The sequence below is a fragment of the Haliotis rubra genome, unplaced genomic scaffold (assembly GCF_003918875.1).
Source record: "Haliotis rubra isolate DU_JTF1 unplaced genomic scaffold, ASM391887v1 Scf560, whole genome shotgun sequence".
Taxonomy (NCBI): domain Eukaryota; kingdom Metazoa; phylum Mollusca; class Gastropoda; order Lepetellida; family Haliotidae; genus Haliotis; species Haliotis rubra.
In genome coordinates, this window is record NW_025767258.1 from 303,363 (window position 1) to 447,541 (window position 144,179).

The 144,179-nt window shown below is 40.8% G+C and overlaps 4 protein-coding genes and 1 pseudogene across 6 annotated transcripts; 2 read left to right on the forward strand and 3 right to left on the reverse strand.

Annotated features, from left to right (window-relative positions):
* Positions 1-13,015: 13,015 nt before the first annotated feature.
* Positions 13,016-14,284, reverse strand: LOC124254019 (probable serine/threonine-protein kinase DDB_G0275165). Its single transcript, XM_046687883.1, has one exon. The coding sequence runs from the start codon at positions 14,282-14,284 to the stop codon at positions 13,016-13,018; it is 1,269 nt and encodes a 422-aa protein (XP_046543839.1).
* Positions 14,285-14,336: 52 nt separating this feature from the next.
* On the reverse strand, positions 14,337-15,912 carry LOC124254018. Its single transcript, XM_046687882.1, has 3 exons — positions 14,908-15,912; positions 14,670-14,763; positions 14,337-14,559 (listed from the first exon to the last, which is right to left on the reverse strand). Exons 1-2 carry the CDS (start codon positions 15,897-15,899, stop codon positions 14,718-14,720), a joined length of 1,038 nt encoding a protein of 345 aa, XP_046543838.1. The 5' UTR covers positions 15,900-15,912; the 3' UTR covers positions 14,337-14,559; positions 14,670-14,717.
* Positions 15,913-20,861: 4,949 nt separating this feature from the next.
* LOC124254025 (N-acetylglucosamine-6-sulfatase-like) lies at positions 20,862-39,713 on the forward strand. 3 transcript variants are annotated; one of them, XM_046687887.1, is made up of 14 exons: positions 20,862-20,999; positions 21,981-22,040; positions 22,232-22,435; positions 23,981-24,046; positions 24,983-25,081; positions 25,986-26,156; positions 26,512-26,594; positions 27,868-27,986; positions 28,647-28,750; positions 29,149-29,364; positions 34,247-34,357; positions 35,764-38,503; positions 38,700-39,435; positions 39,541-39,713. In XM_046687887.1, exons 1-12 carry the CDS (start codon positions 20,868-20,870, stop codon positions 35,917-35,919), a joined length of 1,521 nt encoding a protein of 506 aa, XP_046543843.1. In that variant the 5' UTR covers positions 20,862-20,867; the 3' UTR covers positions 35,920-38,503; positions 38,700-39,435; positions 39,541-39,713. The 3 variants fall into 3 exon arrangements, with proteins under 3 accessions (XP_046543843.1, XP_046543844.1, XP_046543842.1); XM_046687888.1 differs by having other exon boundaries at positions 35,764-38,356; XM_046687886.1 differs by having other exon boundaries at positions 35,764-39,435.
* A 4,332-nt stretch (positions 39,714-44,045) lies between these two features.
* LOC124254023 lies at positions 44,046-68,477 on the forward strand (annotated as a pseudogene).
* Positions 68,478-74,056: 5,579 nt separating this feature from the next.
* Positions 74,057-114,257, reverse strand: LOC124254027 (nitric oxide synthase, inducible-like). Its single transcript, XM_046687893.1, has 27 exons — positions 114,158-114,257; positions 99,254-99,689; positions 97,338-97,480; positions 96,067-96,229; positions 93,725-93,816; positions 92,847-92,988; positions 91,855-91,994; positions 90,552-90,726; positions 90,099-90,200; positions 89,464-89,658; positions 87,860-87,933; positions 87,571-87,703; positions 86,950-87,054; positions 85,526-85,599; positions 84,933-85,107; positions 84,474-84,618; positions 83,926-84,004; positions 83,111-83,304; positions 82,651-82,820; positions 81,148-81,358; positions 80,469-80,550; positions 79,764-79,897; positions 79,122-79,279; positions 77,961-78,152; positions 77,080-77,247; positions 76,575-76,673; positions 74,057-75,997 (listed from the first exon to the last, which is right to left on the reverse strand). The coding sequence occupies exons 2-26, from the start codon at positions 99,632-99,634 to the stop codon at positions 76,593-76,595; spliced, it is 3,708 nt and encodes a 1,235-aa protein (XP_046543849.1). The 5' UTR covers positions 99,635-99,689; positions 114,158-114,257; the 3' UTR covers positions 74,057-75,997; positions 76,575-76,592.
* Between the last annotated feature and the right edge of the window lie 29,922 nt (positions 114,258-144,179).

Here is a 144,179-nt window from a genome sequence, read left to right on the forward strand (position 1 = left end):
ACAACAAGGCCTGGTCGGCTCAGAGTCAGTATAATGTGTCTGAGTGGGGTATTCATGCTTCACTGCGGCATGGTATCTCAGTGGGCTAGCACTATAAAACCAGCTTAAGTCTGGGCTAGTACAAGCAGCCGCACATACACATACACACGCATGCACGTCGTCATATCAGCAAAATATTCTCAAGCACGACGTAAAACCCAATTTCACTTCACCTCACTTACCATCTATATTAACCCCAAATAGAGATTCCATTCACAGCCCTGGGCGGTAGGGTAGTCTTGTGGTTAAAGCGTTCGCTCGTCACGCTGAAGACCCGGGTTCGATTTCCCACATGGCTACAGTGTGTGAAGCCCATTTTGGTGTTCCCGCCGTGATATTGCTGGAATATTGCGATCGAATGCTATAACCACTAGGCTACCCCACCGCCCCTTTTGACAGATAGAATCTCCAATCCTACTAGTAGAGACTCTGATTATATAGAATAACCTATACAATCGCAATCTCTACCAGTAGAAGCTCAAATCTGATCCTACTAGTAGAGATTGCAATCTAAGTGAATATTTCGATAAACAAAATTTCTTTTCATATATTGTTGTATGACATCTGCAAAAGTTAATTGAAAAGTGCAAACTGTCCAACTTGATGTGTACAAACAAAATGAAAATAAAACATTGTTACTTTGTTTTCATTTATGATTCATTATTGAATTATGATTCATTTATGATTTGTTATCAATAATCACTGATGTGTGCACTTTTCAGTGGAAGATATCGAATATAAACATAAAACAATATGTCACAATAGTGAGTTTTGTCAGAACCATGTCACCTTCTTAACATGTCTCAGATCTCACCTCTCTGACCAGTAACTGACTGGTGTAATTGTTCATGGTGTCCTCCCAGGAATCCAGTAATTCCCCCACCTGGTCAATTCCTCACCTACCATTTCCCCACTCGGACAATACCCCACCCAAATATATCGGCCTAGCACGGAGCGAAAGATTATGCCCCTTGTTGTATTGTACCCATTATTGAGTCTGAACGTCACTTCTGCTTAGAATGTAATTTTTATAATAATCTTCATCAGGCCCTGCTCCCTAAGTATTATTACTCTTATCCATCTCTCCATAAATTTGTACAATTGTTGTCATCTTATAATGCTTCTCTTCTTAATAATCTAGCTAAATATGTATTTCTAGCTTTTAAGAGACGTTCACAATTTCTCAACTGAATTGATGCAATGTGGTATTTTACCCTATTTTATCTCATCTCTTTTACATCATATTCTATGTACCTGTATACTGGGCCGGTGCCCCTTTACTGAAATAAACACAGTTTCACTGGAAACAGTCTAGTGTTATATCTAAATAAAATACATATTATTGTTCAGAAAGTGTCTTTGTTGTTTGCCCAAAGATCAATCGGAGTTTCTACCATTTGAATTGGAAATTGTTCTGGTAGAATCGCAATCTCTACCCTGACATATACCTGCTAGGCTGAAGGCAGGAACACTGAAAATGTAAGATCCAAAACTCAACTTTGACAGCCGTATAAGTATACCTCATGCTCAGATAATGATTTTTGTTTTTAAAGCCACAATCAAACCTTGGAGAAAACTTTCTTTTATTCCTTGTAGTTGAAATATGAGTTTGTTCCTTTGACCCGAGGGGCGGTGGGGTAGCCTAATGGTTAAAGCGTTGGCTCGTCACGCCGAAGACCCGGGTTCGAATCCCCACATGGGCACAATGTGCGAAGCCCATTTCTGGTGTCCCCCGCCGTGATGTTGCTGGAATATTGCTAAAAGCGGCGTAAAACCAAACTCAGTCAGTCCTTTGACCGACGAGTGCACCAACCTTTTACGTGCGCTTCGCGCTCTTCACGACTTCACGCCCAGGATGTCACGACAATGTGACTCACCCATTTCTCACCTGTTGCAGGTATGAACATGTGTGGGGTTTATCTATCCCTACAAGACTTGGGGTCCAGACGAACCCCAATTACCCCTGGGCCATTACATTAAATCTGCGGGTCCTATAACATAATGAAATGGTTTTTATGTACTTAGTCTAAGATTAGTAATAATTTCAATTGCAGGAACCTTATACAACTTGTGAAGACTTTGTTCCAAAGAAACTTATTGTGCGTCCCTTGGGAGACATGTTACGAATGGTTGAAACACACATATATATAACCCAGGGGCGGATACAGCTTTTTGAGAAAGGGTGTGGGAGAGTTTCAATGGTCATTTAAGAAACTTTCAGGACAAAGAAGGTGTGTGTGTGCGTGTGTGCGTGCGTGCGTGCGTGCGTGCTTGCGTGCGTGCGTGCGCGCACCCCAACCCTCTCTGGATCCACCTATGTTTTAAACCCCACTGTAAAAGCAGGTGCAAGCAAGGTGACCAGAGGGTATTATAAGTTACGAATGGTAAATAATCATGTTGCTCTCACTTATTTTCAAACAGTTTATAAAGTTTCATTAACCCAAACACTTTTGTGGATAACCTCATCTGTTTCATCTCATTTAGCAAGGTTTGGATGTACACGTAGATTCTGACACCATTGTTAAGTTGGCCGGACTGCAAACAGCTGACTTAAGTTTATAATCTACTATTTATCTACCGATGGATTTTTGTGAGGTTTCCTGACTGGATGGGTTTAGACACCAGGACCCCGTTTCACAAAGCTCTCGTAGCGCTACGACTATCGAAAGTCAATGTTACAGTATACGAGGTAGGAATGCCATGATGAAAGTTACGAGATCTTGGGCTTACGAGGGCTTTGTGAAACGATGCCCTGTTAAACGGAACTGCAATGTAACGAAGGTTTGAAAAGGACATATGTTACTATGGTCCATAAGTTCCTGCTGTCAAATTGGTGTTCCTCGAAAGTTAGGCTTGGGGTAATTTCTTTTTACTGTTCATATTTAATATAATTATTAAGTGTAAAGTGTAGTAAGGTCCTACATCTGCTAATGTTACACTGCTCCGTGTATTTACGTGGTGTGAAGACAAGTGACGCATGAACAACAATTTTGGAACATTATGCGTTTATTTTCCAATAAACCTGTCTAATCTGTGTAACTTGTTACGTTATATGTCACGTGTATTGATATGAGACAATAGTGCATTTTGTCATGTTTGTTTTTAATAGAAACTGTTTCAAAAAGCTGTATGCCTCCCCGAAAGCACATTGTTAATATTTTTCATCCGTATAAAAGTATAAGAATGCAGGGATATAAACAGACCGTGATTTCGACGTACTAATGTTATCTGCTGACATTACGGCGCTAAATTCACGAACCGACAATCACCGGATCCTGGAATACCCAAGGGGCGCAACTTTTCTATAACAAGGGAAACTGAATCTTATCATCATTCAAATCACATGGTAGTTCCCGCGACATCTGTATGCGGCACATGCTTGTAATAGATGTGCAGTTTTTAAGTGACTTGCGGCGTCTGGGTAACCTAGTGGTGAAAGCGTTCGCTCGTCATTCCAAACGCCAGGGTTCGATTCCACACACGGTGTGAAGCCCATTTAGAACTGTGGTCTATACTGCTAGAATATTGCTAAGAGCGGCGTAAAACCATACTCACTCAAGTAAAATGAGTGGCGCGATATTCATCAAGGCCACGCACACTGCTGAATCAGCCTGTCAGAACAGGTCTCGAAACAAAAACCAGGTCATAATGGGACACTTCCGTGCCACTCCTCTTTGTTATTTACTGACTGCGGCGGTAATAAAAGCCTTGATCTATTGCGTCAATAGACCGATCCAGTCCCGGCCGATAAGCCCCGCCCACTTCGTTTTTGACGTTAGGGGGGACAACCACTGACAAATCACGATGGCGTCACCGCCGGCGAAACGTACGTGATTGCGAACGTTGTTGATGAATTCTGCTTGTGATATTTTGGTATCCGTCGTTTGTGAATGTTATTTAAAGAGGCAAGTTATACGTATGTGATTTTTAATATATTTTAGCTGGCAGATTGCAACTGGGGAGTGAAAATGAGTTACATGCCCGATGAAAAAATCGTCTTGACTAGCTGCTGAGACTGTAGGAAGCGTAATTTCTTTCGAATCAATTAATCTATCAGGCAATTCACCACCGTCACAGATATTAGCAGGGGAAGGGTAACTGAATTTTGTTGTTTGGGTTTATAATTTTATTAAAACCGTGAACACTACCATATGTTCATGTTGCAGATCGTTTCGGTATCTATAAATACAGCGTGATGACAAAAGTATAGATTATAAACACTGTGCATGGCGCCTTTACTTATCCGTTGGCGTTGTTCAAATTTTAGTTCAATAATCTGAAAACATGGGTTTCTATCTTTTAATGAATTAAGAGAATGGTAAATAAAAAGGAGAAAATATTTCCCGTCTACTACTTCATGCACCTTATTTGTCTGTATATAATTAATGTAAACAAATCAATCACAGCATAACCTATTTGATCTTATTTGGAAATCTGGAAAAGGTAATAAAGGCTTGTAAACAGTATGTTTCCATGGACGTATCTGGACATACCCAGAAGCAAATATTCAACAGCTGATCTGCAGCAATTCTCAGTAAAGTTTCTCCCTTCAAAATCTGTACACCATGATAAAATGACACTGAATATAAGGAAATCATGTTTTTAATCATCATTTCCATTTTATTTTTCTATATGTACTTTGTTGTGGAATCCTAATTTACATACAAACTTCCACAATACTGGACTTCATGAACTGCCAGCGTTTATGTACAGGTATGTCACAGCACCAGAACACAAAGAAGATCCAACATACAGTCTGCACCTGTACACTGACCCATCTTCCAGAAATAAGAAACGTGATGCAAAATCTTGGAACAGAGGATCCACAGTTATCCGAACAATTAACTAGCATTGAAATAGAATGTTACACAAAATACAAATGTAGATCTATTGTTTTTTCATCAGAGATGTTTAACTGCTAACTACTAGTGTAAATAAGGTGCAAAGAATATATCCTATGTTCAAAGCTTTTTGTCAATACAATTACATATTGACATTATTGCTTCTTTAAACAATGATAATCTTTGTTTTATTAGATCTGAGACCATATCACTAGAGGACATAACACTGATTTTGATATATTTCCTTTTCTGAGATACTTACTTGTGTCATAAAAATTATAGTAAAGTTGATGCAAAATTTGGTAAAAAGTCATAACAAAGGTTTAGGAAAACAGACATGAACATGTCCTGAAGCGTTCACCTCCTACAAACCAGTGTGCAATTTAATATGAAGCTCATTTTCCAAATAACCATCAACAAACCTTGAACAATTTGTCCAAATCCATCATCTTAATAAACACTAGCTTTGGCTTAGTCTTCAAATATTAGTAACCTCCTAAAAAACTTATGATTTATCAGAAGAATTACATCAAATATGGGTTAAATATATGTTTCAATATATATTCCGTTACATGAAAAGTCAACTGAGATTTTTGTAAGTTATTCTGTTCCAGGACTGGATAATTCCTGACCAGGGTTTGACCAAAACATAGCCTTTGCTTTTTCAAATTTTCTGGATGTTGAAATAACTTTAATGAGTTATGATACTAGCAATCACTTTCAGAATTATCTTATTAGTAAATGTAGTATTTAAAAAAACATCCAAAAGCAGGAGCAAAGATACCAAGTGATTGTCCTGCCATGATATGTATGGTGTTTGTTTGCCTAGTTCTGCCTTAAAATCATAAGGATCTGATATGTCGATCAATTAAATAATTAGTTATTATTGATTAGATTATTATTAATTTTATTACCCTTCCACGTTTACTGAAAAAAGCCAGATTCTTAAAACATACCTTGCTATCATATCCAATGAATTAATCAAAATTACAGTTGTAATATTACTCTTAAAATGTACCAATATATGTGAATAATTTATGTGGTAATAAAACTTCAAATAATGTTCTCATAATTAAGATATACACTTTATTTCACTCCGTCCAATACTCCAGAAAGTCACTATTCTTCTCACATAGTTTTCGTATTCGATCAACATGGAGGAAGGTAATTCAATTCAAAGTCCCATGCATCTCTTTATAAAAAATCTGGGCACTTTATAGGCACTCATATGAACTAATTTTGATACTTGGATATTGCATGACAGGCAACTGCTGACACTGACAATAGTTCCGTTTGACTAAAAATATTACTCCTCGAATATTTTGCTCTGTTAACCAGATACTGTAGGCCTTCAGATTGTGCTTATGAAACTTAAAATATCCTAAAATGTGTGACAAATTGAACAATATCTAAGAGCGGAGGGGACAAATATCCGCCACATTGTTCTTTCATGTAACAAGTTTTGCTATTTCGGTTGTCCCTAACCGAAATGGAGATTTGTTTACATTGTGTCACGGCTTTCTTGCCTGTCTCATTTGAGCTTTATGGCGTACCAACTCAATGCCTAGTAGTGACTAAAAACGTTAAGCAAAAACAATTTTGTAGTTACAAGAATTGTCCGTGTTTATAACACTTGCAAAGTCTTAAACTGCTATTTGTTGTCATCAATTGGCATCATGTTGGCACACGTAGGTTTCGTGAACGATGGTGCAGATATTTAACTGATCGCTAGGTCTATCGCGCTTCTTGATCCGCCTCCATTTTTATTGTCTTGACCGTAATGGTTTTGTTAAAGGTACACATCAAATCGGCGCAATATGTAATAAATATAGCTAGTGTAAATGGCATAATTCGAAGCACATCGCTTCGGAGGCATCGTTTGACCCCGGAAATAAGTCTGACAAATCCACACAGCGCGCCCGGCCTGCTGATTGGCCAAAATTGACGCATGTGCCAGTTTTGATTGACAGACTGGATCGGTCTATTAGCCGCGGTTACATTATTCCCCCGTAAAACAAGTGTGCGTCCCCATCGTATCCAAATGTCGTAGATCGACGATCATGCTGCTGATCACTAGATTGTCTGGTCCAGATTTGATTATTACAGATCACCGCCATATAGTTGGAATATTGCTGAGTGCGACGTTAAACAAAGTTAAGGAAGGGAGTGCTGCGCAGATTTAAAAGCTGTTTTTACTCCGAAAAACACGCAATACAAAAACAAACCTTACAATTGACACCTAACATTAAACTGAGGGGATACGGTAACTGTGTATGACTAATGTCGACTTGATGACGTGATACCATTAATCACACACTCTCACACACGTAGCTAACGGGAACACCCTCGGCCCACACGTGAATAACGTGAAACAACGTTGGAGAACACGGAGATTGAATTGATCTTCAGTAACCCATGCTTGTCGTAAGAGGCGACTAACAGGATCGGGTGGTCAGACTCGCTGACTTGGTTGACACATGTCATCGGTTCCCAATTGCGGAGATCGATGCTGATGCTGTTGATCACTGGATTGTCTGGTCCAGACTCGAATAATTACAGACCACCGCCATAAAGCTGGAATATTGCTGAGCGCGACGTTGAACAACAAACCAACAAACAAAAAACATCGCATCCCGATGGTGTAGTATGTTGCCCACGACGTCGCTCACGGTTTAGTCTGATCCAGACTTATTTGCGTTGTGTCTCTTTGACCTTGTATGCTTTATTGAAGAGAGGCTCTGTGGTGGCCTTGTGGTTAAAGCCTTCGTACCCAACGTTGATAGGGTTCGACTCCCCATAACGTAAGATAGCAATATTTGGACCACAGCAACCAAGAGGTGCCGAGAGAGAAAGAACGTTTCATCCCTGCATGGTACATCGTTAGTGGAAAACTGATTGGTCGATACATTTAGAACGTACAGACAACAATGTAACAATTACCATAGTTTCAAATTCAGCATCAGGGTCAGGTTGATCCGGCTGTCACCCTGACACTTTCTACAATAAACCTGTCACCAAATACGTCGTCGCCAGGTGCGGTTTTCGATCACAACAGTACTGCACACGGATGTGATGATAACCATATATTGAGCAATGAAACTCTCGTCGTCAAATATCGTCATGTAAAATCCCACTTAAACGTTTTATGATTAAATACGGCCTTTGTTGAGATAAATATTTGATAGGTGATTTACAGTGTCGCGCCGTATTGAAGATATGCATGTTATGACAGATGTGTAATACATTTAAGTACTTATTAATTTTACTCTGCGTCCTTTTTGTCTACTTCTCGTAAGCTCTCCGTCATTTTGGCTATCAAAGGATTGTTCACTACATGAAGACATACGGTTAAACATGTCCCGACAGATATTCACTTTTTCACACGACCCTAATGTTATTTCAATCGCTGGGACATATTAAATGTATCTTTCTAAATAAGAACTTTGTGCCTTAAAGAGCGCAACGAAAGCCTTGTTGTGGGATTAAGCAATTCTTGGAATTTTACCCCGAATCATTACGTTATGTTAACTAAAATATTGTTTTAAGTGTAATTCAAAATGTAAACATGGCGTCGAAACCTTGTGAAAATGATTGCGTTGTTATATGAAGTGACCGAGTTCCCTCTGCAGAGCAAAATTTTGTTTGTCGTTTTACGCCGCACTCAAGCTATATTCAAGCCATATGGCGGCGCTCTTTAATTATTCGAGTATGGACCGGACAATCCAGTGATCAACATCATGACACGTAACCAACTTAGTCGCCTCTTACGACAAGCATGGATTGCTGAAGATCAATTATAACCTCAAGTCAAAACATTGATTACACAACAGTCCTGTATCCTGCTGACTGGGTTCTGTCCTATTCGCAACTTAGTACAATAACCAGTCCAGAATTTAGAGACCAGCTCATTCAACTGCATGGATATATAAATATTAATCAGTCAGTATTATTTGATACATCTAATCACTTGTATATTGCAACACTACGCTCCTTCTAATCCTTGCGAACACGTCTTGCAGCGTGCTCTGTCGTACAGCGTGCAATGACAAACGGAAATCTGGAAATAGTGGAAATCTCAAAACGAGACTCTGCCGCTAGAAAAATTTGGCGGTCTGGTACGGATTTGATATTATATCAATCACATTGTACGTTACAAAACTACACTTAATTAGCGCAAAAAACACATAACAGGTGTAACCAGTGAGCCAGATGCATTGTGAATCATTTTACGACCTCATCACACAGGGGCAGTCTGTGACGTCTTAGTTAACGACATTCTGCCTAAACCTCGACATAAAATATAGAAAAACGATATTTTTAAATCTTAATATTAAAATTAATTGTAAGTGCCATTTTCTTATGACACAAAGGACTGGGATTCTGTGTAACCATAGTTGTTTGTAGTGTCTCTTTTCACTTTCACACGTGAAAATTCGGATCGGCTGAAAAGTAGGTCATTGTCTGAATTGGTTAATGAGACTCATGTTTCTGTTTGGACAATCTTCACGGGTCCTGTAGAGCAAGACGACATTTTACTCGATTCCTCATGTGAGAACATTAGCTTGTATATTCCTATGCAAATGGACGTTTTTTCACAGGAATTGTTGTAATATGTCATTTTACGCACAATAAATCAAACCTATCGTGTAAGGAGGAATTATACCTGAATAGGACCTGTGAATCTTCATTAAGTGACTTGCATTTTCTGAAAGCTGTAATGTCGTGTTTCCTAATGACCGTCACGACATGCGTCACGGCTGTGCATTGAGGAAGACGCCCTCACACATTTGTTTAAATAACATGTGTTTTATGTAATGTTTTGACAGTGAATTATAGTATGTATAATTATGAACACACCTGTTATTGCCGCTGTTATTTTAGCAAGTTGTTAAATTATGACTCACATCTGTCTCGACTAAATATATCAAAATCCTTAAAAAGTGACATAATGTTGTTGTTTTATGAAAGTATTGCAGATTATGCATACCTTGAATAGCACAGCCTTTTCCTTCTAAAGAGAAATTATATTTCAATTACCCCCTTGCATAGCGTTTTACCGAATTTGTATGTAGCACTAGTCAGTTATTTCCACGCGATGTACTACTCATGAACAATGTTGAGGTCAGATTGGATATATATATAAAATTCGAGATCATGTGATAAGGTGTAAATCATATGACTGCAGGGCGGCGGGGTAGCCTAGTGGTTAAAGCTTTCGCTTCTCAACTACGAAGACCCGGGTTCGATTCCCCACATGGGTACAATGTGTGAAGCCAATTTCTGGTGTCCCCCGCCGTGATATTGCTGGAATATTGCTAAAAGTGGCGTAAAACTAAACTCACTCACTCACTCATAATGACTGCAAAAGGGGAGATAACTGGGAGTACGGGGGCAGAATGGAAAGTCGCGCTGTCAATCACCATACATTGTCGCTACGGTTTTTATAGCAGCAGCAGCGACGGCAGGAAATAGTTTGTATTCAGATGACACAGATACCCTACAGAATGAAAGTGTACTGTGTTGCATCGCTACGCAGCGTTCGAAATAATCGCCGGTCCGGAGGCCCGGGTCCCAGCACCGGTTGTTATGGTGTCGGGCCTGCAGTTTCAGGTATTTGCAGGCCCTTGTGGCCTTCAGTAAATTATCTGTCAATTTTGTTTCAACTGGAATCTTTCCCATAATATATTTTTTTATTAACGTTCGGGAATCATCCATGATCAGCATGTTACGAAAACCAGACAATTTCACTTCCTGGTATTTCAGCACTTTGCGCATAGGAATGTCAATACCAGTCTTTAACAAGTAAATTAAAACCTTCTCTCTCCGCCATAGGCTTCACTAATTGATTTTGTAGAAACGTGTGAAACTGTGTACAGTGTAGTCTATTTTGTTTTTATTGGTTTGATTTTAACAAAAGGGCCTGCAGATTTCAACCAGGGCCTGCAGATGTTAAAGCCTGCAGGCTGCATCAGGCCCTGATGGTCAACTGGCAAATTAAAGTACTGCAAACACTGTCCCTACGTGTTGTGAATGAAGAGTACTGACTGACTGAGTTTGGTTTTACGCCGCTTTTAGCAATATTCCAGCAACATCACGGCGGGGGACACCAGAAATGGGCTTCACACATTGTGCCCATGTGGGGATTCGAACCCGGGTCTTCGGCGTGACGAGCCAACGCTTTAACCACTAGACTACCCCACCGCCCCGAATGAAGAGTAGGCCTAATAAAGATATTTACAGCGGTAACAAACAACTATCGATATACCAGGTTTACCTATATGAATATAAGGGCGGTAACCGTTGTGTTCATATTTCTTTTTTCAACAAAACTCACAGAGGACTGCCAGATCCAGATATGGCTAAGCAGAGAGGAAGATACATCATTAAAGGAGTTCATCAAACGATATCTAAAGCCTGGAGGCTATAACGTCCCACGTGACCTAGGAAGGACACAGTGGCATCCCCTTTCTTAACACGGCACCAGTGTTATAAAACTCCGTGATACTAAAGTGGCTCGATAATGTGATGCTTGTATGGGTAAGTTCAGCTACTGTAAGCAACGTAAAGTACGTCTGTAACGAACTTAAAGATACCACTTACTTTAGTTCAGTCCTGTAGTTCGTTATAACGTGACGCATTTCAACTATACTACACAGGAAAACGACGAGGAAACAAACCAAAAAGATTCGCTATATCCATCAGTTCGTTACAGACGTTGTTTACGGCATCTTCGGTGAGTGAGTGAGTTTAGTTTTACGCCGCACTCAGCAATATCCCATCTATGTGGCGGCGGTCTGTAAATAATCGAGTCTGGACCAGACAATCCAGTGATCAACAGCATGAGCATCGATCTGCGCAATTGGGAACCGATGACATGTGTCAACCAAGTCAGCGAGTCTGACCACCCGATCCCGTTAGTCGCCTCTTACGACAAGCATGGGTTACTGAAGATCAATATTCTAACACGGACCTTCACGGGTACGGCATCTTGGGAATAAATAACACAAAGAGTGGATAAAGTAAATATTTGTATAGAAGTGGTAGGTTACAAGGCCCACATTCCTGCACAGTGGCAGTGTTCCGTTGTCAACATGTCTCCAACAGACTTATAACATATCCACTCATCTAAAACAAAATATCTTCAAAATGTCAAAAAGACGTTGGCACAAGGATGCATAACAATTAACACTGCTAGATTGGATACATATAACATATCAAATGAGTAACAAACATTTTTTTGTAAATATCTGCAAAATCACAAATGGTTGAATATTGCAACATCACAATAGTATATAGCGTATTCAGTCATCAATTATATTCATGAATCGGCAATAGTTTAACATGAAATATTTTTGTGGTAATAATTTCACGAATTATGAATCATTTGCAATGTTAAATTTACAAGAGAAAAGTGATTTGCCATCAGAAGATACATTTCAATTGAAACAGTGGTCAAAATGGTGTTTTAAGATTTATCGATTTCATCAAGTCTAGATAAATCCCAGCAGCCCAAGGGGAAGCATGAACAGTGGCAGGACCAGGGGCAGATAATCCTCGTACACTGGTGTGTCCTCACAGTGCTTGTTGTACACATCAAGCTGCTTCTGGCACAGAACGTGGTACGCCGCCAGGTGGGAAGCGTCCAGGTCCGAAGTAGATGGGCTCTCGTCACCGGCAGCAGCAACAGGAACGACATCTTCTCGTTAGGAGCAGCATCAATCCAACAATCCACAGAAGCAGCAGGATCATCTTCGGCAGTTTCAAAACAATTTCGGAAAAAGCATCAAGACTATGGCTTGGAGATGTTTGAAGTTCACTAGATGCACTGTCAGGAGTCTCTGTGGCAGAGGAAAACTTTGGTGAGTCGGCAGCAGAGAACAGTTCCAGGGATGCAGACGGCGTGTGGAAGTGGGAAGCTGTCCACGATGATGTAATTGAAGATGTGCAGAATGATAATGTACGTGCAGCTGGTGTGTAGAAGCATGGCGATTTATTTGGTGAATGGAAGGCAGTGGAGATTTCAGTTGTGTGACCAGTTGAGGTAGCATCCAAACCTGGACTTCCATCTTGTGCGGACTTGGGAGCATTAGCATCAGCACTGTTAATCGGACTTGGACTTTCATCTTGAAGGACTTTTAGCAGCATCCATTGTCAATTTCCATCTTGTGCAGACTTTGAGCATCAGTATTGTTTATCGGACTTGAACTTCCATCTTGTGTAGGCTTTGAAGTCGCAGCCGAGATGTGTTTGGTCTCAGTAGAGAATACAATGCCTGTGTCCATATTCCTGGCGTCTGTGGCATGTCCGTAGGAGGATACAGAGTCATGTCTGCACAACGTGTGATTCTTGGAAATGGACACGCTGTCCTTAGTTTCAGCCCAATTTACAAAACCTAATGAAGTATCTGTCTCTTTTACACTCAGCATCATGGCTGGGTCCTTGTTATTTGATGGTGAAACTTCACCGCTCCTGGTGCTTCTCAGGTTGTCCCTGCGAGATTCAGTATCACTTGACACAGCACCATTGACTTCAGGGGAGCTTGGACTCGATGTGTCTACGTTGATAGGTGTATTAACACCTACATGTCCGGTAGATTCTTCCTCTGATTCTTCATCACTGGACTCAAGGTATCTATGTGACGGCACTGTTAGTGTTAGAGTCGGAAACAGAACCTCCTTTGTGTACTCGTCCTGCAGCCGCTGGACTACTGTGGAGAGGGTGGGGCGGTCAGCTGGATTCTCAGCCATACACATGTCAGAGACGGCCAACAAGGCTGAGATGTGGGAGACTCCATGTATCTTCTTCAGGACTCGTCCTAAACTGAATACATCACATGCTGGGGTTGTCTCAGCATGGGCACACGCCTCTGGAGCTAGATGCACGCACCCCTCCATGGCCCCTTTGTAATGCACTCCTGATTTGTATGAGGCTGTTCCCATGTCACAGAACTTGACCACGGGCAGTGTTCCAGACATGTCCACTAGAATGTTGTCTGACTTGATGTCATTGATGAGAACGTCTTTCTTGTGGATCTTGTTCAGTCCACTGGAAAGCTGGCACACAATATTCAGCCAAATTAATCTGGGCATGTCTGACTCGCACATGATATCATAGAGGGTTTGGCCGGAACCAACATACTCCATCACAATGCCGTAGCCGTCCTCCTCGTTCTTCAATAGCCCGTAACAGATGGGGACGCAGCCTGTGGACTCGAGGTACATGGTGATCTTTGCCTCATTAACGATGGAGTCCAGTGTTGCCTTGTCTGTATAGGGTTCCTTTACCACCACATCTCTGCTGAGGTAAGGGGACACCGTCAGGGTAGCAGCATATACCTCCCCGAAGGACCCAGATCCGATTACAATTTCCGAGAGTCCATCTTGCTCGACCTGGTAGTGGATCATGTTTGACGGAAGAGTTGGGACTTGGGATGTGCCAAAATAGTGAAGAGACGTTGAATGAAGGTCCACACGCCCTCTTGAAGACATACTCTGATGGAAACGGCTCATTGCTGGCTAGCTTGATCTCATCATCTTGAAGAGTGGACGGACAACTGATGGCGTGAGAAGCTTGTCCGAGAGAGTCATGTGAGGGAGATAAGATGCTCAAGCTAGGAATGTCCAGGACGTCATCATCATGGCTGAAGTCCTCGTGCAGGTAGGAATGTAGAGATTCAGACCTGAAACAGTAAGAGAACGTATCATTCTCAATTAATCACTGCCATTATTTTTATACATTATGGTAATATATAATTTGTCTTTTCACTTTTTATCAACTAATCTTATGTACCTTTCATCTGAACTGTTGTCTGTGAAGTAAAGGTCTCCCGTGAAGTCGTCATCTTTGAGTGGGATTATCCTCGATCACTGTGCACTTTCCACTTCTGAAATTGAGATAGTAAATAAGAGATAAATTTGGGCACAATCAATACACATTATGATATATTTACGCTGCATCAAATATTATTACACACATTTGAATTACATCCGCAGTGTTCAAGTTGTTATATTTGCATAATATTGCCTACCTCATATTGTTGGGTTCTCTGTACCATAGGTCTCTCTCCACCTGGACAGGACTGAACTCTTCACTGTCTATCGAACGTCCCGTGTGGACCTGTGCAGTTCCTTCTGATGATCCACACTGATCCACGTGATGTTCCTGGTTCTGGATAGCTTGTCCAGGACTAGACAAGGAGCTCTTTATTAGGTTTGATAAGACACACAATCCACTGCTGTATCCCCCGCTTAGAAATGGTGTGCATATCAGCTGGAGCACGCTCTTCTTCATAGAGTCAGGAATATCACAGAGGGAATTGAAATGTGAGATGTCTTGGAACAACTCTTTGAAAGTAGTTTCTTCACCCTGAACATCATTCTGGAACACAGTATTCAACTGGCTTGCATCATTTTGCGGCGTACAATCCTTGTGTATAGCTGAAGACTCCAGGCTCAACTCAGGATCACTTTTGATTGGACTTAATGTTCTTTCATCTTTTCTTTGTGTTAGCTTTGGGTCCCTCCTGTGGCACTGCTGCAGTGTGGGATCTGTGAGATGACCTGTGTCCTCAGCTGTGTTTGCCTTTCTTTGTTCAGGTTCCAGACAAGTTTTGTCATAATCAGCATATGCTCCTTCTGCACCAGTTGGCTTCCTGTTGCGTGATCTATGGCCATCAGAGTGGCGTTTGTTCAGGTAACTGTGCCTTGGCTTATTCCTGGAAGCATCCGGACCTCTTGAGAATCCCTGGTCCGACTTGGACCCCAAAACAGAAGAGTTCGCAGGATCCACATCACAGTCGCCTTCTTCTCTGGTGTAACCGTTGTTGTTTGTGTTAAGGCAAGCTGTGTAGTTTAACTGGGCTGTTTTCGCATTATTTGGAAGCTTTTCGCAAGACTTGTCTTTGTCTTCAGGCATCGAATTTGTCCCTTCGATGACAGATCCAAACTGGACTTTGTTGAATAAGCACCTCTCCTGCTGGCGTCTGCTGTAAATGTCGTCTGAAATCCTCGCTGCACCCATCTTCCTCAGGTCCTCCCAGTATAGGTCCTCCATGACCTGGATCTGTGATCGCTCTGTCTGTTGAGCTGGTGCCCTGCTGGGACTTGCCCTGAAATACTTCATGTGTTGACTTGCCAGGTCCTTCAGGCTGGCCGAGACCATGTCGGGGTAGGTGTCCTCAAGCCAGTACCAGGGTGTGAGCGGACTCCGGGCCAGGCAGCTGCCAGGGGAGACAGTCTTCAGGGTCGGGATGGTGTTGAGGATACGCCGCCGGGTGTCCTTTGGAAATTAAGAATAGAATACAGGTATGTCGACTGTTGTTTGGCAATGCACTGATCTGTATGCTGGCGATGTGTTAATAATCCAGTCTGGGCTAGATGATCAAGTGATTGACATCATGAGGATCGATCCACACATTTGGGATACGACTACGTATAATGAAACATATCACAATGTCTGACCACTCGACCAGTTTAGTCGCCTCTTACAACATGCATAAGTGGTAAAAGCATTTCCTAGATTACAACCTAGAACGCCCAAAGATGTGTGAAATCGAGAAGAGTGCTCTTAACCCACAATATACATCATCACAGCCCTGTGACCCAAAACAATATGCATATTTTAAATAATCAATGTGTAGATAATGTTTTTCGACCCACATATCCATGTTAAACTTTAATATTTATTTCAAACAATATGATAAATACATGAACGTCGTATTTAGCTCCTTTTTAAAGTTACTGATTTTCGTACACACCAAAGCACTAAAACTCGTTAATGAACACTCACCATTTCGTCCTCTTTGAAGGTGATGTATTTGGTCGTCCGGGCGTGTACTTCAGCGGAAGTCCGTCCAGTTTGTCTCTGAGCAGACGACATTTTTCAGCCCGACTCCACTGGGGTCGAACTGGCGGTCGTGACTTTGAGGGGTGGACTTTGGTTGGTACCGCCTGAGGATATGGTAGAAGAACGCGTACCTTGGATGATCCACTTTCATTATTAATGATATCTCGATTTGGTCCAGACTCCTTTCGAGTTGAGTTTAGTGGATTTGTTGGCGTTGGTGGCGCTGGCTCCAGGGGTTTTGCATGTCCGGGCAAGAATATCACTGCCGTGGCTTGGATCCCATCGTAAAATGCGACGAATGGGAGCCTAGTCAGATAGAGTTGGTTGGAGGGAAGGGTCGCCAGAGATTGAAGGTCATCTGGATCCAATGTGGCTAACATCGCTTGGTTGTAGGCGGTAGAGAGACTAAGCTCACGCTTGAGTAGAGCCAAGTTTAAGAGGCTTGAGAGTTGGTCGTCCAGGAAATCTTTGTAATCAAGCACGAGTGTGCGTGCCATGGACAGGAATTCGTCATCTATATTTCCGAATCCGACCAGAGGTACATGTGTTAGTGGCTGATGTTTCAGGCGTTGTGCACTACGTGGCATGACTGCGCTTGTCGTAGCTACGCTCCCTTCGTAGAATGCGACACATGGATTTCTCTTGTTCACAATTCCTACCTTGCTTCGTGGGCTTGATGTCAGTGCATTAATCTGCTCTACAGCTCCTGGTAGGAATATCTGTGCCGTAGCTACGACTCCATCGTAAAGTGCAACAAATGGTCCTTCCTGTTTCTCAAGTTTTCCGTCTTTTTCCGTCTGTTTTGAGAACTCTTCAGATAATCTTCATCACCAGGTAAGAATATTACTGCCGTGTCTGCAATCACATCGTAAAATGCGACAAAGGGTGGTTCTTCTTTCTTGAGTCAGTCTGTCAGATACAGTGGGCTGGAAGGAATGGTCGCCACAGCTTTAACTTCCTCTGGAACCAATGAGGCCAGCATCATTTGGTTGTAGGAGGTAGAGAGACTCAGCTCACGCTTGAGTAGAGCTAGGTTTAGTAGGCTTGAGAGTTGGTCCTCCAGGAATTCTTTGTAATCAAGCACCAGTGTGCGTGCCATGGACAGGAATTCTTCGTTATATGTGATTTCTGGATCCTGAAAACTCTTGAATCCGACCAGTTGCACCTGTTTCGATGGCTGATGCTGCAGGTGTTGTCCATTACGAGGCAAGACTTCCTGTGTCGAAGCCACGCTGTCGTCGTGAAATGCGACAATGGGTCTTGAGATTCCCACCAGTTCTTCCATGTTCCAAACACAGGAAATCTCCATGTCTACAGCTCCTGGTAAGAATATTGCCGCCGTGGATGTATTACCATCGTAAAATGCGACAAAGGGACTTTCCTGAGCCTTACTCCAAGATTGGAGGGAAGGCGATGTGTTGATTTCGACAATTTCAGTCTTCATCATGCGATGATGAGAGAACGCCTTGTTGGCAGAAAGACCGCATCAACAATGGCGTGACGTCACAAACGTATCCTAGTTGAGTTCCTCGCGTTTCAATCACGTCAAACAAGACTGCACATATTTTCCATAAAAACACATTGAAGTTAATAAAAGGAATGCATTGTAAGGCCGATGTCTGATGATAATCATATTCATTGATATGTACATGCATCATATTCAACAATGTTGTAATTAATGTTGGAAAGTTGATATATTGAGAATCTCATTACGTCATAATGTTATGACGTCACAGCGCAGCGAAAAGCGTACGTTATCGTAAAGGGAGCCGGGAACTCTAGACTGGTTACCGCGTGTTGCTTGGACAGTCGAGAAAGTGTAAAGACACCAAACATTGGATTCGGGTACCATTTTACCCACTTTGCAGTCCAGTCCCTCGTACTGTTAAACTTGACTCACGCCTTGTTCTCGCAGTAGCACTTTTAGTGCTGAGCTCAGTGTAGACAGGACTCCAGTTTGGCGGACCGTTGATCTGTTAATCATGATTCAGCCACGGGTTATTTTATTTTTAAGAAATGTCCCCCCTCTTTTAAACACAAGCAATGAAGTGTATCAATTACACTTGTTTTGAAATTCATGTTATTTAAAGTAACATATATTGTTAACGGAAACTTTGTCAGTCCATTTTTGGACCGCAAACGATCATGTTTTTTAAAATTTTATTTTGCTGGTTTAACGCCGCAGTCTGCAACATTCAAGCTACATGGCGGGGGGTCTGTAAATAATCGAGTCTGGACCAGACAATCCAGTGATCAACAGCTTGAGCATCGATCTGCGCATTTAGGTTACGATGACATGTCAGAGAACCTGACCACCCGATCCCGTTAGTCCCCTCTTACGACATGCATGGGTTACTGAATATCAGTTCTAACCCGGATCCTCACTGGTTTTAAACACATGTAATAATGTAGATTAAGTATATTAGTTTGAAATTCATATAATTGAAAGTAATGCATATTTTAAATGGGAACCTTGTCACTCTATAGGATATTTTGGGACTGCGAATGACCAAGACACGATAGCTCTATCCACGAGTCACCACGTAAGACTTTCGATTTGTGAGTTTGAACCTTCACTGAGTGAGTGGCGAACTGTCTGGAGGTCGGAGCGTAAATGTAAGACCATCGTAATGCCATAAACCCTTTGTGGAACTTATACCTGTTGACTGACTGACTGAGTTTAATTTTACGCCGCTTTTAGCAATATTCCAGCAATATCACGGCAGGGGACACCAGAAATGGGCTTCACACATTGTACCCATGAGGGGAATCGAACCCGGGTCTTCAGCGTGACGAGTGGATTCTTTAACCACTAAACTACCCCACCGGCCCTATACCTGTTGAAGTGGGGCGTGGGGGGTAAATATTGGCAACAAACAGTGAATTCTCTGAAGGGCATTTAGAAGTGATGAACATGATTCGTGATTCTTTAAGTGTTAAACACGACTTTTCGGTGTTGATTCTTATTCTGAATCAATGAACGGGTGAATGAGCAACTACGATGTCTTTGAATTACCCTCATTCACTTGAAGAATTTAGTAATAATTAACCGAAACGTCATGTGTGAAAAACTACGGTGAGTGAGTTTATTTCCGCTTTTAGCAATATTCCAGCAATATCACGGCGGGGTCACAAGAAATGGACTCCACACATTGTACCCATGTGGGGAATAGAACCCGGGTTTTCGGAGTGACGAACGAACGCTTTTAAAACTATGGTACCCCACCGCCACGTAAATAATAGGGAACGGAAAACTAAAGAAACTACCAGGGAACATTAAAGAATAGTTATCAAACACGGTGTTTTTCGTGAGAGTCTGAATTATTATGTCATACTTTGGTTCCGAGTTAGAATTGGTCCTCAGTAACTCATTCTTGTCGTAAGACTGACTGACTGACTGAGTTTGGTTTTACGCCGCTTTTAGCAATATTCCAGCAACATCACGGCGGGGGACACCAGAAATGGGCTTCACACATTGTGCCCATGTGGGGATTCGAACCCGGGTCTTCGGCGTGACGAGCCAACGCTTTAACCACTAGGCTACCCCTACGCCCCCTCTTGTCGTAAGAGGTGACTAAAGGGATCGGTGGCAGGCGCGTAGCAAGCCAATTTTTTCGTGTAAGCCCGATAGGTTGCAAAGCTTCATATTTAGATAGGATTGAGGGCTTGCCCAACATTTTTATCAATAATCATGTGTAAGCCCGGGCTTTTTATTATAATGGTGGCTACGCCCTTGGGTGGTCAGGCTCGCTGACTTGGTTGACATATGTCATCGTATCTCAATTGCGTAGATCGATGCCCATGCTGTTGATCACTGGATTGTCTGGTCCAGACTCGATTATTTACAGACCGCCTCCATATACATCGTGTAGCTGGAATATTGCTGAGTGCGGCGTAAAACTAAACTCACTCACTCACACTCTGGCACTGGTAGAAGGAAGCTTCCTTTGAAAACTTCTGGTGTCACCTGCCATGATATTGCTGGAATATTGCTAAATGCGGCGTAAAACAAAACTCACTCACTCATTCCTTCGGAAACATCCTGGGTGATGTTGTGAGTTTCATAAACTGGATGAATCGGCAGTAAAAGATCGTTCGTGGTCACGTGATCCTTTAATGTGGGAGAGTCATGTGATTGACAAGATGGCGGCTTCCAGGACGGGAAGCGTTGCATTTTGTCTGATCCTACAGTTCATCTTGATCACGGTTCATGGGAAGTCTCCGAATATTGTGTTTGTCCTGACAGATGATCAAGATGTTGCAATTGGTGGACAGGTTTGTGTGACACCACTTTCTTTTGTAGATTGCCTTCACCGGTAGCTTTGTGCGATACAGCGGCATGCATACAGGCACTTTTTAAATTCTTTTATTTACAAGTAGCATTTCTAAATTCTATTTCATATCATGATCACAAGAAGAAACCGTTTGATGGTATGCATCAGCTCGTCGCCAATCTCTGTAGTCTCACATCTTATTTACTCAGAAATAATCGCCCCATATGTCATCAAGACGAGCATGTGAAAAGCAAAATGAAAAATAACAGTTTCATGTCATATCCTGTTATACAATTTGAACCATGTTTTTGTCTACTATGCGATTGTCTCCCTTACATACTGAATCTGATGAACAATGTTTGTCCAAGATAAATAAGCTCTAAGGCTATTCATGCCTCACTATTGTCATTATTTTAAGGTTCAGTCTCAGCAGAGACCATATAATATGGTCTCTGGTCTCAGATAAAACCTAAAATGGAACAGCTGTGAAAATATCCCAGATTTTAAGTATAACTAGACCAAATGTGTTAAAAACAAATACAGTAAGCTTAATTGTTATAACGGGGTCAAAGGGACCACTATAATTATAGTTAGTTATAACCGTAGTTTAATTTTTGTTATACACATTTCAACCATAAGATACACCACATGTTGGGGACTGAAGAAATAGTTTGTTATACCTGTGAGTTCATTATAAGAGTGTCTGTTATAAACATTTACTATAATAAGAATACATTTCCTGTCAACACAGACTATTTTACATGTTACAGTATTGTTTTGCCTCTTATATGATTATCTCCCACACCTACGCATTCATAAACTCTGATGGAAACCCATGGAAATAATATACCAGTTCTGAGGAGATACACTGCAATATGTAATGTTTAAAAAGTGAAATGCAGTATACCGGTAACACTGTGTAAACTGGGGTAAAAGATCTGATTTTAATGAGAATAATTTTTTATGAAGTTTTTAATTCCAGACACCTATGGTGAAAACAAAGAAATTGGTCGGGGACCAAGGAATTATATTCAACAACATGGTAAGTAATTGTTTCGTTTCAAGAAAATGTTTTTACTGTAATCTAAGTCAATATTTTTTCTTGTGTTACATAAAAGTCTTCTTAAATTTTGAGAATATTATTTTTAAAATCTGTATCATTATTTAACCTCCCATGTTCGGTTCCTGTCAGAGCATCTCTGTTATGGACGTACATTCTTCCGTTCCCCTCAGTTTGTGACAAGTCCGCTGTGCTGCCCAAGTCGTTCCAGCATCTTCACAGGAAAGTTTGTCCACAATCATGGCGTCCAAAACAACAGCATCACAGGCGGCTGCAGCAGCACAACATGGCAAACGAAGCAGGAGACAACAGCGTTTCCCACCCACCTCAAGCAGCAAGGATACACCAGTTTCTTTGCAGGAAAATATCTAAATGATGTGAGTTTTTGCCAGAATGTAATTGTCTTATCAGTATATACGTTAGTGAATTTTACTGACTACATACGTATTAAAACATGAGAGGATTAGGTCATACAGATTGATAATTGTTACCTAATATTTATTGATTATTGATATATGTTCCAACAGAAACTTTGAACAAAAATGCCCCCCAAATCTGAAAAGAAATGAACATATTTCACATCGACAGTGAATGGCGGCATATTTATGCATGGCTGACAAACAAAACAGCATCCTGAACATAATTTTGAAGCAGCCCATTGTATATAAACCTCACTTTGTGTATCGTGTGAGTAAATTAAACAGTATTTATAAATTCCAAGCTAGACAGCCGGACTGGTAACTTTAAAAAATTACCAGTCCGGATACAAACTTGCCTGTCCGGTTTTCAACAATAAAAAACAAACCAAATCAGGTTTCTGAATACTTTACTGTTTGTAGGCATCGCAATGAACTACATTACACTTAAAGGCAATGCACCGAGTTTAGGTAAACTGAAAGTACACGTTTTGTGATTGGTTATCGTAACATGAACTGTCCAATCGTAAGTAGTTTAACAAAATCATCATAATACCATGAACACTTCAAACTGATGACAAGAGAACCTGTCTGATATTATGAAATATTTACTGTTAGGGGTAAAAATATCTACCAGACCACCGGACAGGCTACTTTTGAAATTTGACCTTCCGAGATGAAAATAGACCGTTCCGGACGGTCGGGCAGGCGGGAATTTTAAATGCTGAATTAAAGTTATATTTCATCACAATAGTTTAGTGCAATATTGTCAACAACACTATTTTCATGTCAGTAATCATTATAATTCTTTCCACTTTAGCACAAATGAGAGTAGCATATAGAACAGTGTTGCACTGTCAATCATGACATAACAATAACAAGTACATGCTAACTCAGATTTTAGAATCTATTTGTTTTGATTTGAGTTGAGCTTGAATTAGGTTTAATGTCCTGTTAAAGATTATTGCATTTAAATATTGACTCTATAGTGTGTGCTTGCATGCATGTTCCTGTCTTAGTCTGGCTTTATTGTGGTAGCCCAGTGAGATACCATACTGAAGTTTGACACAGATACCCCACCCAGATACCCCACTCAGACACAGTGTACTGTCGCAAAACCATGTTCCTGAGGCAAGGGGGGTAACTCCACAATTCCAGCCATGTTTAGTGAATAGTCAGTTATCTCCCTTCCCTCAAATACTGTCTTTTAGCTGGCCATTCCTTGTTATTTCCTTCAGGAAGGCAACTACCAGAACTATTTTTTGCCAGCTTTTGCACAGCCGGGGATTGAACAGAGGAGAATCTAAAAAATGATTTTTTAAGGTCTTCGTAATTAGTGTTACCTGTTTTCTTTCAGTACAATGTTGAATATGAGGAAAATATTCCAATTTGCAGAATCCACATTAAGGTCTTTGATAAATACAAGATATATTTACCTGCAAACAGGGTGTTTTCATTCCTGTACGACGAAATACAATAGAAGACTAATCGTTGTTTGGTTTCTAGTACGGACTAAAGGGAGCAGGTGGAGTGCAACATGTGCCCCCAGGATGGGACTGGTGGAATGGTCTGGTATGTGTTTGTGTGTTTGTTTGTTTGTTTGTTAATGGCACACTCAGTCTTTACCTGTGAATCCATAGATCAGTATTGTTAGCAACAATCAGTTTTGACATCATTAGGGGATGTTGATGTGTTACGGAGTCACAGAGTCAGTGATTAAGGTTTTATGCTGCTTTTAGCAATATTCCAGTAATATCACGCCAGGGAATCAATTCAAAGAGTGAGTAAGTAAGGTTTTATAATACAGGTATGACGATATATCGTAGTATTGAAAATCGTGATACTTTATCTAACGATAAATATATCGATACTTTTTTTCGTATTGTGATATGCATCGTTGACCTTAAAATTGTTAATTTTTACTGGAAATTGACAGTTATTTAAAAATATACACTGTTACTTGCTATCAAAATACACTTTTAAAAGAAAATAACTAATGATAGCATATCGTGATATGCATCGAATCGTATTGTTCCAAGATATCGTGATACGTATCGTTTCGTGAAATTTCTGTATCGTCACACCTCTATTTTATACCCCTTTAAGCAATTTTCCAGCTATATAATGCCAGGGAATACAATCTCAGAGTGAGTGAGTGAGTAAGCTTTTATGCCGCTTTTAGTTATAGCAACATTGCAGCTATATTATGCTATTGAATCAAGCCACAGAATCTGATCACCCAATTGGTCAATTAGTGTGATCGATCAGGTTTGCTGGTGACCAATTCACACCAGAATATTCAAGGGATGGTCAAGAGGAGGTGGGTGAGGATGGACTCCCTCCACTGCGGTAGTATTCCTAATCTCAAAATGCTATTCATTCTAACGTGTCTGTCTGACAACTGTGAGGGATCTTGTAGGGAGAGAATACTGTGGAATGGCTAATTGAGAGTACTCACTAAAACCAGAATGCTTGTGAACATTGTAAAAGCTGCATGTTTATCCCCAGGTGGGCAACTCAGTGTACTACAACTACACACTGTCGATAAACGGAACTGCCCAGGAGCACGGACAGAGCTACAAGACTGACTATCTCACTGACCTCATTGTAAGTGTACCTAAAGACCAATTTAAACATTATACGTAATATCTGCATTTACCTGAATGCCAACATGCATTTACCTGGCCCCATCATCAGGTAAAACTTCATCAGTTTTACCTGATGATCGGGTCAAAACAAGCCCTGAAACGTTGTACTCAAGAATAAAAAGAAGATGTAACCCAGAAAAATCTCTATGTTCATCTAATAGCATCTTTTAAAATGCCAATCAAGCAACTTTAATGTTGAAATAGCTGCATGTATCTGTTATGTGCGTTATCTCCCTTGATGAAAGGTGAGGTGAAATGGGGTTTAACGTCGTACTTAAGAATATTTTGCTCATATGACGACGTGCATGCGTGGGTATAACTTCTCTCTGGACGGACGCTCTAACCACTACACTGCGGAGGCGGTCTCCCTTGAAGAAACTGTGTATTGTATTCTATTGTCATAAATACCCTGGACCTCCATCATTCACTACAATATCAAATGATTGATTCATCTTTTGTATTTCCTCATCAGCTTTGTAGCTATGATATTTAACTGGTTCTTATTTAGATTTCATTCTGATGAGAACATATTAAGGCAATGCTTTAAAACAAAATTGGTTTGTGAGTCTGAGATCCACCTTTTTCAAATTTGGAAAAAGCAAAACTGCAAAACTCATTTGGCATGCTACACAATAAATTCATTCATTTACAATTCCGGACAATTACAACCAACTTAAAATTACATCAGTATTAACCACTTTGCAAATACTGAAAACAATGTAATATTTGGCAGAAATTATCCATTTAGAATGAAGCAAAAATTGTAAATCTGAGTTAAAATGACTCAAACACAGCAAAACTAAATTTCCACTGATCATGACATTTTGCGAAACATTTGTGAAGAGGACTTCTTTATTCTTCAGCACAGACAAGCAATGGCATTCCTCCAGGAGCAAAACAAGGACTCTACGCCGTTCTTCATGATGTTGTCTACCCCTGCCTGCCACGCCCCCTTCACCCCAGCCCCACAGTACAGTCAGAACTTCTCTGATCACACCGGCCCCAGGAATGGCAGTTTCAACAAACATGGGAATGTAAGGCTACAAAATGATTTACCTTGAGTTACTGTGGTTACTGTGGTTACTGTGGTTACTGTGAGCCCTCATCCTTAAAAAAAATGCCTGCATTCTCCCAAACCATAGCAGTTTTTGTTTTAATCTATAATAAGTTTGCTTTTGACAAATAAAGGGCATATATTTGTGGGTAAGTCTTTGGAGAAAAGATTGATCTGAAGATTTGAAAATTATGTATAATTTGTAGACAGTAGGAGATGTAGAAGTGAACGGAGCTGAAAAGTGAGTGAGTGAGTGGGTGGGGTGCGAGTGAGCGAATACATTTTTAAACAAGTTGTAGTCAAACATCTTGGTTATTTAGTTTTGACTGTTACAGAACAAGCACTGGTTGATTGAGCAGGCCCAAACACCCATGCCAAATGACACAATTGCCAACATCGACAACGTATTCCGAAACAGGTAAGCATCATCACATCTATATATTCAACATCGTAATGTAAAATCTTCCTCTACTTGATAAGGATATATAATCCCAAATCTGATAAGTGATTTAGAGATTATTTGCTAAGTGTTTCTAATTGCGAATATTATATATGAATGTTGAGAATATAGAGAGAATTATTTCAGGCGAACAAGAGTAGATACTTTTTATTATCATCTAATGGAGGGTGTTATCGGTGCAATAAAGCAATCTGATAAACTTGGTATCCAAATCTGATAACTATGCAAATTACGTCAATCCACGAACTACTTTCACAAAACTCCATACACGCCATGCGAATCCTACAACGTTAACATTTCATTGATGACGTCGTCGCGTGTTTACGTTGTTTGTTAACAAACATGTCTGTCCCCATTCTCAAAATTGGTGATTCTGTAAGAATTGATGACAGGTTCTGGAGTCGTTACTGCAGTAATTGACTTTGGAAAACATGAAACGGAGTACTTTGTTCAAATTGAAGGTACGGGTTATGAGGCACCACTGAAAGGCAATAGTATAAGAAAGGTACCAACCAAGGATTTCGATCTATCGATCACAATACAGACGACAAATCGATTCCGTTAGATATCAGAAACTGATGGGGTGATTACATGCAATGAAAATAGAAACACTGCCAGGAAAACCCTGCCCGGTTTTGTTGTTCCTTTTAGACAGAAAGATCTTAAGCATGAGTTTTGTTCTTTTATTTTAGGCATGAGTTCTGTTTGCACTCTATTAGAGACTAGTCACAACCATATGTCGCCATCGTGAACGACCTTCACCCTGGTGTACCGATAAGTATTCTTACGCGAATGCTCGATTCTCTTCAAATACATTCACGTACGAGTTGCTTCTTTTTTTAGAGTAATTTTAAGTATGACATTATATGATATAGAGATTATTAACCGAGTGTGTTTCTGTATCATTAATATCATATATTAGGAATAAAAATTATGTATTATGCTCGCCAAAGGCTCGCATGATACAATTTATATTCCTAATATATTATATTAATGATACGGAAACACACGAGGTTAATAATCTCTATTTATGTGTATAATTGAATGTGGAATATATCTATTTTATGAAATAACCAGTCTGAAAGCCAAGACTGAATCAGCATTGCAGAAAATAAGTTAGAGGAGAGACTTGTATTGTGTAATAATAATCAAAAACTATGTGTTAGTCAAGTACTACATGTGTGTGTGCCTGTTATATATATGTGTTAAATATTTACTGTCATCTACTCAGGTGGAGGACGTTGTTGTCAGTTGAGGACATGGTGGAGGACGTGGTCTCCACGCTGGACAAGAAAGGGCTGTTGGACAATACCTATGTCTTTTTTTCTTCAGACAATGGCTTCCATCTTGGTAAAATAACAAATACTATCTATTTCGGTTGCATAATTAATAAAGTGTGATATTCCTGATAATAAGTTAGTTCCTGAGTTGCTTTTCTTGTCAGATTCCCTTAATCTTGTTCAGTTATTATGTATATGCTCTTTTGATCTTGTAATCTAAGGCATCTCAACTCTTGTTGCACCCTTTCTAGCCAAGATCTGCTGGTCATTAGTTTGAATCCAATATTCATTCCAGTTATAATCCTTGGTTTCAGGTCTAAATGTACACATCCTTTGTCACTTAAGCTCCCTCCCCATTCCCTCCCTCCCTCCCTACCTCCTTCTCTCCCTCCCTCACTCACTCACCCATCACTCACCACTCACCATCACTCGCCACTCACTCACTCACTTCCCCACTCATTTCCCCATCACTCACTCACTCACTCACCCACCATCACCAATCGGCCACTCACTCACTCACTCCTCTCACTCGGCCTCACCCACCATCACTCGCTCGCTTCACTCTCACTCACTCCTCACTCACTCACTCACTCCTCTCACCCACTCACTTGCTTGCTCACCCATCATCACTCGCCTCTCTCTCTCCTCCTCTCACTCACTCACCCACCATCACTCGCTCACTCACTCACTCCTCTCACTCACTCACTCACTCGCCACTTACTTTTTCCAGGGCAGTTTTCCATGCCGGGTGACAAACGGCAGTTATATGACTTTGACATCCGTGTTCCGCTGATGGTGCGAGGTCCAGGGATCAAGGGAGGCCAAGTGAGAGACGTAAGTGGAGTGGTGCCCCTTAGTTGTGCCAGCATCTGAAATACCATTTCATCAACTGACTGACTGACTGAGTTTGGTTTTACGCCGCTTTTAGCAATATTCCAGCAACATCACGGCGGGGGACACCAGAAATGGGCTTAACACATTGTGCCCATGTGGGGATTCGAACTCGGGTCTTCGGCGTGACGAGCCAACGCTTTAACCATTAGGCTACCCCACCGCCCCCCATTTCATCAAAGTTGGAAATGTCCAGGATTTCTGGGAGCTTCCACAACCAGCTGACACCCTGTGATGTGACATGAAAAGCCACATGAAACTCAAGTCACTCACTCACTCATCACAGTTCATATTGAGATTTACAGCCCGCACACATCAGCCCAGACATTTATTGGTTTCAGGAAGTGGTTCTCAACATAGACTTGGCCCCAACATTCATCGAACTGACTGGCAGCCAAGTTCCCGATGATGTCGATGGCTTGTCCCTTGTTCCAATTTTGGAAAAACCTGCGAACAAGTCTGACCCAACCTTCAGGACAAAGTTCCTAGTGGAACATTATGGGGAATCACAACCCGAAATCCCATTCTGTCCCCAGTACAAAGATCAAGGCCTCTCAGTAAGTATTAACAATGGTACAGGGATGATGGCTATTCATCACGATGGCCTCCAAGATGAGATCAGCATCCGCATGCTCCAGTCTCGTTAAAATCAGATCTTAGTTCTCATCACCCCTGTATAAAGTTGTGGACATCCCGTTACGTGTAGTTCTCATCACCCCTATATAAAGTTGTGGACATCCCGTTACGTGTAGTTCTCATCACCCCTATATAAAGTTGTGGACATCCCGTTACGTGTAGTTCTCATCACCCCTATATAAAGTTGTGGACATCCCATTACGTGTAGTTCTCATCACCCTATATAAAGTTGTGGACATCCCGTTACGTGTAGTTCTCATCACCCGATATAAAGTTGTGGACATCCCGTTACGTGTAGTTCTCATCACCCTGTATAAAGTTGTGGACATCCCGTTACGTGTAGTTCTCATCACCCCTATATAAAGTTGTGGACATCCCGTTACGTGTAGTTCTCATCACCCCTATATAAAGTTGTGGACATCCCGTTACGTGTAGTTCTCATCACCCTATATAAAGTTGTGGACATCCCGTTACGTGTAGTTCTCATCACCCGATATAAAGTTGTGGACATCCCGTTACATGTAGTTCTCATCACCCCTATATAAAGTTGTGGACATCCCGTTACGTGTAGTTCTCATCACCCCGATATAAAGTTGTGGACATCCCGTTACGTGTAGTTATCATCACCCCGATAGAAAGTTGTGGACATCCCGTTACGTGTAGTTCTCATCAACCCTATATGAAGTTGTGGACATCCCGTTACGTGTAGTTCTCATCACCCCGATATAAAGTTGTGGACATCCCGTTACGTGTAGTTCTCATCACCCCTATATAAAGTTGTGGACATCCCGTTACGTGTAGTTCTCATCACCCCGATATAAAGTTGTGGACATCCCGTTACGTGTAGTTCTCATCACCCCTATATAAAGTTGTGGACATCCCGTTACGTGTAGTTCTCATCACCCCTATATAAAGTTGTGGACATCCCGTTACGTGTAGTTCTCATCACCCTATATAAAGTTGTGGACATCCCGTTACGTGTAGTTCTCATCACCCCTATATAAAGTTGTGGACATCCCGTTACGTGTAGTTCTCATCACCCCTATATAAAGTTGTGGACATCCCGTTACGTGTAGTTCTCATCACCCCTATATAAAGTTGTGGACATCCCGTTACGTGTAGTTCTCATCACCCCTATATAAAGTTGTGGACATCCCGTTACATGTAGTTCTCATCACCCCTATATAAAGTTGTGGACATCCCGTTACGTGTAGTTCTCATCACCCCTATATAAAGTTGTGGACATTCCGCTACGTGTAGTTCTCATCACCCCTATATAAAGTTGTGGACATCCCGTTACGTGTAGTTCTCATCACCCTATATAAAGTTGTGGACATCCCGTTACGTGTAGTTCTCATCACCCTATATAAAGTTGTGGACATCCCGTTACGTGTAGTTCTCATCACCCCTATATACATTTGTGGACATCCCGTTACGTGTAGTTCTCATCACCCCTATATAAAGTTGTGGACATCCCGTTACGTGTAGTTCTCATCACCCCTATATAAAGTTGTGGACATCCCGTTACGTGTAGTTCTCATCACCCCTATATAAAGTTGTGGACATCCCGTTACGTGTAGTTCTCATCACCCCTATATAAAGTTGTGGACATCCCGTTACGTGTAGTTCTCATCACCCCGATATAAAGCTGTGGACATCCCGTTACGTGTAGTTCTCATCACCCCTATATAAAGTTGTGGACATCCCGTTACGTGTAGTTCTCATAACCCCGATATAAAGTTGTGGACATCCCGTTACATGTAGTTCTCATCACCCCGATATAAAGTTGTGGACATCCCGTTATGTGTAGTTCTCATCACCCCTATATAAAGTTGTGGACATCCCGTTACGTGTAGTTCTCATCACCCCTATATACATTTGTGGACATCCCGTTACATGTAGTTCTCATCACCCCTATATAAAGTTGTGGACATCCCGTTACGTGTAGTTCTCATCACCCCGATATAAAGTTGTGGACATCCCGTTACGTGTAGTTCTCATCACCCCTATATAAAGTTGTGGACATCCCGTTTACGTGTAGTTCTCATCACCCCTATATAAAGTTGTGGACATCCCGTTCGTGTAGTTCTCATCACCCCTATATAAAGTTGTGGACATCCCGTTACGTGTAGTTCTCATCACCCTATATACATTTGTGGACATCCCGTTACGTGTAGTTCTCATCACCCTATATAAAGTTGTGGACATCCCGTTACGTGTAGTTCTCATCACCCTATATAAAGTTGTGGACATCCCGTTACGTGTAGTTCTCATCACCCCTATATAAAGTTGTGGACATCCGTTACGTGTAGTTCTCATCACCCCTATATAAAGTTGTGGACATCCCGTTCGCGTGTAGTTCTCATCACCCGATATAAAGCTGTGGACATCCCGTTACGTGTAGTTCTCATCACCCCTATATAAAGTTGTGGACATCCCGTTCGTGTAGTTCTCATAACCCGATATAAAGTTGTGGACATCCCGTTACATGTAGTTCTCATCACCCGATATAAAGTTGTGGACATCCCGTTATGTGTAGTTCTCATCACCCGATATAAAGTTGTGGACATCCCGTTACGTGTAGTTCTCATCACCCCTATATACATTTGTGGACATCCGTTACATGTAGTTCTCATCACCCCTATATAAAGTTGTGGACATCCCGTTACGTGTAGTTCTCATCACCCGATATAAAGTTGTGGACATCCCGTTACGTGTAGTTCTCATCACCCTATATAAAGTTGTGGACATCCCGTTACGTGTAGTTCTCATCACCCTATATAAAGTTGTGGACATCCCGTTACGTGTAGTTCTCATCACCCCTATATAAAGTTGTGGACATCCCGTTACGTGTAGTTCTCATCACCCCTATATAAAGTTGTGGACATCCTGTTACGTGTAGTTCTCATCACCCCTATATAAAGTTGTGGACACGTCACATCCCGTTACGTGTAGTTCTCATCACCCCTATATAAAGTTGTGGACATCCCATTACGTGTAGTTCTCATCACCCCTATATAAAGTTGTGGACATCCCGTTAGGTGTAGTTCTCATCACCCCTATATAAAGTTGTGGACATCCCGTTACGTGTAACGTCAGAGCAAACTTTCTGCAGACTAATCATACCGTGGCTTACCAGATCAGATAAATGACAGTTTGAATGTGTTTTCTAATCATGGAATAGAGACAAGGCTGTTGCAAATACAGTGGTCCTATGCACATTAACTAAAGCTAACTCCGTCAAAGTCATTCCATGGGAGATTCATTTCAATGGAAGACACTTTCCATAGCCCATGGGTGATGGTGAAATTGGGTTTAATGTCGTGCTTGAGAATATTTCGCTCATATGACGACGTGCATGCGTGTGTATGTGTATGTGCGGCTGCTTGTACTAGCCCAGACTTAAGCTGGTTTTATAGTGCTAGCCCACTGAGATACCATGCCGCAGTGAAGCATGAATACCCCACTCAGACACATTGTACTGACTCCGAGCCGACCAGTCCTTGTTGTACCCATTAATGCCGAGAGCCAGGCAGGAACCAACAAGTACCATATTTTAACGTCTTTTTGTATGACGCAGCTGGGGATCGAACCCGCGACCTTCCGTTCTCCGGGCGGACGCTCTAACCACTACACCACGGAGGCGGTCAATAGCCCATGGGGGACAGTGGTGTAGCCTAGTGGTTAAAGCGTCTGCTTGTCACACTGAAAACCCGGGTTCGATTTCCCACATGGGTACAATGTATGAAGACGATTTCTGGTGTCCCCCGCCATTATTTTGCTGGAATATTGCTAAAAGCGGCATAAAACCTAACTCACTCACTCCATAGTCCGTGGGAAGAACAGCTATACAATCACAGCTATTCATTAGACACCCAAGAATGTTCTTTTGTTCAGTTTTTATGTTTTGATTTGAGAACTTTGTGAAAATATTTTTCAAAACGTCTGAAATGCAAGTGACCAGATTGAAACTATATATCTCAGGAAAACTGCTTTCTGATTGGCTAATGTTGACTTATTGTTAGTCATTTCATTGGTGGGGTCAAAGTCCACAAACTGTTGCTCTAACTTGAAATGTCCTCAGATCTGTGTGTAGTGGTAGCAGGAACTTAAATTGAACTTAATGAGATTGCCACTCATTCAAAACAGTCGAAGTGCTAACTCTGGTATCTAGACATAGGAGGTCATTAGTAGGCCAGTAGTCTGAACTGCTGAATTTAGCTGTGTAGAGTTGCTTCCCTTGGCAGATATTCAGTCTGTTGTAGATGCAATCTATTGTAATCAATATATTTTTGGGAAAATATTGGTTCCTTTTTTAAATGTTCTATAGGTAGGGAAAATACATTCCAAGTGTTTTATTTGTTTACAAAATGTATGTATACTAGTGGTGGTCCGATTAATTGAAATAATCGAAGATTGGTCGCAGTGACCAAGCAATCGATCATGTTTTCTCATAATCGAACACAAACAATTCTGGAACACTTGTTTTCATAAACAATATTTTTCACAAGGTTGGTTTTGTCTGTTACATTTCATAAGCACTACAAGCTCGTTTCAAGTCATGATTGAATTTATCTTAAAGATGTTCCTGACATACTAGTCATCCTTTAAAGATGTGAAATTTTGCCAAAAAACCCAAAAGAACTACATGTTTTGTCCATATTTTTATGTGCATTAACAAATTTCATTAATGACACTAACCAATTTTTTTCGATGATTGATCGGTTGTAATAAACCAATCATCAATTATGAGATTTTAACCAATTCCAAACACTAATGTATACTGAAACGTTGTTTCCCCAGATATGCAGCCACCACTGTGTGTGTGAGGACTCCACCAACAACACGTATGCCTGTGTGGTGGAGATGTTACGGACCACGCACTACAAGTACTGTGTGATGCAAGACACAGTGGTATGTACACTCACTCACTCACTCACTCACTCACTCACACATCATTTCTCCTGGGAGACCATAACTCCTGGATAAATCATGGATAAACTTAATTTTATGTAACATATGTTATATTTGGGATTACAATTTCTCAGTAAAGTACAGATTCTAGTAATTTGGTTAGGTTGAGTCCCATCCAGGATTCGAACCCACACCATCAGAGCCAGGCATCTAATCACCAGCACAGAAAGTCAGCCATCTAACCCACTCAGCCACAGCTACTTCCACATAATGTTCACCACTTTCTAAAAACAGCATTGTGTATTCGTTGATCTTTATCCTTGTTTTATCAATCTCATCAATCAATTTAAAATGATATCTTTGTGCTTGTTTCTGCTACACAAAAAAAGTTGACATACATACGTTTACAGATCATGTGAGGATGACTTTCATTTGACCAGTCAGAGCATTGTTACTAGAGCTAAAGGGGTCGTTGTTGGCACAGGTCCTACAGATGTTTCTGTATACAAAATCTGTACACGAAATCCAAATACAGAAATATACTCTTGTACCCATCCAATCAGTACCATTTTCTTGATCGGAACTCTCAATCTCATACTTATGTATGAGATGCATTTGACTGCGTTAGGTTAGAAACGAGTGACAATATTTTGTGATTTAGAGTCCCACTTGTATTCAGGAGAAAGGGAACTATAACATGAACCGGTTTTGGTTTTGGGTTGAGGAATATGGGCTTATCTGAAGTTGAGGGTACCGTGCATGTTTATGTGTTTATACTATGTTTGCCGCCTCCGTGGTGTAGTGGTTAGAGCGTCTGCCCGGAGAGCGGAAGGTCGCGGGTTCGATCCCCGACCGCGCCATACCAAAAGACGTTCAAATATGGTACTTGTTGGTCCCTGCCTGGCGTTCGGCATTAATGGGTACAACAAGGACTGGTCGGCTCGGAGTCAGTATAATGTGTCTGAGTGGGGTATTCATGCTTCACTGCGGCATGGTATCTCAGTGGGCTAGCACTATAAAACCAGCTTAAGTCTGGGCTAGTACAAGCAGCCGCACATACACATACACACGCATGCACGTCGTCATATGAGCGAAATATTCTCAAGCACGACATTAAACCCAATTTCACCTCACCTTATACTATGTTTAGGGTACATGTCTGTGGCCATATCTGAGATGTGATATTTTTTCTTTACTCCTAACTTGTGTGTTCTGAATGAATTTACATCTTCTGAAAAATGTTATAAATTTTTGCAACGATTGAAATTATGCTTTGGTCGTAATTGGTTTATGGGATTATTCAAGGTGATGTGAGACATCAAAATAATATTGCGACTGTTCCAGTCAACAATTGTTCTGTTTCAACACATAATAATAGTAATACTATCCCACGTTTATGATTACAGAACTTTGTGGAAGTTTATGACCTCGTGAAGGATCCTTTAGAGATGACCAACATCGTAAAGTCAGCTGCACCAAGTCTCATCTCACAGTTCAGTGCCGATCTTGCCACCATGTCTCAATGCAAGGGAAAAGACTGTCGCAAGTTGCAGAAGACTTGACTTCCCATCACCTCCATCTTGTTATCATCCGCCAGTCTTGGTTCCCAACTGAAGCTTAACATATCAAATATTTATACAATATCAGCATTATCAGCTTGAGCTGAACCTGTAATTCAATATGGTCAAAGGAAGCCGTACTGGATTTTCTATAAAAATGTTTAACGTTTTTGAATCAGGACTGAAGCCCAAACTGTTATGTTTCACCTTTTTACTGTAAAATTTTTCTGATTTTAAAACAAATGTGTAGGATTGTGTCACTTAAACTCACAATGGGTTTAATTCCTTAATCTTCTTCAGACAGTACCATACTTGCTCTTTGATTTCATGTTGCAAATAATGACCTGTGTTTTCAGTCTCTTTTTCCACCACTAGCTTATAGGTGAGCGGGAGTGAGTCTAGTTTATGCCGCTTTTAGCAATATTCCAGCAATATCACAGCGGTGGACACCAGAAATGGGCACATTGTACCCATGTGGCAATCAAACCTGTGTCTTTGCATGACGCATGAAAGTTCTAACCACTAGGCTACCCCACTTATAGGTGTCATATTGACGAAATGAACCGATAGTTAAGAATAGGAAGTAGTTTTTGACTACTTTATGGTCAAGCCTGTTTGACAGATCAATACTTGGTGATCCACAATCTCTAAACATTCCAATGTTTGTCACGTAGAGATGTAAAGACATGAAGAATGTTCTTTGGTGCCACCTTTCAATGTTGTTTTTGGTCCTGTAGTCATCAGAGGTAAGTTTGTCCCAGGAACCTCCGATCCAAAAGTTGTCCAAGATGCAGTCATAATGGTTCCCACTCTGAAGTAAAAACAAAAGCGTGCTGCATCAAACTATTTTCCTGTAGACCCGTTAAGACCCATAGACCCGTGTTAGAATTGGTCTTCAGCAACCCATGCTTGTCATAAGAGGCGACTAATGGGATTGGGTGGTCAGGCTCGCTGACTTGGTTGCCACATATCAATGTATCCAAATTGCGTCGATTGATGCTCAAGTTGTTGATCACTGGATTGTCTGGTCCAGATTCGATTATGAAAGTAATAATTGCTTTATTCTCCTTGGAAAACCAAACAACTTCTTAAAAGTCTGGTGAACAACTTAGTATTTTGAGGTGGATTGCTAACTTATTTAAAGAGAAATATGTGGTGTTATGTGTTAAAATAATTTTAAAACGTTTATATTATACAATATATTTGGTATAAAAATTGGAAAAACTTTATGACAGAACATATGGATTGTAGAAGGAAAAATATCACAAGATACAAAGTAGTACGTAGGGCCTCCAATCATCTCCCATTTTCTGTTATTTTCATATAGATAAGTACCTTTATTCTCAAATCAAAGGCTATCTTATTGATCATTTATATCAAAGTGGCTGTACTCACCGTATGTGACGTCACAGGAAACAACTGATCGCATTGGCACATGTCAAATGGCAACCGGACAGGATTATAACTTCTCTTTTTGTGGATTTATTGTGTGTAAATAGGTAGGTATGAAACTTAATAAATTTAATATTTAATTAATATAAAATTAAACTCAATACTTTAATATGTATTTTATTGATCATTTATAACAAAGTGGCTGTAATTGTCGTAAACTTCCAGTGCTGTTCCAGGCAGGTGTACCACTAACCTGTAAGATCGTTCTGACAGGGCACTGACAAACTGAAAAATACTTTCAAGAAATTATATCTCATAGATAAGCCGACCCCCTTCTACAGACTGCTTTTGTTTGTCCTCAAAATTTGGCTTATCAATGGTAATATACAGTACTCTCCACACACCCACCTCCCAATTCATCCCATGTTATTCATTTTCTTAAAGATGTGTACCCCATGTGGTATTCCTGTTGAAGCTTGTTCCTGTGCTTGTGTTAAGAACAACTTAAAGGATCTAGGTTGATTCCATGTCACCAAACTCTAATTTGCTTGGAAAACTGTTCATATTATCAGTCACTGGTTTGTCAAGTCCATGGTTATCGCATGCCTTCTCTATACAGCTTTATTGTGCTTTGTGTCATTTTGTGTAAACGTATGTGATAACAATCAAACAGAATTATGTGATAACAATCAATACAAATGTAGTTGAGAACATTCAATATAAATGTATGTGATAACAGTCAATACAAATGTTGGTGAAAACGTCCATACAAATGTATGTGATAACAGTCAATACAAATATAGTTGAAAAAAGCCATACAAATGTATGTGATAACAGTCAATACAAATGAAGGTGAAAAAAGCCATACAAATGTATGTGATAACAGTCAATACAAATGTAGGTGAAAAAAGCCATACAAATGTATGTGATAACAGTCAATACAAATGTTGGTGAAAACGTCCATACAAATGTATGTGATAACAGTCAATACAAATATAGGTGAAAAAAGCCATACAAATGTATGTGATAACAGTCAATACAAATGTTGGTGAAAAAAGCCATACAAATGTATGTGATCACAGTCAATACAAATGAAGGTGGAAAAAGCCATACAAATGTGTGTGATCACAGTCAATACAAATATAGGTGGAAAAAGCCATACAAATGTATGTGATAACAGTCAATACAAATATAGGTGAAAAAAGCCATACAAATATATGTGATAACAGTCAATACAAATATAGGTGAAAAAAGCCATGCAAATGTATGTGATAACAGTCAATACAAATGTAGGTGAAAAAAGCCATACAAATGTATGTGATAACAGTCAATACAAATATAGGTGAAAAAAGCCATACAAATGTATGTGATCACAGTCAATACAAATATAGGTGAAAACGTCCATACAAATATATGTGATAACAGTCAATACAAATGTAGGTGAAAAAAGCCATACAAATGTTATGATAACAGTCAATACAAATGTTGGTGAAAAAAGCCATACAAATGTATATGATAACAGTCAATACAAATATAGGTGAAAAAAGCCATACAAATGTATGTGATGACAGTCAATACAAATGTTGGTAAAAACGTCCATACAAATGTAAGTGATAACAGTCACTACAGACATGTCTTTTCAATAAAAAAAAGACACTTGCCACGAATTTATTATCCTGGTTGTTTATTACTTATAATATATGATTCAGTTAATTTAAAAAAAATGAATGAAATTTTTCAATTGAAATTTTTACTGTGTTTTTATTGATATGTTATTATTGTTGTTTATTTTCTGAGAAAGTCACAACAAACTGTTATTATGTTTTACTTGCAAATTCATATTTACTGGAAGTGTATAAATATTCTTGTATTTATTTCCTATTCATTGAGAATATCAGTCTCATGCTCAAAACTTTAAATATGTTATTTGATGACGTTCCATATCCCAAAGAAAAAGCTTAATCACTGATTTTTTTATTGACACCTGGTGTCTTTAGCAACGGTGAAGGACCTGAATGTCCAAGTCAAGGTCAATTGTATCATATCAATCTGGCACCTCTGTCTTATATAGATTTTAACAACAGTGTGATTGACCAATCAGATGCCTGTAAAATTTATGTAGAATAGGTTGGCATGTCGGCATAGAATCAATCTAAGGCACCTCTGTCTTATATAGATTTTAACAACAGTGTGATTGACCAATCAGATGCCTGTAAAATTTATGTAGAATAGTATATTGAATAGTACTGTAGGAATCGCATCATAGAAGTGCACATCAAACTAACTTCTAGATGTCATTTAAAGAAGATAACATAAAGTGTCATAGCTTTTGATCTTTGCATATTAATTAATTTTTTTATTTTGATTAAGTTTCGGAGTACATATTTTCTCCTTCATCAGGTGAAATGTCATTTAAGAAAAATAATTGTTTTCTCATTCACCTAATGAGGGAGTAGAGTACCTAATGAGGGAGTAAGAGTATACTCCAAAACATGCATACCCGTGAAGATACGGGTTAGAATTGGTCTTCAGCAACCCATGCTTGTCCTAAGAGGCAACTGAGGGGATCGGGTGGTCAGGCTCGCTGACTTGATTGACACATGTAGATCGATGCTCATGATGTTGATCACTGGATTGTTTAGCTATTTGTCTTATGTACAGACTGTCACCATATAGCTGGAATATTGCTGAGTGTGGCTTTTAACAACCCACCAACCAACTGAAATATGCATTTTAATTAGTTATATTGAATATATATTGGCCTGTTGAACCACAGTGTACAGTGTAGAGCACTATTTTTATGAATTTCAGCCGGATGACTAATGTTGAGATAGATATTGCAGTGCTTCCAATGTCCAGTATTTTCTAGTCTCGACATATTGTAATCATAGGGTCTTCCTCACAATGTAGTGGATGGTCAGAGTGTCTGATGCACAAATGAATCTTAAGAGTTACAAATGTCATAAGTCATTCTTGAAGTGAGGATTTTCGTATGTCAGTGTAATGATTGTGTGCACCCTTAAATCAATTTGTGGAATGGGGCTCCGATCTTTGGTGTATTGTCTCAATCTTAAATCAATCTCATTGCATAATCAATGATGTCATTTTTATGATGTCATTTTTATGGCTGGTACAGATGCTCTGAGTCATGTTCCGGATCAGATGCGTTCATTGTGACAAAGTTTGCTTTCAATATATTATAGAATTATACATAAATGTTCGAAAACAAAGGACCGTAGGCCCATTCAGAATATCAAATGGTTGTTGCCTATGGCTGGCTATTAATACAGATAATAGTGACTGGTAATCATTATCTAAATATTGGGTGATTATTGATAAATTTTGGATAAATAAGTTTTGGGTAAAATGCACAAATGCCTGAAAGAAATGAAAAAAATTCACATCACTTTTGAGTGGTGACACCTTCAGCCATAGGTTATTTTCAACTACAAGGAGGTACTGTATTTAGTCTATTAAACTTGTGTAACAACGAGGCGTAGTGTCAACAAAGAATGGTAGTCTTCATTGCTTAAGGTACAACTTATGGGTCGGGATGAACAACTTGCACACAGCTTGCAGAGCCCGGCAGAGGGAAGGCGGCGAAGTGAAGCTGACACTTGGGCAGTAGATAGCTGGATTGACTGGTCAATTTGTCCCTTCATGTCCCAATGCTTGCCTTTCTTTTGGTTTGTGCGTGCTCTTCTCGATCCCTGCTGGCTCTGTTCTATTAGCCTGTCCTGTCTGCTTTTAAAGGCAGATGAGCTACCGACAGTCTGCATCAGTCTGCAGTTCTCCATGACATAATCTGCATAGGTGGATCCAGAAGGGGAATGCGCACCCCCATTTTCTCCTGATAGTTTATTAAATGACCATTGAAACTCTCATGAAAATGGGTGAAAAAATTTTGCACCCCCTTTCTCAAAAAGCTGTATCCGCCCTGATCTGTGTAGGTCGGCAGTTCTCGTGGACAAATTCTGCCTATCTGGCCATATTTTGACGAGCTTGACATATGTCCGGCAGGTGTGCACAACTATAGTGTTACATTTGATTGGTAGATTTCATTCTGTCTTTGGTACAAGTCTGTTTTGGTAAATAAAAACTTTATAGTAATAGTTAATGTAAGATATTTTCCATGACTATTTTTTTAAATCGATAATCATTAAGAATCCTTCTCATTGTCATTGTCCTTCCAATTGTCATCGTCTTTATGATTATTGATGTTTTTAGCCAGGATATTGGTGCCAAGGATTTGTCATTAGAACCCACAAAGCCAGCTGGTTAATATTGTTAAGGAGACCAAAGTCATACCAAAGTACAACAGTAAGAAACCCTGAGAGATAGATAACGTGCCTAGGGAGCATGGTTTTACGCCGCTTTCAGCAATATTCCAGCAATATCACGGCAGGGGACACCACAATCGGGCTTCACACAATGTGCCCATGTGGGAAATCGAACCTGGGTCTTCGGAGTGACGAGTGAACGCTTTAACCACTAGGCTACCCCACCGCCCCACTCATAGATGCCATATTGATCTAATGAATATATTGTTAAGAATAGGGAGGTGGTGTTTGCCCACCGACAACCTAGGTTTTAAGTATCTTAAGTGAAATACTGATGTCTCCTGTAAATAGTTTATTATGTCATATCTGTGCTTCCAATGTTGTATCTTGATAATAACATTGTGTGAACTTTTTGTGATATATACTATTTGACGGAACGAAATTCATGGATATCACCATGTTAATTTTGTGAAGATGTGTTTTTTGTGAAGATGTATTTTAATGAGCGATTGTGAGTGAGAGTGGGTTCACATTGATTGAGAATTTTTTCAGTTACATCACCTAATTTCTGCTTAATTTAGGAGGATTAATCAAAGAGATTCAGGTCTTTGCTGTTTGTGCTGACAAGCCAAGAAACATAATCAGAATGACTGGATGCACTTGTGCACTGTGAATTGAATTGATGACTCAGGATAGCTTCCAGATAATTAGGTCTAGAGTCTATATACCTGTGAAGATTCGGGTTAGAACTGGTCTTCACCAATCCAAGCTAGGTAGCTAAGATGATCGGTGGTCAGGATGACTTGGTTGACACATGTCATCGTATCCCATTTGAATAGATTGGTGCTCATGATGTCAATCACTGGATTGTGTGGTCCAGACTCGATTATCTACAGACTACTGCCATTAAGCTGGAATATTGCTGAGTGTGGCGTAAAACAACAAACAAAGAAAGTCTGTATGATTGTGGGTAGAGAGATGGTCCGGTGGAAGGTGTTGCAGCTCTCTGTGAGGAGTTGTGTCCCTTTGCAGTGGTCATGGGTCGAATCAAGGATTATGATATCATGATTCTTGCTTTGTCAGTACCATCCCACCTGTACTTGTAGATTAACATCAATGATCTTTCATCAGTTCAAATGATTTAAGCTTCCGTTCCACATTAGGGACGGCTGATTAAAATGGGGATTAATGTTCCAAAGAATTATTGCACTTTCCTTGAGACGTGTGTGGGCGTGGGGTGGCTTGGCATGGTGTGGTGAGTGGGTGTTTTGTAGTGAGTTGGTGTGGTTTTGTTTGGTGAGTGGGTGTGGCGTGGCATGGCGTCATGTGGCGTGGTGTATGTATGCTTGTGTGTGCACCTCAGTGTCTGTACCTGCTTTTACTAGTCCATATTTACACAATTTTTATAGTGCTAGTCCAGTGAAATACCAAGCCCCACCCAACCACATTATACTGCCTCAGCCCGACCCTTCCTCCATTTATCCGCTTAATTATGAGGACCGTCCAAGGAAACAACAAGTACCACTGAACCACTGACCTTCACCTCTCCTGTCAGTCCCTCCCACATTAAGATATCATGCTGTGATGTAACTAAATAAAGTTTCCGAAGCGATGGCAAACCCAACATACTAGATGTGAATCTGTAGGGAAAGTTCATGCATTAGTTTTTGTCAGTGTGATTTGAGATGTGGTATTGGTGTGTTCAGTTTTAATCAGTAATTTTCTTGTCTGTGTAAATGAATGATTGACACACACAGAGAATGAACCCAGTGAATTATACATGTAGTTGAAATATTATTTCCAGTGTTGAAATTGTGATATCTTTGTCAATAAAGCTGTTTTGCCAGCGACATATGTCATGAGTTTCATTATTCTTTTTATATATACGTCAGCCATTTGTGAAAACTGGGAATTAGTATATTGCGTGGTTTATTAAAAAGAGAGAAAGGGAAACACAAAAACAAAAACCCAAAGCCCAAATTATTCCTGTGGAATTCCACACCACTTTCACTAATCTAAATTACGAAATGAACATGAAGAAAACATTTTCTATAGTCCTTGTTAAATTAGTATTTTTCTATGAACATATTTCATGAAACATACTGTAATGGGTTTTTTGTTATCATACGTTGCTTCATTGTTTTTTTAGGACTTCCTTTGAAAGGATGGAAAATTGATGAAAATGTATTTTTGAAAGATTTATGTGTGAACAAATTTGTGTTGAAGCTTATTGAAGCCTTTTTATCCCAGTCTGGTGTAGTAGTTTATTTGGTCTCCTATAAAAGAGAAGTTATTTTAAATTAAATGATGAAATATGTGTAAAAAGGGTAGAGAAATACAAAACACGATTTTAGGTATAAATATGATATAAACGTCCGGATTCGAACTTACACTGAGAGAAACGTCGGGCAAATCAGTGCCATTGTTATCACGTGACTACATCTTATGACCATCAAGATGGCCGCTCCCTCAAGGAACCTACTCGCAGTCTGCTGTTGTATCCTGGTTGTTCTGTTACAGAGCCATGCCAAACCCCCGAACATTGTGTTTGTGTTGACAGATGACCAGGATGTTGTCATCGGAGGTCAGGTAGGCTGGTGCATCGGCGAATGTTAGATTTATTCAGGTATTTAGTATACTCTTAAAATTTTGTTATCAGCTGGTTATCGACCACAGATCTGCTGACAATGACAAATCTAGACTCGTGATATAATAACAGTTATGTCATGTCAGCCCGACTCCATCACGGCTGTCGGCTAAGCAGTGACACGACAGCTGACGCAGAGCTTGTGCACGGGGCATTTGACAATGAGAAGCATTAATTTCTAACTCAAGTCAGCGACAGCGTTTGGCTTTGGCTAACGCATTTACTGATTTAGTGAAGGTTTTGATCGAAATATGTAAACATATCAGTACATTTTAATTGAAAATGTGTCACAGTGAGATCGGGATTCAGAACTTCATCCACAGCTTGAGGAAATAAGTCTTGTTTCTATGACAGAGAGGGCCGATTGGAAGGGAAAGTAATGTATTTCAGGGACTGGGAGACACTATATGTAGCTTTTGTTCAGACTTTACACGGTGATTGAATGACGGTTATGAAACAAAACTTTCCCAGGGGCAGGTCATCTCCCTGCACTGTATTTCTCACTAATACTGACATATTTATACTCACCTAGCTTTCTAGACTAATACTTATATTAGTCCCTGAATATATATTGATAGTAACAAATAAACCCATTTAAATTGAAAGAGAGCCCCAGTGAGTTGGGATATTCAGAACCTGAACCTGAGGAAATCTAGACTTACTTCATTTAGGGCTTTTTAGCATTGCAGGGAGTGAGTGTGGTTTTATGCCATTTTTAGCAATATTCCAGCAATATCACGGTGGGGGACACTAGAAATGGGCTTGACACATTGTGCCCATGTGGGGAATCGAACCCGGGTCTTCGGTGTGACGAACGAACGCTTTAACCACTAGGCTACCCCACTGCCCCAGCATTGCAGGGAAGGGGAAGTAGGGAATATAATGTGGTTCAGGGACTGTGAGACAGACTACCTTGCATTACTGTTAGAGCCTACGGTCCTTCGTGATCTGAGGGTTATTTGTGCATGAATATTGAATCTCCATTTATCAGAGCTACAGATAACTTTTTGGGTCATTGAGTTATGTACTCGCTTGTGTTCATCTCAATTGGGTATCCTAAGTTTTCTTTGGGTAACCAAATAAATTGTACTCACCTCACTCAAACTTAATTGGGTATTTTGCCATTTTCCATTAATTGTAAAACTATAGTAAAGATTAAATGTTGGTTTGCGTGTTTGTTGTTTATATTTGATCTATAATAAGATACACAATAAGAAAGACTGAAAGTTGCCAAGTTCATGCATTGAAATAGAACCTCTCAATATACCTCAGTTATTTTATCTGTCCACCAGTAAGCAAGCTGGGATTTGACATTTTTGTGTGTACGCCTGTAAGTTCAAATTTATAGAGTATTACAAAACTTCAAGCGTACTTGTACGCAATAGACTTAATAGGAATAGGGTTTTCACATAAATATTTGCGTAATTTACACAGATATGCAGCTTATCGGTAAGATGTGAGTGACTGAATATTTTCTTAATATGTATTTACAACAGCTTAGTGCGTATGTATATGAAACAACACAGTCCATGAATATATTTAGTCTGCAGTCATGTATATGAAACAACACAGTCCATGAATATATTTAGTCTGCAGTCATGTATATGAAACAACACAGTCCATGAATATGTTTAGTCTCCAGTCATGTATATAAAACAACACAGTCCATGAATATATTTAGTCTGCAGTCATGTATATGAAACAACACAGTCCATGAATATATTTAGTCTGCAGTCATGTATATGAAACAACACAGTCCATGAATATATTTAGTCTGCAGTCATGTATATGAAACAACACAGTCCATGAATATATTTAGTCTGCAGTCATGTTTTTGTTGCACGATTATCATGCTTATATGCTGTAAAGTGTAATACATGTACTTTGTGAATGCCTTCACAATTTCCCACACATTTTGCAGACTCCTATTCAAAAGATCACGAAGCTGATTGGAGAAAATGGAATCATTTTCAATAATATGGTATGTATGAAAAAGGTTGACTTGATGCTGCATTTTAAATTTTAACATTTTAAATATCACATATGATATGACAAAATAATGAAATCCTTAAGGTGTATTCAGTAATTCCATTTGTGCAGATGTATGCACAAATAACAAAAATTATGAATTAAAGAATTTTAAATGTCTGAACAATGCTAACAGTGTCAATAACTGTCTTGTATCACATTTGAATCCAAGCTTGTCTGTTGTATGTAAGCTTCTCATGTCTCTGTCAAACATAAATGCATTAACCATGGTAACTGAAAATAATATCCTCTATTCTTTCACATCTTTTAATCATGTTAAGGTTGAGTTAGTTTTACGCTGCACTCAGCAATATTCCAGCTATATGGCAGCGGTCTCGAAATAATATAGTCTAGACCGGACAATCCAGTGATCAACAGCATGAGCATTGACCTACGCAATTGGGACACAATGACATGTGTCAACCAAGTCAGCGAGCCTGACCACCCGATCCCGTTACTCTCCTCTTACAACACAGCATTGGTTACTGAAGATTAATTCTAATCTGGAATTTCATGGGTTAATTATGTTAATATTGTTAAGGATGTTTTCGTGTGTTTTAAAGATGTTTTATTTACATATGTTAAAGATGTTTAAATATATTCAGTTTTATTTAAGCATGTTAATGATTTTAGTGTATTTTATTCTATTTAAACACGTTGAAGATGCATCAGGTTGTTTAATAATGTTTAAACATGTTGAATATGCAGCAATCACTTATTTTCAATGAAATTAACACATTCCATATCGTTCCTCATTTTTTATTTTACTCAACTTTTATTTATTTATTTCACTTCATGTTTTACAAAGTTTATAATGTTCTCCGTACATTTCTTTCCTCAGTTTGTGTCGAGCCCCCTGTGTTGTCCTAGCAGGTCCAGTATCCTCACAGGGAAGTTCGTCCACAACCATGGTGCCTTGAACAACTCGGTAGAGGGCAACTGTAGCAGCCAGCAGTTTCAGATGAACGAGGAGAGAGGAGCTTTTCCTGTATACCTCAAGAAACAGGGCTATACCAACTTCTTTGCAGGGAAATATCTTAACCAGGTAGTCATTTCTGTGTTTGTGTTTTGTTTGTATTATTTGTTTGTTTGTTGTTTAACACCAGACTCAGCAATATCCAGCTATATGATGGTGGTCTGTAAATAACTGAGCCTGGACCAGACAATCCAGTGACTGACATTATGAGCATCCTTCAACCATGAGCCTCTCTTGAGCCTGACCATCCGATACCGATGGTTGCCTCTTACGACAAGCATGGGTTGCTGTAGATCAATTCCAGCATGTCGGAGTGAGGTGTGGTATCACAGGGAACTCGCATTTTAACATCAGTATTAATGCGAGCAAGCACGCACGCACGCACATACGCATTTGGTGTATGATGACATGCATAAACCATCTCAGATCATGACTGTCCATCCCTAATAACTCACCATTAATGTCCACTCCTAATAAACAGAACATGAAAGCCCCCCATAATAAACAGAACATGAAAGCCCACCCGTAATAAACAGACAATGAATGTCCCCCCTCATAAGAAGGATCATAAATATCAACCTCTTATAAACATATCAAGATTCTTTTTTATATATTCCTCCTTGGGGTACTTATAAGCATTTAAATGTCCATTTAAATTCCCTACGACAGTTGTAACAATATTTGAATAAAATATTTACAAAACAAAAACTACGTTTTGTCTTGTGAGACCACCCTTACAGGGCCTTCCGGCCCCCTACAGCCAAGAGCAGGTAACTCTAGACCGTAACCTCGTACCTCACTTTCCATGCTGTCGCGTTGTACCGACAAGACGTGGGTCCATACCAGAAGGTTTTTCCTTTGCGACTTAAGAGAGTTATGAGTGTTTCAGAAACTGCAACTGTATGTATGGTTCTCTTTTTTCCCTGCATGGGCTTAATTGGAGGTTTTTCTGAATTTTTTCATTCATAATTTCTCGTTGTAACTTGGTACCTGTCGCGGGTCGGCTCGCTAGTGCGTGTCAAGATATGGACAGGTCCCTTCGCTAGCCTTCCTGTTCATTGGTTTCCCATGTGGTTTTTCAATGTTACAGGTGGTTTTAGTGGTTTTTATTTGTATCTTTGTACGTGTAGGGCGATGTCTACTGCTCGCATTTTCTATATTACGCTAAAAACCGTGAATTGTTAGTTATGCTGCAGTGTGTACTAGGTTGTCAACTGCATGCTACGCTTGTCGCATTAGTTGTGTCGCCTTACGCGCCTTTTACATGTATTTGTATGTGGGTATAGGGTAGATTGCTGCACAGGTTTTTTTTATTTGTTGCAGTTTAAACCCTGTACCGTGCCTTGCTGCAATTCCCGTGACGGGATTCCCCACGAGGTTCGCTTACGCTCGTTTAGTGCAGAAGGAACATGAGGAAGAGGGTGTGCGGCATGTGCCATGTTCTCGCCCCAAACCATTCGGCGAAGGCTTAATAGACACGCTTGTTCTACAGCAACCTGCTTCGGCAGGGGGTGATCTCTGGGCACAGGATCCCCGGCCCAAGCGCTCCATAGTAAAAGGGGTCCACGGAGCCGCTTCCCACGCCGGAGCCGGCTCCCAAAAAGCTAAGGCTGACCAAAGGCGGCTTCGTCTTCATGCACTCATGCCCCTTCTGCATCTCCTACTGCTTCGTCTCTGTACCCGCCACCCCCTCTTGATTCAGCACCTGTAAAAGTGTTCCTGTTGATTCGTTAACCGCTTTTTTCCAGGAGCAGATGTCGCCAGTCAAGTCCCTGATTGATACGGTGTTAGCGGGGTTCCGTGAAGGAGCTCAGCGCACCGGGTCGCCGGGACGGAGCTGACATCTGGGGGTTACGCGCCCGAAGCCGCTCGAGAACGCCAGCCCCCAGCGTGCTTGATCCCGGCTTCGCCGTGGCGATAGCATGCCCTCGGCGTCTGGTGGCGACCTGGCTTTATGGCGCGCTGGTCTGTCACAGGTGCCTGGTGCCGGGCGATACAGGTTTGCCCCTGTCATTGCCTGGTGTCCCGACTGGCGTCGCCTAAGCCTGGCGCCGACCAGTTCGGGATACTCGGCGCCTGGCAGCCAGTCTGGGTTGCCAGGGAAGCCTGTTGCGGCAGGTTCCTCTCGGGCGACTCGGCTGACCTGGTGCGGGTTCCTCCCGGCAGGGCGATGCTTTTCCCCTGGCTCCTCTTGACCTTATGGAGTTTTCTGGTCCTGCCTCTGGCGTCTCCCCGGCATTCTCTCAGGAGTCTGAGATTATGGCGGCCGAGGATTCTGCCGAGGTCGATATGGAGGAGGAGGAAGGGACGGTGGAATCGAGAGGCGGGTGTGCCGTACTCCTTTGCCTCCTCCCCCGCGCAGGTTCGGGATAAGATCGCCAAGTCCTGCCACAGGTGGCTGTTCCAGTCCGGCACCCGACCCCGCTGGAGTTTCGCTCCCGGGAGGCGTTCTCGCGACCTAACCGGGTCGCAGAGGCACGCCTACGCATTCTCCCATCACTGGTCAGTGAGGTGGTGAATCCGCTCCTGGCTGGTACTCGCTCGCGTTTTGATTTGCCGGACGTCGGCAGGCGGTACCAGTTAGGTGAGGAGACGCTCTTCGAACCACCAGTGGTGGACGAAAGCGTCTTTGCCTCAGTCAATCACGTTAGGAGGGTCGTCTTCGCCTTCCCTGGCCTCGCCAGGCAGGGCAGGCGCCCCCTTTTCCGGCTAATGCGTCACTGCCGCTGAAGTCTGCCTACCGGTCATTGAAGAATGTTACCGGTCAGCGCTTGCCCCAGCAACTTAAAGTAGCCGCCCATTCAGCCTACCTACTCGCATCTGGCTCGGGACAGCATTCGGTGCTGTGCCAGCCAGATGATGGGTGCCGTCATGGGCTTGCGCCGCCTGTGGCTGTCTGTGGCGTGGTATTCGCCGGCCACACAGCAAGCTCTACTGTCATTGCCCTATACCATGGGATCTTCCCTGTTCCCTGGGGCCTTGCAGGTGGTAAGGGGAGGCCGCGGAGGCTGTCTCTACCTTTAAGGACTCAAAGCCTTTGTTGGAGCAGCCCTCCTCCGCCTCGCCATCGGCCCCCCGCTATGCGATCCGCTTACCCTTCTGCCTCGGGCGAAGGATGTTGTTAAGTGGGCTGCCCTTTGCAGTCCAAGCCGAGCAGGGCGGAGACACGAGGCAGGGGCAAGCCTGCTCCAGCGCAGCAGTCTTTTCGGGCAAGGGGAAGCCAGCCCCGGCTTCCCACTGATTCATTCCCCAGAGCCCTTGTTGCCCCCCACTCACGCATGGCGGAGACTTGCCGACGGTGGGGTGCACTGCCTCTTGCCACACGCCCCTGTCGGGCGGCTGGCTGTCCCTATTCCTCCGGGAGTGGGAGGCAGCCACCTCAAATCCCTGGGTCCTGTCCACGCTCAGGGATGGCCATTTTCCACAGTGGAGGCGCGATCCTCCGTCCTTCTCGGGGGTTCGCACACGCCTGTGCCGGTTCCCTCCGCGACAAGGCGGAAGTCCTCCGTGCCGGAGGTTCAGTCTTTACTGACCAAGGCGCCATCGAGGTGGTTCCTGTGAGTCAGCGAGAAGAGGGTTTTATTCCACCTACTTCCTGCGTGACCAAAAAGGACGGAGGGTTCAGACCCATTCTGAATCTCAGAGGGCTGAACAAATTACTGGAGGTGCCGTCTTTCAGGATGGAGACACTCAGGTCAGTGATCTCCTCCGTCGAGACAGGGGATTGGCTTACGCCAATCGATCTCAAAGACGATACCTCCATGTTCCAATGCACCCGAATTCAAGAAGTACCTCCGTTCTCCTTCGACGGGCGTGCTACCAGTTTCAGCGTGCTCCCTTCCGGCATCTCCACGGGCCAAGGGTGTTCACCAAACTTATGCTAATCCCAGCTCAGTTAGCCAGGTCTCAGGGCAGGTGTTGTCACCCGTACCTGGGACGATTGGCTTTCACGGGCCTTAGGGCCTCAGTTAAGCAGAGCCTCCACACTGTGCGTGCTTCATACTCTGGTGTCACTGGGCTGGATTATCAATCTCAAGAAATCAGACCTCGTTCCGACGCAGGATCTGATATTCTTGGGAGCCAGATTCAACACGGCGCTAGGGATTGTTTCCCTTGCTCGGATCGCATCGTCAAAGTCCGGGCGACTGTGTTACAGTTCCTCCAGTCCCCGTTAGGTCTCTGCCCGAACATGGCTTCGTTGCTTTCGGCAACATGGCGGCGACAGTGGACGGGTTTGGCGGCTTGGCGTTTGAGGATGCGACCAATTCAGCAAGCATTAGCTCAGCTGTGGTCCCACTCGCAGGGCTACGAGATTATGCTCATAACGCCAGAGTGGTTAATCCCTCACTTGGCGATGGTGGACGGACGTGAGGGAATTTGTCCAGGGGGATCCCCTCGACACCTCGACACCTTCCCCTTCAGTTCAGACGGACGCCTCCCTCACAGGTTGGGGGTCCTGGGCGAAGCACTCAGCCTCCGCCTCTGGTCGGAGCGGGAGGTCAGCCTACACATCAATGTGTTAGAACTGAGAGCAGTCCGCAGGGTGTTCGAGTGCTTCCGGTGTTGGTGCAGGGCCGTGTGGTTCGCGTCAAGAAATGGACAATCAAGCGGCCATGTCTTACATTCTCAAGCAAGGCGGCACAGTGTCTCCGTGGCTCCTTCAGGAGGCGTGGCAGTTTCTACTGTGGTGCGATCAGTTCAACATTCGGGTTTTGCCTGTTTATCTCCCCGGGTGACAACGTCCGTGCAGATGCTCTCTCACGGCGTATACTAGCCCCACACAGTGGATGCTTCGACCGGAGATATTCAGGATTATCTCCCAGTTGTTCGGTCGTTCCAGGTGGATCTGTTTGCGTCTGGGGTGACGTAACCAGATTCCTTTGTTTTGCTCCCCGGTTTCGATCCGGGTGCGTTAGCCAACGCACGCCTTTCAGCTAGATTGGACAGACAGGGTACTGTGGGCGTTCCCCGATACCACTGATTTCCAGGGTCCTGTCGCAGCTGACCGCGACAACCAGCTTCGGCTACTTGTGCTTCTGGCACCCTTTGGTCGGCACAAAGCTGGTTTCGGTAATTCTCAGGTTTCTGGCTCAGCCTCCTGTTCTATTACCTTTTCGACCGGACCTCCTATCCCAGAACGGAGCCCCACCGAATCCCAGGATTCAGTGGGTGGCTTGCAGCAGCTATCAGGGATCGCCTCCATGCGGCGGAATTCCTGCACCAGTTGCAGACACAATTCTGGCTTCGCTGAGGGATTCGACAAACGTTCAATATGAGGATAGATGGGCCTGTTATTCACGCTGGTGTGTCAACAGGGGGATTCTTGATCCCTTTTCTACAGATTTAGTCTGTGTGTTAGAATTTCTCCAGTCTCGGTTGGAAGCAGGTCTAGCGGCTTCCACTGTTCGGGGATATTCTACGGCTATTTCTGCGTTTCATATTCCTGTTGACGGTGCTCTCTTGGGGCAGCACCCTCTTGTACTGCGCTTTTTAGCAGGTGTGGACAGAATCCGTCCGGTTGTCCGACGGATTAGTCCCCCGTGGGACTTGTCAATCGTTCTTGATTGGCTGTCCGGTGAACTGTTTCACAATCTGTCGGCTCTTTCCCTCCAGCTTTTGACGTGGAAGACGGCGTTTCTTGTGGCGGTGACTTCTGGCAGGCGGGTTGGCGATATTCACGCAATGTCGGCCGATCCCGCTTACTGTTTTTCACAAAGACAGAGTTAGCATTGGCTGCCTGAGACTTACCGTCCCTAAGAAGGATAGTCCCTTCCATGTGGCGGAGCCTATTGAGCTCCCAGCTTTCACTCAGCCTTCCCTGTCCGGTACCTCTCTACGGCGTGCTCACGTCTTAGATGTCCGTAAGACACTTCAGGCTTATATCAAAGCGAACAAGGGGTACCCGTAAGGGTAACCAATTGTTTTGTTGTTTATGGCGGGGTTCAGGCTGGTCTTCCGGCGACCAAGCAGACCATTTCTCGGTGGCTTGTCTCTGCCATACATATGAGTTATACTCAAACAGGGCGTATCCGCCTGTTGGGTTGAAAGCTCATTCGGTTAGGGCAGTAGCTACATCGACAGCTTACGCTGCAGCCCTGCCCATTGAGGAGATCTGCTCGCTGCTATTTGGAGCCGTCGAAAGAATGCGTTCATCCGTCATTACCAACTTGACAGACTCTCCAGTGGCGTGCTCGGTTCCGGTCAGTCAGTTCTCTCCAGTGGGCATGGTTCCACCTCTCTAGCCGATTGAGCTTTCGAGGGTTTTATTGTGTGAACCATTATCTGCCAATTTTAACACTGGTGTTGGGTTTTACAAATCTTGTTACATTTTCCCTTGGTGATGGGTTTTTATGTGGTGCTGGTTTTATTCCCATGTCTCTTGCTTTCTAACCGAGAAGCTCTAGACTAAACTGCCCTTGGAAACTTTGCTGTTCATATTCCGGCATTTCGTTTCTGGTTTATTATGCGGGACCCTTATCTTCACTTCCGAGTAGATTACGGGAAGGAGGGAGGTGTGTCTCGTTCGTTGCATTAAGCGAGGTTTAAGCTGGACAAATTTGCATCGTTTAACCCTGACCCTGGCTCATGCCCGCCTGATTGGCTTTGGTAGACACCGTGACCGGGTAAGTGTGCCTTTTCTGCTATAATTAGCTTGGGAAATTCCACTTCTTGTCGGGGTGTTTAAGCAGACAGAATGCTGCTCCTGAGATCCGTCTTTAGGAGTCTGTCTTATGCTTATAAGTACCCCAAGGAGGGATATATAAAAAGAATCGAACTAACCTGTAGAGGTTTCAGATTCTTTGAGTATATTCCTCCTTGGAATCTCCGCCCCTCCCTCGCGATTCTGTCTGACTTCGTTCAGCATGGAAAGTGAGGTACGAGGTTACGGTCTAGAGTTACCTGCTCTTGGCTGTAGGGGGCCGGAAGGCCCTGTAAGGGTGGTCTCACAAGACAAAACGTAGTTTTTGTTTTGTAAATATTTTATTCAAATATTGTTACAACTGTCGTAGGGAATTTAAATGGACATTTAAATGCTTATAAGTACCCCAAGGAGGAATATATTCAAAGAATCTGAAACCTCTACAGGTTAGTTCGAATTTCTGCTTTCATAAACATACCATGGATGTCCGACCTTATTAATCAGACAACAAACGTCCTACCCGAATAATAACATCCACCTCAATGAACAAAGGAACATTCTTCTTAATGAAGAAATAGTGAACATCCACTTTAATGAACAAATGAATGTCCTCCTCAGCGAAATGATATACGTCCTTCTCAAAGAACAAATAATGCACATGCATCTCATTGAAAAAATGATATACGTCCTTCTCAACGAACAAATAATGAACATGCACCTCATTGAACAAATGATATACGTCCTTCTCAAAGAGCAAATAATGAACATGCATCTCATTGAACAAATGATATACGTCCTTCTCAACGAAGAAATAATGCACATACACCTCATTGAACAAAGGATACACGTCCTTCTCAAAGAACAAATAATGAACATGCACCTCATTGAACAAATGATATACGTCCTTCTCAACGAACAAATAATGAACATGCACCTCATTGAACAAATGATACACGTCCTTCTCAACGAACAAATAATGAACATGCACCTCATTGAACAAATGATGAACGTCCTTCTCAACGAACAAATAATGAACATGCACATCATTGAACAAATGATATACGTCCTTCTCAACGAACAAATAATGAACATGCACCTCATTGAACAAATGATATACGTCCTTGTCAACGAACAAATAATGAACATGCACCTCATTGAACAAATGATATACGCCCTTCTCAACGAACAAATAATGAACATGCACCTCATTGAACAAATGATACACGCCCTTCTCAACTAACAAATAATGAACATGCACCTCATTGAACAAATGATATAACGTCCTTCTCAACGGAAGAAATAATGAACATGCACCTCATTGAACAAATGATATACGTCCTTCTCAACGAACAAATAATGAACATGCACCTCATTGAACAAATGATATACGTCCTTGTCAACGAACAAATAATGAACATGCACCTCATTGAACAAATGATATACGTCCTTCTCAACGAACAAATAATGAACATGCACCTCATTGAACAAATGATATACGTCCTTCTCAACGAACAAATAATGAACATGCACCTCATTGAACAAATGATATACGTCCTTCTCAACGAACAAATAATGAACATGCACCTCATTGAACAAATGATATACGTCCTTCTCAACGAACAAATAATGAACATGCACCTCATTGAACAAATGATATACGTCCTTGTCAACGAACAAATAATGAACATGCACCTGATTGAACAAATGATATACGTCCTTCTCAACGAACAAATAATGAACATGCACCTCATTGAACAAATGATACACGTCCTTCTCAACGAACAAATAATGAACATGCACCTGATTGAACAAATGATATACGTCCTTGTCAACGAACAAATAATGAACATGCACCTCATTGAACAAATGATATACGTCCTTCTCAACGAACAAATAATGAACATGCACCTGATTGAACAAATGATATACGTCCTTCTCAACGAACAAATAATGAACATGCACCTCATTGAACAAATGATACACGCCCTTCCTTCTCAACGAACAAATAATGAACATGCACCTCATTGAACAAATGATATCGCCCTTGTCAACTAACAAATAATGAACATGCACCTCATTGAACAAATGATACACGTCCTTCTCAACGAACAAATAATGAACATGCACCTGATTGAACAAATGATATACGTCCTTCTCAACGAACAAATAATGAACATGCACCTCATTGAACAAATGATACACGTCCTTCTCAACGAACAAATAATGAACATGCACCTCATTGAACAAATGATATACGTCCTTGTCAACGAACAAATAATGAACATGCATCTCATTGAACAAATGATACACGTCCTTCTCAACGAACAAATAATGAACATGCACCTGATTGAACAAATGATATACGTCCTTCTCAACGAACAAATAATGAACATGCACCTGATTGAACAAATGATATACGTCCTTCTCAACGAACAAATAATGAACATGCACCTGATTGAACAAATGATATACGTCCTTCTCAACGAACAAATAATGAACATGCACCTGATTGAACAAATGATATACGTCCTTCTCAACGAACAAATAATGAACATGCACCTGATTGAACAAATGATACACGTCCTTCTCAACGAACAAATAATGAACATGCACCTGATTGAACAAATGATATACGTCCTTTTCAATGGACAAATAATGAACATGCACCTTATTGAACAAATGAAGGTTCACCTCCATGAAAAAATCATGAACCTTCACCTCAGTGAACACATTGACAGTACTCACTTAAAGTCCTCTGCCTGCTGCTTCCCCATGAACACAGAGTGTCTTATCAATTCCTGCTTTGTGTTCCTCAGTATGGGTTTGACACAACGGGCGGAGTGAAGCACATCCCCCCGGGCTGGGACTGGTGGATGGGGCTGGTGAGTACCAAGTTGACATTCCTGGCATAACACAGCCAGTTATTTCACTTCTTGATCCTTCTTCACCTAGTGGTGACAAAGTTGGAATAGATGTAAGTGTATATCATCAGACAGAACAGTGGCATTACATTTGACAGCTACTTTTACCGTTATGTAATTCAAATCAGACTCAAGACCTAGCGGACAAATGGCTACAGGTATTTATGGCACTATTGATAACTATGATATGATACTATGGATAACTAAAGATGGCAATTGTCCAGTACCATGGTGTCTCGTCATGGATGCTTGTGCTGTCTCCTAGACCCTGGAGCCTGAATTATCAAATGAGTCCAACTCAAGTCTAGAATGACTGGGCAAGTCTGGATTGACTCAGCTGTTGGAATTGAAAACTGTTCTGGTCTGCTTGCTTTTATCTTTTTACAAATTTGAGTCTAAGTGTGTGTGAGTGAGTTTAGTTTTATGCAACACTCAGCGATATTCCAGTTATATGGCAGAGGTCTGTAAATAATCGAGTCTGGACAAGACAATTCAGTGATCAACAGCATGAGCATCGATCTGTGCAATTGGGAACCGATGACATGTGTCAACCAAGTCAGCGAGCCTGACCACCCGATCCTGTTAGTCGCCTCTTACGACAAGCATGGGCTACTGAAGATCAATTCTAACCCGGACCTGAAAGAAGTTGTAAATATTATCCATTATAAAATAATCATTCCTGTTGAACAAGAACATATACAAAGCACTGTGAGGTACAAGGAAATGATGTTCATTTAACAATGTTGAATGCATAAGAAAAAGCATTTCAGTTATTTTGTAATTTGTTGCAGGTGGGAAACTCACGTTACTATGGTTACAGTTTATCCGTGAATGGTACGGAGGAGGTGCACAAGCATGACTACCACACTGACTACCTGACAGACGTCATAGTATGTATCCATAAGCTATTTTCTTGTTCCACATTTTGCATGATTAATTTCCTAAAATTCATTTAAGACTTTAAAATCACTCTTTCCAAAGGTCCCATAGTTTTTCTGACAACATTATGTTGTTTGTTTTTTGTTTAACACCGCACTCAACAATATTCTAGCTATATGGCGCAGTCTGTAAATAATCGAGTCTGGACCAGACAATCCGGTGATCACAAGCATGAGCATCAACCTACGCAGTTGGGATACGATGACATGTATCAACCAAGCCAGCGATCTTGACCACCCGATCTTGTTAATCACCTCTTACAGGTTACTGAAGTCCAATACTGATACTGACCTTCATGGGTGCTGACAGCATTTAAAAATTGTACACTGAATGAATATTTCTTTCAACAAATATACATTTGCTGACTTTGAATAACAGCACCGGCGAGCTATGGACTTCCTGAACATTCAACACAGTGGGTCGGCGCCATTCTTCATGATGATGTCCACCCCAGCCTGCCACGGCCCCTTCACCCCAGCCCCACAGTACAGCCAGAACTTCTCCAACCGTGCAGCTCCCAGGAATGGCAGTTTTAATGTGCATGGAAAGGTAAAAATGGTTCCAAATAGATAGCAAAAGTTGCAGGTGTCTAGTTGTCTGAGATGTTGTGATTCTTTGTGTAGAGTTGCCTCCCTTTGGTATTCCAAAGCCTAAGGTCGAGGTTCGAATCCCTGATTTGCGGTGTTTCTTATTTAGTCAGTGCCATGTCCATGCATGTGGGTTTCAGCAAAGTGGTAAATGTGAAAGACCGGCATGAAACCTGCATGACTTCTGTCTTCATTCAAGAATTAAATTGATGTGCCATGTTATAAATGAAATGCAATTTAATGCTGCATTAATCCGAACTCTTTCACTCACTCAGACTAATTAGTGATACACTATTTCAAGAAGGAGACTTTAGTTTCAAACATTTGTCTCCTGTGATGATTACACCTAGCTTTTCTTGGTTAAATGTCTTGGTTGGTGGATCTTAAACCATGATTGGTAGATTGGAGAAATGGCAAAGACATTTCATATATTTTTTTTCTAGAGAAATTATTTCAAGTAGTTACAGAATATATCTTCATTATGTTGATGAAGCTGGTCTCATTGGTGTTACCATGGTAATGGATTGTGTACACACTTTCTTTTGTACTCTGTATTAAAGCTTGGAGTCACTGGAATTAAAAATAAATGGTTCTTTTTCCCTCATTTTATAATGTCAGTGTGAGCAGAGTGGGTAAACCAGTATATTAAAGTATCACCTCAATGGGGATGTTTTCTTTCTTTCAGGGGCGATGGGGTAGCCTAGTGGTTTAAGCGTTCGCTCATCACGCCCAAGGTCTGGGTTCGATTCCCCTCATGGGTACAGTGCTTGAAGCCCATTTCTATAGTCCACCACCTTGATATTGCTGGAATTTTGCTGAAAGCGGCTCACTCACTCTTTGTTTCAGGAGAAACATTGGCTGATAGAGAATGCTCTCACTCCAATTCCTGATGACATTATCCAGAGTATTGATGACATATTCCGTAATAGGTGAGTTACAGGATGTAGACAGTGTTGACACACATCCTCCACAGATCTGCAGGCATCCTTAATACTTTACTACAGTCTGTTTGAGTCAGAAACGGACCGATGAATTGCAAATTTTATCATTGTACAAAATTGCCACATAAATATAAATAGTACACATGTTTATCATTTACTAATACCCAACAGCTTTCTTATAGTTCTTTAAGAAACTATCATTAAAATTTTGACACAGTTCACTATTTGTTACGAGGGAGGAGTGCAGAGAAAGGGACAGCCAGGTGTGCGAGAAAGGATGGAGACGGCACAGCACAGGCTAATGAAACAATAACTTGGTGGGCACTTGTGCACGTGCTTCTCTAACACCTGACTGTCCCTTTCTCTGCACTCCTCCCTCGTAACAAATCGTTACACCGGAAAAATTGCATAAACAGACATTAGAGATTCCAAGCTTTCCAATGATACCAATGTTATCTGTGTACAAATCAGGTCAATGAGCGACATTGAGGCAATTTGTAAGGTAAATGACTACATGCTACAAAAGAAATGTTTGTGTTGCCAGACTTTTAGTGTCAGGCAACATGTTGTGTTATTGCTTCATGGTTCTTGAAGAACTCTCCATCCCAAAGTCCCTGAACTGCCAAATTTGACTCTCAGCTTGACCTCTACACATCCCCTGTGTAAATTCTAGGTGGAATAGGTCCTCCCGCAGAGGACAGTGGTCGTAAAATTTGATCAAGTGGATTGGTGGTAAATCACAGTGAAATGATTTACATGACATTGTACCCAAAGTGGGTCACTACTCAGTTAGGTGTTGACCGTCCTCATTTTATTACTGTAAATCATGAGATTAATGCGTCACGAATTTAATGCAAGTGCGAGAGTCTAGTCTAAAATGCGTCACGAAATTAATGCGAGCTCAGGAATCTGTGTTGATGATAAAATGTGACACTCTGAATCTTTGGTGTTCTGTTTCTTTTCACACTTGTTATTTACCAAATAACCTGAATTGAGCTTGTTAAGCAATGAATAGAAATGAGCTGACGATGTTTTGATTATGCTGCCATGTTTGATCACGTGATTGCTTGATACTACTTGTCTTATGACAACATGTATTAACGTAATCTGACTTGAAAGACACAAGTCATCTACCAAGGTACAAGTGGCTGGAGAATGTCCGGTCTGGCTGATGTGCTTGAGTGACTTTAAACAATGACCAGTGATTGTAACCAGTGATAATTACACGTGGCTTGAGAGACCTGTAATGAGGAAGTGACCTGTATTGGTGTAATGTGTACTGTCAACAGATTTACGTTTTCTGTCTTTTATTAAGTTCTCAAAAGTAGACATGGTCAGACTGAAATGCGTCATTATAATAATGCGAGAAGAGTACAGACGCAATTTTTGCATTAATAAAATGCTCGCATTAATTTCATGATTTACAGTATTTACAAACAGCCCTCATAGGGTTGAAATGTTGATGTGTGTGGCAGTTCACAACAACAAACAAACGAACAAACAAACAAGTTTTCGAGTTTTGAAATCTACACAGGTGGAGGACGTTGTTGTCAGTTGAGGACATGGTGGAGGACGTGGTCACCACGCTGGACAAGAAGGGGCTGTTGGACGATACCTACATATTCTTCTCCTCAGACAATGGCTATCACCTAGGTTGGTTCCGTACCCTGGACAGACATATCTAAAACCATAGTGTCTACGTTTGAAAGCAAATTAATACATATCAGAACAAAATTAGTAGATAAAGTGAAAGTCAAAGAAATTTTAATGATCAGAGACATTTAGGGTTACTGTGGTTACTTCTAAAAGGCTTTTTATGCTATTGGCCTACTGTTTTCATGATTATGTGAGTGAGTTTGGTTTTTAGCCGCTTTTAGCAATATTCCAGCAATATCACGGCGGGGACACCAGAAATGAGCTTCACACATTGTACCTATGTGGGGAATCGAACCTAGGTCTTCGGTGTGTCAAGTGAAAGCTTTAACCCCTAACACAAGATTTGTTAAATCTGTTATATAATCTAAAACACCTAATTCTTGATATTTCAGACATCCTAAAGAAGTCTTTTCAAGACATGATGTGACCAATCATATTCGTTCCACAAACCATGATTTGATATACACTGAGAAAAACAAATAAAGGAACACAAGAAAATTCAAGTGTTCCTTTGATATTTTCCAGTTCTCATCAGCAGCTTTGAATAGTGCTGTGGGAGGAAATCTGAGACTCAAAAAAGGAACATTGCCATGAAGTTCCCTTATTTGTTTCCCTCAGTATATATATTTTCTGTAACCTAGATTTGAGCAGACATTATATTTATCATTCACCTGTTCTTCACAGGGTTAATCTCATTTGGTGATGTTGACACGGTGTCAGATCTCAGATCAGAAAGTCCATGCTTCATAGTTTTAAAGATGTTCTGGCTAAATTTGTGTGTAAATAATGCTTTACTATATATGCTTCCTTTCTCAGGACAATTTTCTCTCCCAATGGACAAACGACAGCTGTATGAGTTTGACATCCGAGTCCCGCTCATGGTTAGAGGTCCAGGGATCAGACCAGGCCAGGTCAGCCAGGTCAGTAGAGGTCACTTTGACTTTGGAGTGCAACCCTGGTGGGTTCATGGTCAGTCAGGCAATGGGGTGGTCTACTGGTTAAAGTGTTCGCTCTTCACGTCGCAGACCCAGGTTTGATTCCCCACATGGGTACGATGTGTGAATCCCATTTCTGGTGTCCCCCGCTGTGATATTGCTGGAATATTGCTATAAGCGGCGTAAAACTAAACTCACTCACTCACTAAACCAAATTTGGTTAATAATTCCGCTACAAACACACTTTGGTTGAAAGTTTGTTATACTGTTTGCAGGATGCTGTGATGAACATTGACCTCGCCCCCACGTTTATCGAGCTGAGTGGTTCCAGCGTCCCCGAAACAGTTGATGGCTTGTCCCTGGTTCAGAGGCTGCTGTCGCCCCTTCATCAGTCCCCCCGCCACCGTTCCGGACCAAGTTCCTCGTGGAACACTCTGGGGAGTACTCCTACTCTGTTGCCGGATGCCCGCAGTACACTGGACAGTTCCTGAAAGTTGGTACACGTTATATTCAACTTGTTGTCATCAATGTGATATCTGACATGTTGCTGTGTCTGATGGACAGGGTTATACCCAACTTGTTATATCTGAAGCTGATAGTTATATCTGAGAAGTTGCTGATGGACAGTGTTATACCCAACTTGTTATATCTGATTCTGATGGTTATATCTGCCATGTTGCCCATAGGCAGTGTTATACCCAACTTGTTATATCTGATGCTGATGGTTATATCTGACATGTTGCTGATGGACAGTGTTATACCCAACTTGTTATATCTGATGCTGATAGTTATATCTGACATGTTGCGGATGGACAGTGTTATACCCAACTTGTTATATCTGATGCTGATAGTTATATCTGAGTTGTTGCTGTATCTGATGGACAGTGTTATATACATCTTGTTGCTTTGTCTTATTTGTGATATACATGACTTGCATGTCTACTGGTTAGAGTCATATTAAGCTTATCTTATGGTCAATGTTATATTCAACTTGTTATGTCTGATGGTCAGTATCATAGCCAACTTATTGTATCTATTAATTATTCTATTAATTGAGCAATTTGTTTCCCCTGGACAAATCAGTCTGATAAGCTGGGATATGTGACAATTTTTTTGGACAAAACTGTGAATTTTGCTGGCATATTCCAGACCTTAAATGTTCTTGTCCGTAACAAGATGTGATGTATTTTGTGTGTTTGTTGCAGGGCTGTGACAAGTACTGTACATGCGAGGACTCCCGCAACAATACCTTCGCGTGCGTGATCGAGCTCACAGACTCGCAGCACTACAAGTACTGCCAGATGAAGGACTCTGTGGTGAGTGTCAGTCTACAGTGAGTGAGTGAGTGAGTGAGTGAGTTTTGTTTTACGCTGCTTGTAACAGTATTCAAGCAATATCATGGCGGGGAACGCCAGAAATGGGCTTCACACATTGTACCCATGTGGAGAATGAAATCCGGGTCTTTGGCGTGATGAGCGATTGCTCTAACCACTGGGCTACCCAACCAGGGAATAGTTCCCTGCAAATAACAAATATTTAAACAAATAATGTATGATACAGAAGCACATTTCCACACAAACCTTCTCCTTGAATAATTGTTGTCACTTGTCTCATATTCTGACAAAGTCAAGCGACCAATCATTGAACATGTTTAAAAGCCAACAAATTGACATCCAACTACTAATTGACACTTTCCAACTGTCATCTTTATCTGCTTTACACAAATGCTACCAGACAGTTTAGTGTATACCTGTGTCAATATATGGTAGCTGGGGAATTCATGTACATCTATTATTTCTCAACTGATTACATAAAAACTTCTATTCAAGCAGCATAACTAAAATGTTTTCGCAAGCATATCAGTGTCACTTCAGTTTGTAATTAGAATGATGTACCATTGATGGTTTTGTAATTAGTGTTCACCCATTGCCTATATTGTAATTAGAGTGATCTCCCTTTGGCTCTGTTGGAATTAGAATGTTCTCCCTTCGTCTATATTGTAATTAAGAGTCACTACCGCTTGGTTATATTGTAATTAGAGTGACCTCCTTTTGGCTATATTGTAATTAGAGTATTTGACTTATTGTAATTAGAGTGACCTCCTTTTGGTTAGAGTCACTACCTCTTATATTGTAATTAGAGTGACCTCCTTTTGGTTATGTTGTAATTAGAGTGACCTCCTTTTGGTTATGTTGTAATTAGAGTGACCTCCTTTTGGTTATGTTGTAATTAGAGTGACCTCCTTTTGGTTATGTTGTAATTAGAGTGACCTTGGTTGTTTTTGGCTCTTTGGCTATATTGTAATTAGAGTCACTACCTCTTGGTTATATTGTAATTAGAGTGACCTCCTTTTGGCTATATTGTAATTAGAGTCACTACCTTTTGGTTATATTGTAATTAGAGTGACCTCCTTTTGGCTATATTGTAATTAGAGTCACTACCGTTTGGTTATAGTGTAATTAGAGTGACCTCCCTTTTCCTGTATGAACTAGGGGTGGGTATTGCAGAGAATTTTCATATTGCGATATCTTGCGATGCGAAAGCATATATTGCGATATGTATTCCAAAATATTGCAAGAAGTATTTTTAACAAAAAAACTACATATAATCGAGTTAATGCTTGATTTATAAAGCATGAACACAACAAAATCACTATGCTTGATTAAGCTTTAATAAAAACTTTTAACCATGACAAAATAAAAATGTAAATAATATTTGGCACAAGTGAAACAAGGAAATATCCGATTTCCGAGTGTTACGAAGTTTTCCGAATGAAAGTCAAAATATTGTGTTTTATCAGCGTATCGCAATATGTATCATGTCCATGTCTGAACCGGTAAACCGGTTATATTGCGCAGCCCTAGTATGAACCAGAGATAATAAGTGTGCACTTAAATGGTTTACTTTACAGGGGTCTTGTTGATGATGCCTGGATAATACTCTGTATGCATGTTTTATATTTTTCAGAATTTTGTTGAAATGTACGACCTTGAGAGAGACCCAGACGAGTTCATGAATCTGCACAAGTCAGCTGATGCCAGCCTTCTGTCACGTCTCAGTCAAGAGCTGCAGGCCCTGGTTGGGTGTCGAGGGAAGACATGTCGGCAACTGCAACAATGATGTCACCAGTGGCTGATCAAACTGGACATATTTCTTTTTGAAATTACTGTCAATGGTTAAACTATTTTTTCGAAAACAGATATATTTTTTATGTGTTTATGGGTGTGACCTCCTTTTTCCAATACAAAGCAGCTATAATCCGATTCCTCCTTAATGTATTGTGTACATGTTAATCTATAGTCAATGGTAACAGGCTAACATAATGTTCATAGTTAGCAAAGAAAACATATTAATAACATCACTCACCTTATTCTGTGAAATCCATCCATGACAATATTTGTGAATGACATTTATGTGTAAATATTTGTATCTACCCCAAGGGGAGATAACTCAGGTAACTCCATGTGCCTTTTATCTACAGTTATACTGTTACTCAAGTATGTTGTTGTAAGGGCTTGCTTGTATACTAAGCGTCATTATTGAAGGGTCACCAAGGTATGAAGGGTGTCAAACATGAATTTACACAAACAAAAGTCCACAGGCCTAACACTGGCAATGTGATAAACAGTTTTAGAATCAGTTGCTTTTGCCCATCACATAGTCTGTCGTACAGACCCTGAAGTAAATATATCCAAGAAAGCCCACACAAGTCTAGAAAATGTGGCAAGTCTAGATTTCCTCAGCTTCTGAAAATGAAGAAAGTCTCAGGGCTCCTTTTAATTATATATATATTTATTTTTTTTAAGTATGAACTTTTTTTCAGTAAAATATGTTCATTTCAGAGACTAGTTGTTAGTCTACCCATCACATTGTTTGGAGGGTTTTATAGAACTGAACAATGGACAAAGACTATTAAAACACGAAAGGAACAAGATTAAAGCTGATGATGGAAACAACCCAAAACACAACCATGACAAGTGACAGTTAGTGTGGGTATAAGAAGCAACTGAACAACAACTGAAGTTAAAGATCTGAAGTTTTATCGTTTGTTATATGGATAACCTCTCAATAATTTCGCTGAGTATTTTTTCAGCAGCTTTACAGATACACAGCTATATTGTTGTACAGGGCTTGCTAGTACTAACCTTTATTACCCTTTCGATTAATCAGAATACTTTTGATTGGTTGATAGCCAATGCACGATAAACCATACCAAACTGTAAAATTTCACAGGTGGTATAAATCCATCCTACTCTGTCCAACAGACCGTATGGACAACCTTGACCTTGACACTGAAATCCAAATCAGTTGGATAATTATTATTGTCACGAAAAGTTCTTTTTATCAAAGTGTTTTCAGAATATATCTTTTGCTATGAAGTGGAAATAGATTGAACCTTAAGATTTAAGAGTTATGTCCCTTTGAATATCTATCTCTAAAGTTTGTCCATACCAACAGTCATGGCGAAATGCTTTGTGTCCAATACCACAGCAGAGGCAGAGGAGAAATGTTTCAAGAATAATTGTCTTATGACATTTACTAGAAATTGGCTCCTAAAAATCTAAAGGGTAATACATTTGTTACACAGCCATTTACCAGGTAGGGAAACGCAGATTCAATTGGCCGTACAATCCAATACTACCAGCCAAAAGGCTGTGTAACTAATAGTCCTGCCACACATGAGTTCCGACGCATATTCAAACAAATTGTCTTGGTGCTGGTATTCAGTGTAAAGCAGAGTAAGACATTGGATACATTTTCCTCAGGGCAGCAGTAAACTAAGGTGCTATAATTCACTGTACAGAGTAGTGACTCTCTGTTGTATCAGGATACAGGGATTTAAACCCAACATTCTTGCTTTCCTCATGTTCACAGTGAGCTGCACAATGATGATGTTAAGGTATGATATACATTTTAATGAGCCTTGTTATGTATTCCAACTGCCAGTGAGCAATTTTGAACAATATTTGAAAAGATTTTCACGGCATGTAGGATTCAGGGGCGGTATTAATAAAAGAACTAAAGTCTGAAATAAAACTTAAGTTTTTGAAAAGAAATAAGTTTTTCACTTTTTATGACTTAAGTTTTGACTTTGGAAAAAGCTGTGTTTCTTTATGAATACCGCCCATGATGATTACATGAAGTAATGCATTTCCTGCATGTGTGACTTGATGCTTTTTTTGTACAGATGAATTAATGATTTTGTGAAACATATTTTGTCAATGCCATTAAGGTAGAAATATCATTGATGTTGACAATAAGGATTATTGCATGTAAATCCGCAATGTATCTATACATAATCATATCTATGAATGATGTCTCTGATCTGTGATACATATTCCATATTGGATACTTAAACATTCCTCTGATGTAATGCTTGTTAACGTTGATTGTTTATTGTTTATTGCATATCTCCTTGTTTCTGTTGCTTTGTTGTGTCTATTTCTGCATTCAAGATGTGTATCTAACTTTTTGAGAGAAGTTGTCGGTGCCAAAGTAATCAGCTATATCAGGTTCACTTACTAGGATAAATGTTAAGTCCTATTTTGTTAAGTCCTATTCTTTTTTCCTTCTTTACCAGTGAATTAGAGTTAACATTCCTTCAAGGGGACCAAGGTTTGATTAATTCGTTAGTGCTCCTCCATTCCATATTCTATGGCATCAAATACTCAAAAACAAAATACCAACTTGTAAACACATACCTAACAGACTTCATTCTATTATAGGAACTATACAAGACTGCTACATGCCTTATTACAGGTTTTGTTTAGTTTTCTTTAACTGCTGTGTACATGTCTACTAGGAATTGGTAGGCTTTGTATTGTATAGTTATTATTCAACCGACACTATTTACAAGATCAAAATGTAGACATTCTGCTTATACCAGTTTTAAACCATGGTTACTCCTTGGCCAGCATTTAGACCTTTTGGAATTTGATATCTTTTGGGGAAACTACGATACGGGTGATGTCTTGTTCTTTTTGGGCCAGTGCTTAGTATTTTGTTGCATTTATAATCATGTATGAGGGCTGGCTGAAAGTGTATTAGCCAATGATTAATTGTATAGATGTAGTTGACTGCTAATTGTTTTTGAAACAATCACCACACACTTCTGTAGCAATGGGGGCATAGGGGTAGCCTAGTGGTTAATGTGTTTGCTTGTCACGCTGAAGACCTGGGTTCGATTTCCCACATGGGTACAATGTGTAAAGACCATTTCTGGTTTCCCTGCTCTGATTTTGCTGGAATATTGCTAAAAGTGGCGTAAAACTAACTCACTCACTTTGTGGATAGGGTCCCAATGCATAATCACTCATGAGATTTCTTCCCGAATGCATAATCACTCATGAAATTTCTTCCCCTTTCTAAAGCGGGAATGGAAATCACCAGAACACAAAAAATGCAGGGTAGAATTTGAAATGACTTTTATTTTCAATCATTTCAACATCATGTTATATTATTGCTCAACTATTGAAATCTGCAAGGCTGTTTGATTTCTTAATTCTACTAATGATCTGTATTATCATAAAGGCAACTTGACAAGGCAGTTAGCTACAACTAGTGAACACCCAATCAACATGTTCAAAATAAAGGTTGCAGGTGTTTTTAGTTAATCGTCTTTCTGAATCGTTTCTGCTTCTTTTTAAACACCTTCGATGGTATAAATCAAACCTCATACACATATTCCTTAGATGGAAGTTCCTTCGCTCATCACGCCAGAGACCCGGGTTGGATTCCCAACATGGGAACAATGTTTGGAGCCCATTTCTGATGTCCCCGCCATGATATTGCTGGAATATTGCTGGAATATTGCTACAGGCAGTGTAAAACTAAAGTCACTCACTCACTTTGGTTGATGGTGCCATTGAACTAGGAAGCGACAGGATGTGTGATACCTCAGCAATAAAATAATGTCTCGACTATTTTATTTTGTCTTCCAGATACAGAAGTCAGACATGCTGGTTTGAATAGTTGGTACCCTTGAGGCTTATTGGCTGATTAGATAGTTCACCTAACTAGGGACGGTGAGGTGAGGTGAGGTGAGGTGAGGTGAAGGTGGGTTTAACGTCGTGCTTGGGAATATGTCGCTCATATGACGACGTGCATGCGTGTGGATGTGTAGGTGCGGCTGCTTGTACTAGCCCAGACTGAAGCTGGTTTTAGAGTGCTAGCCAACTGAGATACCATGCCGCAGTGAAGCATGAATACCCCACTCAGACACATTATACTGACTCCGAGCCGACCAGTCCTTGTTGTACCCATTAATGCCGAGCGCCAGGCAGGGACCAACAAGTGCCATATTTTAACGTCTTTTGGTATGAGGCGGCCGGGGATCGAACCCGCGACCTTCCGCTCTCCGGGCGGACGCTCTAACCACTACACCACGGAGGCGGTTAGGGACGGCCAGGTAGCCCAGCGGTTTAAGTGTTGGCTGGTCACGCCAAACATGACCTGAGGATTTGTCCTTACACTGTCCGCAGTTAGGTATTGTATCCGAGTAATGATCTGATTTTATTGAGATTGTGTAATCGTATTTGATAATATTTTGGTTGAATAAAATGTATGGAATATTGACTAAGCGTGTTTATTATTATTTTTATGGTTCATAGTCATGGAAGAACAAGGGTCCAGAAGGAAGCGTAGGAATATGACTTGCTCGAAACTGTACTTCCAATGAAGTGTTGGGCGGTGTGGTAGCCCAGTGGTTAAAGCGTTCGCTCGTCACGCTGAATGCCCGGGTTCGATTCCCTGATGGGTACAATGTGTGAAGCCCATTTCTGGTGTCCCCGCCGTGATATTGCTTGAACATTGCTAAAAGCGGCTTAAAACCATACTCACTCACTCCAATGAAGTGGTCTTTGTGAATTTCCTAGAAACTGCTTCAGCTCAACTGCCACTGAAACGTTACTAATTTAGCCTGCCAATTTAACAGGGTCACTTGTCATCAAAAACTGTTGATCACTATTTGTCAAATGTTGAAAGAGTAACAAAATCAAGTGCATGTTAGTATTTCTAAATAGAGCTATTAAGAATGATGTTTTGAAATGACCCCTTGTGATGGGAGAATCCTCACATGTCTTGCTCTATTTTCCTTTCTCAGGGATGCAGAGTTACCGATCGTTTCAACAGATATTCATGTGTAAATCATTGGAACATTGCTGATTGCGGCGTTAGTAAACCACAAGGAACGGGTATATTTATGAGGTTCTGTGTGATCGCAATCCCTGAAGATCCGGGTTAGAATTGATCTTCAGTAACCCATGCGACTAACGGGATCGGGTGGTCAGGCTCGCTGACAGACGTCATCGTATCCCAATTACGTAGATCGATGCTCATGCTGCTGATCACTGGATTGTCTGAACCAGACACCATTGTTTACAGACCGCCGCCGTATAGCTGGAAAACTGCCGAGTGCGTTCTTAAACAAACAAGCTAACAAACACACTAAGGTCGTGAACGTCAGAGGTGTACATCACTGCGAGGTAGCCACACACATAAAACGACACGCCGTGATGTTGCTGGAACCACAGAGGTTCGAATCTCTGTTTGGACATTAACATTATATAACATGCAATATATAATAGTGAAGCCGTAGATTTTCTAAAATCCTTATTTCTTTCAACACTGTTGAAAGCGGTGTCAAACCCAACTCACTCACTCACTTACATTCATTCATATCGACGTGACATGAGACAAGGGTGTATCGTTCACAATTCAATGGCACTTTATTACATATGTCATTTCAGTACAAATATATCACGTGAAATGAGTTACAGGCAAAATATATGATGCAAAAATGCACCCGTTTGAACGAAAAACAGTTCATCATGCTTCATTATAAAAATATAATTTTGAAATATCAAATGTATAATATACACTGGAGCATTTATCACAATGACAATTACAATTTTTCAAATTACAATTATTCAAACATTTTAAAAAATATCACCCATTAATAAACGTAATGGTTACGATAATTCTTGATTATAAGAACGCCTCACTGTTCTTGTAGAATAAAGAAGGCTGTGGGTTCAATCCCCACCACGTCATACATAAACACATGAGGAAAGTTACTTCTTGTTACCCTGTCCGGCATTCAACACATTCAAGATATAAGGGACAAAATGGAGTGGTCGGTTCTGGTTAGAATAATAGGCTAAGAATAGCATCCATGTTAACCTGCCGTAATGTATCTCAGTAAGCCAGCAGTATAAAATCGGCATTAGCTCTGACTAGCGAAGACAGCCATGACCCAAGTAGCAAGGTGTTAGTTCAATAATCCCAACACAAAATCACCTCTTCTCTGGATTATTATGCAAAGAGATAAAGATTAAACTGAATGCTTGAATTAGTAAGCAAGTGGGTAAAATCCGGATCATCAATGTTCACACATTATCAGATTGTAAGATCCGGGTTAAAAATTGATCTTCAGTAACCCATGCTTGTCGTAAGAGGTTACTAACGGGATCGGGTGGTCAGGCTCGCTGACTTGGTTGACACATGTCACCGTGTCCCAATTGCGTTGATCGATATTCATGCTATTGGTCTCTGTGTTGTCTGGTCCAGACTTGACTATTTACAGACCGCCACCATACAGCTGGAATATTGCGGAGTGCGGCGTAAAACTAAACTCACTGATTCATTCAATGTGCCTTTAAGCCACTGTGTCACTACATTCAACAAATCAACGGACCGACCCAAAGCTATCTTCATTTCATTTGGTTTCCCGGAAACGTAAATAAAAAAGAAATACATTGAATGTACATTTCGAGAAAACACCGGTGTATAAATTACAGGAAAACATAATATTTGTACAATTCCGGCGAACGCCGAAACACCAAAGATTGAAACCCAAAATCACCCCTCCTCTGTGTTATTATACAAATAGGTAAAAATTAAACTAAATGCTTAAATTAGTAAGCAAGCTGGTAAATTCTGGAATATTAATGTTCACACATTGTCATCAGATTGCTAACATAATATAATTTGTATATGTTTCATGTTTTACTAGTTAAATTAACTAATTGAAACTAACCAGTGTGGATTGAAGCCACAACGTCAATGCAATCAAATAAATTGATTGAACGTTCTGTAGGAGGAATACCAAAATGGAAATGGAACACGAACAGGGAGAAAGAGGGTCTGCACACTTCATTTTGACAGGAGTTTCAGTGGTCATTTAATAAACTTTCAGGATCAAAGGGTGCGCAACCCCCGTCTGGATCCGCCTATGACTAATGGTAAAGGCTAAAATAGCAGCATTTTATGGGTTTTTAACGAAACCTCTGTGTATCTTTGATAAAGGAATAAAGCGGCAAACTCAAATCGTCTTCTCACCGTCTAGAAATGTTGTTAGGTGTGTTACTGTTATTCAAACGATTAGGGGAATGACGTAATTTATGGAGCATAGGAATACGTAGGAAAACACCGGCGTAAACGGTTAGGGTTAAAATAGGAATGTACGTAGCATTACGGGAAAACACCGGCGTAAACGGTTAGGGTTAAAAGAGGAATGTACGTAGCATTACGGGAAAACACCGGCGTAAACGGTTAGGGTTAAAAGAGGAATGTACGTAGCACTACGGGAAAACACCGGCGTAAACGGTTAGGGTTAAAATAGGAATGTACGTAGCATTACGGGAAAACACCGGCGTAAACGATTAGGGGAAGACGTAATTTATGGAGCATTACGGTAAAACACCGGCGTAAACGAATAAGGGCAAAAATAGGAATGTACGTAGCATTACGAGAAAACACCGGCGTAAACGGTTACGGGATAAAAACAATATGATTGTACCGGTGTAAGCGAATATCTACAAATATAGTGTGCGCAGCATACGGAAAACATGGTATACATGTATAGGGGCTAACAACATCAACACATCGTCACTGAAAAGACAATGTTTACAGAGAAACGCTTCTTAAATTAACTTGATAAAATATGATAAGAAAGGAGCCAAGTTACTTTGATTTTCAGCAACTGCCGCAAACAGACTTGTCACATATTATAGACTTGCCACACATTATAGAGTTGCTACATATTATAGACTTGTCACATATTATAGACTTGTCACATATTATAGACTTGTCACATATTATAGGCTTGCCACATATTATAGACTTGCCACATATTATAGACTTGCCACATATTGAAGACTTGCCACATATTGAAGACTTGCTACATATTATAGACTTGCATGGACTTTCTTGGATATGTTTGTTTCAGGGTCTGTATGACAGACTCCAAACATGGAGGCAACATTATTGAGGACACCGGTTTAAAGGAGTACAGGAAAAACAGCAATATATGCATCATTTCGTGAAAAACACCGGTGTATATATTACGTGAAAACATTGTGCATGCAGAATTACGGATAAATAAGAATATAATGTGTACAGCATTTCGAGAACCAACGGCACATAGATTTGGCAAACGCGTATGCAATTTTAAGGAGAACACCGGTTTAATCGAGTACGGGCAAATCAATAATGTATGCATCATTTCGAAAAAAACACCGGTGTATATATTACGGGAAAATATAATGTATGCAGAAATATGGAAAACACCGGTTCAAACGAGAACAGGAAATACATAATGTATGTAACATTTCGAGAAAAACATCGGTGTATATATTACGGGGAAACAAAAGGTATGCACAATTATGGAGAACACCGGTTTAATCGAGTTCGGGGAAAAAATAACGTATGCATCATTCGAGTAAAACACCGGTGTATATATAACGGGAAAACATAATGCATGCAGAAATATGGAGCACACCGGTTTAAATGAGAGCAGGAAATACGTAATGTAACGTAACGTTGGCGTATATTATTACGGGAAAACAATGTTCACTGCTGGTACGATTAAAGGAAAACAGTATGTTTGCAGAATAACCTCAAAACTCTGGGGTGAACGATTATGGGAAAATATATATTTATGCATCAATACAGGAAATCATCAGTATAAACAATTACTTTAAAACACAATGTATCTGGATTTCGTAAAGTAGGACCTGTGTAATCGATCAATGAACATTTGATACAGTACAATCAGAAATTATTGAGAATTTAAAGATTGTAACTTTTTCTCTAAATCATCCATACTTAGGATCACTAAAAATGTCGTCTGCTAGCAAGTAAACAAAGGGGGACAACTCTTCACAAACTAATGAAAAAGAGTTAACGAAGTTGTCTCTTTTGAATGAAACCAAGCACTTGATAGCTGGTCAAGGTTGTTTATACTAGAAATCCAATTAAACATATTCCTAAAATTCTCAATAATTTCTGGTCATACTATAATATACCTTTGTTTCCGGTAATATGACGTGGAGTATATGTGCATATACTTATCCATACAACGAGTACATGTCCGTATCCATACAATTATAAATAATGTCATACATTCATATTGTTACAGACTTTCCCTGAATACATACGTAATATACGATATTTACCAGAGACTTATTTCACGTTGTGATCTAAGACCTTATGCTTGACCAAAGACTTTCGTAGAGTTAACATTGGCTTGTGGAACGGCTTCGGGGATTATAATCGTAATAATTCTAACGCTGCTATAAATCAATGTATCACAGTGGCGTGGATGCTTTTGATATTGGACAGATAATATCTTTTTTAAAATATTGTGTCAGAGAAATGTACAAATTTGTATCACAGTTCATAGTAGATTGATGTGAAGTTAGACATCACTACTTGCTTCAACATACAACATATTCTATCAATACAGTGGAACACCATTGTGGAACATAATTGTGGAACATCACTGTGAAACGCCATTGTGGAACATCACTGTGGAACGCCATTGTGGAATATCATTATGGGACACGAATGGACCCGAATTTATATATTCCTACTACATGCATGACGCACAATAAAGGGTCATTATAAGGGTCGATAGCAGGTAGTTATGTTTAGGTCCTTGACGGATATTTATATTTCTGCTTGAAATCGAATGAAAATGGTTTCATAAAAACGTTCATACTTTCAATTTCTAATATTGAATTTTATATTTAATTATGGAACACATCAACGCATACACTTTGGTGAGCTTTTGTGTTATTTTTCATGTATTACGTGTTTTATCACTAAAATAAAGATCCCGAAAGCAGGACAAGTCTTATGATATGTTGAGTATGATTCCATCACCATGTACCCTTTATCAGACCGAATATACGCTAAGCTAGTGTTTTGAGTAGTGCTACAAGAGGCCAGCGAACCCCCGGACCCTTAGGAAAAGATATATAAAATTAAACATAATTAGTCATGAATGCTTTGAACTTTACAAAACATATAAATATAATACGAAACATTAAGAGGACGTTCATATAACTATATATTACATATAATATATTTTCCATTACGACACATGATTTGGACCAGTTCGCTATGATTGCTTCGTTTCCTTGGTAACGTCGCCATATTTGGTATCACAGCACGGAATTTCTCCTGCTAGTCAAAGTGATATTTTTGCACGGGTCTTTTCATTGATGCGAATCATCCGAAGTATTTGATAATAGTATGATAATAGAATTGAGGTATGTTATATTGGTTTATCGAGTATATCGATAAAGTTTGTGCGAAAAGTCGAACCCGATGCGAACAAGGTGCCTCTTTGTTGCTAAGATACATAGCGCTCACTAACATGAACTTGTTAGTGCGCGCTATGTATCTGAGAATAGCACTATATGCGGTAATTTGAATAGAGTGGTCTCACTTGGTGGCCTTGACCTTGTTTCACAAAGCCACCGTAGCGCTACAACTGTCGTAACTCTACGTTAAAGAAAGGGAATGACGATAATCGATTATCGTATCGCTACAATCGCTTTCTGAAACGGGCCCTTGGATCGTTGCAGTCATGACGTTGACCGCTCAAATATCGTTAAGAGGTTAACATTAAAAACAATACATATTTAAGGGGTATGCGAATAAATTAAAGACACACCATCCAGTTATTTACAGTACCATCTCGTTATTTACAGATTACATATATCATTGCATTGGGTTGTCCACTCACAATGGACATGAAAGCTCAGTTGGGCAGTACTTGACAATCCTGTCCATTTGGATGTTGGCATCGCGAAGATGGTCTGTCTATTATCTCCATTTGAACTTCTTCCGGTCCTGCGTGAATTAGAGAACATGATGGATTTCGAAAACGTCATTGATAAAAAGGATTAGTCAAAATGTATAACATCAAACGAGTTTGGATTTATCATTATGGGCAGCACGAACTCGTCTTGATGATTTAAGATCATATTTCATTCATTCACTCCGTACAGATTCAAGCGCTAATAGGGCCTCCTCCGTGGTGTAATGGTTAGAGCGTCCGCCCGGAGAGCGGGTTCGATCCCCGACCGCGTCAAACCAAAAGACGTTAAAATATGGTACTTGTTGGTCCCTGCCTGGCGCTCGGCATTAATGGGTACAACAAGGACTGGTCGGCTTTGAGTCAGTATACTGTGTCTGAGTGGGGTAGTCATGCTTCACTGCGGCATGGTATCTCAGTGAGCAGGCACTCTAAAACCAGCTTAAGTCTTGGCTAGTACAAGCAGCCGCACATACACATACAGACGCATGCACGTCGTCAGATGAGCGTAATATTCTCAAGCACGACGTTAAACCCAATTTCACCTCACCTCAAGCGCTAATAGAATACGTCCACAAAAAGTATGTGATAAATGAAATGAATGCAACTCACCTTATGCTACCAGGGCATTTAGTTGGAAATCACGCCTGTGCTGAAGCCATCACGTGAACTTAGAGACGTATTGAGGACTGCCCGCCGTACAAACTGGGTCTGCAACAGGAGGAGTGAGTGAGTGAGTTTAGTTTTGCGCAGCACTCAGCAATATTCCAGCTATATGGCGACGGTCTGTAAATAATCGAGTCTGGACCAGACAACCCAGTGATCAACAGCATGTGCATCGCAATTGGGAACCGATGACATGTGTCAACCAAGTCAGCGGGCCTGACAAACCCGATCCCGTTAGTCGGCTCTTACGACAAGCATGGGTTACTGAAGACCAATTTCTTAATTGCTTCCTTCAAAAAACTTCGTTTCCTTTAAGAAAGGTTACAGTAATTTTTACTTGTTTCCTTTGAGAACATTTTCTTTCAATTGCTTCATTTAAGAACATTTTCGAATTCTTTCGTCTCCTCTATGAAATGTTTTTCACTTGTTTTGAAAACTTTCTTCACCTTACCGTGTTGGGAAAGACGGGCTCCATCTTTCCGCTCTCATCGACAGGATCCGGTAGTTGTTCTATCCAATCCTCGTTATCCCCGACGTTACTTGTCTGGGCGGGTGACCTGTTTTCCACTTGCGTTTTCTTGACTACACCAAATATATCCTCGTGGTATCTCTTGACGCTCTGCAACGCCATATTTGTCAGTACAACTAAGGTTTATGAAATGGTCTTTTCTGGATAATGTGCATCAAAGATTCCAGATCGTACAACACATAACAAATTAGCGATACATCTTTTCATCGTCCCAAGTGTGCCCCAAATGTGTCATATACTGTATGTCCAGGATATAGAATTGCCAGTTGTCAATACGCGTACCCACATTTGAAGAAAATTTTCTGTAGCTGTTTCCAGTCAATACAGTACTCTCAGATAACGACTATAGTCTTTGGCTGCTAATAGTTATCCCCAGTTCAGGAAGAAACTCTTCACTGCTAGTGTACTTTGTAGCTAGTGGCTGTAGTGAGTGAGTGAGTGAGTTGGGTTGTACGCCGCTTTTAGCAATATTCCAGCAATATCACTGCGGGGGACACTAGAAATGGGGTTCACACATTGTACCCCTGTGGGGAATCAAACCCGGGCCTTCGGCGTGACGAGCGAACGCTTTAACCACTAAGCTACCCCACCGACCCGCAAGTGCCTATATTGACCCTCAGTTGAGCAAAATAATATTTGGTTGCTCGCTTTCTGTAATACTCTCATTTGACGATAAGTGTTTAGCTTGCCACAGTTTTTATAAGTACCCGCAGTTTGCGAATGCATTCTCCCTGCTGCTTCCAGTTTTTATACATACCCGCAGTTGACGAAAGTATTTTCTGTCTTCCAGTTTTTATACGTACCCGCATTTGACGAACATATTCTCTGGCTGCTTCCGGCGACATCTTCCCTTGCTCACTCAGAATTCGCTCCAGTGTCTGCTTGACGTCTTCAGCCATTTCCACGTCACCGCAGACGTAGATGTGTCCGCCAGCTTTGACCATGGTGTTGTAGACGTCCTTGGCGTTCTGCTTCAACATGTTCTGGACGTACATCTGTGGAGGAGATGGAACAAGTGATTAGTCAGTGGGGAGGAGAATCTAATGGAACGTTATCAATATCAAGTGTAAGGCAGATGGGATATTTCTCCATCAAGTGGGGTGGAGATGGAACATTTGTCCATCAGATGTTGGGGAAATGGAACATTTCATTATGGGTTGAGGTGGCGATGCAATATTTTACTATCAGCTGTGGGGGTCATAGAATATTTCTGCATCAGGTATGGAGGAGATGAAATACTTTACTATCGGCTATAGAGGAGAGGGAACATTTCTCTATTAGATTGGACGAGACGGAATATGTCACTATCCGGTGACTGAGCATTTTTCTCTCAAATGTGGAGACTGAACGTTTCCAGCGCTGTTTGATCGTGAGACAAATGCATATCGCTTATAAGTACTATCAGTCACAGACATGGGGAAATGATCCTTTTCTCAATGACAAAGCAGTAAAATTTGGTGACTATTTACTGCAGTAAAGATTTACAGCTATAAATATGTTCAACGGATGGATTCAGATGGATCAACGAGAAGCCGCTCTTGCTCAGTCATGATCAGTACTTGATCACCGAGTACCTTTCTAGCTCAACGCTGTTCTGGAGTTGGACTCCGAAAACCCCAAATAATTATGCAGTCTTATTAATGAAGGTCTGGCTCAAAGATGATCCGGTCCTCTCCCAGCAGCGTTCAAGCACATATTAACGTAATTCACAGATCGGGGTTAGAATTGATCTTCAGCAACCCAGGCTTGTCGTAAGAGGCGACTAACGGGATCGGGTGACCAGGCACGTTGACACATGTCATCGATTCCCATTTGCACAGATCGATGCCCATGCTCTTGATCACTGGATTGTCCGGACTTAACTATATGCGGACCGCCGCCATACAGCTTGAATACTACTGAGTGCGGTGTTATAATCAAACACACGTATATCACAGGATGTCATGGCGTTCTTCCCTTCCTACCTTGGGTCTGCCTGGTTCTCGGGACAAGGCCACGTAGTAGTCGTTCAGCACCCTCTGTTTCTTCATGGCCGCCAGCTCCGAGTCATAGATATGATCCAGGCTGGACGCCCGGCACCCGAAATACAACCTCATGTCACCCCAGCCTCGTCGATTGGCGTCTGAAGAACATACAAAAGTTCAGTCTTAGAACAAACAGGAAGTGCAACCTCATGTCACCCCAGCCTCGTCGATTCGCGTCTGAAGAACATACAAAAGTTCAGTCTTAGAACACCCAAGCAATACAACCTCATGTCACCCAAGACTCGCCGATTAGCGTCTGAAGAACATACAAAAGTTCAGTCTTAGAACAAACAGGAAGTGCAACCTCATGTCACTAAAATTAAATCAAATAGAATGTACTGTCATTGCACGTGAGGGTGGGTGTAAGGTTTCAATCCGACCCTGTCACATTGTTTAACTCTTTAAAGCGTCATTAGTGTCGGTAAATCGAGGTGAAAGGCAAGAAAGACTGCCGTATACAAAATATGTGTGGGCGTATTTGGGGTGTATCTAAAGATTAAAGATCTAGAATGGAGGCACATGAGCTGAGCATATAAAGATCAAGTAAGATGGGCATCGCAAAATGTACAACTGCTGACTCACTGCTTGGTATATGTCCTTTGGCCATGTCCACCTGCCGCTGTTGCCAGAAGCTCCTGAATGGGGCGATACCTGTCCCCGGCCCCACCATCATCACCGGCAGCGTCTTGTCTTCTGGGAGACGGAAGTTGGGGGCGCTGTGGCAGACAGATTGACACAACCGGTTAGACAACCATACCCCCACTTTTGTCATGAAAGGATTCAATATTTCTAAAAAACCATGTGATGTTATATATTCATCGTGTATCGATGGGGTAGCCCAGTGGATAAATCAGGTTCGATCCCTCGCATGAGAACGACATGTGAACTTCTTTTAAAAGGTGTCCGCTAGAATACACCTTAAACCAGCCTGCCACCTTACCCATTACGTAAGTACCCTTGAAGATCCAGGTTAGAATTGACAATTAGAATTGATCTTCAGCAAACCAATGCTTGTCGTAAGAGGCGACTAACGGGGTCGGGTGGTCAGGCTCGTTTACTTGGTAGACAGATGTCATCGGTTCCCAGTTGCGAAAATCGATGCTCATGCTTTTGACCACTGCATTGTCTGGTCCATACTCGATTATTTACAGATCGACGTCAAATAGCTGGAATATTACTGAGTGCGACTAAACAACGTTAACAAACAAACAAACAAACAAACAAACACTCATTATTCAAGCTTACTGGTCTATGACAATTTAGAAGTGATGCTACTTGATTACTTACGCTCTGATGGCGCACGGGATGACTTGTCCGACCTCCAGTTTGTTCAGCCAACCGGAACACACACCCTCGTGTTCAGCGCCACCTACAGGGACAATTATGCGTTATATTTCAAGTTTGAATTACGTGCACGTTGATATTTACCCTCAATAAAAAGACTGAGCGCGATGTCTTGGCTAATGAAACGTGCTGAGTTCAACTCATCAAAAACCTTTCGCAGCATTCCGAAGCCTAGAATTCCGCATCATTCATAACCAAAACACCACAGACTGATATCCTTTACAGCGTTGTTCGTCGGATATCATGAAAGAGTCTCGTGATATCGCTTTCTCGCCTCCGAATTTAAGGCGAGAAAGCGATGGCCCTAATCAGCCACCATATGAAAGTCATGTTGTTGTTTTTTTAATCGCATGTATTGTCGAATCATACCTAAAAAATCTCAAAACGCTAGATGTGTACTTTCTTTGTACGTCAGTTCAGTTGTCATGTGTAGGAGTGAGTGAGTGAGTGAGTTTTACGCCGCTTTTAGCAATATTCCAGCAATATCACGACGGGGGACACCAGAAATGGGCTTCACACATTGTACCCATGTGGGGAATAGAACCCGGGTCTTCGATGTGACGAGCTAACGGTTTAGCCACTAGGCTACCCCACCGCCCTTCATGTGTAGGATCGTACTGACCTTGAGTCGTGTACTTGAGCACGGCGACGGTGCCGTGGACCTCGTTGGGGTGGGCGTCGTTAGAGGAGCTGATGCTGTAGTAGCGCTGTTTCAGGAGGGGGAGCTGCGTGACCAGCAGCGTGGCGGGTACCCGGAGGGAGGGGAATTCCTTCATCACTTCCAGGACAGTCGGCGCTTGCGTGTCCCTCCATTCATCATACATGTTGGAATCCTAGAAATGGAACATCAGCTTCGAGAGATGTGGCACATCGTTCATGTTTTACGTGTCTCTTTAATATTAAAAATATTTATAAAAACCTCGCCCATCTCAGATGAGGATATCAATGTTCAAACATTTAATGTGTTTTGTATATCTTGCAATTGAAAACACAGATCACATTGAGATAATGAACATACTAATATATAGCACTATATGAAGTGAATCAATATTGATGTTACGCCACTAATATCACTGCATGTGAGTCACAATTACAAGATTTCATCTTGGAGTGAGTATGGTTTTTACGCCCTTTTTATCAATATTCCAGCAACATCAAGGTGGGGGACATGAGAAATGGGATTCAGACATTGTACCTATGTGGGGAATCGAATCCGAACCTTCGGCGCGAGGGGCGAACGCTTCAACCCCCAGGCTACCCGACCGCCCCTTAGTCTTGGACAATGTGGTACCATTACAAAGTATAGGCAATGGTATTTGAGGCTTAAAATGTTTCTGAAACAGTTCTAGGTAGTACTGGCTGAAAAGCAATGACTGTGACTCAACATGACCAAAAAGTGCAGTTCTTAAGAGTGAGTAAGTGAGTTTAGTTTTACGCCGCACTCAGCAATATTCCAGCTATATTGCGGAGGTCTGTAAATAATCGCGTCTGGACCAGACAATCCTGTGATCAACGGCATGAGCATCGATCTGCGCATTTGGGAACGAATGACATGTGTCAACCAAGCCAGCGAGCCTGACCTGCCGATCCCGTTAGTCGCCTCTTACGACAAGCATGGGTTACTGTTCGTCCTTTCTGCGCACGTTCATCTTGAATGTTTGTAACGCCGTTCCCAGCAATACATATTGGAAGGCCTTCTGTAAATAATTGAGTCTGGACCAGACAATCCTGTGATCAACACCTTGCGCATCGATCTACACAATTCGGATACGATGATATGTGTCAGCCAAGTCAGCGAGCTTGACCACCCGATCCCGTTAGTCGACAAGCAGGGGTTGCTGAAGACCAATTATGACCAAGAGGTTTACAGGGTTAATCAAGTATAAGTGAGTGAGTGGGCATGGTTTTTAGCACTATTCCAGCAATATCACGACGGGGGACACCAGAAATGTGCTTTGCAAATTTGCCCATGTTGGGAATCGAACCCGGGTCTTCAACGGTACACACGAAGGCTTTAACCACTAGGCTACCCCACCGACCCTAGTCAAGTATGAGGATTAGCATATTAACTTTTTTCATGAAACTTCCCATGTTTTAATTTATCATAATGTGTGACTGGACTCACAGTGGCCAGCATGTCCAGTCTGTCCTGATCCTGGTTATTGTCTGCCACAGTGGACAACATCTTCAGGAGATCCTGGGTCGGGGGCGTGGTCACATCCAGGTACTGGGTGAAGGCGGTTCTCAGAGAACACGACGGCAGCTTATCCCATATTCCCCACATCTCCGCGATGCCTAGAATATTGTGTTATTTCCATGTATAATACAATAATACAAAAAAAAGAAGTAAGTTTCAGATTCCTCTTTGAATAGTATGATGTTTTGCTCCAACGTGCCTAAGAACCGTCAATAATTTTATTTCTTGTACACCAAAGGGACGCAACTCTACACAGTGACCAGCAGTTCCCTCCCTTGTTACTTTTGAATATCAAAATCAAGACCATCCTGTTTTTCTTTCTGAAGTGTATATTTAACAAATGGCTATAATTCAACCTGGTGTAAATAATCGATGGTTTTTCTTTTACCTCGCGCTTTTGTCTCCTCCCTCATCATTTCTATCCGCATGATCTGACCGGCAAGGGGCGCGTTGTGCAGTCGGGACAAGATACCTTGCACCATTTCTGGTGGATTGGAGGGAAATATGGCGAGGTGATCACCTGGGCTGTAATTCATGGCACTGGTAGAATCAGTCTCCAGCCGAACCAGGATAGTTTGCCGCCTGGAACAATATGGTGAGTCTTTCATCAGTGGCTAAGTGTGTTATGGGAAGGGCAAGAAGAGGACAAAAAAAATAAAACGCCCACTCCCGACACCCACCCATAAAGACCCATAAAAATTGAAACAACAACAAAAAGAACAAAACAAAAATGAAAAACAAAGCAAAAAAAACCCCAAACAAACGAAAAAACCCTAACAGAACAACAATAATACATCAACACCTCTACCCATCCCCGAAAAACAAGAGGAGATTCCATTTACGATGTTATCTTTGGTTTCAATGCAGGAGTCTAGTCATCTCACATATTGTCAGTGTACTCATGGGTATACAGAAACCATATACTAGTACAACAGACTGAGTGAGTGAGTGAGTTTAGTTTTACGCCGCAGTCAGCAATATTCCAGCTACATGGCACCGGTCTGTAAATAATCGAATCTGAACCAGTGATCAACATCAGGAACATCGACATCCGCTTTTGTGATACGATGACATGTGTCAAGCAAGTCAGCGAGTCTGGCCGCCCGATCCCGTTAGTCGTCTCTTACGACAAGCATGGGTTACTGAAGAACTATTCTAACCCCGATCTTCACGGGCATGAGTGTTTGAAGTGCATGTACATACGGAGACGAGGAGGACTGGAGCTGTCTTCTCTCGAGGACCTTACACGGCACCACTTGCTTACTGTTCAGCTTGCCCAGAACTGGAAGGAGAGACAACAGGGTTAATGGATACTGCATTACGCCGCATTACAAATATTACAGTAATTACATCAAACAGATGATTGCAAATACTTTTGCTGTGCCAGTTCTTTCTATTCCTTGGAACTAGTTGAGCCTGACCACCCGATCCCGTTAGTCGCCTTTTACGACAAGCATGGCTTACTGAAGATCAGTCTTAACCCGGATCTTCACGGGTCTTCGATGCAAGAAGAGTTTCCTGATCAAACAGGCATGAGGTTACTGCATGGATGCAAACAAGTAATTTTGACTCACAAAGTTTAACCGAAGTACATGTATAGAATAAGGTTTGCCCATTAACGAAGCATGCGTGTCCCATCTGTATAGAACAGTGATACCGGGTTTGCCAAGTGCGACTAAGGGGATTTCCAGATCAACATTTTATATTGTATAACTTAATGTAAGCGAGGTGTCCGGATTGGCAAGCTTTACCTGTGCACAGGTCCCCCTCGTCCCCGTCAGGAAGTTCTGCTATACGGTATCTGTCGGGCGTCCACGTGTCGTCGCTGCTGGACAGGTGGTCGTCCAGGCTTTCCATGTCCATGTCACCCTCGACCCGGAACTCTCTCAGGGAGGCCTGTCGTGTAGAGCGTTGTTAAGAGGGATACTCTTGGCTGGTTTGTTGTTTAACGCCGCACTCAGCAATATTCCAGCTATATGGTGACGGTCTATAAATAATCGAGTCTGGACTAGACAATCCAGTGATCAACAGCATGAGCATCAATCTACGCAATTGGGATATGATGACATGTGTCAACCAAGTCAGTGAGCCTGACCAACCGATCCCGATCTGGATTTTTACTAGCCACGGGCTAACGGGCAAGTGTCTATTTCGCACATTGACTCAAGGCGCTCTTGATATTGAACTTAAGCATCATCTGTCCACCTCACCTTAAAGGCGTGATGGGCCCAGGTCTTGAAGGATTGATCCTGTCCACTCAGTTCATCCCCCTCTCCTGTCTCCAGGATCTTCTGACCTCCCAGGTCGCCCAGCAGCGAGTCCAGGAAGTGACCGAACGCGCAAAAATTGGGATAGGCCCTCGACCCCAGTCCAAACACTCCATATCTGCATAATTGGAACGAAAAGTGAAATGATGTTAAAATGACGTTGAACCCAACTAAAAATATTTCCAATTAAGTTAATTGTACAATGAGTTTAGTTTCCCAGTTCAAAGAAAGTGATTATTACCAAAGGATACGTATTGGCTGAATATAATCTTATACGTCACTAAATATAGGAATATCATAATCCATAATTTCACCCAGCAGAAAATGGGTACCCGGTGGGATAGGTCATGTGACTATTAACATTCTAGAACCTCACAGGCAGCTTGGGTTATTCGGGGTAATAATAATGGGATTGTTTGGGCGCTTCGTGCATGCATTATGCGTGGAGAAATGTGCATGACAAATGGATTATTATTGTTATTTAAAGAAGCAGGTTATCGTTATGGAAAAAGAAGAAATGAGAAGGAATAACGTACCTGATGTTTTTTAGCGGTCCTCCTCTTTCAAGGGATTCCGACTGTCTGTATTTCTCCATGCTCTTGGCAAAAGGCTGGGTGAGGGAAAATAAACAAATGTCTTCAATAAGGTACAACAGATTAATACATATACATGTATATTAACTCTTTCTTTCTTTCACCCTCTCTCTATCTCTGTCTATTCTATCTTTCTAACTCTTCTCCTTATTCCTCTACCTATCCATTCACCCCTCCCGTCCCTGAAAAATCTATCTATCTTCCACCCTGTGAAACCTTTTACTCTGTCCCGCCTACGTCTGTATCTATCACATCTCTCTATTCCTCTCTCCCCATCTCTCTATTTTCCCTTTCCTTCCTCTACTCCGTCCCCTGTGCTCTCTTTCCTTCCCCTTCCCCACTTCTCTCTCCTCCTCACTCTCCATCCCCACTTCTCTCTCACGTTCCCATTCTCTCCATTTTCTCTATCTTCTCTCTTTCCTCCCCCTTCCCCACTTCTCTCTCCTCCTCACTCTCCATCCCCACTTCTTTCTCACGTTCCCATTCTCTCCATTTTCTCTGTCTTCTCTCTTTCCTTCCCCTTCCCCACTTCTCTCTCCTCCTCACTCTCCATCCCCACTTCTCTCTCACGTTCCCATTCTCTCCATTTTCTCTATCTTCTCTCTTTCCTCCTCTCTTCCCACTTCTCTTCTTTTCCTCCTCACTCTCCATCCCCACTTCTTTCTCACGTTCCCATTCTCTCCATTTTCTCTGTCTTCTCTCTTTCCTTCCCCTTCCCCACTTCTCTTTCCTCCTCACTCTCCATCCCCACTTCTCTCTCACGTTCCCATTCTCTCCATTCTTTCTCTTTCCTTCTCCCCTCTCTTTCTTCTTTCCTCCTCACTTCCAACCCCACGTCTCTCTCACGTTCCCATTCTCTCCATTTTCTCTGTCTCTCTTTCCTTCCCCTTCCCCACTTCTCTTTCCTCCTCACTCTCCATCCCCAATTCTCTCTCACGTTCCCATTCTCTCCATTCTTTCTGTCTTCTCTCTCTCTTTCCTTTCCCACATCTATCACGTCTCTCTCACTTACCCATTCCCAATTTCTCTCCTCTCCTTTCCCCACTTCTCTCTCTCTCTACTCCTACTCTCTCTTCTTCCCCTTCTTCATTCTCACCCCTTCCCCTCTCTCTCCTCTCCCCATCCGCACATGCCGCTCTGGTACGTTTTCCACCCCTCTCTCCCCGTCAGCCTACCATGAGCTCTCTTTTACCCTATGTGTGTCAACCTCTCTCATTCCCTCTGTATCTCGTGAATCGGTTTCCCCTCCTTCTTCTCTTGTTATTTCTCCCTTTCCCGCTGTCTACTCCATCTTTCGCTTTCACATTATCTCCCTCACTTTTCCTATCAATCTATCTACAAAAACTTTTCAAAACAACAATACCCACCTCGCCATTCTCCGGGCCGTCGCCGTTGCCGAAGGTGCTGGTGACGACGAGGATGAGGTCCTCCTGCTGCAACTCAGTCAGGTCGATGTCCTCCATGCACACGACCTGTAGGGAAGATGGCGGAGATGACCGTTGTTAATTTTGTTTTGGTTTGCATAATTAACGGTAGTTTTCCCAAGCACAGTCTTGTAGTCAGAAACTCGTCGTCATACCACAAGTTGTACCGAGAACCTCTCACCACCCATCTCGTACATGCACAACCTTTATATGCAACACATTCTTATATGTACGCGGACACACTTGATTTGGTTGTTTGGTTTGTTGTTTTACGCCGCACACAGCAATATTCCAGCTATATGGAGGCGGTCTGTAAATAATCGAGTCTGGACCAGACAATCCAGTGATCAACAGCATGAGCATCGATCTGCGCAATTGGGAACCAATGACATGTGTCAACCAAGCCAGAGAGCCTGGCCACTCGATCCCGTTAGTCGCCTCTTATGACAAGCATGGGTTACTGAAGGTTCATTCTATCCCGGACCTTCACTGGTTTACCCTGGTAGTAAACGCTCGCTTGAATGTTTGACACAATCATCTGGCGACCTGACACTACAATCTTACCCTGGTGGTAAACGCTCGCTTGAATATCTGACACAGCCGATTTGAGAAGCGCTCTGATCTGCCGGTCTCCGTGGCGTACAAGATGACACAGTTGATATGACTGGCCACTGCCTTGGTCTGAGCTTTGGCCAGACTGTGGACAGATTTTGTATTGGTAAAAACACATACTGTTTTACAACAAGGAATTCCTGGTAATATTTTACGAGCTGTAATTGCAGTAACTGCACTTGATGACAAACTACTTATTAAAGATTGAAAGTTCTGTTCTATTGGCTGCTGGTGTACCCACCTTTTCTGTCGCGCATCAAGGTATCTTTGTTGTAGGTTCCTGTCTTTCCATACATGAGAGGCCCACGCGTCATCCTGGAATACATACGGAGATGGCCTAACACTAGACACGGAGATAGGAAACGGTGTACGCGACATGTTATGTAGGGCCATATCAACATGCAGGTAGAGATTGTTGAGTATAGGACAGGGGAATATAGGACCATATTAACATTCCTGTAGAGATTGTTGAGTATAGGACATGGGAAAATAGGGCCATATTAACATAGAGGTAGAGACTGTTGAGTATGGGACATGGGAATATAGGGCCATATTAACATGCAGGTAAAGATTGTTGAGTATAGGACATGGGAATATAGGGCCATATTAACATAGTGGTAGAGATTGTTGAGTATAGGACACTGGAATATATGGCCATATGGAATATAGGGCCATATTAACATGCAGGTAAAGATTGTTGAGTATAGGACATGGGAATATAGGGCCATATTAACATAGTGGTAGAGATTGTTGAGTATAGGACACTGGAATATATGGCCATATTAACATAGAGGTAGAGATTGTTGAGTATAGGACCTGGCAATATAGGGCCATATTAACATAGAGGTAGAGATTGTTGAGTATAGGACATGAGAATATAGGGCCATATTCACATTCATGTTGAGATTGTTGAGTATAGGACATGGGAATATAGGGCCATGTGAACATGCAGGTAGAGATTGTTGAGTATAGGACATGGGAATATAGGGCCATATTAACATGCAGGTAGAGATTGTTGAGTATAGGATAGGGGAATATAGGGCCATGTGAACATGCAGGTAGAGATTGTTGAGTATAGGACATGGGAATATAGGGCCATGTGAACATGCAGGTAGAGATTGTTGAGTATAGGATAGGGGAATATAGGGCCATATTAACATGCGGGTAGAGATTGTTGAGTATAGGACATGGGAATATAGGGCCATATTAACATTCATGTAGAGAATGTTGTATATAGGACATGGGAATATTGAGCCATATTAACATAGAGTGAGGAGTGAGTGAGTGAGTGTAGTTTTACGCCGCTTTTAGCAATATTCCAGCAATATGAAGGCGGGGGACACTAGAAATGGGCTTCACACATTGTGCCCATGTGGGGAATCGAACCCGGACCTTCGGCGTGACGAGCGAACGCTTTAACCACTAGGCTACCCCACCGCCCCTATTAACATAGAGGTAGAGATTGTTGAGTATAGGACATGGGAATATAGGGCCATATTAACATACATGTAGAGATTGTTGAGTATAGGACATGGGAAAATAGGGCCATATTAACATAGAGGTAGAGACTGTTGAGTATGGGACATGGGAATATAGGGCCATATTAACATACATGTAGAGATTGTTGAGTATAGGACATGGGAATATAGGGCCATATTAACATGCAGGTAGAGTTTGTTGTATATAGGACAGGGGAATATAGGGTCATATCGACATGCAGGTAGTGATTGTTGTATATAGGCCAAGGGCATATAGGGTCATATCGACATGCAGGTAGTGATTGTTGTATATAGGCCAAGGATATAAAGGGTCATACTAACATACAAATAGAAATTGAATCACTACCTGGTACTCATAGGAAGGCTTGAGTTTGTAGACCATCATCTCTTGGTGAAACACCTCCGTCTGACTACCGCTCATCGGGGGCACCACCCACACCCAGTCAGCGGGGCACCCCCCTCGCAGGCGCTGCTCGTTCTGGATGTGCTGGATGAAGGATTCGGACGCTGTGTGGTGGTCAACAATCGTCGCACCTGCCGACTGTGGAGGAACAAGAACGACATCATCAGTGACGAAATACGAACAATCTAAACAAGTAGGTTTCCATAACGGAAAAGTAAACTGAATCAAGCCTTGATATAATCATAAACTCAGCTCAAGAATTCACTGGTTGTCCAGATGTCATACCTCCCACTGGCTTACTTGACGAGCAGCAAAATGTTAAAAAGGCATAGAAAATTGTACACGACAATGCCCAATATTCTGTCAGCGGATTCGTCTTTTTAACCTTCAGGACGTCGCCTGCCCATCCCGATATTTTGAACAGACAGGTCTCTCCATTCGCTCATCCCAGTCAGTAGCAGAGCTTTTAACAATGGCAACGAGGACCAACGAGGAGAGTTCTATGGATATACATCTTCTTTATTATCAATATAATGATAATATCGCCAAGAGGGCTAAGCTCCTAACATTACGCGTACCTGGAAGCTATGCAGCACGGCAATGTTGACCTCCACTAGGGCACGGTCGCGCCACAGTGAGGAGCTTGTCTCAGTGTTTAGACCCATCTTAGTAGCAACTTTCTGAAAAACGACAGAAACAATTGCCATATAGTGGCAAGTGACGAGTGACAAGTGACAACTTTATTTGCATTTGGGGCCACGTGACCCATACTAATTCAGAAAAACTGCGCAAATCATTCAAAACACCGTGTAACCAATATTATCTGGCAGTGTCACAGATGTCCCCGTGGTACATCGACTACACGACTGACGTTGTGTCGAGCGGACGTCCCCAATTTACATCAACCGCCTGTATGACGTTGTATCTAGCGGCGTCACAGACATCCCTATGGTACATACATTATCTCCGTCACAGGCGTATCATCCTAACTGAGTGACGTCACAAGTCACGTGACTGAAGCACACACTTACCTCCGTTATATTGTATCTTGCAACGTCACAAAAGTTCCTGGCCCCAACCTCCGTGCTTAAGTACCAGCCGTTGAAAGGGACTGCGGGAAACTCAAGTCCACCACAGTCAAACACCATCTTTGACACACCCGGCAATGCAAACCACTTCAAACCTAACTCCTCAAACCACGTGTATCTAGAATATTAAAGAATCTATATTATGTAATTATAGTCCTAAGAAGATAGAACCATTATCATGTATATTACCAATCAACTCTGTTACAGAGTTGTCGCAGTTAACTAATTATCAGCACTAGAGTTATACAGAATTATAATAATCATTACAGATATATACAGGCTTTGATATTGTTATAGTGCAAATATTTCACTAATATTTCACGCACAAAAATATAATAACTTTGATATGAAATTTATATGAATTCACAAAAGTACCTATGTTGTGATTTTCCGTACACAAACGAGAGTAACTCACTCAGGTTGTAAAATACATGCCGCCAGACATGGATCCATATACATTTCATATCATAGTTATTATATTTTTGTGTGTGAAATATTAGTGAAATATTTGCACTAAAACAATATTCTTGGAGTCTGAAGGGGTGGTGGGGGGAGCGTAGTGGTTAAGTCGATCGCTCGTCATCCTGAAGACACGGGTTCGATCCCAACAAACATGGGTACAATGTGTGAAGCCCATTTCTGGTGCCCCCCGCCGTCACATTGCTGGAATATTGCTGAAAGCGGCGTTAAACCCCACTCACATACTCCTGACTCCTGAAAATGGAACAGTCCCCTTTTGGGGAAATTATATAAATGATCGTTCGGTGTGAGTATTCAGATATATGAACATGCTACTTGTGGGGTAACCCAGGTGTTTAAGTGCTCCCTCATCCCGCCGTAGGAAGGGGTTCGATTCCACACACGTGAACAACATGTGAAGACCATTTCTGGTGAACCCAATCGTTGTACTGATGAGTGAGTGAGTGCGTTTAGTGTTCCGCCGCACTCAGCAATATTCCAGCTATATGGCGGCGGTCAGTAAAAAATCGTGTCTGGACCAGACAATCCAGTGATCAACAGCATGAGCATCAGTGTACCCAAATGGGATACGATGACATGTGTCAAGTAAGCGAGCCTGACCACCCGATCCCGTTAGTCGCCTCTTACGACAAGCATGTGAAGATCAATTCTAACCCGGATCTTCAAGGTGGTACTGACGAGATTATGGCTAAAGTGTGTGAAGTCAGTTCATTAGCTCACGCAAGACTGCTATGATACCGTCTGCGATTAAAAATGTTGTACTCACTTTGGGTGTTTGATCTGCACTTCAAACACAAGCTTCTCGGGAATGTCAAACACTTCTGGGTCTTCGCCTGCCGCCGATACAACGAATGGCAACACATCAAACATCCCTCCCTTGCCCTGCCATCCCAGTGCCTCGCATATCTGGTGAAAGGGGAGACAATGGTACTGTTAAGGTTTGGCCATGTGATATTCTGGAGGTAAGATATCGATTTACAGTAGCTTAAAATCATAGCAGAAATATATGTGTGTGTGTGTGAGAGAGAGAGAGAGAGAGAGAGAGAGAGAGAGAGAGAGAGAGAGAGAGAGAGAGAGAGAGAGAGAGAGAGAGAGAGAGAGAGAGAGAGAGAGAGAGAGAGAGAGAGAGAGAGAAACTGTCTGACTGTGTATGTGTGTCTGTATGCGTGTGTCTGTATGTCATTTCTGTGTGTATGTTTTATGTTTCTGTGTGTCCCTGCATGTCTGTCTGTATGTGTCTGTGTCTGTGTATGTCTGTGTGTGTGTGTCTCTTTCTCTCTGTCTGTGTGCGTATGTGTCTGTTTGCCTGTGTGTCTCTTTGTGTGTGTGTCTGTGTGTGTGTGTGTGTGTTCACATTTGTCTGTCTGTCTGTCTGTCTGTCTCCGGACTAATGACGGTTTGTAGTGCTTTCCCTTTGAAACAGCAGGCAGCGGTCGGATACCTGACAGTACACTCCAAAGTCGACCGGTCCTTGTTTTATTCCCTGGCCGTCAGACAAGGAAGAAATAACAGCCACATTTAACGTCTATTGTTACTACGCCACCGAGGATAAAACCACCCACCTTCTATCCTCTGGGTAGAACGTTCGTCTATTAAACCTCGGAGGCTTTGGCCACTTTTCATGTGAAAATACCTCAAGTCATACCCCAAGAAGTGTTAATCCCCTGAACAGCTATATGATGAGTTGAAAAGAGAATTTACTCCCTCCCTCCCTCTTCCCACCGCCCCTCCCATACCGCAGCTTGAATGTAAACCAACCTCAGTGAACTCGACGTTGACGGGGTCGCCGATGACGCTACCGTCAGGTTGACGGTAGCCGGCGTACAGGATAACCTGATTGTTCCATACCCTGAAGTCCTCTCTCCTGGATCTACGCGGGGGAAACACCGTGATTGTAGACCTAAAACGAAGCAAACAAAAATAACAATAATAATAATACAAAATAAACATTTCTTTCCTCCCGGGTACCCTTTCACTGCTTGTTGCCTATTTCAACATGGCGTTTTACCCTAATCCAAAAGGCCCAAGTGACGTTTACCACTTTACTGAACACGTCAGCTTTGTTGTAACGCTCGTCTCGTGAAATAAGTCGGTTGTATCAGAAGCACAAGACCCGTATTCGCCATTGTAAGATACGATTCGGTTTGAGCAAATCCTGATTTACCATTATCTGACATGTATATATGCGGAATACATGTACGCACTCCAGCATATACACTGACGAACAAAAGAAAGTACACAACTGGCGTTTTGGGACTAATTTCCACCCAGTGAGTGAGTGAGTTGAGTTTTACGCCAGAAATATCATGGCGGGGGACACCAGAAATGGTCTTCACACATTGTGCCCATGTGGGGAATCGAACCCGGGTCTTCGGCGTGACGAGCGAACGCTTTAACCACTAGACTACCCCACCGCCCCTTTAAAGTTTTTAAAAGTGTTTTGATTGACATTTACAAGTCACAAACACATATGGGGACTATCTAGTCTAGAATATGTGGCAAGTCTAGATTTCCATAGTTTCAGGAAATGAAGAAAGTCTCTGGGCTCTTTTTCATTATATTTTATGATTATTTTTATGAACATTTTCTTACTGAAAAATATGTTCATTTCAGAGACAAGATATTTATATCTTTACCTGAGGTTACCGTTATTGGTGGCGTACTCAAGATGGGAACACATGGCCTCAAACATCCCGCGAGCAGTGGACACGTGACGAGCATCCATCACCTGCAAACATTGAGTGAGTGAGTGAGTGAGTGAGTGAGTTAGTGAGTAACACACATGCACTGACTAAAAGCTCCAAGACATACACTGACAGGATTTGTTTGTAGTATAACGCCGCATTCAGCAATATTCCAGCTACACGGCGACGGGCTGTAAAAATCGACTTCTGACCACACTGCCCCGTGACGCTGTGAAAACAGCGTTAGACATATGGGAAATGTTTCAAAACTATTTATATGAAAGCACTTAATACGGCGAGTGATTTCTGTTATGGTTTGGTCTGGCTGCTTAACGCCGCACTCAGCAATATTTCAGCTATATGGCGGCGGTCTGTAAATAATCGACGCACGCAGCAATATTTCAGCTATATGGCGGCGGTCTGTAAATAATCGACGCACGCAGCAATATTTCAGCTATATGGCGGCGGTCTGTAAATAATCGACGCACTCAGCAATATTTCAGCTATATGGCGGCGGTCTGTAAATAATCGACGCACTCAGCAATATTTCAGCTATATGCGGTCTGTAAATAATCGACTCACTCAGCAGTATTACAGCTATATGCGGTCTGTAAATAATCGACGCACTCAGCAATATTTCAGCTATATGGCGGCGGTCTGTAAATAACCGACGCACTCAGTAATATTTCAGCTATATGCGGTCTGTAAATAATCGACTCACTCAGCAGTATTACAGCTATATGCGGTCTGTAAATAATCGACGCACTCAGCAATATTTCAGCTACATGGCGGCGGTCTGTAAATAATCGACGCACTCAGCAATATTTCAGCTATATGGCGGCGGTCTGTAAATAATCGACTCACTCAGCAATATTTCAGCTATATGGCGGCGGTCTGTAAATAATCGACTCACTCAGCAGTATTTCAGCTATATGGCGGCGGTCTGTAAATAATCGACGACGCACTCACCAGCAGTATTACAGCTATATGCGGTCTGTAAATAATCGACTCACTCAGCAATATTTCAGCTATATGGCGGCGGTCTGTAAATAATCGACGCACTCAGCAATATTTCAGCTATATGGCGGCGGTCTGTAAATAATCGACGCACTCAGCAATATTTCAGCTATATGCGGTCTGTAAATAATCGACTCACTCAGCAGTATTACAGCTATATGCGGTCTGTAAATAATCGACGCACTCAGCAATATTTCAGCTATATGGCGGCGGTCTGTAAATAACCGACGCACTCAGTAATATTACAGCTATATGCGGTCTGTAAATAATCGACTCACTCAGCAGTATTACAGCTATATGCGGTCTGTAAATAATCGACGCACTCAGCAATATTTCAGCTATATGGCGGCGGTCTGTAAATAACCGACGCACTCAGTAATATTACAGCTATATGCGGTTTGTAAATAATCGACTCACTCAGCAATATTTCAGCTATATGCAGTCTGTAAATAATCGACTCACTCAGCAATATTTCAGCTATATGGCGGCGGTCTGTAAATAATCGACTCACTCAGCAATATTTCAGCTATATGCAGTCTGTAAATAATCGACTCACTCAGCAATATTTCAGCTATATGCAGTCTGTAAATAATCGACTCACTCAGCAATATTTCAGCTATATGCAGTCTGTAAATAATCGACTCACTCAGCAATATTTCAGCTATATGCAGTCTGTAAATAATCGACTCACTCAGCAATATTTCAGCTATATGCAGTCTGTAAATAATCGACTCACTCAGCAATATTTCAGCTATATGCAGTCTGTAAATAATCGACTCACTCAGCAATATTTCAGCTATATGCAGTCTGTAAATAATCGACTCACTCAGCAATATTTCAGCTATATGCAGTCTGTAAATAATCGACTCACTCAGCAATATTTCAGCTATATGCAGTCTGTAAATAATCGACTCACTCAGCAATATTTCAGCTATATGCAGTCTGTAAATAATCGACTCACTCAGCAATATTTTAGCTATATGGCGGCGGTCTGTAAATAATCGACTCACTCAGCAATATTTTAGCTATATGCTGAAATATTGCTGAGCGCGGCGTTAAGCAACAAACCCACCAACCATATCTTGTGCAGATTGTCTTCTGTTGCAGAGATAAATGCTTTAAAGACTGCCTCCATTACTGAGGCCTAGAGACACATCAACTACCCATTCCTTCTACCGACACAGATTCCTGTTATGACATTGGTGCTGCTACCAAATACTTCTACAGACACATATGAATATTCTGGTGCCATTTTTGGTTTCGGACACCCGTCTCACCTTCAGTTTGGACCACTGGATTCGTCCAATACACCGCGGAGCGTTTCTCCACGCTGTCTTCACACCGAAAGTCAGCTCCTCCAAGGTCAGGTCATAGATTCCCATTGCGTGAATGTCTTCTTCAACTTCTGCCCACCTCCTTCTATGGCGTTCAGAGTTAAAACTGTAAGAAACAAGTAAGGATTAAATGTAGATGTAGATGTGGTGAGGTGAGGTGAGGTGAGGTGAGGTGAGGTGAGGTGAAATTGGGTTTAACGTCGTGCTTGAGAATATTTCGCTCATATGACGACGTGCATGCGTGTGGATGTGTAGGTGCGGCTGCTTGTACTAGCCCAGACTGGTGCTGGTTTTATAGTGCTAGCCCACTGACATACCATGCCGTAGTGAAACATGAATACCCCACTCAGACACATTATACTGACTCCGAGCCGACCAGTCCTTGTTGTACCCATTAATGCTGAGCGCCAGGCAGGGAGCAACAAGTACCATGTTTGAACGTCTTTTGGTATGACGCGGTCGGGGATCGAACCCGCGACCTTCCGCTCTCCGGGCGGACGCTCTAACCACTACACCACGGAGGCGGTCGATTTGATATGGCACTTGGCTTGGTTGACATTACTTCCTGTACTGCCCAGCAGTAAGTGACCATCAACAAAATCAAGAGTGACATCGAGATTATGTCCAACATCGTTGGATCATTTTAGAAAATTGTGGAATGTTGTGTTTTCAACATGAGTCTTGAGAAGAGAATCACCATACATATAAATGTTCAGAAGTGCACAAAACGCTGCTGTATATTATTTTCATTAGTTACATGTTAATATCAATATATTATATCAGATAGAAAAATAAAAAACAGAATGCCTTTTTCTCAAACATGTTTCATTTTTGACTCTTCAGGGAGATTAAAGAACGAAACATGTTGGAGAAAATGGCATTCTGTGTCTATTTACCTATCTGATATTTGTGACTGAACACCTGTACTATTTTGGACATTTTGTGCACCACAGGCCCTCCTGTCTTTGTGAGGATTATAGATTTGTTTTTAGATGAGCTCGACTCGAAATGCTTCATAGCACAATAAATCATGTACTGCCAAGCATTTCGAGTCGGGGATCATCTATGAAAGTAAATAATCTTTGATCCTCGCAAAACAAGAGGGCCTGTTTAGTGAAGACTTAATACCACACTACCAATTGTTGAATGATGCACCAAGGTTTTGTAATATTGCCTGTTGTTACTGGGACTACCGGGATGTTTCTACTAAGTACCTTTTTAGAGAAGTGTAATACTGGTCCATGAAGTCTTTGGCATGGATAAGAAGCTCTTCTCTTGGTCTAGGCGTCTTAGGGTGTTTCATGTCGTCATTCAGCATTGTTGAACCCATGCATACATTTTCTGAACAGATACCGCTCTGGAAATCAAGGAATGGCTTAATTTACCTGCGCTTGAGTGAATGAGTGAGTGAGTGAGTGAGTGAGTGAGTGAGTGAGTGCGTGCGTGCGTGCGTGAGTGGGTGGACGAGTGAGTGATGGTTTAGCGCCGCTTTTATCAATATTCTAAGAGACCACCAGAAGGTGGCTTAACACACCAATGTACCCAATGTCGAATCGAACCCGGGCCGTTGGCGTGACGAAAGAATGCTTTAACCACTAGGTTGCCCCACCGCCCTTATAAGTACAACTTTATGATAGTCAGTGTACTGCAACTAGTTAATTACGATTATATATCGCTGGCAGTATTACCTCTATCATTAAAACTACAATATACTGGCAGTATTACAACTACACGATACTGATATCATTACGACTAATATTACAACTATATGCTAGTAACTGTATGACAACTGTAATTTCGACTAAATAATATTCACAGTATTACTAACATTGAGAATACTAAACGATGTCCCGTGTAATACCATATTTATGAAACGAGTAAATGGTTTGGTATCTAACGAGTTTTATTTATTGCTTACCCAACATTAGCAAAATAATATCTCAGAATTCAACTTACAGAATACATTTCATTTATGATTGTCAACATTAATCTATTTAATTTGATTTGTTAAAACTAAACAAGGGTGTGTGAAAAAGGGACCAAATGACTACAACCAATATATTATATTTGATATAAATGTTATTAAATGCAACCGAGCAAATAACAGCTGAAACGTCTTTCCAAAGAATTCAACGAGTGCATTATGCCCGCACAACTGTGTCACGCGACCGAGCCGGTCATGTGACCGAGTGCAAATAGTTCCGGCAGCAGGCGATGTTATTACACCATGTGTAAAAACATTGTGGATTTGTTAAACAGTTGTATCTTCAACGGGTGAGTAATAATTACAACTATATGATAGTAACTGTATTACAAAAAGTTAATGATGACTACATAATACTGGCGGTGTTACAACTATAATTACAACTATATGATAGTATCTGTATTACAACAAGTTAATGATGACTACATGATACTGGCGGTGTTACAACTATAATTGCAACTATATGATAGTAACTGTATTACAACAAGTTAATGATGACTACATGATACTGGCGGTGTTACAACTATAATTACAACTATATGATAGTATCTGTATTACAACAAGTTAATGATGACTACATGATACTGGCGGTGTTACAACTATAATTGCAACTATATGATAGTAACTGTATTACAACTAGTTAATGATGACTACATGATACTGGCGGTGTTACAACTATAATTACAACTATATGATAGTAACTGTATTACAACTAGTTAATGATGACTACATGATACTGGCGGTGTTACAACTATATGATAGTAACTGTATTACAACTAGTTAATTATAATTACAACTATATGATAGTAACTGTATTACAACAAGTTAATGATGACTGCATATGATACTGGAAGTGTTACAACTATAATTACAACTATATGACAGTAGAATGAGGACCATCCATTTTTGGATGGATAAAGAAATTCTTTAGTCTGTATAGGCGACGTTTCGACATTCTAATGTCGTTGTCTATGTCGAAACGTCGCCTATACAGAATACAGAAGTTGTAAATCCATAAAAAATGTCCTCAAACTTCATTTCCTCAACTTCAAGAATGCCAATCAAAGAAGTTATATGAAAGTAACTGTATTACAACTAGTTACTGATGACTACATGATACTAATAGCAGTACAACTAGTTACACACCTGAAGCTGTTTGTCATGCAGACTGTCCACGGTAACGGTTCCATCCAGGTAGTTCTTCAAAGAGGTCACTTTGTCAGCTGTTGACCCATGATGCATCACAGGACACTGTGGGGGCTCGTATCTTGACACAGACTTCATATGGTTCGATGTGGATACGTCGTTCGTCAAGAAGGACTTCTCCTGGGACATGAAAGTGATGTTTGGATTCGTTGAGGACGTAAGCAACGTCACGCCGTTTCCGGTCTTCTGGCCTATGGCGGCTTCAGACGTGATAACGGCAGACTCTTCCTCACTTTTTGACAGGGGGACTCGTCGCTTCCTCCTCAAACAACACAGCGCTGATGAGCAGAGTTCAGCACTCACGTAACCAGCAGCAGACATGGCGTGAATATCAAGGCCAGCGGAACATGCAGCTCCTTGTCGGAGTCACTGGATTCTGGAAAAGTGAATATATTTGATTAACTCCCTGAAAAATCTCCACTTTCTACTTGAGATATGTTTGTGATTGTATGACCAGGCACATTATTATTATAACAACTCGTTTAGGGACCTTTGAATTCATCAGCATTACCCGTGAAGGTCCGGGTTAGAATTGGTCTTCAGGAACCCATGCATGTCGTAAGAGGCGACTGACGGGATCGGGTTGTCAGGCTCGCTGACTTAGTTGACACATGTCATCGTATCCCAATTGCGTAGATCGATGCTCATGCTGGTGATCACTGGATTGTCTGGTCCAGATTTGATTATATACAGACCGCCGCCATATAGCTGGAATATTGCTGGGTGCGGAGTTAACCAATCAACCAACCATGCTGTGTTTCACGACTTAAACCTTCATTACTTCGGGGTATCCTCCCATACGTTGCAGACAAGCCCTGATATAAGTTTAACAGCCCAACAGCAGAGAACAGAATACGCCCAGAGATACAATTATACACTTTTCTGTCTCCACTCATCCCGCCGATCTACACGTTTCAAAAGCAATACAATACAGTGAGGTGAGGTGAGGTGAAATTGGGTTTGACGTCGTGCTTGAGAATATTTCGCTCACATGACGACGTGCATGCGTGTGTATGTGTATGTGCGGCTGCTTGTACTAGCCCAGACTGAAGCTGGTTTTAGAGTGCTAGCCAACTGAGATACCATGCCGCAGTGAAGCATGAATACCCCACTCAAACACATTATACTGACTCCGAGCCGACCAGTCCTTGTTTTACCCATTAATGCCGAGCGCCAGGCAGGGACCAACAAGCACCATATTTTAACGTCTTTTGGTATGCAATACAATGCAGTGATTCATGCCAGGAAACCAGTCAAGTCACCGAGCCGGACCTCCCCATCCACACTGGAAACCCCTAACAACCAGCAAACAATGCTTGTCGTAGGGGCCTGAAGGGATCGGGTGGTCAGGCTTGCTGACTTAGTTGACACATGTAATCGTATCCCAAATGCGTAAATTGATGCTCATGATATCAATCACTGGATTGTCTGATCCAGACTCGATTATTTACAGACTGCCGTCATATTGCGGGAATTGCTGAGTGCGGCGTTATAAACAAACGAAATCTAACAACCAGCACTGTTTACTTCAGACCTATAATAACCCGGAAACGACGGACCGCCTCCGTGGTGTAGTGGTTAGAGCGTCCGCCCGGAGAGCGGAAGGTCGCGGGTTCGATCCCCGACCGCGTCATACCAAAAGACGTTAAAATATGGTACTTGTTGGTCCCTGCCTGGCGCTCGGCATTAATGGGTACAACAAGGACTGGTCGGCTCGGAGTCAGTATAATGTGTCTGAGTGGGGTATTCATGCTTCACTGCGGCATGGTATCTGAGTGGGCTAGCACTATGAAACCAGCTTCAGTCTGGGCTAGTACAAGCAGCCGCACATACACATACACACGCATGCACGTCGTCATATGAGCGAAATATTCTCAAGCACGACATTAAACCCAATTTCACCTCACCTCACCTCACCGGAAACGACGGGCCATAAATTAGGAACGTTCCCTGACAGACATCTCACCGGTTACTTCACATCATGTGACGAAAAAATATATGCCGTAACAGACCCGTAATGACCTAGTCAGGTCATGTGTTCGACATTGATCCTAACTCGTAAGGTGAACATTATTAACCTCCATTGTGATAAATATTGACATAGTCCGCGAGAAAACAACATGGCGTCATCGAGAGGCAATGTACGCTTCGCCGATCTTTCTTAAGAAGATCACGACTGAAAGCTATTTGACAAAAGGCTGCAAACAAGGGGAGAAATAGAATGCGTCAAAAACACTGTGGTGCATGTTATATGTGTTTCGCGTAGACATCTTGATTTTAGATCGGTCGTCAGTTGGTTTAAAATTAAAAATCTTGATATTTTGTTCGTACCTACATGAAAAAACCCAAAACACCAGTAACTTTAATTTTGCTTCATTACATCATGATCTAAAGTTGGCTTTGTCGGTCGCTTGGTTAAAAATAATTAAACATCTTGATATTTTGTTCATATCTACACAAAAAAAGAAGACAAAAACATCTGTAACTTTAATTTTATTTCATTACATCTAGATCTAAAGTTGGCTCGGTCAGTTGGTTTAAAGTTAAAAATATTGATATTTGGTTCATATCTACATAAAATACGAAGACAAAAGCAACTGTAACTTTAATTTTGCTATATTACATCTTGATCTAAAGTTGGCTCGGTCGGTCGATTGGTTTAAAATTTTTAAATCTTGATATTTTGTTCATATCCACATACAATAAGAAGACAAAGACATCGTTAACTTTAATTTGGTTTCAGTACAACTTGATCTAAAGTTGGCTCGGTCGGTCAGTTGGTTTAAAATTAAAAATCTTGATATTTTGTTCATATCTACATAAAATACGAAGACAAAAGCAACTGTAACTTTAATTTTGCTATATTACATCTTGATCTAAAGTTGGCTCGGTCGGTCGATTAATTTAAAATTTTTAAATCTTGATATTTTGTTCATATCCACATACAATAAGAAGACAAAGACATCGTTAACTTTAATTTGGTTTCAGTACAACTTGATCTAAAGTTGGCTCGGTCGGTCAGTTGGTTTAAAATAAAAAATCTTGATATTTTGTTCATATCTACATAAAATACGAAGACAAAAGCAACTGTAACTTTAATTTTGCTATATTACATCTTGATCTAAAGTTGGCTCGGTCGGTCGATTAATTTAAAATTTTTAAATCTTGATATTTTGTTCATATCCACATACAATAAGAAGACAAAGACATCGTTAACTTTAATTTGGTTTCAGTACAACTTGATCTAAAGTTGGCTCGGTCGGTCAGTTGGTTTAAAATTAAAAATCTTGATATTTTGTTCATATCTACATAAAATACGAAGACAAAAGCAACTGTAACTTTAATTTTGCTATATTACATCTTGATCTAAAGTTGGTCATATCCACATACAATAAGAAGACAAAGACATCGTTAACTTTAATTTGGTTTCAGTACAACTTGATCTAAAGTTGGCTCGGTCGGTCAGTTGGTTTAAAATTAAAAATCTTGATATTTTGTTCATATCTACATAAAATACGAAGACAAAAGCAACTGTAACTTTAATTTTGCTATATTACATCTTGATCTAAAGTTGGCTCGGTCGGTCGATTGGTTTAAATTTTTTAAATCTTGATATTTTGTTCATATCCACATACAATAAGAAGACAAAGACATCGTTAACTTTAATTTGGTTTCAGTACAACTTGATCTAAAGTTGGCTCGGTCGGTCAGTTGGTTTAAAATTAAAAATCTTGATATTTTGTTCATATCTACATAAAATACGAAGACAAAAGCAACTGTAACTTTAAGTTTGCTATAATACATCTTGATCTAAAGTTGGCTCGGTCGGTCGGTTAAAATTTAAAAATCTTGATATTTTGTTCATATCTACATAAAAAAGAAGACAAAACATCAATAACTTTAATTTTGCTTCATTCATTACATCTTCATCTAAAGTTGGCTCGGTCGGTCGGTTGGTTTAAAATTTTAAAGTCTTGATATTTTGTTCATATCCACATACAATAAGAAGACAAAAACATCGTTAACTTTAATTTGACTTTATCATGACTGTTTAAGATTGCCTATGGGAACTCTGCATTTAGAAAAGAAGAAAAACCAGTCTTATTCATGAAATACAAATATACACAATAAAATCGTGTGTTGTCAATTTTCCGATTTTGAATGCATAACACAACTGAAAACAACCAAAAGCAGCAGAGAACAACAAAAGAAGGGCTGTGGGGTAGCCTAGTGGCTAAAGCGTTCGCTTGTCACGCTGTAGACCCGGTTTCGAGTTCGAAAAAAACTTTTTATATTGTCGGGTCGGCGTCTACAAAAGTCGGTCGGGCGATAACAAAAATACATGAAAAATGTTGCCCTCATACAAAAATACATGAAAATGTTGCCCTCATACAAAAATACATGAAAAATGTTGCCCTCAACAGCTTCGGTCATCAGACCGGACAATGTAAGGGGTGGTCAAAATAGATAAAAAAATGTTTTTCACTAACTTCATATTTTCTTTTAGGAAATATTGTAACTTAGATCACATGGTAATAGTCTTTAGATAAACTTACGATGCAGACCGTGTGCAAGGGGTACATGAACCCGATTTTTAAAAGAAATAATGATTGTACAAAGGTAGGGTTATTCTTTTAACAAGCAGATAACAAATTTCCAAAGCAGTGGGGAAAATTAAAATGAGAATTTGTTTTTAATTCAAGTCGGAATGAAAATTCAAGGTGGGTAGGAGATGGGAAACACTGAAATAACACGGACAACCATACGATCAAGATCAGACATAAACACACATTCGTATTATGGCGCAAGAAATGTTCTTTAAGTTAAAGAAAAAAAACACACTTGCCCACTGGCAATAATAGCTTATACAAAGACATTTATCATGACACTTATTGCAGCGCCGATGCATCGTGGAAGGGACGCATGATCGCTCGTTTCCCGAACTGGAAAAATCTCAAGTAATTTTTGGTGAAATCCTAACGAGACACAACCTCATACTCACCTACCTGAAGGCTGAAAAGGTTTGAGAGTCTAGAACCTAGCGCTGTCTTAGCTCAACCCTCAGCTGTTGAGGGAGTTGGAGAGACTGTTTTTCAACGTCCCCTTTACACGGGATATACAGATAAAACCTTCCACCAGGATACAGAGGCACGAACTTACATCAGAAAAAACCGGACCAACTTTCTAGACAAACATTGAAATACCTAGGTATCGAAGCCATCGAATTTGCTTTGGCGACTACAAGGTAGGTATCATCACATGCATCATGACCTCCTTTACATTTATTGGGATACTATATTATATTGAGGCATTCTGACAAGAAAAAAAAAGTCTGGTTTTTGTTCCAACTAAAAAATGTTCTTTGCACATGCTGGAAGATCCGTAAGTATGGTCTTACGCCGCTTTTAGCAATATTCCAGCAATATCACGGCGGGGGACACCAGTAATGGGCTTCACACATTGTACTCGTGTGGGGAATCGAACCCGGGTCTACAGCATGACGAGCGGACGCTTTTACCGTTAGGTTCCCCCTCCCCTCCCGTAAGTGTGTACATATGAGCCACAGAATGAACTGTCGCCGAAACGGATTTCATTGGGTATAAAAGGCGAAGTATAGATGAAAATTATGTGAATCAAAATCAGTGATACCAGAATAAGCATACCCTTTCCTAATAAAACCACTATCGACTCACAAAATTCTCATTAAAAAGTAAGATGAATTTTTGTTGCCGATGGATTTCTAAGAAAACGCCTCCGCAGAAAGGACTGGTTACCGGGAAGTGATGACTAACGAAAAGAACCGGTCTCAAATAAACCCCTCCCTTCCCAGAATATTACATAGTCTGTTCCGGAGTGTTCTCTTATCCATGGGGAATAAATGACAAAGTATAGATAAAAAATAATGTGAATGAAAATCAGTGACACCAGAATAAGCATACATTTCCTAATAAAAGCACTATCGATTTACAAATTCGCATTAAAAAGTAAGCTTAACTTTGGTTGCCAATGGATTTCCAAGAAAACGCCTAAGCTGAAAGGATTGTTACCTGGAAATGATGACTGAAAAATAAAAGAAATCGGTCTCAAATAAACCCCTAGCTCCCCAGAATATTACATAGTTTGTTCCTGAGTTTCCTGAAACCCCAAACAGCATGTTATTACAACGTTCGCGCGATTGGTCTGAGACCCAATATACTATATGAACGATACATTTCACAAATACGTATAATGGTATACTCACGTTGATAATATATAAGTCAACGTTCACTTACCCCGTCTCTGCTCGAAATGATCCAGTTAGTCTGATCGATGGAGCATTTATATCGGAGCCACATAGTTATTCAATTTATATGCAGGATGTTGTCTCATCAAACAGGTGAAAAGGTAAAAAATAACGAGGCATAAATTGACAGTACCCTAAATCAACACACCATGAAAGCATAGCCAACAATAACACGTCTGTGTCGTTAATGATTCGTTATTCGCCACTTCCCTATTCACGTAGACTAGAGAAATGATTGGTTCTTGGATAAATGCATCCCAGACAGAAAACTCCCCTATTTTACATAACCTGAACGTGACCTAGAACGTGCAATGATGTGTCACCATGGGTAAGGATCTGGCAGCTGTCACCTTGGCCACGGTCGTTTGTACACCGGCAACTGTGATACAACTTGTACACTACTCACTCAATGCTAAAAAAACATTACGCTCGTGCATGTGTATTTTAAGTTAACACACACAGATTTGGTATCTGGTGGGATGTGTGTGAGTGTGAGTGAATGAGTTTGCTTTTACACCGCTTTTAGCAATATTCCAGCAATATCACGGCGGGGGACACCAGAAAGGTTTCACACATTGTACCCATGTGGGGAATCGAACCCGGGTCTTCGGCATGACTAGCGAACGCTTTAAACACAGGGCTACCCCATCGCCCTTTAAGTTACCAAACACAGATTTGGTTTCTGATGGGATGAACTAAGCACTGTCTGAAAGATGGTCAGGTGTAATTTTGGACTGCGATACACCTTTTCCAGTAAGTCTATCCAGTCATATCCATACTCTTTTTCGAATTATGAACACCCAATTTAACTATGGTAGTGACACATCAGGGACTTTATTATTATACACCGGACCATGCGCTATGAGTCACACTCCGGCACAGCGATGACTTAACATAGCTCCGGCACAGCGATGACTTAACATAACTCCGGCACAGCGATGACTTAACATAACATCACTGCCATAGGCTAATTTGCATATCACGTGACCGGACTTTTCTCTTGTTTGTAATCAAACGCGCATATTCATAATAAGAAGAGACTGGACTCACGAAAGCTATTCGGCGCTCTCTTCATAATGTTTTACATTGTTACATATATATTCTTCCACAACTGCGACAGTTAGGTCTATGACAGTACATATTTAGATATCAAACTGGCTGCATCTTTCGCTCTCCGTCGGCTTCGATGACAGCACGTGGAGCCGTACAACCTATGTAAACAAAGGATCGCTACGCAAATCGAAACAGTGTTACATGTTTTTGGATATTTTCTCAGTGAAACTAATTCATTCTATTAAAGATGTTTAGTTAGATGTGTAGACTCGTCAAAAATAAAAGAGTAAAAGAAATCTGTACATTATATTGAATGGACGGTGCAAGATGTGACGAATCGTCACATTTTTCTGGCCTGTGGCAGAGGTACTATGCTGGCTTGCCGCATGGAACTCTGGGTAGGAGAAGGGCTATGAGAGAGTTTAGTTTTACGCCACATTGAGCAATATGCCAGCTATATGGAGGCGGTCTGTAAATAATCAAGTCTGGACCAGATAAGCCAGTGACAAACAGCATGAGGATCGATCACGCAATTGGGATGCCATGACATGTGTTAACCAAGTCAGCGAGCCTGACCACCCGATCCCGTTAGTCGCCTCTTACGACAAACATGGGTTGCTAAAGATCAATTCTAACACGGACCTTCACGGGTCTTGCGCTATGAACCTGCACTAGTGGGTGGACACTGGCGCCCATGGAAATAGCCATTGTGTTTTGTTATTATGTTTTACAGATTCAAAACGAAATGCAGCAGAGTCAGGTAGGTGGTCCTGGCACAGTCAGGCTGGTAAGGCTCATCGTCAGCTCTGGTAGCCTTGTCCCCTCTACATACAGCCATGAGAGCGAATGGGACTTCTCCCAGGACGCGCTGCCTAGCAGAACCCACTAAGAACTTTCCGGAGAATATGAAGACTCCCAGACAATACTGGTAAGCATCCACGTGAAGGAGATGCGGAGTTTGGGATGACAACCCTTCTCTTTGTTGGGAATAAAGATCAAAGGATTAAACAACAAACAAATCCGCACACGGCTAGAAAGAGACCCCCTGGAATATTCCGCTTCTGACTGGAATAAATTCCGAAGTCTATTAATTATCATTTTTTTATTATCATTAAGAATGAGGACAATTTTTATTTAGTTTCTAAGCGAACTTGCTTGACAACGACATTAGAATCTATGTCGAAACGTGGCCTATACAGAATAAAGAAGTTGTATATCCATAAAAAGAAATTTCTAGCATGCCAATCAAAGAAGTTTATTCTCATTGTTATTATCACTGTTATCGTTATACCATTCACAGACAGTCCGTGATATAGCAGATAGAACGTCTGTCAAAAAGGTGGAACGAAGGGGTTGAATCCTGGACTATTTCACGCTTAAATAGGGTTATAAGACTATAACTCCTGCTGTTACTCTGTTAGTCGCTGAGGGGATATAACATCGACTGGCCGGCTCAGAGCCTGGTATCTACATTTAACTTCGGCATGGTATCGATCGGGAAGACACACACACTCAGACACACACAGACACCTACAAACATGCAAGCACAAACACAGACACACACAAGCACGCACGCACACACACAGAGACATACATACAAACATGCACACAGACACACACACACACACATGCACACAGACACACACACAAGCACGCAGGAACACACACAGAAAGACAAACACACAGACACACACTGGCAGACACACAATCACATTCATATACATGTACTTATACTGTATATTTCTTGCAGTTAACTTAAATGGATTTTCTTTTAAGTGTTTAGAAACGTTTTTACACAAACTACCGTGAAACTACAGAGTGCCATATGGACTGTCTATTAAACCAGTCCTTAAAGATTAAGTTTTAATTAAACTGGGAGTAGGAGTATTTTCTAATATTAAAAAAAATATTGAAAAAATATTAAGCAATGTCACACGTTAACTTGAGGCGCACATTAGGTTTGTTTTGGTTTTAAATGATATCTAGATTTCCCGCCTGACAAGAACACATCTTTCCATAATTATACAGAAGACGGTAAAATTGGCTGAGTAAATTGTGAGCATTTCGTGCATTATCCACAGCTACACACACACACAGACACACACCGACTGACATACACACGTGCAAACACATGTGCATGAAACAGATAGACACACGCACAAACCCATGACTCGCCATTAAAGCACACTAATCTTGAGCTTGACTTTAACCTCTATTTCACCATACCATTTTAGGGCGGCTGTGAACGTGATCTCCTGAATTAGAATGTTTGCACCTAACAGCCTTTGTCAATATGATACTACTAACATCTGTGAGGCCATGGTGCCACCACGTACTTCAGCAGAGACCGCAAAAAAAGTTTTACAAAATTAGGGCAGCCTCATTTTCCTAAACATTCGTCATTATGGGGTCACAGAAAATGTCAAGTCAGCGTGGTTAATCAAATGAAAGCATAAGTGTTAAAAAACCCAATGAGGTTGTGGGTCACATTGCATCATCTGGGTTCAACGTGCTTTAATAAGCGCGTGTCTTATTTTAACCATGCACGTGACAATAGCGCTTCGCAGCGAATGGCACAGGTGCATCTAGCATAATACATAACCCTTTGAATAACTAACTTGATGTTGGCTTATTTTCATTCTAACCAGATTCACGCAATCACTATCCTTTTAAAAATATATATCAGTTGTAGTTATTACTTTTTGCCTCGCTCTTCACAATTCTGAATCCGTTACAAGGAACGGTAAGATCTTGAGCGTGTCATCTGCGTGTTTTCACAAAAGGGTTTTGAATACAATCTATTTCATGTAGATACGCTGGAAAAAATATGTATTTAACTGTACTGTTATGTTTTTAACATCAGTGTCCTGTTACTCATGTCAAGGATGACGCATGCTTCACTTTGGGGTTTGTTTTCATTACAACACCTGGAGTTACAGGTATGGCGACCCGGTTTCGTCAGTATATCGAAAAATAGCTCTATCTGTCGGCCTTCTTTTAACAACAAGATGTTTTACCCCCTTGGTCCCTGACCACACCCTCCTCCGAGTCACCCCCTCCAGTTTTCATTCACGCGTTTTTCTTGTACTTGCACCTCTCCCTGACCGCACGCTCTCCATGAACCCTTCCCTCTCGCCATTCCTGCGTGCCCCTCTTTTTCTTCTCCTCCTCCCCTCACACACACCCCTCCCGACCGCACCCCCTCCCTGTCCCTTCTTGATGTAAACATATGTTATTTAACAACGAAACAAACTTTCACAACTTAGGAAGCCCTCTCTCAAATAACATTTCCACGATTATCGTTATATACTACCCATCAAAAGTTTAGACTCACTTAAGCACTCACTATATGTTATGAATATATATATGGTTACATCGAAGATGAATTTCTCCACTAACTTGGGGGAACCAACTGCAAACTTTATGCAGATGAATTGCATGAGGATCATGCATCAAATTGCTGAAAAACATGTGCAAATATCGCGCATGTGAACAGCTGCGTTTTGGTGTCAAGTTTTGTTAAGAATTCGCCAATTTTCACTCATTTTCATCATTTATTGAACTCATGACAATAATCTTTTCAACGTAACGAATTCGTTTTACGATACATCAGTTCATGTGTAAACAGCTCCTTTGATGGGTAGTATATAATCACAACAGACATAGGTGTATGTAGAAACGACAGAGAATATTCAGGGATAACATACACAGAGAATTCGATGAGCAGGATCATATTTTTACATTTATTTAAATCCTTATTCTTCTCTTATTCCATCTTATTCCTCATTCATTTCGACAGAGAATATGAAGTGAGTGAGTGAGGTAGGTTTACGCCGCACTCAGCAATATTCCAGCTATATGGCGGCGGTCTGTAAATAATCGAGTCTGGACCAGACAATCCAGTGACCAACGGCATGAGGATCGATCACGCAATTGGGATGCGACGACATGACTGACCACCCGATCCCGTTTGTCGCCTCTTACGACCAGCATGGGTTGGTGAAGATCAATATTCTAGCCCGGACTTTCCCCGGGTAGAGAATATGCAGAGATAACACACACACACGCACGCACGCACGCACTATCACTATAAATCATAATCCATGTTTGTGTATTTACGAACAGTGTATTAAAATATCTTTCCATTTTCCTAGTAGCTGAGATGGGACCCTCATTTAACAATTTTGACCTAAGGACTAGCTTGTTTTTACAAATTCTAATTAAACTATTATGCAATATAATTTATTGCAGTTTAATAAAATGGATGTTCTTTTAAGTGTTGATAAATGGTTTTTTAAAGGAATCTATAGTGTTATAAGGGCCGTCGATTACACCAGTTCTAAACGTTTAAGCTGAGAGCATGAGCGTTTCATTTGAGAATGTACTGAGCATATTCGTGCATTTTCCAAATTGTACACAATACTTAAAAAAAGTTCGCCCAAGTAAAGAGGGGTCACAGTGCTGTATGTCCATGAAGAACATGCGATATTTTCTTCTTTCTGTAAGTGCATTCCAACAAGTTTCAAAATAGAAAATATCTCGAGGAATTTATTTGGGTAACCCTGTAATTTTTAACCCTCCTCTGCAATCAGATTCTCCCAATTCCCACTGGCTCGTAACATGTAGAGTTACCTAACTTTGCCATGCCAGGATACTGTGATCGTGAACTTGATCCCTTGTTTGCGTTTCCCCATTGTGAAACATCAAGAGCCTGCCAAACAAGGATGTCGCTTTTAGACGACACACGGTGTTTTTACCGAAACATTGTTCACAGCCGCATTAAGCCACGATGGGTCTCTCGCTGTCTTTCTCCTACAAGATAAATAACTCGGTTGCCCCGATGCTAAGCAACAGCGTACTCGTTGCCTTGTGTAACTTGGGCGTACACAAAAGACGTCCAAAGTACAACGTATATGCACAACTCGATTACCAGAAAAGTTGCTCAATTTTAAATAGCCATCCATGCATGGACAGACACACAATATTAAAAACACATGTTGATATTGCTGTAATTAACAACGTATATGCACCAATCGTTTACCAGAAAAGGTGCTGAAAATATTTATCATGCTTAAATAGCCATAACATAAATGGGCAGACACAAAAGATTAAAAGCACATGTTGATTTTGCTGTAATAACAACGTATATGCACAAATGGTTTACCAGAAATGGTGCTGAAAATATTTATCATGTTTAAATAGCCATAACATAAATGGGCAGACACAAAAGATTAAAAGCACATGTTAATATTGATGTAATTAACAACGTATATGCACAACTCGATTACCAGAAGAACCCGGGTCTTCGGCGTGACGAGCAAACGCGTCAACCACTAGGCTACCCTACCGCTCCTCTGAGGTTCGAACCAGACTGGCACTACTAAGGAAGCAACTCTGGGAATTGGGGCGCCTTTGACTACAGAACTACCCGCGGACCTTGTAGCAGGTGGAGTGGTGTATTTTGTAGTGTGTGAGTCTACGTCTTCCAGATCAGAGCCTAGATTTTCGAAGCTCTCTTAGCGCTAAGATAGTCGTAAGTTAATGTTAATGAATGGCACTTACGACTATCTTAGCACTAAGAGAGCTTCGAAAATCTAGGCCCAGGACCCAGGTGTCATTCACCTCGGGGTGTCAATTCATTAGGGTAAAGGGGCGGTGGGGTAGCCTAGTGGTTAAAGCGTGGCACCGGCCAGCTCGATAAATGTGGGACCTAGGTCGATGTTTAGAACTGAATCCTATGTGAAGGAAAACGAAATAATTAATTCATCAATGTTCGTGGGATTATTCATAAAAGACGGGACAACCTTGTGTTTAAAGCGTTGGCTCGTCACGCCGAAGATCCGGGTTCGATTCCCCACATGGATACAATGAGTAAAGCCCATTTCTGGTGTCCCCCGCCGTGATATTGCTGGAATATTGCTAAAAGCGGCATAAAACCATACTCACTCACTCTGTAGGGTAGCTATGAATCCATTGTAAGTTAGCTTCTTGTTTGCGGACGCTGACCATAGTAGTATATGGTACACAAAGCGCGAACGGGATGATATCTCGATATGCCAGTACTAAATAGCGAGCATTTGTGTTTATTCGTCAGCTTTATTTATTCTTAATTAATTGAACGATCGTGTCGAGATAATGAGCGTTATATTATCTTGATAGCTGTGAATCATTCGTACTTTTTAGCATGTTGTTGATTTCATCTGCATACTCATCAGGATCATGAAAACGTGTATAATGTCATGTCAGATCTTGATTTTGCCCCAGGTAACAGCATCCACGGAGCCATTGCTACAACAACAACAACAACTACTACTACTACTACTACTACTACTACTACTACTACTGCTGCTGCTGCTGCTACGACTAGTACCACTCCTACTGCGATTACTACTACTGCCACTGCTACTATTATTACTACTGCTACTTCTATTATTACTACTTCTTCTACTACTACTACTACTACTACTACTACTATGGGTGAGTGAGTGAGTTTAGTTTTACGCTGCACTGAGCAATATTCCAGTTACATGGCGCCGGTACTATCACTATGACTACTACTGCTACTACTACTATTACGAGGACGACGGCTATTACAACTACTTCTACTACTACTGCTGCTACGAGTAGTACCACTCCTATTGCGACTACTACTACTGCTACTACTACTACTACTATTACTATTACTACTACTACTACTACTACTACTACTACTACTGCCACTGCCACTGCTACTACTACTACTATTACTACTACTGCCACTGCTACTACTACTACTACTACCACTACTACTACTACTATTACTACTACTACTACTACTGCTACTACTACAGTGGACTACTACAAGCGTTTATTCTCTGCTAAAAGCGAATGAAATAAAGTTCAGATTCATACAGTATAGATGTGTCAATATTCGAGAAACATTATCAGATAACTCACAAACAATATTGTTCTTCTTTGGCATACAATTTGGTTGAACAGACAGAAACCTTTTGGTCTAAAGTAATGTACTTGTCCGGAGATCAAGCTTGGTGATCATCTATTAACTCCGCAAAAAAATAAATTTAAAGGAATAACGACGGAAAACCAAACAAAAGCCACCCCCACCCCCCAGTATCAGTAGAAAAAGATGACAGAAAAAGGAATAACCAACAGCAGAAATAAAAAAAATGGTGACTAACTTAAAAACAACAGCCAAAAACCCCCCAATAAATCCCCAAAGCTAAACCATACCGTCAAGTCTACACGGCAAATATATATTTAAATATAGTTATGCATATAACGCTGTACGTGTTCAAGATGTTTACTGCATACTATAAAACACAATCCAGTACTTAGGGAATGGTAGGAAGACGACAGATATAATCTTACAATTCTCAATGTAAGAGTTCTCAGCAATGGAGGATAATAAAAGTATATATTCTTAAATATTCCAACCCTAAAAAGACAGAAACAATTCTTCACCCGACACATCATCAATACAGAGAGAAAGATGAAAAACAAAGACTTACATACTAGTTGTAGAATCTAGCTCTGCTTTGTACAGCCACCATCTAGTGCAAAATCTGCAAAATATTCGGTTAGCAGGCCTGTGAAAGACGATTCTGTTCGCTTGAGTGTACAGCCTCGAAGTGTCAAGTTTGATGCTCGCTGTATCTATACCTACATTATACTGTGTAAGGCATTGCATCTGTTAGTACTTGTTTTACTGTTGTATGTTTCTCTACGTCTCCTGTTGAACAACCTATAATTTATGAATACAGGCTCTATTTAAGGATTGACTGTGTATTCATTTCGATTGATACGGTACTACCTCAAAACACACTCAAAACACACACACAGACAGACACAGAGGAAAAGAGAGAGAGAGAGACAGATAGACGGACACACACAGAGGAAAAGAGAGAGAGAGACAGATAGACAGACACCCACAGAGGAAAAGAGAGAGAGAGACATCTAGACAGACACCCACAGAGGAAAAAAAGAGAGAGACAGATAGACAGACACCCACAGAGGAAAAAAGAGAGAGAGACAGATAGACAGACACAGACAGAGGAAAAGAGAGAGAGACAGATAGACAGACACACACAGAGGAAAAGAGAGAGAGAGACAGATAGACAGACACACACAGAGGAAAAGAGAGAGACAGATAGACAGACACACACAGAGGAAAAGAGAGAGAGAGACAGATAGACAGACACACACAGAGGAAAAGAGAGACAGATAGACAGACAGACACACAGAGGAAAAGAGAGAGAGAGACAGATAGACAGACACACACAGAGGAAAAAAACATCAAACAACAACAAAAAACAGCAAAAAAAACCCAACAATAAAACCAAACCAAACCAAAAGGAAACAAAAACAAACAAAACAAAAATAAACTAAACAACACACACATACATACATACATACATACATACATACATACATACATACATACATACATACATACATACATACATACATACATACATACATACATACATACATACATACATACATACATACATACATACATACATACATACACATACATACATACATACATACATACATACATACATACACATACACATACATACATACATACATACATACATACATACATACATACACACATACATACATACATACATACATACATACATACATACATACATACATACACATACATACATACATACACATACATACATACATACATACATACATACATACATACATACATACATACATACATACATACATACATACATACATACATACATACATACATACATACATACATACATACATACATACATACATACATACATACATACATACATACATACACATACATACATACATACATACATACATACGTACGTATGTATGTATGTATGTATGTATGTATGTATGTATGTATGTATGTATATATATATATCAATATATGTATATCATATGTATGTACATACATACATACATACATACATACATACACATACATACATACGTTTCTTATACAGTTTGGTTACGAATGAATTTGAAGACGCTGTGTGTGACTTCTCCGCACTACGCAAGATCAATCACTTATCAATCTTAAATGACTCACATAGATTGATGGCAAAATAAATGATGATATATCCAGGTCGAGTTCTAATGGAGTTTATAAGGTGTGCTATTAACTTCTTGGTTAATGTGTTCGCTCGTCACGCCGAAGGTTTGAGTTCGAGTGCATTTTTGCTGATAGCTCAACAAAATGTCGCCAAACTCAATAGCTCTTTTATACTCATCTTTGATAATGGCTGCTGTTATGATTTAATTGCGTTCGGGAATTCTTTAAGTGAAGCTCAAGTCAAGCTCTCTCCAATAAAACGAAACGAGAACGAAACGCATATATGAACTAACGTTATAAAACACATCCAAACAAAAGAGGTGAATAAGTGTAATGTTTACGTCGGATCTATTGCGGGTACGTGTAGCCTGACATCATGCGGCGTCATCATTGGAAATCAGCGTTAGACATTGTGGGAAATATTTCAAAACTATTTATAGGAAAGCACTTAATGCGGCGAGTGATGTCTGTTATTGTTATGGTTTAGTTGCTGTTGTTGAACGCCGCAATCAGCAATATTCCTGCTATATCGACGATCAGACAGAGCGTAGTTTTATCGATTAGTTGTTAATCATGCATCTAAAATCGATCTTCCCTGAAGGCTTATCTTTTTCTGGAAAGGTCCTCAGTGAGTGAGTGAGTGAGTGAGTTTAGTTTTACGCCGCACTCAGCAATATTCCAGCTATATGGCGGCGGTTTGTAAATAATCGAGTTTGCACCAGACAATCCAGTGAACAACAGCATGAACATCGATCTGGGAACCGATGACTTATGTCAACCAAGTCAGCAATACTGACCACCTGACCCCGTTAGTCGCCTCTTACGACAAGCATTGGTTACTGACGACAAATTCTAATTCGGATCTTCACGGGTCGATTTCTGTTATGACGCTACAATAAAGAGTGAATTGGCCAGGTAGTTTATTATAAAGCATGCCACAAAAGGATACATATTTACCGAATTCTTTCTTATTTCCCGGGCCCTATCCACAAGTCTCTCTTAGCATTCTTCATCGATTGAAGCTCATCTGTATAACCACGTCCTATAAATAATCAAGCCTTAAGGATACTGGTGTTTGATATATTGACCATGATTCTCAAGCGACCATAAAATTTCCGAGTCCCGTCCTGGGATTCCACCCACGAACCTTCTGATCCGAAATCGGACGCCTTCTCCACATGACCAAAGAGGGTGACCTCATTAGCAAGCTGACAAGGTAAGATGTTATCTGTGGGATGACTTCACGCCTGCTACAATTCCACGCTTTCAGAGAACTGGGACATTTTTTAACCAGGTCATTTAACCAAGTCATTGACAAACAAGTCCATGGCTCGTACGAGCATCAAATGTTGCTTGGTAACTACTCTGAACAGGGTCACCAAAGGAACTGGCTATGATGTTCTTTGTTGTTGACAGTTTAACCCTTGACAAATAACCTTGAACATACGTGTAGGTACATCCAACTGTAGGAATTACTCGACGTCATTGTTTTTGTGTACCCGAGCACTTGGCTGTATCATGGTGATGTCGTCTAACTGTAAACTGCGGAATCATCATACCTGCATCACTACCCCACATTCGTGACTTGGTAGGCTGTTGTTCAACATTCTGAACCGTAGAGGTCAAAGTTGCTAAAACGTAGGAGCATTTTGTTAACTTTGAGTCATCTCTGTAACGGCTAGCGTGAACTCTGGAACTAACCTACTACTAGTATTTGTTTAAACCTATCAGCTTGTATGTAGCCTAATATATCGAGGCCGGGTAGGTTTGATAAACTCTCACTCACTCACTCACTTACTCACTCCTGTTCTGTCTATATGGCTTTAAGTTGTCATCTTCTTTGTCCTACCTACAGAGTACTGTTAGTGCTATTTCATTTTGCTAACCCTCCAATAGAAGGTATGAAAACAAGAAAAAAGGCTCACCTCCACCTGTCGAAACCGCAACCTGTCTATATAGTAGGAGCATTTCTATAGCAAGCCCAATGTTGTCAAGCTACAAGTACCGTTCTATCTTCTGACCATTTTAAGATGTACCATTGTCTAAGAGTCAGAAGTGCCGTTGTACCAATTGTCCTAATTAAGATGTTCCGCTGCCCTAATGTTACAACTACTGTTGTATATACAGTCCTCATTAAGATGTACGTTGTGATAAAGATTGAAGAGTAAAAATTTCAACAATCTGGATGGTTTTATTATAGACTGAACTGTGAGTGCAATGATACACACGTGACTAAAGTAGGTATATATATGTACCGGTAGATATAGGCACAGATACATGCAGGTATATATAAATCTACCAACAGAATAATTTGGGATATACACATTGAGTTGTTAGAAAAGTCACAAGACGTAGTGAAATATGTCAGCTCAAACATTATGCTCATATCTATCACTGTTTTTAAAAAGTACTAGTATCACCCAGAACCATTCGAGATGACGAATACTAAGATATTCCTAAACATATTTTAAGAAGTATATTTGGCTTTTTCACTTTCTACCCGATATGAGAATCCCCAAATTTCCGAACTAAATACAAAAATAGGAACTGTGTTGGTGTCAAATATTTAACACCACTTGAAATGGAATGTATGGACATACTAAACGTAGGGATCAGAGCCCGACAGCGTCTCACACGCTTTAGACCAAATTAGCCCAGATGTTAAGAATTATCCCCAAGTATTTATAGAATGAAACAACAGATACTGGCATCCAAATACTACCACCTTTCTACTTTTTTAAGGTAACCACCATTTTTTACTACTATAATATTACACTTTTCCAAAATTTATTTCTAAACTCTAAAATACAATAATAATTTAACACATCCAGTTTCTTTAGTAGACCAATACCGCTTTTGTTGAAAAGAATGACGTCATCAGCAACAAGGAGGAGGAGAATTTTCTCTATCCTATTCCTCAGAAACAAAATTCCACCTAATTCTAGTGAGAGTTCATTTATAAAAACAATGCAGAGTTGTGTCCCTTGGGCACGCCAGGAACCTATGATTGTGGAGTAAAGCGGTTTCCCCCGAATACATTACGAGATCTGTAAGCAGCATACATGTACTTGTGTTCTACCGAAATGGTAACTCACCCTGACTCACCCTGGCTTTTTATTTACAGACCGCCGCCATATAGATGGAATATTGCTGAGTGCTGCGTAAAACTAGACTCACTCACTCACTCCCACATTAGGCAGACAAATCGTGATATAACTGGAATACTTATCAAAGTGGCGTTTCACAAAACTCACTAACTCGCTGACCCGTGAAAATCCGGGTTAGAATTGGTCTTCAGTAACCCATGTTTGTCGTAAGAGGCGACTAACGGGATCGAGTGGTCAGGTTCGCTGACTTGGTTGCCACATGTCATCGTATTCTGCTTTCGTAGATCGATGCTCATGATGTTGATCACTGGATTGTCCGGTCCAGACTCGATTATTTACAGACCGCCGCCATATAGCTGGAATATATTGCTGAGTGCGGCGTAAAACTAAACTCGCTCACTAACCCGCTCACTCAATCATGACTTTTCCAGAAAAAAGATAAGCATTCAGGGAACATCAAGTTTAGATTTATGATTAACAACTTAACGATAAAACAACGCACTGTTGACCCCGTCCTCCATTTAATGTTGAAAGTTTGAATTCCATCAGCACTAAGCACACACTAGTGGTATGTGTACGGTCTTCCTGTTTAGATTACGCCTATAGACATTCATAAACTACTTGGATACTTAAACGTCCGTATCTTATCCTAGCCACTTGGGTCCCTGTATTTCCATACAATTACAATTTAACAACAGTGGGAACAACACCATAAATAATAACAGCAGCAGCAGCAACAACAACAAGAACAATAGTGAGTGAGTATGGTTTTACGCCGCTTTTAGCAATATTCCAGCAATATCACGGCGGGGGACATCAGAAATGAGCTTCACACATTGTACTCATGTGGGGAATCGAACCCGCGTTTTCAGCGTAACGAGCGGACGCTTTAACCACTTGGCTACCCCACCGCCCCCTACAAGTCAAACACAACAAAATTAGAAGAAACTGAAGAGTGAGTGAGTGTGTGTGGTTTTACGCCGCTTTTAGGAATATTCCAGCAATAACTCCGCGGGGGCACACAAGAAATTGGCTTCACAAGAAAATGAAGAAGAATAATAAGAAGAAAAAGGTCATTTTGATTATGATTACGAAGGCGTAAACGATCCAAGACTTGATATAACCAAAATACAAGAGTCCTTTATTCACTCACGCACTATTGCATCATCAGGTTCTTTATTGGTAAAACAACGTAAACGTATATTACTAAATTACCTTTTCCTGCATTAAACAGGGCATAACACCTCAATCACCCACTCACCCATCCGCCCACACATCCACTCACACATCCACTCACTCACTCACTCACTCACTCAAATTCTGTCTATATGGCCTTAAGCTGCAATCTTCCTTGTCCTGCCTTGTGCTGTTTAATTTAGCAAACACGGTTGATGTACTCTACCTGTTGAAACCAAACTCAGACCATCTGACACAGTGTCATCTTACACCAAAGGCATTAGACAGTTGACAATGAAAACATCAAGGTGTTAGGCAGGGAAAAATACAAAGGATTAGTTAACCCCACTGCGGCATTAAATTTCAACACATATCAAATATCAAAGGTTTCAAATTAAAGTGCATATCAAAACCTACACGCAGATGGTATTATAGCCCATAAATTACCATCAAATAGTGACGAAAACAGGTGTTCAGGAAATGGTGAGCTTATTCCCGCACCAGTGGAATGCGTCACAAAAACATTGAAACGGTAATTATTTATAGAGCTGAACACAATTGCAATTTCGATCTTTTTTTTGCTGTAAAACAGAAAACATCAAATGCATGCGACGCCAACACCACATGAAATTAAGCTGCTATCACACGATGTAAGAGCTCTCCTTTATAGCATGTAATATGCCACGTAACTGACCTGTTATAATACGATGTAACTAATCTCTCGTGAATACATACGCATTAACGAAGCACAGCCTGAATCCAAGGGTAATTTTCGTTTGTAAAAAGGTGTCAAACAGATCAGGGCATAAATTTCTTAATTGCTGTTTTCTGATGTATTAGACGACGGGACAGAAGGAAGTTTTCTTGACATAGCAAGACGTCGACTTGCAGAAAAACGGATGTCAACTCGCTAGTGACAATGAATTAGACGGTTTCCAGTCGATAATATGATATAACTGATATCCTGTAGAGTCCCTAGCATGCCACTTACGATATTACTGATATTGTATTTACTGTCTATTATACCACACCCACCTCACATGTAGTTTTGTTCTGACAGTATGATATAACTGATATCCTATACAATCTCTAACATGACACACCCACCTCAAATGTAGTTTTGTTGTGATAGTATGATATAACTGATATCCTATACAGTCTCTAACATACCACACCCACCTCAAATGTAGATTTGTTGTGAAAGTATGATATAACTGATATCCTATACAATCTCTAACATGCCACGTCCACCTCAAATGTAGTTTTGTTCTGACAGTATGATATAACTGATATCCTATACAATCTCTAACATGACACACCCACCTCAAATGTAGTTTTGTTGTGATAGTATGATATAACTGATATCTTATACAATCTCTAACATGACACACCCACCTCAAATGTAGTTTTGTTGTGATAGTATGATATAACTGATATCTTATACAGTCTCTAACATACCTCGTCCACCTCACATGTAGTTTTGTTGGGATAATATGATATCAGTTAAGTATGATTCTTTATGCTACTATCAGTCGTCATTTTAAGATTCCCGTAAATTTCTGTCTTCAAACTTGATGTGTTATGGTAACAACTCAGGGGCGAGCGTGGCTAGACTGAATGAATGACAGGTTTATTCGCGGTGTATACATTTTCGCGCTAAAATGTTTTGCGCGAAAAGCGCGAAAACAAAACCTGCGCGAAATATAATACGTTCACAGTAACTGGTTCTGGGTCTGTGAGGCCACACCCATCTCACATGTATACATAGAAAAAATGTGTTCATATGATATAACTGATATCCTATATATAGTTTGTAACATGTCACCCCGCCCCCATGTGTTGTAAATCTGTGATCATATGATATAACTGATATTCCATATATAGTTTGTAACATGTCACCCCGCCCCCATGTGTTGTAAATCTGTGATCATATGATATAACTGATATTCCATATATAGTTTGTAACATGTCACGCCGCCCCCATGTGTTGTAAATCTGTGATCATATGATATAACTGATATTCCATATATAGTTTGTAACATGTCACGCCGCCCCCATGTGTTGTAAATCTGTGATCATATGATATAACTGATATTCCATATATAGTTTGTAACAAGTCACGCCGCCCCCATATGTTGTAAAACTGTGATCATATGATATAACTGATATCCCATATATAGTTTGTAACATGTCAAGCCGCCCCCATATGTTGTAAAACTGTGATCACATAATATAACTGATATCGTATAATTTTTTAAACATGCCACATCAAAATCACATGTAGTGAAGCTGCTCTCTTATGATATAAGGGGCGGTGGGGTAGCCAAGTGGTGAAAGCGTTCGCCCGTCACGCCGAAGACCTGGGTTCGATTCCCCACATGAGTACAATGTGTGAAGCCCATTTCTGGTGTCCCCCGCCGTGACATTGCTGGAATATTGCTAAAAGCGGCGTAAAACTAAACTCACTCACACACTCCATAGACTTATCCTTTCTCGCAGCCTTGAAGAAAGGCTATACATGTACTTCTGAAATGAGTCAGATGTGTCTCATCAGAGACATCCTGTTCAAGAGTACCCAATCCATCCACAGCATCCTGTTTTATCAAGGTAAACTGACACAGCGTTAATCCTGAAAGCAACAGCAAATACTTGGCGGGTATGATAATACTTGAACTCACCTTATTTATATAGACGGTATAGCAACAGCTTAAGACGAATTTCCCAGAACTGTAAAATAATTTTCAGAGAATACCTTTTGCTCACGGCGACAAGGAAGTTGGGTGCAGTGATATATAGCATATAGCATATAGCTGTCAGAGACAAATTTAAATCTAATGTAAAGTGTTGAAGTTAGTGTTTATGATACTCTCGGACTAATGTGCAATCTAAAAAATCTTCAAGAGCAGCCATAAACTTACCCAGAAAGATATTGAAATTTCTAGAAGGTTTTAAGACCATATACATAGGAGGCCAATCGGATATCTCACTCATTTCACATAAACATTCGAGTCGAATAAACATTTATTTATGTATTAATATATATTTATATAGCCCCAGTATCCAGATCATCTGCCCAAATGCGCTTTGTTTTTCCCTCGATCATTGGATGTCAGTCTCAACTGGCACAATGTATTATCAATCTCAACTCCCTGGGGATCATACAACTCTTGCATCCACTAGGCCCACCGAGTTAATGTAGCTTTCCCATCCTTACGAGGTACCCATTCACAGCTGGGTGGACTGGGACACATAGTCACAGTACTTTGTCCAAGTTCACTGCACGTTGCTGTACCCGCAACTAGGTGTTTGCACGTATTCATGTGGCCTCCATCTGGTCATATACCAACGGATTTGTGGGTTCTTTTAAGTGTACAGGGTTGTGTACTGTACACTAGGGGTTGTGACAACACTGATAGAGTCTGCACACAAAGTTCACTCCAAGGTTTTTTACACCCGGTCACAGGTGGGATCGATCCCGACACCTCAAACTCGCTGGATCACTAGCCTGGCTCCTTAGCCAGCTCGCCCACAATGGCCCAATGGATGGATCGATGGATCGTAGATTGATGCTCATGCTGTTGACAACTGGATTGTCTGGTCCAGACTCTATAATGTACAGACCGCCGTCCTATAGCTGGAGTATTGCTGAGTACGGCGCCAAGCAACAAACAAACAAACTAAAAACGGAACAGAATGAGAAACCTGTTATAAAATTGCCAAGTACAATTAAACCCCCTGTGAGATACTTCTTTCTTCCAAAAAACACTGCGGCGTTTAGTAATTGTAAAACATTTTTCTGATTTAAATCATTTAAACAATGTCGACGTTTAATAAACGAGGGGAATCTATCAGACTATCTATCTATCTATCTGTCTATCTATCTACATGGATTTACTTATGCTCTATTTCACATCCACTAATTGCTTATGAATTCTCTATGTTCTGTTTATTACACATTCAGCTTGGGACCAATCACATTTTTCCCAACCTGTTCAACAAATATTTCCAACAATTCTGAACATGACTTCGTATTTAATTTACATGTATGTGACTTTATTATTGTAAAATGTTCTTTGTGTATATTCTTAATGTTGAACAATTCGTTCAGGTTGGGTGATGTACACAATGGTGATGCAGTTTAATACAAATAATGAGCATCTTATGTATGATTAAAATAATTAAGTTATTATAGGAACATAAATATCATGACAACATGGAAATCTTTCGGGATTAGATATTCTTAAAGATTTAATGTTCAATGAAATTTCGTTGTGGCCACATTATCAAATATAAACACACACACCGTGAAATATTTTCTTGTTGCACTTACACAGGAGTGAGTGCGATAGGTATATATATGACATGATGTCAGCATAATGTACAGGGAAACTTGAATCAGATCCTAGAGGTTACACTACACCTAATCAGAATCCGTAATTTAACTGAACCATCTGACGGCTGTGATTGGTTGATTTTGTGTAAAATGTTTGTGTTTTTAAAAATTTACATCCATCCAGTAATTAAAATCGACCATTTTTAATATATAATGCTGTCTTTGTACTTTGTACATGATGACTTGTTCTGAATGTGACCACAGGTATTTTCAAGCAGTTGACATTTTGTGCGGAACTGGGGTTGGTCTGTTTAGCTTCCGGTATTCGGAAAATTGGTTGGCTGAGGTGGTCATATTTTATTTGTTAGTGCTTCTTTAAAGCCATACTATGCACACATGTACATGTAATGCCTCTTGATAGTTTAGTTAATTTAGAAAAAACCCATATAACGTTACTATATAGTAAATTTGAAAATATTTGTTTTTTTGTAACCAAGGTGTTTACGACCTTTGTGGAAATCCATAAGCACGAGTATGGTGCTGATTAGCCTTGCTCCAAGGCTGTACTGAATGCTGAGCCCATGGATGTATAGTAATTCTATCCTTCAAAGAGGCAACTCTAAATCTAAGGACCCCAGTCTCTTATTTATTAATTTTTAGAACTTATCATTTAAACTATTAATTTTTACCTTAGAGACTTGTGTAAGTCTAGGTACTGATAAACCTAGAAATATAGTCGGCGAAACACAATCATAGGCTCCTGGCATGCCCAAGGGATGCAACTCTGCAACACTAATTGAGGCGCCTTAGAAGACGGTGCCGACAGTGTCCCATGAAAGCCGAACCTTCTGAGTGAGTGAGTGAGTTTAGGTTTACGCCGCACTCAGCAATATTCCATCTATATGGCGGCGGTCTGTAAATAATCGAGTCTGGACCAGACAATCCAGTGCTCAACAGCATGAGCATCGATATGCGCAATTTGGAACCGATGATATGTGTCAACCAAGTCAGCGTGCCTGACCACCCGATCCCGTTAGTCGCCTCTTACGACAAGCATGGGTTACTGAAGATCAATATTCTAACCCGGATCTTCACGGGTACCGAACCTTCTGAAGCGAACACGTATTGCTTAAAGTTAATTTTCATAATTTAGTAAATTTAAAACTGTAATATGTCTTTTAAAACCTCTTTTGCAGGAACAAAATATTTTTCTCATATACGATGGTTATCGCTTACTCTTAACATGGAACACGGAAGTTGAACACAAATATTAAATGGTTGTAGAGTGAGTAAACAGTGCAAAAGAGAGGAAATAGAAAATGAGTAACATCTTTTTTTGTATGTTCAGTACACGATCTTCTCCGTAATTAATATTCATCTTTACATTCGTGTACTGAATATTTATATGTACAAATCACTAAATATTTTGAAGTTTGTTGTACTTGTGTCTTCTGGAAGTATGGACGTGTAAAACGCATGGTATCATATTTGTACTTCATGCAATGAGTTAGTGAGTGAGTCTAGTTTTACGCCGCTTTTAGCAATATTCCAGCAATATCCCGGCGGGGACACCAGAAATTGGCTTCACACATTTTGCCCATGTAGGGAATCGAACCCGGGTCTTCGGCGTGACGAGCGAACGCTTTAACCACTAGGCTATCCCACCGCCCCACTTCATGCAATGAATTATAGAAAATGCTTGTTAAGGATTATTTGATAATTAAATGCAGTCATACTAACCATGCAATCTGTGAAATAGAAATGAGGTCTTTCAGTGTTAATGCAAATATATTGCAATTTACAAGTGTTAGATTGTAAAACCGTCTTAACGCACAGTCCAATTTTGAACGTAACTCCCTCAGCTTAACCATATCAAACCTCTTTAAATAGTGGTTGTCATTACTATGCTTAATTTAATAGGTAAAACAATAATATTCAAATATATAATGTAGTGATAATGGAAGCAACAAAACTCTTTCCTAAATCCCAGCTGATCTCTGCTGAGAGTCCATTGTACGGACCCGTGAAGATCCGAGTTAGAATTGGCCTTCAGCAACCCATGCTTGTCGTAAGAATCGTCTAACGGGATCGGGTGATCAGGCTCGCTGACTTGGTTGACGCATGTCATCGTATCCCAGTTGCGTAGATTGATGCTCATACTGTTGATCACTGGATTGTCTGGTCCAGACTCTATTATTTACAGACCGCCGTCATAAAGCTGGAATATTGCTGAGTGCGGCCCCAAGCAACAAACAAACAAACTAAAAACTGAACAAAATGAGAACCTGTTATAAAAATGCCAAGTAGGCCTACAATTAAACCCCTTGTGAGTTACTTCTTTCTTCCAAAAAACACAACAACCAACCATTGTACGAGTCTGACTTTATCGCGAGCACATGTTTACGAATGACTAAATAGCAATGATACCAGGTGTCCGCAAAGATCTGAGGGCATCGTGCCCTACACACGTGCTATCTTGTAGCCAAAACAAGGTATCTTCATGTAGGTTAATCCCTTGTTAGAACAATTATATCTTCAGAGACGTGAAGCACGTGTGTCTGGCGAGAATAATTTATAACCCTCAAAGGACTAGCTCGTGAAAGGATTTTGCATTAGATAACTTTAGGTGACTTTGAAACATATCCTATAACGTTCATATTTACAGAATCTCGAACATATATTTAGATAGAGAAGAAACAACATGTATACCATGCGACAAATATTTTTGAATGTGTGATATTTTCTTCGGGGCATCGACATTTTGTTGTTTTTCTTTTTGTCACTAAGGTGATGGCAATCATAATAAATACAAAACGTGAACGTCATAGAACACGATTGGGTATCTGAACATGACATTTTGCAACAAAACAAAACAAAATAGACAGCCCTCAAATACATCCTATGTTAATGAGAAACAGGAAAACAAAGAAGCACTTTAACATTTTTCTCTCTGCTAGCAAAGTCACTGCGACGTCACAATGGAATGAGTGAGTGAGTATATATTTACGACGATTTCAGCAATATATTTATATATATGACGAGCGAACGTTAGAACCACTAGAATACCCTCTGCGCCACGAAGTGTCACTTCAAACAGTTAACCATGAGGGGAAACGGACCCGTACCCTTTAAAAAGGGGTGTAGATGTATGCACTAGGCATCCTTGAGCTGAGGATGAAATTATCATGTCGCTGCCAAACCAGGAAGTGAGTGAGAGAGTTAAAACCTTTCATCGGCATTACCGCCTTAACGCAAGAGAACAAGGTAGCCATTGTACAATATCGTCAAAGGAAAATATGTAAATAAGGCATATCGTAGTTTTACAAATACACAAACGTTATCAAACATTATAACACAAATTCACAATTGACTATTTATATATACAACGCACACACAAACACGCACACACTGTGTGTGTTTTTATAAACGCTGAAAAGACACACGCTCCTATATTTGTGTTTGCTATTCTTCGTTAGTGACGCATGCAGTGTGAGTGGAAGTTATTCACTAAGGGTATTTAGTTATAGCATGGGCTGTTCCTATGTGTTTGGCAAAGGTGTGCTTCAATGTCCATACGTTCTTTTTGTTCGTTTCTAGTCACAGTTAAAAGCGCAATGTCTAAATATATGTCATTACATTCACGCTTACAGACATGCAAAGTCGTTCCAGACGGAGGAGAAAGAAAACCCCGAGTCACGATGAAAATTATACCACACGACATTTAATCACAATTGTAATATATTTACATGGCTGTTTCGTGACATCGCCTCCTCAATGTTCTTTCAAAATTAGTAAGAGCAGTAATGCTTCTGGTACGTGAATGGACATCCACATTTTAACAAATTACTCCCACAGTAAATAGAAGTGACGCTGCACAAATTTCAACATGGACAGTTCAATTATACTTGGGCTATTTCCTGAATTAGGTATCCTAATTAAAATTTAAGGACACGCGTACTCTGTACTGTTTATAGGAGCAACGACATTCCCAGTCCCCCGACCGTATTACATCAACATTTACAAACCACTCATACGGTACTGATCACATATTTACTCTTCAGGCCACCATACTGAAATGCGCCGGCCCCACTGGGGAAGAGGCTGTCGTGTGTTTGTAGTATTTCCACAAAGTGGTTAACGCTTGAAGTCGTCTGGAATGGACTGATGCAGGCATACCCTTTTTTGTTTAAAAGTCATCGGCTCTTCGTGTGCACGATGATAAACCTTTGAGCGGCAAAGAATAGTTGTACCCCACTGTACATACTGGACACAACAAGGGTGTACACTATGTCCGTATGTATTAAGCATATTTAAAAAAAAGTTCAAACATAGTAGATGACTGAAGGGAAGTGTGTTTGCCATCTCCAGGTTTTCGCTCGCTTTGTGCACTGGTGGTTCCGATAACACTTTTGCACTGGATGACATTATGATAGTAAATAAAAGATGCTTATACGAGAACATTCCATGTGGAGATAGTTTTAGTGTAGTGATTCATGTGATATGTGTCCAAGTCCGGGGTCACTCGGGTCGTGTGAAAGATGTATTGCAATGATAAATGAGGACATAGTCTTGTCGTGCACATTAGTAGGATAACAATATAGTTAAACCAGCTTACCATTTCATGTCAACTTATAGTCCTGGGCCACCTGCACAAAGCGATTGTAGACCTACGACGTAAGTCTATGTTAGAGTGAGTAAGTGAGTGAGTGAGTGAATTTAGCTTTTACGTCGCACTCAGCAATATTCCAACTATATGGCGGCGATCTGTAAATAATCGAGTCTGGACCAGACAATCCAGTGATCAACAGCATGAGCATCGATCTGCGCAATTGGGAACCGATGACATGTGTCAACCAAGTCAGAATAGAATATGGTTACGATAAAGGAAGCGGTAGGAACGCTTTGTGTAAGACGGCATATACGAAGTTGATATGTGTCAACCAAGTTAGAATAGAATATAATTACGATAAAGGAAGCGGTAGGAACGCTTTGTGTAAGACGGCATATACGAAGTTGATAAAATTCAACTATCAAGCTATGCACAGATAGGGAATAAATAAAATGTTGAGTGCATTAATCTTTGTAAGCTCCAACAAACATTATCCCTGAAATGATTACTGTAAACGAAGAATCAAAAGATCGAAAGCGTACACATTTTATCCAGGTAACTGAAAATTGAAAGATCTGCTGTCAAGTTTCATCAAACCTATTTTACCGTTACCCAGTTATGCTGTTTAATTTAATCTGTGGCTGGGGTACTGTGTGTAGAAATTATATTGAATCAGTGAAAACTGGATTAATAAATGAATCTGCAATCATATGACCCAAACATGCTGTAAACTTTTGCCTAAAGAAGCAAATATATTGATGTTCAAAGATTCTATTGATAAAGTTTTAAATCCATAATATTTGAGCATATGAAGTAGAATTCTCTGAGTACTGACTTTACCAGCAGAAGAGTTGATTAAAAGATATAATATAGCAAACTGAAACAGTTTCAACTGAAAGTCTAATTAACATATGATGACAAATGATGAAGGGAAGGGTACAGATTCCATGACCTTAGCTTTTAAGATGCATTTTATTAATATAAATAATATGAAAAGTATTTATGTTGGAAAAAACCCGATTACCATAAAATCTTTAAATCCTGTGTATGATTTATACTATTTTACATCGATGACCACTGGATCCCTCATGTCAAGAATTTTTTTTTTCTCGTCTTCGCAAATGACGGCGTTTTTACGAGACTTGGTCCGAATCTCTTGTTTCATTCTGTGATATTTTGCGAATTCTGATGGCACCAAACGAAACTCTTCTTCGGAGATTTTAGAGTCGGTGAGCGCGGTGAAAATATGATCGTCTATCGTGTTTAACTTCGCTTCGACTAGAATTCTAATTTCGTCGTGTTTCAATGCTTTACGTTGCAATCTGCGAGATATGAACTTAAGGGTCAATCCCATCAACCCAACCACTCCGGCTGTTATTTTGATGCCTAGCACCAAGGGTGCGGCCACGATGGTGGACAATAACCTGATACCTGCTACGCCTAATCCCATGCTGACTGAGATCAGAGCGCTGTCAACACCGTCCACGGAATTGACGGCCCTGTGATATTTTTTCTGTAATGCCGACCGCGTATCACGTTCACGTTCTAGTTGTTGTTTGATCTCGCATATCTGTCGCAAACGAAAACCGTCTACGGTTTCCAGTGTTTTTGCTACTTCATCCACGACTGGGTACAGTCTCATCCTGTGTCTGTATATATATATTTTTTATAAAATAATATTCAGGATTTATAAGATCCATCACGATTTATAAGATGGAGTGCGACGAACTGCTCAACCAAATGTTGGATGATGATAATAATAATAAAAACGACAAGCGAGAGAGACTGGTGGCGCTCTCGGACAGCGGCAAAGCCAAACAATACTTGGGTGGGAGCGACTACACTCCCGATAAAATTCACAAAATGCCAGCCGAAGAAATCGACAAGCTGTACGCGAGATACGAAGCCAGACTCGGCGCCGAAATGACGAAAACCATAGGGTCTGTCATAACGTAGGTCTACGCCGGCGTAGCGTCGTACTTCCTTCCCATTCCACCCGAACGGCGACTTTACCTGTGGGCAGATCTCGAGAAAGATCCGTTCATCGACCACGCTTTGAGCGCCGTCAGCTACGTTTTGTACCACCGATACGGCATATTTTTGGCTCCGATGAACCCGGCGATCATCACGGTAAAGCATTGTCAATTTAAAGAAGACAAAAATAATAATGATAATAATATACAACATGGATGTGCAACAGGAGGAGGAAACGCTGACGGAGGAAGCAACGACGACACCGATATAACTAGTCACCACCACCAAGAATCCTAAAAATGTCGCCGCCGTTAGAAAAGGTAGACGACGCAATTAGAAATAAATCCGCATGGTATGTTATAATTTTTGTTAACAAATATATCTCTATATATTTTATTATACACACGATGTCGTCCGAAGGAAAAACATTCGTCAACAATGCATATCACGCAGCCGTGGTCGCCGGACTAACTGTAGTGTAGGTTACGCTCGTTTAACGAAAATGGTTCTCAAACAGCCAACGATCAAACTCGATTTCAACGTGCAGGACATGGGCATGCTCGTCATGCCCGACGAAGAGAAAAACCCGCTAAAATTCTTCAACCACAAAAATCAAATGCCCGTGCCCTACGTCATCTACGCCGACTTCGAAGCCCTCATCAAAACCGTAGACTCTGTCACGCCGTTTTCCCCGGAAAAGAGTTTCACGCATAAAACGCAAGAACACAAAGCCTGCGGGTTCGGTTACGTGGTCGATCGATCCGACGGGAAAACGAATGCTCCGTGGTCTACCGAGGTTGCAAAACGAAGAGAAAATCATCAGGAAACAGTTGTTCACCATCGTCCCCATGCGTGTGACCCAAGACGACTGGCGAACTCATCAGAAAGCTAAGAATTGCCATGTGTGCGACGAACCCCCTGAACGGGGATGTCGTGAGAGATCACTGCCACATCACTGGCAAGTACAGAGGTGCCGCTCACAACGCGTGCAACTTGAAGCTCAAAATCAATCCCAAGACCATCAAAATCCCCGTCGTGTTTCACAACCTTCGCGGTTACAATTCTCACCTGATCATGCAGGCAATCGCGAAGGTCGACGGCAACATAACGTGCATCCCCAACAACATGGAAAAATACATCTCCTTCTCCTGGGACGGTCTGAGATATATCGATAGCTATCAGTTCCTCTAGACAGTCTGGTGAACGCCAACGACCCGGACCCCTACGAGTACATGGACGATTGGTCTAAGTTCGACGAGACGTGATTACCTCCCATCGACTGCTTTTACAGCAACTTGACCGATTCCAATATCTCTCAAGACGAGTTCGCGCACGCGATTAACGTGTGGGACAAACTGGGCTGCAAGAATTTGGGCGATTACCACAACCTGTACTTGAAAACGGACGTGCTGCTGCTGGCCGACGTGTTCAAGATATTCAGAAAAACGTGCTCGAAACTGTACGGCCTGGACCCCGCGTGGTGTTTTTCCTCCCCCGGTCTCTCTTGGGACGCCTTGTTGTAACAGATCGGCGTGGAGCTGACACTATTGATGGATTACGACATGCACCTGTTCGTGGAGAAAGGCTTGCGAGGTGGGATTTCCATGACCTCCAAACGATACACCAAAGCCAACAACAAGTAAATTCTCGGTCACGACCCCGGAAAAACCGACCAAACACATACTCTATCTCGACGCCAACAACCTGTACGGCTGGGCCATGAGTCTTGAATGGGTCTCCTCGCCCGAGATGATTGACGTGAATAGCATCGCGCCGGATTCGATCAAAGGCTACATGCTCGAAGTGTACTTGGACTATCCCACAAAACTACACGAATCGCACAACAGCTATATATATCCGCTAGCTCCCGAATGATTGACGGTGAACCCGGACTGGATGTCTGAATGTCAACGAAACTTGCTGGGAGACAATAAGCTGGTTACGTCGAAAAACTCGTGCAGAACTTGATGAACAAGTCAAAATACGTCGTTCACTATCAGAATCTGCAGCTGTACTTGTCGCTGGGAATGAAACTCACGAAAATACACAGGCCGCTCCAGTTCGATCAAAGTCCATGGATGGAACCTTACATTCGGTTGAACACGAATCTGCGAAAACAAGCCACGAGCGACTTGTACAAGCTCATGAACAACTCGGTGTTTGGCAAGACGATGGAGAATTTGAGAAAACCCCTTAACTAACGTGAAATTAGTCAGATCCAGCGAGGAAGAAAAACTCATAGCCAGCCCGGCGTTCAACCGAAGCAAGACATTCGACGACGACTTTGCAGCGCTGCACATGAACAAAAGTCACATCAAATTCAACCGGACCGTTTAGGTGGGGATGAGCATCCTCGACTTATTCAAACACTTGCAGCAGCAAGTCGCGATAAAACAGAGAAAACATTACCGGACCGGGTCAGCGTTAGGTACTTGTACCAGCCGGGAGAATACGAGGGAGACAGCAGAAAACGCGCCACCGATCCGATATGGTCCATGAAAACGTACAACGTAGACCTTGTCGACATCAAAGACGGCGAACCGAACTTGTACTACTTGAAAGACGGACCGCCGAGAGCATTCGTCAGAGAGGAGTTGATGATTCGTCTGGTTATAAACTCTAATAGTTGATGAACTAATCAATCCTTCTGGTTATAAACTCTAATAGTTGATGAACTGATCAATCCGTCTGGTTATAAACTCTAATAGTTGATGAACTAATCAATCCTTCTGGTTATAAACTCTAATAGTTGATGAACTGATCAATCCGTCTGGTTATAAACTCTAATAGTTGATGAACCGACCAATCCTTCTGGTTATAAACTCTAATAGTTGATGAACTGATCAATGCGTCTGGTTATAAACTCTTATAGTTGATGACCTGATCAATCCGTCTGGTTATAAACTATAATAGTTGATGACCTAGAAGTATACAGATAACGTAATGACACATCACCACACATACACTCAGACTCAACCATTCGCTAAACGTAGAAATTAGATCGCAAATGTTAGGTCACATATCTATAATCGTGATTTGATGGCTCTTAAATGCTGGGTCGAGTTATTAAATATGACTTATGAAAGACACATTAGAAAATATTTCAAAATGATGCCTTGCGTAGGCTTCCATTGGAAAAAGATAGGTAAGGTTAACAAAGTAAAACATATGTTATAGCTGCATGCGTTTATAACTACTCTGCATTGAAGTTTTTAATTGAGATTCGGATGAGTTGGGATTATATACCTGTCATTGTGGGTGTTTGAAGAGTACGTAGTTTGAAGGAGATACATGGTGAAGAGTGAATATAGAGAGCAGGAACGTGGGAGGGAGCAGTGGACCGCAAGGCGGTAATTTCATGTTTTATTGACAAAATAATTCCTCTAACCTCCACCCCAATACCTGCATTGAGTCTTGTTTTGTAACTTCACTCTTCATGTTGTATGGACAACTTATTCCCTCTCACCACCACCTCAATACCTGCATTCAGTATCGTTGTTTAACTTCACTCTTCATGTTTTATTGACAAAATAATTCCTCCTTCCTCCACCCCAATACCTCCATCCAGTCTTGTTGTTTAAGTTCACTCTTCATGTTTTATGAACAAAATAATTCCTCCTACCCCCACCCCAACACCTCCATCCAGTATTGTTGTTTACCTTCACTCTTCATGTTTTATGGACAACATAATTACTACTACTTCCACCCCAATACCTGCATTCAGTCTTGTTGTTTACCTTCACTCTTCATGTTTTATGGACAAAATAATTCCTCTTTCCTCTACCCCAATACCTGCATTCAGTCTTGTTGTTTACCTTCAGTCTTCATGTTTTAGGGACAAAATAATTCCTCTTTCCTCCACCCCAATACCAGCTTTCAGTCTTGTTGATTAACTTCACTCTTCATGTTTTATGGAGAAAATAATTCCTCCTAACCCCACACCAATACCTCCATCCAGATTTGTGGTTTAACTTTACTCTTCATGTTTTATGAACAAAATAATTGCTCTTTCCTCCAACCCAATACCTGCATTCAGTCTTGCTGTTTAACTTCACTCTTCATGTTATATGGAAAAAATAATTCGTCCTACCTCCACCCCAAAACCTCCGTTGAGTCTTGTTGTTTAACTCCACTCTTCATGTTTTATGAACAAAATAATTGCTCTTTCTTCCAACCCAATACCTGCATTCAGTCTTAACTTCACTCTTCATGTTATACGGAAAAAATAATTCCTCCTACCGCACCCCAATAACTCCATCCAGTCTTGTTGATTAACTCCACTCTTCATGTTTTATGGACAAAATAATTGATCCTACCCCCACACCAATACCTCCATCCAGTTTTGTGGTTTAACTTCACTCTTCATGTTTTATAAACAAAATAATTCCTCTTTCCTCCAACCCAATACCTGCATTCAGTATTGTTGTTTAACTTCACTCTTCATGTTTTATGGACAAAATAATTCCTCCTACCTCCACCTCAATACCTGCATTCAGTATTGTTGTTTAACTTCACTCTTCATGTTTTATTGACAATATAATTCCTCTTTCCTCCACCCCAATACCAGCTTTCAGTCTTGTTGATTAACTTCACTCTTCATGTTTTATGGACAAAATAATTCCTCCTACCTCCACCTCAATACCTCCATCCAGTACAGTGGTTTACCTTCACTCTTCATGTTTTATGAACAAAATCATTCCTCCTACCCCAACCCCAACACCTCTATCCAGTATTGTTGTTTAAAATCACTCTCCATGTTTTATGGTCAAAATAATTCCTCTTTCCTCAACTGAAATACCTGCCTTCAGTCTTGTTGTTTAACTTCACTCTTCATGTTTTATGGAAAAAATAATTCCTCTTTCCTAGACCCGAATACCTGCATTCAGTCTTGTTGTTTAACTTCACTCTTCATGTCTTAAGGACAAAATACTTCCCCATACCCCCACCCCAGTACCTCCATCCAGATTTGTGGTTTAACTTCACTCTTCATGTTTTATGAACAAAATAATTCCTCTTTCCTCCATCCCAATACCTGCATTCAGTCTTGTTGTTAAACTTCACTTTTCATGTTTTATGGACAAAATAATTTCTCTTTCCTCCACCCCAATACCTCCATCCAGTATTGTTGTTTAACTTCACACTTCATGTGTTATGGAAAAAATAATTCCTCTTACCTCCACCCCAATACCTGCATTCAGTCTTGCTGTTTAACTTCACTCTTCATGTTTTATGGACAAAATAATTCCTCCTACCGCACCCCAATAACTCCATCCAGTCTTGTTGATTAACTTCATTCTTCATGTTTTATTGACAAAATAATTCCTCCTACCTCCACCTCAATACCTCCATCCAGTATAGTGGTTTACCTTCACTTTTCGTGTTTTATGGAGAAAATCATTCCTCCTACCCCCACCCCAATACCTCCACCCAGTATTGTTGTTTAACTTCACTCTTCATGTTTTATGGAAAAAATAATTCCTCTTTCCTCCACCCCAATACCTGCATTCAGTCTTGTTGTTTAACTTCACTCCTCATGTTTTATGGAAAAAATAATTCCTCTTTCCTCCTTCCCCAATACCTGCATTCAGTCTTGTTGTTTAACTTCACTCCTCATGTTTTATGGAAAAAATAATTCCTCTTTCCTCCACCCCAATACCTCCATCCAGTATTGTTGTTTAACTTCACACTTCATGTGTTATGGACAAAATAATTCCTCTTACCTCCACCCCAATACCTGCATTCAGTCTTGTTGTTTAACTTCACTCTTCATGTTTTATGGACAAAATAATTCCTCTTACCTCCACCCCAATACCTGCATTCAGTCTTGTTGTTTAACTTCACACTTCATGTGTTATGGACAAAATAATTCCTCCTACTCCACCCCAATACCTCCATCCAGTATTGTTGTTTAACTTCACTCTTCATGTTTTATGGAAAAAATAATTCCTCTTTCCTCCACTCCAATACCTCCATCCAGTATTGTTGTTTAACTTCACTCTTCATGTTTTATTGACAAAATAATTCCTCCTACCCCCACCCCAATACCTCCTTCCAGTGTTGTTGTTTAACTTCACTCTTCATGTTTTATTGACAAAATAATTCCTCCTACCTCCACCCCAATACCTGCATTCAGTCTTGTTGTTTAACTTCACTCTTCATGTTTTATGGACACAATAATTCCTCTTTCCTCCGCCAGAATACCTCGATCTAGTATTGTTGTTTAATAGCACTGTTCATATTTTATTGACTAAATAATTCCTCCTACCTCCACCCCAATACCTGCATGCATTATTGTTGTTAAACTTCACTCTTCATGTTTTATGGGCAAATTAATTCCTCATACCTCCACCACAATACCTTTCTTCAGTCTTGTTGTTTAACTTCAGTCTTCATGTTTTATGGAAAAAATAATTCTTCTTTCCTCCAACCCAATACCTGCATTCAGTATTGTTGCTTAACTCCACTTTTAATATGTTAAGGACAAAATAATTCCTACTACCTCCTCACCAATTCCTCCATTCAGTCTTGTTGTTTAACTTCACTCTTCATGTTTTAAGGACAAAATAATTCCTCTTTCCTCCTTCCCCAATACCTGCATTCAGTCTTGTTGTTTAACTTCACTCTTCATGTTTTATGGACAAAATAATTCCTCTTTCCTCCGCCCCAATACCTCCATCCAGTATTGTTGTTTAACTTCACACTTCATGTGTTATGGACTAAATAATTCCTCTTACCTCCACCACAATACCTTTCTTCAGTCTTGTTGTTTAACTTCAGTCTTCATGTTTTATGGAAAAAATAATTCCTCTTTCCTCCAACCCAATACCTGCATTCAGTATTGTTGCTTAACTCCACTTTTAATATGTTAAGGACAAAATAATTCCTACTACCTCCTCACCAATTCCTCCATTCAGTCTTGTTGTTTAACTTCACTCTTCATGTTTTAAGGACAAAATAATTCCTCTTTCCTCCTTCCCCAATACCTGCATTCAGTCTTGTTGTTTAACTTCACTCTTCATGTTTTATGGACAAAATAATTCCTCTTTCCTCCGCCCCAATACCTGCATGCATTATTGTTGTTAAACTTCACTCTTCATGTTTTATGGGCAAATTAATTCCTCATACCTCCACCACAATACCTTTCTTCAGTCTTGTTGTTTAACTTCAGTCTTCATGTTTTATGGAAAAAATAATTCCTCTTTCCTCCAACCCAATACCTGCATTCAGTATTGTTGCTTAACTCCACTTTTAATATGTTAAGGACAAAATAATTCCTACTACCTCCTCACCAATTCCTCCATTCAGTCTTGTTGTTTAACTTCACTCTTCATGTTTTAAGGACAAAATAATTCCTCTTTCCTCCTTCCCCAATACCTGCATTCAGTCTTGTTGTTTAACTTCACTCTTCATGTTTTATGGAAAAAATAATTCCTCTTTCCTCCGCCCCAATACCTCCATCCAGTATTGTTGTTTAACTTCACTCTTCATGTTTTATGGACAAAATAATTCCTCTTACCTCCACCCCAATACCTGCATTCAGTCTTGTTGTTTAACTTCACTCTTCATGTTTTATGGACAAAATAATTCCTCCTACCTCCACCCCAATACCTCCATTCAGTCTTGTTGTTTAACTTCACTCTTCATGTTTTATGGACAAAATAATTCCTCTTTCCTCAGCCCCAATACCTGCATCCAGTATTGTTGTTTAACTTCACTCTTCATGTTTTATGGACAAAATAATTCCTCCTACCCCCACCCCCCCAATACCTCCTGTTCCAGTCTTGTTGTTTAACTTCACTCTTCATGTTTTATTGACAAAATAATTCCTCCTACCCCCACCCCAATACCTCCTTCCAGTGTTGTTGTTTAACTTCACTCTTCATGTTTTATGGACAAAATAATTCCTCCTACCTCCACCCCAATACCTGCATTCAGTCTTGTTGTTTAACTTCACTCTTCATGTTTTATGGACAAAATAATTCCTCTTTCCTCCGCCAGAATACCTCCATCCAGTATTGTTGTTTAATTGCACTGTTCATGTTTTATTGACAAAATAATTCCTCCTACCTCCACCCCAATACCTGCATTCAGTATTGTTGTTTAACTTCACTCTTCATGTTTTATGGGCAAAATAATTCCTCATACCTCCACCACAATACCTGCATTCAGTCTTGTTGTTTAACTTCACTCTTCATGTTTTATGGACAAAATAATTCCTACTACCTCCCTCCACCCCAATTCCTCCATTCAGTCTTGTTGTTTAACTTCTGTCTTCATGTTTTATTGACAAAATAATTCCTCTTTCCTCCTCCCCAATACCTCCATTCAGTCTTGTTGTTTAACTTCACTCTTCATGTTTTATGGAAAAAATAATTCCTCTTTCCTCCACCCCAATACCTCCATCCAGTCTTGTTGTTTAACTTCACTCTTCATGTTTTATGGACAAAATAATTCCTCCTACCTCCACCCCAATACCACCATCCAGTCTTGTTGTTTAACTTCACTCTTCATGTTTTATATTGACAAAATAATTCCTCCTACCTCCACCCCAATACCTGCATTCAGTCTTGTTGTTTAACTTCACTCTTCATGTTTGAGGGACAAAATAATTCCTCTTACCTCCACCCCAATACCTGCATTCAGTCTTGTTGTTTAACTTCACTCTTTATGTTTTATTGACAAAATAACTCGTCTTTCCTCAGCCTCAATACCTGCATTCAGTCTTGTTGTTTAACTTCACTCTTCATGTTTTATGGAAAAAATAATTCCTCTTTCCTCCGACCCAATACCTGCATTCAGTCTTGTTGTTTAACTTCACTCTTCATGTTTTATGTAAAAAATAATTCCTCTTTCCTCCGCCCCAATACCTCCATCCAGTATTGTTGTTTACCTTCACTCTTCATGTTTGATGGACAAAATAATTCCCTCCTACCCCTACCCCAATACCTCCATCCAGTCTTGTTGTTTACCTTCACTCTTCATGTTTGATGGACAAAATAATTCCTCCTACCCCCACCCCAATACCTCCATCCAGTCTTTTTGTTTAACTTCACTCTTCATGTTTTATGGACAAAATAATTCCTCCTACCTCCACCCCAATACCTGCATTCAGTCTTGTTGTTTAACTTCAGTCTTCATGTTTTATGGACAAAATAATTCCTCTTACCTCCACCCAATACCTGCATTCAGTCTTGTTGTTTACCTTCACTCTTCATGTTTTATTGACAAAAAATTCCTTCCTCCTACCTCCTCAATACCTCCATTCAGTCTTGTTGTTTACCTTCACTCTTCATGTTTTATTGACAAAATAATTCCTCCTACCCCTACCCCAATACCACCATCCAGTCTTTTTGGTTAACTTCACTCTTCATGTTTTATAGAAAAAATAATTCCTCCTACCTACACCCCAATACCTGCATTCAGTCTTGTTGTTTAACTTCAGTCTTCATGTTTGAGGGACAAAATAATTCCTCCTACCTCCACCCCAATACCTCCATTCAGTCTTGTTGTTTAACTTCACTCTTCATGTTTTATGGACAAAATAATTCCTCCTACCTCCACCCCAATACCTGCATTCAGTCCTGTTGTTTAACTTCACTCTTCATGTTTTATTGACAAAATAGCTCGTCTTTCCTCAGCCTCAATACCTCCATCCAGTATTGTTGTTTAACTTCACTCTTCATGTTTTATTGACAAAATAATTCCTCCTACCCCCACCCCAATACCTCCTTCCAGTGTTGTTGTTTAACTTCACTCTTCATGTTTTATGGACAAAATAATTCCTCTTTCCTCCGCCAGAATACCTCGATCCAGTATTGTTGTTTAATTGCACTGTTCATGTTTTTTTGACTAAATAATTCCTCCTACCTCCACCCCAATACCTGCATGCATTATTGTTGTTTAACTTCACTCTTCATGTTTTATGGGCAAAATAATTCCTCATACCTCCACCACAATACCTGCATTCAGTCTTGTTGTTTAACTTCACTCTTCATGTTTTATGGAAAAAATAATTCCTCTTTCCTCCGACCCAATACCTGCATTCAGTATTGTTGTTTAACTCCACTTTTAATGTGTTAAGGACAAAATAATTCCTACTACCTCCTCACCAATTCCTCCATTCAGTCTTGTTGTTTAACTTCACTCTTCATGTTTTATGGACAAAATAATTCCTCTTTCCTCCACCCCAATACCTGCATTCAGTCTTGTTGTTTAACTTCACTCTTCATGTTTTATTGACAAAATAATTCCTCTTTCCTCCGCCCCAATACCTTCATCCAGTGTTGTTGTTTACCTTCACTCTTCATGTTTTATGGACAAAATAATTCCTCCTACCCCTACCCCAATACCTCCATCCAGTCTTTTTGTTTAACTTCACTCTTCATGTTTTATGGACAAAATAATTCCTCCTACCTCCACCCCAATACCTGCATTCAGTCTTGTTGTTTAACTTCATTCTTCATGTTTTAGGGACAAAATAATTCCTCTTACCTCCACCTCAATACCTCCATTCAGTCTTGTTGTTTACCTTCACTCTTCATGTTTTATTGACAAAATAATTCCTCCTACCTCCACCCCAATACCTCCATTCAGTCTTGTTGTTTACCTTCACTCTTCATGTTTTATGGACAAAATAATTCCTCCTACCCCTACCCCAATACCCACCATCCAGTCTTTTTGGTTAACTTCACTCTTCATGTTTTATAGGAAAAATAATTCCTCCTACCTACACCCCAATACCTGCATTCAGTCTTGTTGTTTAACTTCAGTCTTCATGTTTGAGGGACAAAATAATTCCTCCTACCTCCACCCCAATACCTCCATTCAGTCTTGTTGTTTAACTTCACTCTTCATGTTTTATGGACAAAATAATTCCTCCTACCTCCACCCCAATACCTGCATTCAGTCTTGTTGTTTACCTTCACTCTTCATGTTTTATTGACAAAATAATTCCTCCTACCTCCACCCCAATACCTCCATTCAGTCTTGTTGTTTACCTTCACTCTTCATGTTTTATGGACAAAATAATTCCTCCTACCCCTACCCCAATACCACCATCCAGTCTTTTTGGTTAACTTCACTCTTCATGTTTTATAGAAAAAATAATTCCTCCTACCTACACCCCAATACCTGCATTCAGTCTTGTTGTTTAACTTCAGTCTTCATGTTTGAGGGACAAAATAATTCCTCCTACCTCCACCCCAATACCTCCATTCAGTCTTGTTATTTAACTTCACTCTTCATGTTTTATGTACTAAATTCATTCCTCCTACCCCCACCGGAATACCTCCATCCAGTATTGTTGTTTAACTTCACTCTCCATGTGTTATGGACAAAATAATTCCTCCTACCCCCACCCCAATACCTCCTTCCAGTGTTGTTGTTTAACTTCACTCTTCATGTTTTATTGACAAAATAATTCCTCCTACTTCCACCCCAATACCTGCATTCAGTCTTGTTGTTTAACTTCACTCTTTATGTTTTATTGACAAAATAACTCGTCTTTCCTCAGCCTCAATACCTGCATTCAGTCTTGTTGTTTAACTTCACTCTTCATGTTTTATGGAAAAAATAATTCCTCTTTCCTCCGACCCAATACCTGCATTCAGTCTTGTTGTTTAACTTCACTCTTCATGTTTTATGTAAAAAATAATTCCTCTTTCCTCCGCCCCATTACCTCCATCCAGTATTGTTGTTTACCTTCACTCTTCATGTTTGATGGACAAAATAATTCCTCCTACCCCTACCCCAATACCCTCCATCCAGTCTTTTTGTTTACCTTCACTCTTCATGTTTGATGGACAAAATAATTCCTCCTACCCCTACCCCAATACCCTCCATCCAGTCTTTTTGTTTAACTTCACTCTTCATGTTTTATGGACAAAATAATTTCTCGTACCTCCACCCCCAATACCTGCATTCAGTCTTGTTGTTTAACTTCAGTCTTCATGTTTTATGGACAAAATAATTCCTCTTACCTCCACCTCAATACCTGCATTCAGTCTTGTTGTTTACCTTCACTCTTCATGTTTTATTGACAAAATAATTCCTCCTACCTCCACCTCAATACCTCCATTCAGTCTTGTTGTTTACCTTCACTCTTCATGTTTTATTGACAAAATAATTCCTCCTACCTCCACCCCAATACCTCCATTCAGTCTTGTTGTTTACCTTCACTCTTCATGTTTTATGGACAAAATAATTCCTCCTACCCCTACCCCAATACCACCATCCAGTCTTTTTGGTTAACTTCACTCTTCATGTTTTATAGAAAAAATAATTCCTCCTACCTACACCCCAATACCTGCATTCAGTCTTGTTGTTTAACTTCAGTCTTCATGTTTGAGGGACAAAATAATTCCTCCTACCTCCACCCCAATACCTCCATTCAGTCTTGTTGTTTAACTTCACTCTTCATGTTTTATGGACAAAATAATTCCTCCTACCTCCACCCCAATACCTGCATTCAGTCTTGTTGTTTAACTTCACTCTTCATGTTTTATGGAGAAAATAATTCCTCTTTCCTCCACCCCAATACCTCCATCCAGTATTGTTGTTTAACTTCACTCTTCATGTTTTATGGACAAAATAATTCCTCCTACCTCCCACCCCAATACCTCCATTCAGTCTTGTTGTTTAACTTCACTCTTCATGTTTTATGGACAAAATAATTCCTCTTTCCTCCTCCCCAATACCTGCATTCAGTCTTGTTGTTTAACTTCACTCTTCATGTTTTATTGACAAAATAATTCCTCTTTCCTCCGCCCCAATACCTTCATCCAGTGTTGTTGTTTACCTTCACACTTCATGTTTTATTGACAAAATAATTCCTCCTACCCCCACCCCAATACCTCCATTCAGTCTTGTTGTTTAACTTCACTCTTCATGTTTTATGGACAAAATAATTCCTCCTACCTCCACCCCAATACCTGCATTCAGTCTTGTTGTTTAACTTCACTCTTCATGTTTTATTGACAAAATAACTCGTCTTTCCTCAGCCCCTCAATACCTGCATTCAGTCTTGTTGTTTAACTTCACTCTTCATGTTTTATGGAGAAAATAATTCCTCTTTCCTCCACCCCAATACCTGCATTCAGTATTGTTGTTTAACTCCACTTTTAATGTGTTAAGGACAAAATAATTCCTACTACCTCCTCACCAATTCCTCCATTCAGTCTTGTTGTTTAACTTCACTCTTCATGTTTTATGGACAAAATAATTCCTCTTTCCTCCT

What these genes read in the sequence shown, in the direction of transcription:
- LOC124254019 (XM_046687883.1), bottom strand. Translation starts at nt 14,284, where the DNA reads ATGATCCACTACCAGGTCGAGCAAGATGGACTCTCGGAAATTGTAATC.
- LOC124254018 (XM_046687882.1), bottom strand. Translation starts at nt 15,899, where the DNA reads ATGGGTGCAGCGAGGATTTCAGACGACATTTACAGCAGACGCCAGCAG. An exon ending in AGAGAACCCAACAATATGAG is followed by an intron (nt 14,764 to 14,907) that starts GTAGGCAATATT and finishes TCTCAATTTCAG; the next exon opens with AAGTGGAAAGTGCACAGTGA.
- LOC124254025 (XM_046687886.1), top strand. Translation starts at nt 20,868, where the DNA reads ATGGCGGCTTCCAGGACGGGAAGCGTTGCATTTTGTCTGATCCTACAG. An exon ending in ATGTTGCAATTGGTGGACAG is followed by an intron (nt 21,000 to 21,980) that starts GTTTGTGTGACA and finishes TTTTAATTCCAG; the next exon opens with ACACCTATGGTGAAAACAAA. An exon ending in GGGACTGGTGGAATGGTCTG is followed by an intron (nt 24,047 to 24,982) that starts GTATGTGTTTGT and finishes GTTTATCCCCAG; the next exon opens with GTGGGCAACTCAGTGTACTA.
- LOC124254027 (XM_046687893.1), bottom strand. Translation starts at nt 99,634, where the DNA reads ATGTCTGCTGCTGGTTACGTGAGTGCTGAACTCTGCTCATCAGCGCTG. An exon ending in ACCAATAACGGTAACCTCAG is followed by an intron (nt 92,989 to 93,724) that starts GTAAAGATATAA and finishes GCTTCGTTTTAG; the next exon opens with GTCTACAATCACGGTGTTTC. An exon ending in GGAGGAGACAAAAGCGCGAG is followed by an intron (nt 82,821 to 83,110) that starts GTAAAAGAAAAA and finishes ACAATATTCTAG; the next exon opens with GCATCGCGGAGATGTGGGGA.